The sequence below is a fragment of the Loxodonta africana genome, chromosome 10, assembly GCF_030014295.1.
Source record: "Loxodonta africana isolate mLoxAfr1 chromosome 10, mLoxAfr1.hap2, whole genome shotgun sequence".
NCBI lineage: Eukaryota > Metazoa > Chordata > Mammalia > Proboscidea > Elephantidae > Loxodonta > Loxodonta africana.
Genome location: NC_087351.1, coordinates 45713452 through 45857630, shown reverse-complemented (window position 1 = coordinate 45857630; position 144179 = coordinate 45713452). Strand labels below are relative to the sequence as shown.

The 144179-nt window shown below is 40.3% G+C and overlaps 1 protein-coding gene across 1 annotated transcript; it reads right to left on the bottom strand.

Moving 5' to 3' along the window:
• Positions 1–30703: 30703 nt before the first annotated feature.
• Positions 30704–116932, bottom strand: LOC100662937 (neuronal PAS domain-containing protein 3). Its single transcript, XM_064291851.1, has 9 exons — positions 116894–116932; positions 115195–115312; positions 106926–107044; positions 57777–57970; positions 53495–53601; positions 39229–39345; positions 38147–38277; positions 36368–36496; positions 30704–32140 (listed from the first exon to the last, which is right to left on the bottom strand). The coding sequence occupies exons 1-9, from the start codon at positions 116930–116932 to the stop codon at positions 30704–30706; spliced, it is 2391 nt and encodes a 796-aa protein (XP_064147921.1).
• Between the last annotated feature and the right edge of the window lie 27247 nt (positions 116933–144179).

Genomic DNA, 144179 nt, shown 5'->3' with positions numbered 1-144179 from the left:
TGCTTCTAACCAAAGGATATGACCCAATGATTATGTGACATCATATGGCAAAGGCAAAGGGATTCTTCAGGTGTAATTAAGGCCCCCTAGTCAGTTGACTTTTTTTTTTTTTTTTTTTTTTACTTTAATCAAAAGAGAGATTATCCTGAGTGGACCTAACCTAATCAGATGAGTCCTTTAAAAGAGGGTCTAAACACACAATACAGGAGACATCAGCACAACTGGACTAAACCAAAAGCAAAGAAGTTTCCTGAATAAACTGAATGCTTTGAAGGCCAGCGTAACAGGGACAGGGGTTTGGGAACCATGGTTTCAGGGGACATCTAAGTCAATTGGCATAATAAAATCTATTAAGAAACATTTTGCATCCCACTTTGGAAAGTGGCGTCTAAGTAAGTAAGCAGCCATCTAAGATGCATCAGTTGGTTTCAACCCATCTGGAGCAATGGAGAATGAAGAACACCAAAGACACAAGGTATTTATGAGCCCAAGAGACAGAAAGGGCCACATGAACCAGAGACAACATGAGCCTGAGACCAGAAGAACTAGATGGTGCCCAGCCACAACCGATGACTGCCCTGAGAGGGAACATAACAGAGAACCCCTGATGGAGCAGGAGAGCAGTGGGATGCAGACCCCACATTCTTGTAAAAAGACCAGACTTAATGGTCCGACTGAGACTGAAAGGACCCCAGAGGTCATGGTCCCCAGACCTTTTGTTAGCCAAAGACAGGAACCATTCCCAAAGCCAACTCTTCAGACGTGGATTGGATTGGACTATGGGATAGAAAATGATACTGGTGAAGAGTGAGCTCCTTAGATCAAGTAGACACATGAGACTATGTGGGCAGCTCCTGTCTGGAGAAGAGAGGACAGAGGCGGGCAGAAGCTGACTGAATGGACACAAAAATAGAGAGTAAAAGAGTATGCTGTCTCATTAGAGGGGGCAACTGAAGTATATACCAAGGTATATATATGTTTTTGTATGAGAGACTGATTGGTTTGTAAACTTTCACTTAAAGCACAATAAAAATTAAAAAGAAGGGTCTAGATGTCTAGAAAGTCTAGAGACAGAAAAAATCAGAGAGATCTTCTCTGGCCTTGAAGAAGAAAACTATCATGTTGTGGACAGGGCCACAGGGTAGGACAATGTGGGTGGCCTCTAGAGCTAAGGCTTCAGTCCTGCAACCATAGGGACTGAATTCTGCCAACAACCAGTGAGCTTAGAAGAGAACCGCACACCTTAGACAAGATCACAACCCATTGACACCTTGATTTGAGCCTTGTAAGATCCTGAACAGAGGACCCAGCGAATCTATCCTCAAACTCCTTACGTATGGAAATCATAAGATAAAAACTTTGTATTGTTTTAAGCTGCTAAATTAGTGGTTGTCTTTTAGGCAGCAACAGAAAATTAATACAGATGCTGTATTTTTCAAATGAAATTGCGATGTGTCTTCAAGATGACATCTACTTGTAAAGCTTTTATTGTCACTAACCTAAACTGGAGCCACAATTATCCTCTTTTTCAATCACATCCTGCCATGACTCTGTGGAAACCACCTATTAGGAAGCTCTGTCACTAAAGCTTCCTGTGAGCTTGCTTCTGGGGGCTGTTGTTGTTAGGTGCTGTTGAGTTGGCTCCAACTGACTCATAGTGATCATATGGACAACAGAATCAAACACTGCCCAGCTCTGTGCCATCCTCACAATCATTGCTATGTTTGAGTCCATTGTTGAAGCCACTGTGTCAATCCATCTCCTTGAGGATCATCTTCTTTTTTGCTGACCCTCTACTTTACCAAGCATGATGTCCTACAGGGACTGGTCCTAATGATAACATGTCCAAAGTATGTGAGATGAAATCTCACCATCTTCTCTTCTAAGGAGCGTTCTGGCTATACTTCTTCCAAGACAAATTTATTCATTCTTCTCACAGTCCATGGTATATTCAATATTCTTCGTCAACACCATGATTCAGATGCATCAATTCTTCTTTGGTCTTCCTAATTCATTGTCTAGCTCTTGCACCCATATGATACAATTGAAAATACCACGTCTTGGGTCAGGTGCACCTTAGTTTTCAAAGTGATATGTTTGCTTCTTAACACTTTAATGAGGTCTTTTGCAGCAGATTTGCCCAGTGCAATACAGCATCTGATTTCTTGAGTGCTGTTTCCATGGGTGTTGATTGTGGATCCAAATTCATCCTTGACAACTTCAATCTTTTCTCCACTCATCATGATGTTGCTTGCTGGTCCAGTTGTGAAGATTTTTGTTTTCTTTATGTTGAGGTGTAATCCACACTGAAGCTGTAGTCTATAATCTTCATCAGTAAGTGCTTCAAGTGCTATTCACTTTCAGCAAGCAAGGTTGTGTCATTTGCATATCATAGGTTTTTAACGAGTCTTCCTTCAATCCTGATGCCAATTTCTTCTTCATATAGTCCAGATTCTCAGATTATTTGCTCAGCATACAGATTGAATAAGTGTGGTGAAAGGATACAACCCTGATGAATACCTCTCCTGATTTTAAACCACGAAGTATCCCCTTGTTCTGTTCGAATGACTGCCTCCTGGTCTATGTATATTTCCTCATAAGCACAATTAATTAAGTGTTCTGGAATTCATAAAACAAAGTGATGCTTTCTATTAATCTAGTTTTGTGAGATTATGGTATGCAAATTTCCATGTATGTTGGGCAAAACCCTTTTGTAGGCTTTTGAGCTGTTCCAGCAGTGGCATTGCTGAGGGAGAGTGCCCAGGCAGGCAGTTCTGGGACTGCTGGCTCCCTCCAATATGTAAGTCATCCAGCAGTTTGCAAATAACTTCTCAGGTCTATAGTTCTTTCCCTCCATGGCCTTCATAGATTCTACCTGAGAGTTAAAAAGATTCTCATATTTTGCTTTTTTTAAGCCTATTTTTGTTGCAAGCATCTTCAAATGCTTAGAAAACATTATTTAGTAGTTTAACTGTTCACCACCCACCTGTCAGTTTGCCTGCCTGTGGTGACTTGCGTGTTGCTGTGATGCTGGAAGCTACAGCACTGGTATTTCAAATACCAGCAGGCTCACCTATGATGGGCAGGTTTAAGCAGAGCTTCCAGACTAAGACTAGGAAGAAAGGCCTGGAAATCTACTTCTGAAAACTAACCAATGAAAACCTTATGGGTCACAACACAGTATTATCCAATATAGTGCTGGAAAATGAGCCCCCGAGATTGGAAGGCACTACACAGTGGCCACAACAATGGACTCAAACATACCTACGATCGTTAAGAGGCATAGGATGTGGCAACATTTTGTTCTGTTATACTTACGGTCACCATGGGTTGAAGGTGACTCGGTAGCAACTAGCAACAACAACAGGTTAAATTATAGAATTTAAATTCATAAAGGATGTTGGGATTATCAAGACACAACACCGAGTTGGCTGTATATTTGCTTGGACTATACTGGGCTGTGCTGTAGTTTATTGTAGTGTTGCTTTTCCCAGTAAATATGGTACCCTCACTTTACTCACCTTGGTATTATCAGGCTCAGCACCGTACACTGTAGTGTTTGTTGAATGAATGAGACCTCTTATCTTATGGAGAAAGAAAATGGAAGCCAGTAGAGATTCAGACCGCCGCCCAAGGTCACATAGCTTGTTAGTGGCAGACCTGGTTTTGGAACAGCTGTATTTTGAATACTTATGCCTTTCCACTCCACTTCCCAGTCATTGTACCTCCCAGTCATTGCACCAGACCTGGCATGCCACTGAGAAGACAGAGGCAGAAAGGGCACCGTGTCTTCTGCCCAAGGACTCCATCATGTCACCAGCATCATCCAAATTCCATCCTAGTTCACCCTGGCCTCCACTAGGCAGCTTTTAGCTCTGTGTATGTGCTGTGCATGCTTTTCCTGACAGCCTCTCTACCCAATTCCCTCCAGTGCAGTTTTCAGCTTCACACTTCATGAATTTTATTTGCAATCGATAAATAAACCTATTATCATCAGGGCTTTGTATTCTCATCATATATCGTAATTTGTCATAAACCATTTCATGCCAGAGTCTGGTTCATTCAGCCTGTCCCACTCATCTTTATTTCTGAGTCAGTGACTGAGAGATACAAACTAAAAGTGCAAGTCCAAGAATACAGCTTTTACTCAATAACAGAATGTCTAGGATAAAAACTGTATTTAGACATTATTCTATTTGAGATTAGTGCCGGGGGAGAGAAAAGTCATTACCTTGTCATGCTCTCTGTACTTATTAGAAGCGACCAAGTGTTGTGTTTTTCCATTCAGATGTGATGGATTTGACGGAAAAGTGGCTTTTCATTAAGGTGTGTTTTCAAAATCCTTGTGGCTTCTTGATCCCTGCCAGTTTTGTGGGGGCATCTGATTCGAGCACAGCTTTGGGTAAGCAAAGAGGTTTGGGTGACAGTTACATATCAAAGCATACTGGGCGGGGGAGAGATAATTTCTCATTGCTGTCATACGGTTTCTGAGGAGCAGCTGGTGGATTTGAACTGCCGACATTTTGGTTAGCAGTTGAGCTCTAAATCACTGCACCACCAGGCTTTCAGATAAATAATAATATATATCTAATTAGGAGGCCCATTTCCTGGCTACCACCACAATCTTTAAGAATAGCAAATACTTTTTTGATAGATTATCAAGTTCGAGAGGCAAACACTCCATAACTGAGATCATTTATCGTCAACTGGGATTCTAAACGACAGTTAGTAGTTTTTAAACAGTCCCTGGACAAGTGATACTGAACTCCTAAGATGTTGCTTCCCAGCCCTGGACACATCACGGTACTTACAGATAATGGTAGTATTTACAGTTGGTGGTCAACTGATGCTTTTGTCTGGAAGCCATCAGCTTCAAGGATGAATGTTGCAATATCGTGTGACTGATTGATGGCATACTGGTTGTCCTCTTAGAAGGAACGGCTGTGGAGACTTCATGCTCTTAGCTCTTTCCGGGTCCTATTAATTATTGGAAGAAGGAAGCTCTCTTGAATGGCATGCTCTGTCATCCAGAGAACCTCTGTGGAGCTAATGTGGTGTGTATAGCTTTGTTCTGCAGGCCTTGAGAGGATACCCTGATAAAATCCAAATCCAAACAGGGGTGAAGGTGGTGCCCCTTCTATCCATTTAAACTTCTGTATCGCATCATCGCAGTAGAGGGAGCCCACCACATCAAATAGATCAGGCTCTACGAACAAGTCAGAGTCTCTGGGTGGTGTAAACGTTTAAGGTGTTTGGTTGCTAACTGAAAGATTGGCTGTTCAAATCCACCCAGAGATGCCTCAGAAGAAAGGGCTGGTGATCTTCTTGTGAAAAACCCACCACTGAAAACCCTAAGGAGTGCAGCTGTACTCTGAGCACATGGGGTTACACAAAGTCAGAACGGGCTCAAGGGAACTTTTTTTTTTTCTATGAACAAGTCATAGCTGTAGCAGAAAATCAGGATTGAGGGAAGTATCAAAATGTTGTGTTACTTTGACAACACTACAATTCACATTTGAGAAATTATGTGCCAGGTACTTGTAAAATGCTTTACATGTTTTCTGTTGCTTGATCTTCACAATACTGTGAACTGTATTTGCTTTTCCCAGTTTAAGAAGGGGAAACTGAGGCTTTGAGAAGTTAAGTAACCAAGCTAGAAGGTAGTGCAGTTGGGATTAAAACCCCAGTCTGGCTCCAATGTGCACTCCCGCCGTGTCTCTGCCAGGCAGCTCCTGGCCCTCCAGGTGAGGGATGTTGGGCCTGGCCCTGGGAGGATTTATTCTCAAAGCATGAACACAACTTTCTTTGTTTGATGATAAACCTGAAGACTGTTACTCTTCTTATGTTCCGATTCTTACTTTCTTGCCTTTACCTGCCTTGGACAAATTACTTAACGTTTGGACCTCGGCGCTTTATTTGTAAAATGGAGACAATGATGCCATATTTGTCAGAAATATTTGTTGATCCTGTTATGCATGGGCCTTGGGCATTCATCCTGTGACATAATGATTTTTAGAAAAGACATTTTAACTTTTTGCTATTAGATGGTGCACCTAAGCAATAATAAAGGAGCAATGGTATCATTTTCTTAGCTATAATTTATGGCTAAGTGGCCACCACATTTCCTGAATTTTTTTCAATACAGTGAAAAATACATACAGCAATTAAAGACCATAATATGTGAGTAGAAACTGCCCTGGCTACTGAGATTAATTACCCCTAGAGGAATGCTATCTTGGGAGAAAATATCTTCTTAGCAGCTGATGAAAGATGCCTCTCTAAGGCCTGCCTTATGGAACCAAAAAACCAAACCCACTGCTGTCGTGTCGATTCCGACTCATATCGACCCTATATGACAGAGTAGAACTGCCCCATAGAGTTTCCGAGGAGGCCTGGTGGATTCAAACTGCCAGCCTCTTGGTTAGCTCTTAACCACGATGCGACCAGAGTTTCCACCTTATGGAAAGGAGATCCGATAAGCCCACTTGGGGCGGGGTGGGGGTGGGGGTGTGGGTAAGTCTTAGGCTTCCTTTTCTCCAGCAAGAAGAAACAGACTCTGCATTATAAAAGGATACATGAGAATCTGGACCAAGTACAAGTTTAGTGGGATTTGGTAGGGGCACAGTTCTGAAATCACTCTCCTCAGTTGGCGTTTGAAGCCCTACTCCAGCTTTACTAGTGGTTGACCTTGGACAGTTTACTTAATTTCTTTATGCCTCAGTTTCCTCATCTATAAAGTCTAATAATGACAGTATTGACCTTAGAGGAAAACCTACGGATAAGTTCAAGTAAAGGTCTTATCTTGCATTAGTTTATAACAGGGTAAGGGGGTAATCTCCCTGAGAGTTTGTAGTGAGAACATAAAGGAATTTTGGGGAGAATAATAATGTCTCCTGGGAATCGGGGGGGCAGTGGTGGTTTAGTGGTAGAATTCTCACCTTCCATGTGGAAACCTAGTTATAGTCATGGCAGATACATCTCAAGTACAGCCACCACCCGTCTGTCAGTGGAGGCTTGCGTGTCGCTATGGTGCTGAACAGGCTTCGGTACAGCTGCTAAGACAGACTGGAAGGAAAGTCTGGTGATCTACTTCTGAAAAATCAGCCAATGAAAATCCTTTGGATCACAATGGTGCTATACCCTTGTGCGTGGAGATGGCAGCCAACAACAACAGCAATGGAAATCTAGTATGTTGTATAGTGTGTCTTCCCACTGATCTCTTAAATAATCTTACTTAATGTTCTTAAATTAAAAAGACAGAAAAGAAGAAAATACTAATTCAAAGTTAATCACTATTAACATTTTGGCCTATTTGCTTCCAGTTATTTTGGAAAGGTGAGGGATTAAGATGGAGGAAAGGATATTACTCCTATTTACAAAGACATTATTGGTTGTTGTTAGGTGCCCTCAAGTCGATTTCTGACTCATAGCGACCCCATGTGACAGAATATAACTGTCCCATAGGATTTTCTCAGCTGTAATCTGAACAGATTGCCAGGTCTTTCTCCTGTGGAAACGCTGGGTAGATTCGAGTCACCAAACTTCAGCAGTCGAGCACCTAACCATTGTGAAAATATCATAGGCTCATTATAAATAATTCCACAAAGCAGAAAATAAAAGGGTAAAGCTTATATTGCTCCATATCCCACCACTTAGGTGTTAGCATTGACAAGAGTGGGGCAAACTCCAGATATCTTTGTGATCATATGTATACAGGCATATATGTGTGTGTGTATGACTGTTGTTATTGGTGCTGACAAGTTGATTCAGACTTATGCTAGTTAGAAAAAGTTTTATTGACATAAAATCATGTTGTGTGTGGAGGAGATAGATGAAACAATAACTGTTGAAGTTAGTTGATATTATTACACGGGGGCTGACTTTTGTGATTGTTTAAAATTTCCACAAGAAGTTAAAACTCTAAAGAATGGAGTAATAATATTTATACTCCTTTAAGTATCTGTGGAAACCCTGGTAGCGTAGTGGTTAAGTGCTACAGCTGCTAACCAAAGGGTCGGCGGTTTGAATCTGCCAGGCTCTCCTTGGAAACTCCACGGGGCAGTTCTACTCTGTCCTATAGGGTCGCTATGAGTTGGAGTCGACTCGACGGCACTGGGTTCTGGGTAAGTATCTGTAGGTACTGTTCAAGTTTCCTGAGTTTAATAGAAGAAAAAGAAACAAGTAAAACTAAAGAAACACTGAATTTTGAACAAATGCTTTTCCAGTACAAGAGACATTATTTTCTAAAAGATCGCTCTAAGATTTGAAGATGGTTAAGACAAATATTCAGTTGTGTGGAGTAATAATTTTTAACTTTATGATTCCATTATAGACAATATCTCTTGAATACCTACTTTAAAAGATGAAGGCATTAGCACTCTCACACTTCTTTATCTCTTCTATACCTCTCCATTTTTGTTAGATTTTGTTAGTAGTATTTTTATTGCTCAGATTTATATCACATTATCTTCTGTACCTATAACTTCCATAATTATATTGAATGTATATTTAAATGGATTTGATGTTCACCATTTGACCTTCTTAGTATGACTTCTTTATTTTGATGCATCTCTTAATTGGTTGGATTTCATAATCGTGAATTTTTTTTTTTTGATGAAGCTACTTGTATATTCCCTGAGTTCTTTCATGTTTCAAAATTTCTGCCTACTGTACACAGATGGAGTGTTTTTGATTCACAATTCCTTTCCATTATAACATTGTAGACATTGCTCCGATGTCTTCTGGCATTGATGTTTGAAGCCAACTTGAATTTTTTCTCTTTTTTTAGATGATTTTGTTGTCCAGCTGCTGAAGGATTCCCCTTTTTTTCCTCTTAAATCCTTGAAGCTCAATAATGTAACTAGAATATGTTCCAGTTTTTGACTTTTTTTTTTGTCCTATATCTGCAGCTATAATTTCTCATTTCAGGATAATGTTCTTAAAACTTTGGACACATTTTCTGTTCTACTGGGGGCCCAGGAATCCTGAATTTTCTTTTTATGCCTTCCATGTCCATGTCTGTTAGTTTCTCACTAATGCCTTTGTTTTTGTCTTTTTCTTCTACACTTACTGTATTTATTTATTTTTGTTCCTATGTGTCTGTAATGAATTTTTAGCAGTAGTTAATCAATTCCTTGTTCTTTCTAATTTTTGCATTAGTTTTATAAGAATACTGCTTTGGTTCTCAGTTTTCTTTGAGCTACAGTCTCCTCTGTTAATTTCCTATTTTGTTTTTGAGCCCTTCCTTTTAAAAACCATGTTTTTATTCAGTTGCTTGACGATGTGATACACTTGTTTTTGGTTTGTTTTGCTGTGGTGTGTATGTAGTTTGCATGATGGTTTAGTTTTGTTTTGCATCTTGCTCATGCTTGGAGAGCTTTGTCTAGATTTTCTATTTGCCCTGATATAGTTTAAATGACTTCTTAACTCTTCCCATTATATCTCAAAACAATTTGTTTTTCCTCTAAGCTACGTTATGAGGCCAGAGTCTCTGCTTTTCAGTAACATGAGAAAATGCTAGGGTCTCAGGCTCAAGTTGGGCAGGGTGAAGGAAGTAAGCCCCTCTGAGCATTTAGGCTGTCTTTGTTAGACAGTCTGGGCTCTCTTCTTTGTTATGTGTTCTCTACCAGGTTCACTACACATCCTTGGGGTAAGTATAACATCTTCTGTACAGAATATATTGCCCTGAAGCACTCCCTTTGGCTTCAGTCTGCCCTGCAATTCATTTTCTCTGTTTCATACATTTCTTCCAGCAGTAGTTTCCTGCAGAAGAGGAAAAAGTTAGTGATAACGACTCAGTTTGCTTCTCTCTATGTTTTGGGGGATTAGTGAGAATTCTCAGTATTTTGTAAAATCAACAGTATAAATTCTTGGGGGGAGAAGATGAGAGATTGTTTAGAAATAAAGCTTTGCTCAGGTTCTCCTCTTTGCTCCAAAATGTTGTTTTGAATCGTATTGAATTAGATTAAGCCTTTTTTTTTTTTTTAATTTGGTTGCTGTGGCAAAATTTTTGTTTGCCTTTTCTCTTACTTTTTTTTTTTCCTTCTCACTTTGATAGGTATCAGGGAACAGGACTTCAATGAGAACTTTCAACCTTCCATGACCCCACGTGATTTTTCAATAACTCTACATGGTTTAGTATTAGTTTGGCTTGAATGGAATTTCATTTTAAGAAACTTGTATCAAGACTTTATGGTAGAGTAATATTCCATTGTATGTATGTACCACATTTTGTGTATCCATTCATCTGTGGATAGATATTTGGCTTGTTTCCACCTTTTGGCTATTGTGAATAGTGCTGCAATAAACATAGCCGTACACGTGCCTGCTTGCATCTCTGCTTTCAAGTCTCCTGGGTATACACCTAGGACTGTGATTGCTGGGTCTTACGATATTTCTATGTTTAAGTTTTTGAGGACCACCAAACTGTTTTCCACAGCAGCTATACTGTTTTGCATTCCCACCAGCAGTGTGTAAGTATTCCAATATCTCTGCATCCTCACCAACATTTGTTGTTGTCCATTTTTAAATCTTAGCCATCCTAGTGGTAGTGAAGTGGTATCTCATTGTGGTTTTGATTTTCATCCCCCAATGGCTAATGATGTTGAGCATCTTTTCATGTGCTCGTTGGCCATTTGTACGTCCTCTTTGGTGAAATGTCTGTTCAGGTCCTTTGCCCATTTTTCGATTGATTTGTTTACCTTTTTCTTGTTAAGTTGTAGGAGTTAGTTATATATTCTGGGTATCGAACCCTTATTTGATATGTTGTTCTCAAAACTTTTCTCCCATTTGGTAGGCTGTCTCCTTACTTTATTGATAAATTCCTTTGATGTACAGAATTTTTTAATTTTTTTGAGATCCCATTTACTGATTTTTGTCTTTTGTTGCTTGTGCTTTCAGTGTCATATCTAATAATCTGTTGTTGAAGACTAGGTCCTGAAGCATTACTCCTATGTTTTTCTTTTAAGAGTTTTATGATAAGTGCCACAACATGAATGAACCTTAAAAAAATTATGCTGAGTGAATTTAGTCAATTACAAAAGGGCAAATATCGTATGCTTTCACAAATGTGAAATACCTGGATTTGGCAAATGTAAAGAGAAGAGAATTTAATGGTGGTTACCAGGAGTGGGGAGGTTTGGGGTAAGGTGGTAATTACTGTTTAGGTAGCAGTGAGTTTTGGTTTATGGGAATAGGAAATTTGGCAATGGAAATTGGTGATGATTGTGCAACATGATTGATGTAATTGGGTTTATTGAATTGTACATGCAAAAAATGTTGAATTGGCAAATTTGTTCTCTGTGTTTTTGCAAAAACAAAAAAATTAAAAAAAAAAAAGAAGCTTGAAGAAGATGAAGGAGAATAAGACAGCTGACACCTAGTTATAGAGGTAAGTTATTTTAAAATCATTTTAATTTATGAATAGCACATGGTGCTTATTTAAAAATGCTTGGGGACAAAATGTGTTGACAAAACAGTGAATTGTGATGAATGGGAAAACTATTTTAGCTTGACAAATTTCAGGAATTTTTTTTGTTCATTTGTTTTCAAAAAGTCCAGATCTGTTTTTCCTGGAAGGAACCCTGACACAATTAGTAGAGATCTCGGAACATCAAAGTAAAACCAGGAATCATACATTGTAGACAATTTAGTATCGCCCACAAAACAGTGTCAAGTGTGGTTGGTTCTTGGGGGATATAGCACCTCTCCTAGAACCAAGAAGTGGTTAGACTGCCCTGTGAGAGTTACACATGATAAGATCAACGCACGATGGAGCAGAGCAGAAATGTTTGTAAAGTCGCCTGGAAGGGGCAGATTGATGCTGAGACTTGCAAGATTGTAACCTTTATATATGCATATGTTACTAACGTATTTATGCAAACAGAAGGCTTGGTCAGCTTTGGGAAGTTTAGAAAAAGTAGAACCATCAGTTCGTCACCAGACTTCCAGAAATTCCAGTCCCCAAGGCAAGGGTGTCCTTATTATGAGCCTAATGTTAAAACATGAATTTCATCTGGCTCCTCCTTTTCTGACTTCATGTCCTTGGGGGCAGTTTTCTGGTTCTGGTCTGCTCATGTGGAGAGAGTGCTGGAAAATACAGATTTTAAGTATTTCTGAGTTTTCACACTGATTTCTCATGGTAATGAGTAGCTTCTGATTATCATTTGGTTTTCTCTGACTACAGGGAGAGAAGGAGATTGTTATACTAACCTGAATAATTCCAGTTTGTGTGACAATTCTGTTTCTTACTTTCATTTGATACATTGCCATTCTGATGCCTTCCTCAGGTCTTACGTACATTTCAGTTGGTGTAAGTCAGTACTTTAGTGTCTGATCGCCCCTGGACGTCGATAAGAGTCAGCCAGCCTTCTCTTAAGTGACTCTGACTCTATTTCCATTAGTTTTACATCAAACACAGTTATGTGTTTGGTTAATTCATCTGCATTAAAATGTGTTAACGCCAGATAAAATTGAAAATACCTCTGGAGAAAATCTATGAGATAGCTTTTTGGGGATTTCATTTATCTCTACTTCGTTGTTTTGAAACAGGAATAGTAGCATGGGGAAACCGAGGCATGGGTAAGGTGACTTGCAAAGGTCATTTTTAAGTTAAGGACCATGTTTCCTACCTTGAAGTGTAATGCTTTTCTACTAAATGTCCTGCCCAATCTGAAGCTACTGAAGCTATCGGTAGAAGCAAAAGGCTGCTGTCTTAGGCTGGGTTTTCTAGAGAAGCAAAACCAATAAAGTGTATCAAGAAAACAGCTCATGTGATTGTAGAGGCCTTGAACATCCCAAGTCCGTGAATCAGGATAGAGGTCTATCCTTATTCATGCAGCTGCAGAGGCTGGCAAACCCAAAATTGGCAGGTCAGAGAGCAGGACTCTTGCTCACAGACTGTGAAGGTCGGTGAATCCCAAGATCAGCAGGCAAGACTGCAAGGCTTCTCCTGATTCATGTAACTGCAGGGGCTGGTGAACCCAAGATCAGCAGGTCAGAGACCAATGACTGTTACTCACAGGCTGTGAAGATCAACAAATCCCAGGATCGGCAGGTAAGCTGCTAGCTCAAGTCCCAAGAGCTTGAGGTCAGACAGCAAGAGGCAGCTGCAGGATCCAGAACAAGCCAAAGGCTTGGCAAGGCTAGCAGGAAGGAAGTAGGTGGCAGAAGGTGGACAGATGAAGGCTGAGGGGGTGGTGAGCTGCTACAGGCCCCACCCCCACTGGTACCACTTAGCAGATTCCATCATGGGGGTGAACGCATATCAGATTTCAATAGGGAAGTGATCACAACGTTATACAACTGCCAAAGCATTGAGAATCATGGCCCAGCCAAGTTGGCACACAATCTTAATCATCACAACTACTGTGTGAAACAATGGGTCTAGAATGGAGCATGAAATTTGGGACAGGGCCCAAGGTTAAAACACTCTCCTGTTCATTTGCTCTGGCATTTCAAATGCTTGTCCCCATCATGTCCTACTTGTCCCCGGTCAACCTGTTCTTTTGAAAAACCAAGAAATGTGACAAAAAGCGCTGAAGCAAGGGTTGAGGAATCAGTAGCTTAGCCATTTTAGAATCCTGAGAAGGCAATTTTATAGGAGCTGCGTTGCTTTTATGATTACTGTTCAGTTCATATAAGCAAATTCCCAGTTACGGAATTACAGAAAAACTCTTCTTCTCTAACAAGATTACAACCGATAGTTTAATCAAAAAGTAGGTCGAAGCTTGGAATTTATTCAAAAACAAACCGTAAAACAACCCAATGCATATGTACCTGAAGCATTTTTTATTAAATTAAGATATCTAAAGGTATTCTTTCACATTTTTGATATGGGTTCAAGGCTTTTTGTTCTGTTTTCAAGTGTGGTTCTACCAGTTAGTCCTGTATAATCTTTCCTGCATGAATAACACCCAAAATACATTGTCTTCACCATCCAAATTTTAGTTTTTTAATGGAAGGTACAAATTTAAAGATGTCTCTGACACAATCTGAGAGTAGAATCCATCTAAATTTTTCTTATTTTTCTCCTCAATATATTATAGTCATCAACATCAAATTTTTAAAGCAATTTCTCTTTTCAAAACATTCATCTTAGTTTTCATAGAAATAAGATTCTCTTTTTTGTCCTTATATTTTAATGTTTGTAAAATGTTACATAAAATGCATTGTTACAATGGCAAAGACAATGGGTTTGTATAAAGTCTGCTGACTCTTAGCAAACAGGAAACTCTGTTATTCACAGCCATGGAGTAACCCAACAGTCCTAGGAATGCAGAATGCTCTGGGAATCAGCCATCAAGAATATCAGTGACTATCAGTGAATCTAGCTGGTCTGCTTGGTTGAGGACAGGTAAGCGAACTTCTCTATGGGCCTTAGAGGCCATCTGGTCTAATGGCCCCTCACTCTAGAAGTAAGGCAATTGGACCCCAGAGAGGTTAAGAGACCCTGTAGCAGGTCACGGAGTAAGAGAGCTGTTACTAAATGCCTTGGTTTCCTGACTCTTAGTCCAATACTTGGTATTCTTTTGTGGTGATTCATTTTGAATAATTCCAGTTTGTGGAATTATTTATATTTATTCAACATGTTTAAATTAAATATTTTTCCCAATGTTTAATTTAAACATGTTACTTGTATCAGTAGATGAACTTTTTAAAAAAAAGATTTGAGATTTCTTCTTGAGCTCATAGCTTCAATTTTCTAGTAGTATTTAATATCAAAAACAAAATTGCTACTTCTTTTGAGGAATACAATTGTTCTTCAAAGTGAGGTATAACTTGCAACATAAAGCGACACTTCATTGTCCTGGCAATGCTAGGATCTTGGGGAACTTTAACTCCACTTATGCTCCTCCTGACTTGTGGTGTATAACCAAAAAAAACACCCAGTGCCGTCGATAGTGGTGGGCTTTAATTCTCCCTCTATTTTAAACCCCATAAGACACTGTTATTACTGTTTCATAGAGTCAATATTTATTTAGATTTATCTATGTATTTACCCTTTCTCTTGATTTTAGTTGTTTCTTTTGTTTCTGAGTTTCCATCTGGGCTCACTTTTGTTGTTCTTTTAGAATACCTTTTAGTGTGCTCTTTAGTGCAGTTGTGTTAATGACAAATTTTGTTTCATTTGTCTGAAAATATTGGTATTTTGCCTCAATTTTTGCTGGATACGGAATTGTAGGTTGTACTTTGAAGATATTCTACTGTTTTTTGGTTTTTAGTTTCTGTTGGTAAGTTGGTCTTATTATTTGTTTGTTTGAAGGGAATATGTCTTTTTTTTCCCCCAGTCTGGTTGATCGTAATGTTTTTTCGTTGCCTTTGGTATTCAGCAGTTTTACTATGATGTACCTGGCCTTGTTTATTGGTATTCATTGTTCTTGGGGTATGAATCTGCGGCTTAAAATCTCTAAGCAGTTTTGCAAAATTCTTAGTCATTATGTCTTCATATTTTGCTTCTGATCCATTAGACCCCTTCTCCCCTTTTGGGACTTTTAATTACATGTATGTCAGACCATGTCATCTATCCAATATGCTTTTCGTGATTTTTCCCATATTTTTTCTATGCTTTTGTCTTTTCATACTTAAGTAAAAAAAGATATAATCTTCATTTCCTTCCTTATTCACTCCTTAAATATAACTAATCTACTGTTAAATGAATTCTTGAGTTAAGTTCAGCTATTAAAATTTTGGTTCAGAATTTTTTCCATTTGGTTCTTCATATAATTTGCAGATTTCCTTAATTCTCAATACTAAAACCCAAACCAAACCCATTGCTGTCAGGTCAATTCTGACTCACAGAGACCCCATAGGACAGAGTAGAACTGCCCCATAGGGCTTCCAAGGAGTGGCTGGCTGTTGGATTCTAACTGCTGACTTCTTGGTTAGCAGACGAGCTCTTAACCGTTCCACCACCAGGTCTTCTAATTCTCAATATCAACTTTTAATTCATCAAAGGTATTAATTATTATTATTTTAAGTACACACTTGATAATTCTATTATCCGAATCCTACAGTTATGTTTCTATTGTTTGTTGTTTCTCTTGGTTTTCTGTGTCACACTGTTATTGTGTCTTCTCATATTTATGGCTATTTTTGATTGAGTGTTTGACAAATATATGAAATTCAAGTGGTATTTTAAGGCTGTAGTTGACAATATGGAAACCCTGCTGGCTTAGTGGTTAAGAGCTATGACTGCTAACCAAAAGATCAGAAGTTCAAATCCACCAGCTGCTCCTTGGAAACTGTATGGGGTAGTTCTACTCTGCCCTACACGGTCGCAATGAGTCAGAATTGACTTGACTGCAAGGGGATCAGTTGATATTTCCTCAGGGGGATTAATGTTTCCTTCTAGCTAATGGTTAAGCTAAGCTCTTTGTTGAGTTGACTTTGACTCATAGCGACCCTATAGGAGTTGACTCTGACTCATAGTGACCCTATAGGGCAGAGTAGAACTACCCCACAGAGTTTCCTGGAGTGCCTGGTAGATTCAATCTGCTGACCTTTTGGTTAGCAGCCAAACTCTTAAACATTGTGCCACCAGGGCTCCATGGTTAGACTAGGGATCTAAGATATTTCAAAGTGATTCATTCTGTTTCGGTTTATAACTTTGTGCTTCTAACCCAAGGCCTGAGGGATTCAATGCCACCTTCATCCTATGACAAACTCTGAAATCCAATTTTCACCCGGTCACTGAGTATGACAAAAACATCATTCAGCTTCTCAGCCTTACGTGCCTTTTCCTGAATCGTTGGATACCTCTAAGTGAAAAAACAGCCCCAAATGTCAGGCCATACTTTTTGCATTTCCTTTTTTTTCTTGGATCTTGACCCTACGATTTGTCATTGCTTTGGTGTGAAGATGTTTAAAACTATTTTGTAGTTCGATAAGTTTTACCACTTATTCTCAGTGGGAGGGTTGGTACAATTCCTTAGTCTGCTATTAATGAAAGCTGTGATTCTCTTTTTGTGCTGACCTGATGTTGTTTTCTTTGGAGTGTTCTCAGTTATTAATTTCTGATTTTATTATGATTCTCTTCCTTCTACTTTCCCTGGGTTAATTTGATCATTTCCTATTTTAATTCTTTGAGGTAGATGCTTAACTTATTAATTTTCAGTCATCCTTTTCTAATTCATATATATGTATATATTCTTAGCTGAATCCTTTAAGTTTTGATAAATAGTAATTTCATTATCCAGTTTTCTTCTCATTTACATTTATTCCTTTAAGGTAAGTGATTTTCCAGGTATCTTTTTGTTGTTCATTTCTCACTTAATTGTTTTGTAATCAGAAAACATACTGAATCTGAATATTTTCATTATTAAAATGTATTGAGTATATGGCCAGTTTTTATAAATGTCCTATATACACTTGAAAATAATTGCGTTTTTCAATTATTAAAAAAGTATTCTATATATGCATATTAGGTCAAATTTATTAATCATATTGTTCAAATCATTTACATCCATGCTGCTTTGTTTTCTTTTCTTCTGTTTGTTCTGTCAATTTCTGAGAGGAGTATGTTTAAATCTCCCAACTTGTAGTTTTGAAAATTTTGGCTTTATAAATTTTTAGACTGCTATATGGGAATACAAATGTAAAGTTGTTATATATCTGATGAATCAAACCTAAGCAACCTCCTTTTCCCTTGGTGGTGATCAGTAACATTGCCTTGAAGTCACCATCCATCTGTTTTACAAGTTATTTAGAGGAAAAAATAGGTGCTGAGGCTTTCAGAAATAATTCCATCTCCAAAACCATTTTCAACACCCCAAAACCCATAGCACAATGATTAAAAAGTGTTAAGTTTTGGAGCCAGGAGACCTGGGTTATTATCCTGGTTCCACCACTTCTTAGTCAAGAGACCTTCAACAAGTCACCTAACTTCTTTGATTCTTTGTTTCTTAATTTGTAAAATAGACTGGGTCATGGGTGATGAGTATGCAATGACAGAATGAATGTAAAATACTTGCCATAAAAATAAAAAAAATCTGTTGCCTTCAGGTTGATTCCGACTCATAGTAACTGTAGTACCTGGTATACAGTAAATGGTCATCTTATTGCAATGACCTGATGTTGTTTTCTTTGAACTTGTCCTTAGAATCTTCAATTTCTAAAGTTAAATGTAGATACTTGGCAATATTCTAAGTATCCAGCTGGTTATGTGTGTGCCATGTCTGCAGAAAACCAGTGGCTGCTTAGTAGCATCATTCTGGGTTCTCGTTACTGGTTCATCTTCCAATAAGAAGCTTTCCCACTTCATTCCCACCATGCCAGGCACCAGTGTGTCCATACCTTCTCTCTGTAATCTGATAATAATGGTTCACTTGAGCCATTTCCTGACTCATTCTCTGAGCTCTTCACTTAGGAGGCTTTTAGACCTTTTCTGTATTTTTTTAAATGTGACCATGCTTGGTGTTCAAGAACAGTTCAGATGATGCCTCTGCAATAAGCAGTTTCACAGAGGCATCTAGGAACCACCTTCCAACAAATGGATAGGACTTGCACGTATTGTCTATGAGCCAGGATTGGTTCTGCTTTTGACTGTGAAGTACGTCACCTTTCCTCTGGGGTTCCTTCTCTCTTTGAATACTTAGAGTTAGCTAGGATTCTTACTTGTCAACAGTTTGCTAAAGAGTTAAAGGACCTCATTGCTTGCTTCCTATGTTGTTGAAGCTTCTCGCTTCCCCCATATTTGATTCCTCATGCTTTCCCATGTTTATTCTAGAATATGTGGATCATCAGAGAGGTCACACCAAACAAAGGCAATTTATCTGCAGAGAAATGTCAGTAAGACCATGGTAAGTCCTTGATGCATGCACAGAATATTGTATGTCTGACCTTAATGCATGACAGAGTCTTATACAACTATACCATTGTGGTTTCAGAGCCCAGGTTATGAGCCGAGTCAATGTGGTGCATGTGAGGAAGAAAGTGACAAGATGGATTCCACAAAGGCAAGACTTTGGTTCAAGCTTTTTTCTTCAGCACCCATTTAATAACGAGTGGCAAAGGGACTATATTTTTTCAAAGAAAGATCACATCAGTCAGAGGCAAATAGAAGGCTGCACTTCAGGAATGAAGGCTTTTCTTTTTTATTTCCTTCATCGCCAAATTTCTTGGAAAAAGTAGTTGTCATATGCTATCTCTGTTCTCCATATCCACTTGGCACTTTTATTTTTACCTAGCTTTGTGTAGCATTTGATAATGTTGATTATTCTGACCCTCTTTCTTTCATTGATACCTGTGATACCACTTCCGTTTACCCTTATGGCTTATTTGTTTAGTTTCCTTCATGGGTTCTTACCCCTCTCATCATACCTATGACATTCCCAGCTCTCCATCCTTGGCCTTTTTCTCCCCTGAGCAACACCACCTATACTCGTGACTCCTCCTACTGTCTAAATTCTGGTGTCTCCAATAGTAGAGCTTCAAAACAGATTTCTCTCCACAGATCTAGAACTACTTTTCCAAGTGCTTCCTGGACACTTCTATCTGTATTTCCCATAAGCACTTAAAACTTACCACGCCTAAAATGGTGTCCTTTAACTCCTCCATTCCTTTCTGCTGCATTCCCTATATATCTTGGTCGATAACACTCACATACCCAAGCCAGAAACCTGAGAGTCATCTTTTATTCCTCATCATCTCTCTCCATATCCAGGCAATCACCAAGACCTCTCTTCGAGTCTCTCAAATCCATCCCTTTCCTTCTACATCTACTGCTGCCCTTACTTGGGCTCTTATCCTTTATCACATGGGATATTATTGCAACCACCTACTAACTTCCCCATTTAAACCAGACAATTCTTCAAAGTGCAGAAAGAGTAACCTTTCCAATACAAAACCTGGGTCATGTCACTTCTCTGATTAAAATCCTTCCAACTTCACATTCTTATAGGATGCCATTCAGACTCTTCGGAGCAACATTCAGAGTAGGCCTCTCATCCACCTGGTTCCTTTGTATGCACAAGAAAAAGATGATCCCTCTGGGGTATGTGCAGCCCAGAGGATGCAGAGGGAGGGGTTGGTGAGTGGAGGTACATTTATAAGAACAAGATACCCTTTCTGATAGGAGGATGCAGCCCTATACTAGGGCACAGGGCTTGGCTAGCAGAGCTTTGGCTGGGTTTCTTGAACTCATCAACTGAACTCTACCCACTTCTACACGCATCCCTAGGTATGCCTATCACTCCAGCATATTGAACTATTCGCAAATTCTCTCCTGCCTCTATGTCTTTCCCTATGCCTTCCAGGAATCACTCTTTCTCTTGTTCCCAAGGTTAACTCCTACTTATCTTCCAAGGCCCAGTTTAAGCATCACTTCCTCCTGGGAGGCTTCTCGCCCTCACAGCCTGAATTATTTGCCATCTCTCATTGCACCCGTAACATCCAGTCTATATCTCTGTTACATCACTTGTCATACCATTAGAAGGATTAACTTTTACACCTGTAAATCATCCTAAGGGAAGGGGGTAAGGCTTTATTCATCTTTATACTCCTGGCCTGGCCCAGGATAGAAGCTCACTAAATTAATTGTAGAGCATTGCCAGAAATGAAGACCAAATTCAGATTCTACGTTTAGACAGAGCTATAGGGCTTATATTTATTATAAAAAATTAAAAAAAAAATAGTGCTATTTACTGATGCAAAACCATTACCAAATACTCCAGAAAGGAATTGGGTTTTTTTTTTTTAATAATTTTTATTGTGCTAAGGAATTGGTTTTTATTTATGAGCAATGGCATGAATAGGGAGAGGGCAAATGCTGGCAGTAGGAAAGGAAAGCATTGGTGTTTCAAGAAGTGTATCAGGGGCCTTAAGGCAAAATTTAAGAGGTAGCAGACATAGGAGACAGCTATGATGTGAACACTGCAGAAGCACTAAGAAAAACTTGAATTAAGCCTAGGAGCACAAAGGGGAGCTTCTGTTTAAAACCCACGTTTGCAATTGACTGGATGTTTCACCTCCGGGCAAGTCATTAACCTCTATGTCTTAGTTTGCACATCTGTAAAGTGGAGATAATTGTGCTTCCCTACTTCAAAGAATTATAGATTAATCAATGTCAGAAGACTGTCCCTAACTTGGGCGACACTATGCAAATAGCCAGAGTAGCATCTGGGGAAGTCAGGTGTAAATACTAGGGGGGAAAAAAACACCAGCGCTGCCTTCAATTTCATTTAAAATGTACAAATGAAAAATAATTATGGGTGCTCCCAACCTAGAAAAAGCTATTAAGGAAATAGCAGGTACGTTTCTATTTTGGAAAGATGTGAATATAAGTCTTATTTTTTCACTTGACTCCAAAGCAGAGTGTCTGCTGAGGTTTGTAAACTCCAGGTGTGTGGGAACTAGAGGCCTCTTAAATTAATCAGTACAAACCTACAAAAGCTGCTTGGCCAGGAGGACTGTGACCAATGTAGATGGCTGTCTTTCCCTGGAGTGGGTTATGGTTCTTATGGTTTATATGAGCATCTTGATTTCTTCCCTTCTCTCCCTGCTGCTAACTTGCCTCCACTAGAGAGGAGTCCCAACCGGGGAGGGGTCAGGACAGGGGCAAACTCAAGTCCCAGTCAGGGCGCTCAGCAGTTCCACCAGAGGATGTGGGGTTGGAAAGGAGGGTGAAACTGTTAGCTTATATGCACTTTCCAGATAATTTAATGTGATCCAAAAATTTAGATTAAAAAATTCACAATCATCCCCTCCCTAGCTTGCTAAAAAGGGTAGAGTTCCCAAAAGGACCTTTGGTTTCCTTGGCTGGCTTGGGAGCCTCATTGTGCTGAACATGGTGGTGGGCAGAAGGGAGAAGAAGGATAGCCAAGAAGGATCAAGTTGCCCCATAAGAGAAACATGAAATTGACTCCCGGGGAACTATTATGGCATAGCTGGGGAGGAGGCAGGTTGAAGGCAAAGTGGGTGGGTTGGAGCTAGGCCTGGGGAGAGGGGAGAGCAATGCCCCCAGAGATGGTATTTTTGTGTGGGCCAAGAAGGGAGAAGAAGAGAGATCTGGCCAGCTTCTGCAGACAATGATATATTAGTGATAGGAAGATACTTTGAAGAAATATTTAGAAGCTTTACTGAGCCATGTACTAGGAGTCGTGTCTGTTTGTCTTCCTCCCTCCCATACCATTCTCCCGTCTTTTAATGAGTTTATGTATCTAGATCAGGCTTATGGCAGGGTGGCTTACAACAGTCCAGGTGCATTCAAGAAACGTGATGATTTTAAAATAAGAGAAGTAGTGAAGGAAGATAATGTTTTAGATTAAGTAATACAGTGTGCTTGGCACCTTGGGCTGCCTTGCTGGTTGGCTGGGTGGCAGTGTTTTGGAGCTGATCAGGTAGGGCTCAGCTCCCCTATGCCCACCCTGGCACTTTTTGGTGGTCACGACTAAGCACCAGCCTTACCTTTTCTTAGGCACATTTTGATACCAAAGAGGAGAGAATCTGATCTAACCTCAGGCCATACATACCTGAAGGCCTTCTTCAAGAATGAGATGGTACTAAAAAACAAAACAAAACAAAAGCCAAACCAGTTGCTATTGAGTAGACTCTCTCATAGTGGCCCCACATGTGGTCAGAGTAGAACTATGGGGGACTGGAATAGCCCAGATGCTTGGGTCTGGTTCTTTCTTTTGAGGAGTTTAAATGCTGTCTCTAATGGACATTTTAAATGATATTGCACTGCCTGCGTAGCTTGCCGATTAGGAAACAGAGGCAATGAAAGAACTCACTTGCACCAGGAGGTAACGGCAAGTATCACCCTATTGTATAATGTTTTCTCTTAGAGGGTTCTTTATATTGCTTTGTTAGTCATCTGTTTTTCTTTTGAAATTAAAGAATAAACATGCTATGCCAGGAGTAGCGTTATGACCTTAACTAAGATAGCTTGGCTGAGAGTATTTTTTGCATTGTTATTTTTGGGGAAGTATTAACCTTCTATGATAGTAAAGCTGTTGAGATCAGACCCAAGCCTCCTGGGGAGCTCTGTTACTGACATATATATACTTGGATAAGGTCTTTATACCTTTTCAAAGTTCTGTACCCATCTCCACTCTCCTCTTCCACCTGAAGGTGAGCTACAGAACAAAGCCCAAGATTTACGTACATGTGCGATGAATGTAAAAAAAAGAAGTGGCACATTATCGTATGGTCATTATTTCCTTGGCTTTTTAAGACTAACTCCTTTTTCTTTATTAGTACTGCCTGAAATGGAATAAACCTCCCGTCTGTTTTTATCTTCTGAATGAGATCTTTTCAAAGACAGCTTCTTTGGGGAGTCTGGAATAATTAATTCTCTCCCCCTTCCATCCTTCTCAATGCGTTTAATTCGAACTTTCTTAATGAAAACTCATCTCTCATAAATGCTGGGTCGGCCCATTTTGTGTGTGCCTGCTCTGTCCTGCATTGAGTGATGTGTAAATAAGAGGCAATCTGGTGATGAGTTTTGCTTGTGTGGTGCGGAAGGGTGAAGAGGGAGGAGGGTTTGATGAATAGAGGCAACCAGAAAATGTACTTGATAATAACATGGCCATGATTGATGTTGCAATTCCTGAAAAATTATCATTGTGATATAATTATTTGTTTATGAACTGTGCCCTGAGACTCCCAAGTTTGTGATTATTCATGGCACAGATAAAACTCTAAAGTCAATAATTCATCAAGGGTATAATGGTTTTGTTAGGGGAGGTGGGGGGGTCATATGGATATTACGTCCTGTTTCTGACACTTCCGCTATAAATCTGAAAACTCCTTCAGTACAAGAGTCCCCTTCTTACCCTCTGATCCTTTTTTTTTTTTCTTAAAGTAATTTAATAGTTTGTATGTGTTATTTTCGAGGTCGTTGGTGGTTCAGGGGCAGATTTCTCGCCTTCCAGGCTGGAGACCTGGATTTGATTCCCAACCAATGCATCTCACGTGTAGCCTCCACATCTGTCAGTAGAGGCTTGCTTGTTGCCATGCTGCTGAACAGGTTTCAGTGGAGCATCCAGACTAAGACAGACAAGAAAGGCCTGTGATCTACTTCTGAAAGTCAGCCAATAAAAACCCTGTGGATCTGCTCCTCATGGGGATGTCACAGGACGGGGCAGCATTTCATTCTGTTGTGCCTGGGGTCACCAGGAGTTGGAGTCAACTCGATGGCATCTAACAACATATATTATCTTTAAAATTGAGATTAATTTCTTTTTGGCAGAAAAATTCAATTACACATAAGAACTTATCTGGGTCATTCTTACTGGTGTATCCTGTGACTTCCCTATGGGGAGAGGTGAATAGAAGAATAAAAAACAACTGTGCTTGGTCCTCAGAAGAGTACAAACAGTAACTGGAAATTCTGGGGTTGTGAGCTCTAATTCTAGGTGGAACATAGACTCAGTGACTATATTTGGGCTAATCTCTTTGATTTTGGTCTATAAAAAGGGACAAAGGAAGGCCTAACTGTTTTCAGAAAATTGACCAGCTTGCCTCCTGATTCCTACTTGAATTTTGAGTGGATGATTTTATACATACATGTCTCGGCACCTCTTCCCCCAGTTTTATTCCCATACATTGTCTGACATGGTAGCTTCTCTCTCCACTTCTTTCCATTTCCTTCTCATGGTACGTCTCTCTCTGCTTTGGTTTACTTTAAAGGGGGCAGCCCACTGGGAATGTTTGCTATGGTTGCCTTATGTGCCTGTTTGCCTAGGGTTCCATGAATGCTGGGCCAGGTCTCCCCTCCTCTCCAGCAGGGCTGTGTGAAGTCATCTCAGAGGGTATTTTAAGTACAATGAAAAGGAGAGATGTGTTTTTAGAGGGACAAGCCTTTGCTCACCTTCCACATCTAGTGAACATCTTTCCTTAAATTGCATTTCACCTAAGGACATGCCAGTATTCTGTGAGGACCTTGTACAGATAGCAGGTGAGAGGTTCTGGTTGGCTGGAGATTCAAGATGAGCTGATCACATGATGACTGCTAAAAGGTGACTGCAATCTCAGGCTGTTTTAATTAAGAAAACTTCTGTCCCATTCAGGCACCAGATCAACTTGGGAATATGTGATGGATCCAAGGTGCCATATTTTAATTGGGGTCTTGACAAACTCCAGTGTATCTAGATGAGAATGACCAGGATGATGAAAGGTTCTGCTGCAATGTCATTGGAGGAAAAATTGACAAAGCAGGAGACATTTAGGGTAGAGATTTATTGAGACTCTGACATCCATCTTCATGTATTTGAAGGGCACCCAGATGGAAGAGGGTTTACATTTAGTCCATTTAACTCCAGAGGTAAAATTTCAGCTCAATATCTTCTAGAAGTTGTTCTACTCTATCACATGGGGTCACTATGAGTTGAAATGGACTTGTTGGCACCTAACAAAAACAACAACAGCCACTATGGGGGCACATGAACATGAATAAACCACAATCCATGCCCTTGGGGGAGTCAGCCCTTGCTTCTTTATAATGGTTTCCTAGGAGAGCAGGAGGCAGCTGAGGGTGTTCGCTTACCTTAGCATCCCAGAATCCCAGAAGAGTTTAAGTCGGCTAGCTGTCATCATTCTTTGGGAGTTATGCTCAAGACCTACAATACTTGCCTTTTTTTGGTTACATGATATAAAGTATTGGCAAAGGTGTTCTTCCTCCTCCCCCAAGTCTTTCACTCTTTCTAATTTTTTTAAACCTGGATGATGATCTTCTTGGCCTGAGCAGAATGTCTTCTGAGCTTGATAATGTGCATTGTCACTTTCTTACCTCTGATGTAATACATAGGCCCGGTTGATTTCAAGTTGTTGTAAACATGTTCAATGTAAATAGACTTTGACTAAGAATAGGGAAGGGTGGGTAATAACCATAGTACATAACAGCTAAAACCAGCCTCTTTATGCTCAACTGAATGCTTCTCCTGCCTGCTGATCTTATTTAAAATTTCTCCTTTTCTTGTTCCCACTGCCAAATAAACAAGTATCAGTATCAGCTGGAAGGGAGAAGGGCAGAGGCAGAGAGAACTGGGCCACTGACCCGTTTTGTTCGTCACCTGCAAACTGGAGCCTTGACAAATTCAGCTGCTGCCACTGGCCAAGGAGAGGCCCTGTACCTCTGGGAGCTCAGGGCCCTGACGTGGCTGGGGCTGTGGCAGAGCTTCCTAAATGTCAGTGGCCTGAGCCCAGAGCACTCTCTCTTTCTGGCTGCGAAAGAAATGTTATTATTTCAACAGTGACATATCTTAGCACTGCAGGGCACAGAAAAAAAAAAAAAAAAAAGATAGGGAACTTGTTAATGCTAAGGGAGGCCTGCGCTTGGGTAAGAATCCACAATTTCCACCACTTCCACTGCAGAAGCTCCAAATACCAAAAGGGTTTCAGTTAACCCTTCACCATGCTCTGCTTTCCCTTCTCAACCCCCATCGCCGTTACCTGAAGTGACGTTCCGAAGTGTTACGGTAGACCAGCGGTGTCATCCAGCAAGCAGAGCCTCAGTCTTAATCCCATACTCATACAATTGCCCCTCTGCCTTAGCAGATCCTCCTTCATGTGCAAAGCTCTGAAAACCATCGCTAGCTGTCAGGTCCATCAATGCCTAGCAGACAGAGTGCTTTGGGTAAGCTAATGTCATCATTCACCATCATCTGTTCAGGACTGAATTTACAGCTTCACCAATTTTTTGACTTCTCGTTTTTGCTATACTATAGCCTTCTGAGCTCGAGGATAAAAGGAACACATGAATTTTGGGAAAGTACTTGGGAGAACCCAATACTCTGTTCTCAATCACCCCTTTTCCTATTTCTGACTTTTAGGTACTTATTTCAAGGATCCATATGGGACATAGTAGAAAAATCTAGGGCCCCACAACTTTTACCACATTTCCATATCTTCCAGTGTGAAGCCACCCTCCATTAATAAAAATTGCCACTAAATTGGCAATGTCACTGAAGACGTAAATTGGGGAGATGATATTTATTGCTAGTTTTTGGATAAAAGGGTTTGCTTTTCTTTCAGCTCAACTCATTCATCTCCTTATTCTCTAGAGAGCACAGACTTAACAGGGACCTACCTGTGTCCTTAACTTTGAGATAACAATGGAAACTTTTTTTTTTCCTGTTCAGTGTCAGCCAGCTCACCTGCCTTCAGTGACCTAAACACAACACAGCACAACTATGACTTACTCACCTCGTCTGGAGAAAGAAAACACATATTTAGCATAAGATATAAGCAAAGGAACAGTTACATTAAAGATTGCAGTAAATGAAAATATTGAGTGCATTTTAAATGATCAATGTATGAAAACACTGTCGTCACCTATGGTGCATTAATCAAGAAAAAATGCACACTTCCCATAGTGGTTAATGTTGCAGGCTCATTGTTCAGCTTGGAGAATGTGCGTAATAATGCTCAGTATGACAATGAGTTGGGGTAGCTGGAGATTTAGGATGGTTGCAAGTTTGGTGTAGTATTTGGATTAGCATCTTAATCTGTGCCTTGTCAGCCTTATCAGTACACAAGCTATGTATTTTCATTTTTTTTAGACTCGCAAAAATATATGGATGCTTTTTTTTTTTAAACTTTTTTCTTTTTTTAAATAAAGGATAATGAGCAAGGTACCTGCTTAAACAAATACTACCAGCATTCATTAGTTAGGATGGTTACATGTAAAAGAAATCATGCCAGATAGTAACAAATCCAAGAGAAGTTTATTATGAAAATGGCACCTGCGGATGAAAAATTAAGTTACATAAAGACAACCATGTATGTGACATGTATGAGAACCTACAAAAGTATAAAAAGAACCCTGTTGTAAATGAAGTATGTACATTTCTGATTTGCAGCATTATCAATGGTCAATGAAAAAAATGTTTCAAAATAAGCCAGGCACTCAGGAAGTTAGGTCCGGTTAGCTTCACACAAAACAAATGTACCATAGCTGTCGCTTTGTAATGTTTTAATTTTTTTTTTTTTTAATCTATTGTAGAGTTGGTAACACTGCTAAGGTTTTTACGAACAGAATATCCCTTTCCCCATTATTCAGCTACTTGGCACCAGTCTCCTCATAAAAGTTTTCATATATTTGTACAAGAAAGTTAAAAACACAGACACAGTCTTCACAGGTAATGAATTTTTTTTTTCCATTTTGTAATTTTAAACACTATGGATTTAGACAGCAGCTGTGATTATCTGTTAGTTTAAATCACCAGAAATCATTTTGACACAACACAGAAACATTTATAAAAGAAAAGAAAACGAAAACAAAACAAAAAATAAAACAGCTCTCTAGCTGTTCTTAGTAGCTGATAGGTGCATTCCTTTGATTGTTCGATAGCTAGAGTACAGCTTCCCAAATTAATCTTTAAATTTTTCAGTCGGCCTTCTTCACCTTTTAAACCTACTTATATCCGTCAAGAAAGCTCACTATTCAAATTTGTGGCATTTGTTGTTATCCCACCATGGTTTGGGCCCAACTCATGGAATTCAAAGGTCCCAGAGGAACCCATTGAACACAGTGATATTCAAAGGACAGCCAAGTTACTATATTTAGCATTGCACGCATAAACAAATATATATATGACAATTCTAGATTCCATTCCCCCCTCCCTTTTTATTAAAAAAATGTTGGTTGACCTTTGAAATAATTTTGTCTCACTAGTAATTGCTTTATATATTGCTCCATCAGCCAACCTGGAAGGAAACCAAAGAAAAGCACCCACTGCTTATAGGTAGAGCACAAGGGACTCTGGGAATGTTAACAACTGAGGCTATATGGCATCAATTTGTTTAATATAGCTGAGCATTATTCTTCAGTGCTTTGCGTTGCACTCCAGAAGAGAAAGTCATACCCAGAATTCCGTTGTGGAAAAAATGGCTCCATTAACCTTGAGCTAGTTAAGAGTCTTTTTATCTCTGAGAATGTAAAAGTTTTTTGTTTTTTTTTTGCGGAGGGGAGGGCGGAGAAGAGGAGGGGAAGGGAAGTTGCGAGAGGGAGAGAAAGAAAGGAGAGGGAGGGAAAATATACACCAGCAAAGCAACAGCAGGGATTTTTGAAAGTAAGACGGAAGATCCACAGACAGTAGAAGCAGCATAGGGTGACGTTACAGAGGAAGGCCACCACACAAAAACCACTAACCCCCAAGAATCACTGATTCACTAGGACTGCAGGAATGGGACTGTACCACTCCGGACTAGAGATAGAGCACAGAGAAGACAAAAGACAAAACAACTACATTAGCTTAGTATATACTGCATATAGAAACACACTGAAACCGCAATGGGACTGACAGCCAAGGACACGCACACATTGTACACATTACAGTTCTCACATCTGTTATTAGATGCCTTAACAAACAGCTGCCAAAAATGGAGTGGAAGAAGAATTGATACTTGACAGTCATTTGGAGTGTTTGACACTACACTGATTTCTGGCAACAAAGACAAAATAGGATATTTTTTCTTTTTCGTTTTTTTAACTTAATGTGCAGTTTTCAGTTGCAGTTATCTATTCGAAGCTTATTAACCCATTCTTTAGTTTTAAAACTTATTGGTTTCAACCTAGAAGTAAGGGAACCAAAGGGAAAAAATTCCATCAAATCAAATCAGTCCCCAAAAATACAACCTTCCTTTTTTTCTTTTAGCAAGAAACGAAAAACACAAAACATGTTAAATATTTTTCCTTCTTTTACTTTGAAGTGTTATTGAAGTTGCAAAATTAGCCTCAGTTAGACTGAGAAAAGAAAAAAAAAAGCTCAAGAAAAGGTAGTATGTACCTAAAAAACTGCTCCTCAAATCAGTTTGATTGAGTTTTCCAAAAGCCCTTTTAAAAAGGGCTTTACTGACCCATTAAATTTAATGTGAGGCTATGTTTGTTAGTTGGGAGGTAAAAATTTTTAAGTCCTGCAGCAAACGTTAATGAGGGCTTTGTCTTAACTAACCAAAGAGACTGCAGCAACGGACTCCAGACCAGGACAGAACACATTCTTTTCCAAAACCCAGCCCAGGAGCTGCATTATGTATGAAGACATTACAGATTAATAAATGATAGCACCATGGTTTTAGAAATTAAGTTAATGTTTCAGTAATTAACATTTAGTCCAACTTTTTTTTTTAAACATTCTAGTCACAGGCCAGAAATTAAGTTTAAGGACCCAAATTATTTTTATGTGCAAGTAAGAAAATCTTAAAATCTTAACCATAAAAAGAGAATTAAATTCTGCATAAAATTCTAAAATACTATCCCCTAGTTTTTTTGTTTTTTTTTTTTGTTTTTAAAGGAATTAGGAACAAAAACAAAACACCATCCCATTTCATTTGACTTAGTCAAACAGGGCACATTGTTTATGCTTGTCTCTTTCAATCTTGATTATATCAAGATCTTTAAGAAGAAAAACCCAATGGTTGTCACTTGAGAAATCTCTTGACCACAAGACTGAGTATTCTATGGCAGAGGCATATACACATTAAAGACATCTTAATAAAGATGCAAAGGAAAGAAAAACAACCTAACACACATTTCAGAAGGAGACAAAATGGCAGGCAACTGGTCATCTGACCCTCTGAAGGCAAAAATAAACATATCTTTACACGAAAGAATAAGTCAAGTTAAAGGAAAGGGGGATGGAAATGGGGACCGTCGTGTTGAGAGAAGACGCTGACCTGCTCGAATTCAAAGTGCTAGAATTAAAGGTCTAAACGAAAACGCCGACGATGCCTCCGAGCGGAGCCCTGCCCACCGCTGGGCGACGCCTCAGTCCTCCTTGCGCTCCAGAGTCTGTGCCGCGTGGATGCCGTTGCTGTAGACCGGGAAGGGCAGCGTGGAGAAGAGTCCCTCCGCCGTGGTGAACACGTTGCCGGCGGGCATCTGTGTCAGGCTGGCGGCGCTCACGGCGCTGCCGAAGGGTCCCGACATGTTGAGCCTGTGCACGTGGTGGTAGAGCATCTCCATGGGCGTCTTGGGGTCGAGGCCAAAGCCGGGGCTGTTAACGTCCACGAAGTTAACAGCGTGCGCGTTGGGCAGCAGGTTGCCCTGCATGGCCAGGGTCACCTCGGCAGGGGCGTAGCGGATGGTGCCTGTGGTGTAGACCCTCTGCGCGGCTGTGCTGGTGGCGGCCAGAGTCCCGGTCACCCTGTGCACCAGTGGGAGCACAACGTTGCCCGCCTGCAACCTCTGCAGTGCCTCCAGGTCCCCAGTGTACAGCAAGGAGTTGGGTGCGCTGGGGCCGCCCCCGCTGCCACCCCCGCTGCCACCCCCAGGGTGCTTGTCCCGTGGGGATGCTGAGAGTGGGGGTGACAGTGGGTCGGAGGTGACGGGGGCCAAGGCCGAGGTGGCCGAGGCGGTCGAGGCGCTGAACTGAGTCTTGCGGGTGGCTGTGCCATCGGCGCCGGGCGGCGTGAGGACCGAGTCGGGGATGGCCACGTGCAGCCCGCCACCACCACCGCTGCCCTGGGGGGACGGGAAGTGCTCAGAGCTGGGGGGCTTGGTCATGCTGTAGGGAGACTCGTTCCTGGAGATCTCCCGGTTGGGCGGGTAGTTCCAGATGCTGCTGTCGTTGTCGAAGTTGATGGGTTCCGAGATCTCTGTCTTGATCTTGAGCACTGAGGCACTGTTGGGGGACGACAGCAACCGCGGGGGCTCCACCAGGCCCGCGTCCAGGCCGCCAGGGCTCGACGCGCTGGACAGACGACGGCGGCTGGTGCTGCCACCCTTCTGCCTTTTCCGCCTCTTCTTGCGCTTCTGGTGCTTGCTGGAGGCCTGTGCGCCCGCCTCGCCCGCGCTGTCTGAGTCCTTGGCGCTGTCGGATGTCAGCGACTCGCAGTTCTGCAGCCGCAGGTCCGACTCGCTCTCCACGTAGCGCTCGACCTTGATCTGCATCGGGCCCAGCGCGCCGAAGCCGTCCTCGCTCACCTTGGGGTTCTCAAAGTCCGAGTGCTCGAAGCTGTCGTCGCTGTCGCGGCTGTCGGGGTTGCTGGAGCTGTGGCCGTCGTCGTTGCAGTTCATGTCGTTGTCGCACGCGTTGCCTGACTTCTTCCGATCCGGCTCTGGGTCCTCGCTGTTCTCGGACTGGTTCCCCTTTTCGTCAGACTTGGAGTTCTCGTTGTCCTCTGCGTGGGGTCCGCGGCCAAGGGTGGGAGCGGGAAGAGGAGACAAAGAAGACACCACATTAGCGGGGGGCAGGGGCAAAACCTACGGGGCTGAGAGGTGTCTTGATCCTGAGCTTCTCCGATCCTTATGACTACTTAAACCCGGGGCTTTCTCTCTGTTGAGGGCCTAGGTTGGCTGAAGGTTTTTCATCTTCCCGCTCTAAGTGCCATCCACGGTCCCAAAGCATCGGTTATCACCTGGGCGCTGGTTAGAAATGCAGAATTGCAGGCCCCACCCAGACCTACTCAATCAGAATCTGTATTTTAACAAGATTCCCCAGGTGATTCTCAGAGTTTGAAAAGTCCTGCAAAAAATACTCAGGTAGAGTAACTAACCTGGCACAAGGTATTAATGACACAGAAACACGAGGCAATGCAAAGAGGTTTAAAGGGATCTGCATCCACTCTAGGTAAATACCAAAAAAAAAAAAAACCCAAACCCATTGCCATGGAGTAGATTCCCACTCATAGAGACCCTATAGGACAGAGTAGAACTGCCCCACAGAGTTTCCAAGGAGGGCCCGGTGAATTTGAACTGCCAACCTTTTGGTTAGCAGCAATTTCTCTTAACCACTACAGCGCCAGGGTTTTCATACGTGAATACTTGTTCATTATTGAAAAATCTAACTCCCTGTTTCTCCTCCCTGTTATTTTTCTCCATAGCACTTATCACCATCTGTTTTACTATACATCTTATTTACTTCTGTCTCACCACCCACCCCCAATAAAAATAAGTTCCACGGGGGGAAGGAGTTTTTGTTTGTTTTGTTTACTGCTACAAAGGGCAGAGACTGTCTACACTGAACCTTCTGCCCTAGTAAAGAACTCTCAACTCAATGACATTTAAAGGGCAGAACAATAGTCAAGACCCGCTATACATAGTCTTTACTCCATCCACTTCTTTGAAGCTGTGTCTAGAGCAGAAGGATGTGTGCTTACAACCCTGGAGCACTAGTGCCCTAATAATGGGGTGGGTTTGGGGGAACCCTAGCTATCTGCTGTATTTTAGGGAGACTTGGCTTTCCCAGGAAACCTCAGAAGATTCAGAGAGCCCACTGAGGGCGATACTGGTTTTCTGACTTTGCTGTGATGCTTGTGGACAGCAGGTTGGACAAGACCTTGGGCAAATCATACAACTACTCTGGCCCTCGCTTCCCCCTCGTAGCAGAAGAGATTGAGTTAGAAGAGCTTTAGGATTTTTTTTTTTTTTTTTAGCTGTAGTGTTCTACAAGTTCTGTGTTCCCTGCTATAGGTGTATTTCTGGAAGGCGCCAGGGGCTGGAGGGAAAAGAAGAAATCTTTTTGTATAAGCTTTCCTGTACTCCAGAGAACTGCTCAGAAAGTCTACCTCCCAAAACAATTAGAAATGGGAAAGCATGGGGTTGTCCTGCATAGATTCAGAAAACAAGTAACAATGAGTATGCTACTTTAGAGGCTCAAACACATCTATGGGCCTTGCTCATTGGCTTGATAAGGATGTGAATATTTTGAGCTCAAAGTCACAGGCTGTCATTGGAGCTAGTCCTGGTACCTGCTTACATAGAGAGGACAGAGCTGTCTGTAGGGACAGAGAAGGGCTCCTTCTGTATAGCCTGTGGCGGTGCTGACATTAAGTGACTGCAAGTAGGGGCGGGGGTCCTCTGGCTCAAACCCCTGCTGAGTATTTGCATTTCTAACAAGTTCCCTGCTGAGAATTTACACCTTCACCCCAGATATACTGAATCAGAACCTACATTTTCACAAGATTCCTAGGTGGTTCTTATGTATAACTTCCTGGGAACTTGTTAGAAATGCAAATTCTTAGCAGGGGTTGGAACCAGAATGAACTGGTTCCAAGCCCTGATGCTAAGTCAAACAGTCAATCTCTCTCTGTATTATATACAATACACATTTATGTAAATGTTTCTATACCACTACACACACACACACGTGTATATCTATATTTGAGAGAGATTCAGCAGCCATATCATGAAATACACATATAAATTTTATATATAAAATTTGACCAGTTGCTTTATTTCTGAAGATGGTCCTTGCCCACCCTTTGTGCTTGGAAAGGCAAGTCATAACTACGGAACATGGAGAAGAAGTAATACCTGTAATACCTGAGGTGTCTTTAGAGTCTGATTCAGAGTCGGAGGTCTCTGAGGATTCGGACGTTTTCTCTGGCAGATGAGGGAGCTGTGCGATATCCATTGGTGTGTCCTTGTACTCAGGATTACTGTGGGGCAGAGAAGTATTCATCAGGAGTGCAGACGCCCATTCCGCACGGATTTCTTTTGACCATCTTCCCCCACTTCCCTAACCCAAACTTTTGGAGTTTAGAGAAAGACTAAATGTGAAATCATTTCTCAGTGTGTCCAGAGACTTTTTGGGAAGTTTGGATTGCCTGTGCCAGGGTACAGGTGCACCATGATACTACGATTGAATACCCAAATGCAACATGAAAGCCAGTAAAAACCTTTCAAGTGATCAGGTACCACTGGGGTCCAGAGAACTGTGCTGCTTGACACTCCTCCTAGTATAACACTTGGAGGGAAGGGAGGATGAGAAATACTCTTAACAATTCATTCCCATACCACCCGATGTGCCCTATCTTCTCTTGGGTTCCTAATGAGTCCATTACCCCAGCACCCTTGTCTTGGCCCCTTGATGTGGCTTCTCAGCTGTTCAGATGATTCCAAAGCTACTGGGGGTGGGAGACTCAGAGCCCTAAGTGCCTAACTATAGGACAGGTGCACAGGTGCACCTTGGGATGCATGTATTATGGCTACTGAACTGTCAACACACCCATTACAATCACATTTTCTTCTGCTCATGGGGTGTACACCTGTGGCTTGTTAGCTGGAAAACTGATTGCAGTGGGGAGAGTCCCAGTGTGAAGGAGGCCCTAACAGGATGGAGCTAACCATATTTGCACAAATGTGCTCAATTTTTGTTCCATTTTTAATTCGGAAATCAGCTTCTTCTGGAAAAGAGGACATGTTCGGTCAGTTTAACAGTCTTCTGGAAATGCCACTCCAAGGCCAGCTGGATGTGTGAGCATAGTGATGTATCTGTACTACACCTGGTGTAACCTGAAGGCACAAGGAAAGCTCTTTGTCTCAAAATGGGAGTGTCTCTTTTATCCTTCCAGGATGGCCAGTCAAGCAGAGATTTCAATAGTTTATTACTGACTTATTTGCTAATCTCTACTGAAATTCCTATATTAGAGCATCATTGTTTCAGACACTGTTCTAGAATTGCAAATGTCCCTGGGGGGGTTAATTCACTAAAATGGATCATCAGGCATTTACTCCTTAGTGTGAATTAGCTTCAGCAGCACAGTTCTCTCTAGGTAATCAGAGGAGACGAATGGTGGGAAGGTGGACTTAGTACTTATACAACCTATGAATACTCACAAGAGTCTCTGATCTTATCAAGTATTGTAAAGAAATGGAAAGAAGACCGGAGGAGCAGTAATGATAGAACAGGGGCCCAGACATGCGGGATTCTAGGGAGGAACTGGTAGCATGAGAGTATTGCTCAGGGAAGAATAAAGGACAAGAATGTGGGAAAGAAAAACTTCAATGGTTGCCGTTTTGTTATTATTCTTACTAGATCTCTAGACTGTAGAAGTGACAGCTAATGAGTGGCAGGCTTGGTGACATTTCCTCTGCTAAAGCTCTGCTTGGTCCAGATGCCATGGGGGGGCACAGGTCACCTGTCACCCAAATTATATATATATATTTTTATCATTGACCTCAGGGTGAATCTTTAGGTCAGCTGAAACAGGTCCTCCATGTTTGTGATTGTGGCTATTCAGCCTGAAGACTGGTCTTTGTTACCCAAACGAAAATGGAGGCAGTTTGTTTTGCCTAATGCTCTGGGATCTCAGGCAAGTTTCTCTGCTGTTTTATTGTGTCCTAAAATTCATATCCATACATGAGACCAAGCCCTAATGCTGCCTGAAGTATAATGTGAGACACCATTTCTTCCTCTTTCCCTATCTCCTTTCTGCCTTTGGACTCAAACAAGCAGTAAAGTAACCAAGGCAAACAGACTGGATGGTCTGAGTTTGAAAGCAAGCCTTCCAGAAGGTTCTCGACCAAGCCTGTCTGTGGTGAAGCCATCACAGTGCTCAGCCTGGCTCCCTTCCACCACCGTCATTCCAGTCTTTGGCATCTCATGGCCTAAAGCAAGGCCCACACATAGTCTGAGTAGGAAAATTTCCAGTAGGTCTTATGAATGGAAGGCGTTGCCCTTTGGCTGATAATCTAGACAGGGGATACCTGAGTCCCATTTTTCTTTGAGACAGTCAAAGGGAGCCGAGATGCTAACAACCATGGCTCATCAGCACACCGGCCCTTCAGAATGTATTCCCGCACTTTGGCGATGACTTGAAGGCATGAGTGTGCTTGCTACCGAGAGCATATCAATCAGACACTAATGATTATTGCTCTGAAGAGGGCCTTAATGTGCACCACTTAAAAGAGTCTTCATTTATCTACCTTCTTTTTCCTTTTTTGACCTCTTCTACTCTACGTTAAATCTCTCTAAAGGTGTAACTATGTGTATTTAATGTGACTTCGTCTAAGGCTTGATTTTCATGCAAAGTACCCCCTGTATTTATGAGGTATTCAAGATAGGTTCTGGTGTCAGGGAATCTTTACACAGTGTTTTAGGAACCAATAGCCATTTGTAATACAGAAGGTTATAAAAACTCACTTAAAAGAAAATAGAATAAGGCATTGTGGCACTGATATTCTTTTGCTAGGCAAAAATGGTGTTACTATCAAGAGTTAGACATTGGTAACAGCAACACCATAGGCTAGAAGGGGTCAGCAACGATATAAAGCCAGGGTACTGAAGTAATCCATTTGGGTCTTAACCCTACAACTCTAGTTTCACCTCATTTTACCATTCTGGGAGATTTCTTCCTATCTGGTCCTTTATTATTGCCTCATCAACTCCATGGCTGCCTAAATGGAAGGAGAAGGGTTAAGAAGTTAGTCTCTGCAACTTTAGATCAAAACTATTGATTAAATGGTATAAAATTCATGAGTATTTGGTGATTTTATTTCATCTATTTCCATATTGGAAGGTTTCCTACTCAGACTATGTGTGGGCCTTGCTTTAGGCCATGAGATGCCAAAGACTGGAATGACGGTGGTGGAAGGGAGCCAGGCTGAGCACTGTGATGGCTTCACCACAGACAGGCTTGGTCGAGAACCTTCTGGAAGGCTTGCTTTCAAACTCAGACCATCCAGTCTGTTTGCCTTGGTTACTCTGCTGCTTGTTTGAGTCCAAAGGCAGAAAGGAGATAGGGAAGGAGAAAGAAATGGTGTCTCACATTATACTTCAGGCAGCATTAGGGCTTGGTCTCATGTATGGGTATGAATTTTAGGACACAATAAAACAGCAGAGAAACTTGCCTGAGATCCCAGAGCATTAGGCAAAAGAAATTACTTCCATTTTTATACTGATAATTGTCTTGATTCTGGCAAAGCAACTCACTTTGCTTACCTTTTAAAACTGAAATGGTTAGGCAATCAAATTCTATGTAATATGGTGAGGGCCTCCACGGGATGGGATATGAAGAGGAATATGATGTACCCTGCTATTTCTTCCCATTCCCTTTTTGCTTAATTTTCACAGAACTTTTTTTTTTAGGGCGGGTGAGTGTGTATATGTGTGGTGAGGATAAGGAGGTACATCCTAAATGTTTCAGCTGTAGGTGAAAGTCTGTATTCTTTTCCTAACCTGAGCATTTGTCAGGAAACTGAAGCCTCTTCTTCAGAGCTGCCCAAATGTTAAGCAAGAATTATTGAAAAGTTTACACATCTGCCCTGGACTTCCCTTCCCACCCAGCTTTGATCTTCTCATATTTCTTTCCATCTTGGGGCAGCGGGTGGGGGTGGGGGGGAGAGTGGAATTTCCATGTGATTCCACACAAGGTACTGTTAAAAGACAACACTCACAACATGTTAGCTATGAACCTTGGGCCTTGTACTTCGTAACTAAGACAGAAAGGAAAGAGATTACAAAATATACCTAAGAAGATAATTCACCCAGATGATATTCTTCTCGTTTGCATTCTTGGCATTAATCGCGATGGTGGCACTAGACTGTATCCAAATATAGCCTCCATTCTTCTGCATCCAACGGTAGTACTTTGTTACACACTGACCCTTATTCAGCACTGGGGGAGGAAAAAACAAAAACAAAACGTATTGTGTGTTAAGACTGGGACCAGATGAATTTCGTCTCTGCAAAACCTCAAGTATAGAGATAGGAAGTCCCACACCATGCCATGGGTGCCCCTCTGTATGCTCAATGTAGAATTCCATTAGTAGGACAAATAAAATCAACAATTCAGTGGAGCAGCAGCTTTGGAGTGAGGGTTACGACCATTTGTAGCAAGACTTTGGTGTGAGAGGAAGAATAAAAGGACTACAAATCTTTGTGGCTCACAGAACACCTAATGCAGTGCGGATATTGTCAATGGGTTTGACTCAGATGGTAAGAAAGGCAAATTCATATGTGATTTATTCATAGCTCCAAGGTAAACCACTTTGAGATTCTGGATACTTAAATGGTTCCGAAGACACCTTACCCCTCTGGTCTTTTATCATTTCACCTCAGTGCCAGCCATGGCAACCAGTGTACTTACACACCCACTCCTTTTGATCTTGTCTCACAGAATTTACAGTCTACGGATGAACTAAATTTCCGTCCGTCGGTCTGGGGAAATTCTGGTGAGGCTTTGCTGAATGCGGAAACAAAATAAATTCCCCAGCCGAGTCAGAGAGAAACACTGGCCTAAGGGAGGCACAGAATTGACTTGGCTAGTGCCGGAGTGACAGCTTCACACAGACTCTGAAATATGGCCCAAAATGAAGGAACAAGTAAAAACAATCAGTAATGTGAAACGGTGCCATTAAATACCCACTGAAAAGAGAGCTTTAAAATGCAGATGTTAAAAATGATACTTTAACCAAAATCTTGCCGAGTTGAAACTGATTTGATTTGTATCTGAGTACTCCTGAGCTAGTAAAAAGGGAAAGTACACTAAATCATCCCTGAAATAAAGTGCTACGGACGGGAATGGTCTAAAAGGATGCCGGAAATGTGCAAACCCGGCGGTGAGTACTTGGGTAGTATCGCAGCAACTGGGCGCACCCCAAGAGCGCACCAGCTGGGTGGCCACTAGAGGGCAGTGTGCACTCATCTACGTCGCCCACTTTTGGCACGTCCTTGTCTCCGTCTGCTAAAATGAAAAAACCTCTAACTGCTGTAATAAATTTGGCTAAATTAGCTGCTAAATGGTTATCTCAAGTAATATGTATTTGCATTAATCATCTTGCTCTAAACCAGAACAAGCCAGAGTCCTAAAGACGTAGTAAATTCATATTGTCCATTTAATTACGGCTAATAAGTGCTTCATATACAATAGTTTCATGAAGTACATTTTGATTTTTTTTTGGGGGGGGTGGATGGGTAAAGGGAAGGAGTCACTTTGGCAAAAAGCAGCGTTTAAAGCTGTAGAAATTCTTCCCGTTGTGTTTTCAGCCACCCTTCCTGGCTCTGACTGTGATTAAAAAATCAGACCGCCACATACTATATCCATAAACATATAAAACTTCGATGTTTCTCCCAATCTCTCTTTTTCTCACAATACCCTAAATCAATAGTTGTAAAATTTAGTAATTATGTCTAAACCGTTGCTTGGAAAAGCCTTGCTTTGATGAATATTTCAAATAGAGCTACGTTCTGTTCTGAAACTATTCAACAGCTTGGGGGTATTTTTAAGGGCAGAACTGTCCTCTTCTGTTGGTGGTGAGGCTCTGCAGGTAGCATTGTGCTTTCCTTCTGTAGGCAATTGTAAGTTCTACCATTCTATACGCGTGGCTTCAAAACTGCATGGTGAAGCTGAAAGCAGTAAAATAGGAACTCTGCCACACATCTCTCCTGTCAAACCATCGTTGCCTGCAACAAGATGTGCTTTTATTCAAATCCTCTCAACCTGGTGAACTATTAATAGAGGAAAGGTGTACTCTGTAATTCTGTCCACTATTTTCACAGAGAAAACTTACAGGACCCCATCAGTGGTTGGTGGTATAATTCTACTTCATATCTGGAATAAGGAAGGATTTCAAATAGCTTTAGTATGGTCAATAAAGGCAAAGAGACTAGGAAGTCCCCTTCAGAATCTCATGAAGAAAACATTGAGATGGAAGGCTAGATCAGCCCAGCCTGGCTGGCTGTTCTGGGTTGGATTTTGACCAAAAGCAGAAGACAAAAAAAAAAAATATCCCTAGAATACAAAGTATATATATATATATAAAAAACCATATAGGTAGGGTCAAAGTGAGAAAGCAATTATAAAGTCAAATTTGAATTTGCAGAATCAAGGTAAAGATCACCTCCCTCCATTCCTAATAATACCCTTTCTCTTTCTTGAAAACAAACAGAATCCCAGTTTTAAAATGAATAGCGGGCAAAACACCTGCCTCCCTGGTGGTCTCTAGATGTGTGCTGTGAAGGGGGCTGAAAACTTACTTGCTTAAAAAAAAGAAGAAAAAAAAAAAAGATATTGTGGCATCATCTCTTTGACTCAAGGCACTATGACTTAAATGTATCTGTTTTTCTTCAGAAGGAAAATACCTGTTTCTGAGGACCCATTAGCACACTAATAGTCTTTACGATGCAGGCTGGGGCCATCTAGCAAGGAGAGAAGGCCTTTATGAGAGGCAGGACAGGTAAGTTTTGATGTGAGGAGGTGGCTGCGAAAGGATGAATGAGGAAGGGAACCACTAAGGAATTTCTGGAATTCCTTGGGGAGCCAGCAGCTATTTGAGGGCCTTCAACTTACCATGGTTAACACCGAAAAAGCAGGATCAGGGAGCCCACCATGGTCAGCTGAAGAGATCAGTGTGACATAATCCATAGTTTTACCCTGGGCCAGCCTGACAGAATCCTTAAAAGACAAACATCCTAGCATGGTGTTAGATGGTGACTACTTCCTTGGAATTAGTGTTTTCTGGATGAGACTCCCATATGTCAGTGGGAAATCAGATAACTAAAAACGAGGCACTGAGTTAGTCTCCCAGGCTAGCAAGAAATGTTGACCGGAATATTGCCCAAGTGGCTTCTGTTTGCAGGAGGTCCCATAAAAGAGGTCACAATGGAATTTTACTTCTTTTAAAATGAACAAGGAGTAATTTTTGCTTGGGGCTCCAGAATAGAAATACATGACTTTGGGATGAAGCATCTTAAAAAAAAAAAAAACTGGCAAATCAGTTGGATCATTCCAGCTGCGTCAGAGGCAGGAGCTGACAGCTTTTCCTGAGCTCATGTGGTTCTAATCAGCTCAAGAAGAAAAGCCACCTTGGTGCCAGTTTGAAAGAGATTTGTAGTTTGTAATAAATCAGAGAACTTGAAAAACTTTTTCCATTCTCTTTAATCCAGTGGCCGTTGTTTTTATTTTCAAGTTTTAGCTTTAGGTAGCAGAGAGAAATGAGAGAATGTTTGTGCCTGCCTATTTTATAAAAATTCCTTTTATGGTGAAAAACACAAATAAGCATTACACAAGCTATCTGATAGGGAAGTCATTAAAAATAGTTAATTGTCCCTTGAAATGAGATTTAAAAAACAAAAACCCGTTGCCATGAAGTGGATTCCAAGTCACAGTGACCCTACAGGACAGAGTAGAACTGCCCCATAGAGTTTCCAAGGAGCACCTGGTGGATTCAAACTGCCTACCTTTTTGGTTAGCAGCCATAGCTCCTAACCACTACATCACCAGAGTTTCCTTGAAAACAGACAGATACTCATCAAATCAATGAGCTCAGGAGTAAATTCATAACCATGAAAGGGAAGGAAGGGAAGGAAAGGAAATTACATATGTAGACCATATTTGTGCTCTCATGCCCATGACTGGGTCAGAGTACTTCTAACACTTAACCTAGCACTTTCTCTTTGGTGTATCCCTAAGTTTGCTTTCTCCCCTCCACAATTTTTGTGTAGAAATAGCTTGTGTGTCCCTCACTGAAATCACTGAGCACATCACAACATTTCTAGAATTAAGTTCTTGAAATCACACTAATGAATACTACACAAGTTAGTTTGATCAAAGTATTTCAAAGTATTTAAATGGCATTTTATTAGATCCTGCAGAGTAAACCTGAAGACCAAAGGACGGACACACTCCTTTCTTCGTGGGTTCACTTATAATTTCGAATGACCCCAGACATAATTGTGAACGCCTCTGTGACCACATGAGAACACGTGCTTTTTCATGGGGAAGTATAGGGTGTAACTAATTGCTTTTGACTGTTTTCGCTCCAAGGAAAAGCAAGAAGTTGTCACTAACATTCCCCACCACCCCAAGCTAAAGGCACCTTAAGACTTACAAACTGTGCTCTGAACAGAGGTGACCCCACATGAGTGAGAAAAATACAATAGAAATAGACTTAAATCCTCCCAGTTGAACTGCTGCAGTCCTGCTTATCTGACAATTAGAAAACCACGAGAATGTGTCCCTTTGGCTATTAGAGTGAAAACACTACCCCAGGCTAACTATGAAGGGAGCTGCATCCACAGTTCAATCAAAAGAAAATTATAGAGCGCTTACATTTTAGAACAAGTGACCTTTACATCAAATACATGCTTCCCCCCTAAAATACTAGATGCTAAGTTTTATTGAATTTCTTTTTTAAATGTTACCTGGTAGTTGGCATACAAGAGATATGCCACTTGCAGAGAATAACTACTCTGAAATTTGATTAACTTTTTTTTTTTTTCCCTGAAGCACACATCCATGACTTAGCACACAGTTACCAACAGGGGAATTTCAGTTTTCCTGGGGAAAACATTGTCCACAGAAATAGACGGATGACTGAAAGGACATAAAGGAAGTCAGCGTCTGTGGCAGGCACATAATTCTGTTGGTAAATCAAAACAAATCAGTACAGGTTTGCCTTCAGAAATATGGAGAAAAAAAGAGACCATGGTCTCTTTCTGTTCGGCTGGTCTACAAAATCAAAGCCAACAATTCTAAATAGTGAGTTGTGTCTTAAACAGAAGGAAGCAGTCTAATGCAGTTTGAAGAGGAGATGAAGAACACGTATCAAAAGCAGTCTTTTAGCAAAATGTCTCACAAAAGGACATTTTAGTGGTTTGCATATGCATTAAAAAGCTGCAGTACTTGGTGTATTCAGGTAAGTACAGAATAAATAGGAAATGGTGAGATCATCGGAGATTCCACACTTCACATTCACACAGCGGAACAAAGAGCTTCATTATTGTCATGGCGATATGAGGGCCACATCTGCAGCGCCATCCACCCCCTCCTGGAGGTGCAGAGGACAGGTGGACAGCGGTGCCTTCTGCTAGAAACTAAAAAGTGATTCTGAATTCACCAGAGTGTGTGTGTGTGTACGTGTGTGCGTGTGCATGTGTGTGCGTGTAAGTAAGGGGGAGCTAGAATCACATTTTCTACTTACTACCACAGTTGGATGCTTAGCTGTAGCCACTGGTTCTCTTTCTACATTCACAAAACTGGCAGATGAAACATGAAAAAGAATACTGACTCTTTAATCTCTGCTTCTCCACCTAAGGCCCAAGGCAGGCTGACAGGGAACTTCATTCTGGAAACAGGATTTTTTTTTTTTTTTTAAATTCTGGATTACTCTTTCCTCTGCTTTTGAAAACTGTAGGCTATAGGGGAATGAGCCTGGCATAGACTTAAAACAAGAACAAGAGTCTTTATCTAAAAAGAGTCCTTGATGCTCACAGAAAGGTCATTTTCAAAATCCACAGGAGAAGCAGCGTTATTGTCAGAAACTGCGCATTAAGTGCTTTATTTCCTCGAAATAGAGACAGTTGTTCATTTAGAACGGCTCATAGAATCAACTGAAGCTTTGATGCTCTGCAGACTTGCCTATAGATTTTGCAATTAGTGAGCTGCATGTATTAAATAGCAGGCATCCACAAATTGGTTTTTAGTTTTTCTGTAAATCTCTGTGCAGAACGGTCTTTGGTAAAGTTTAATGATATTTGATACTTAATGTGAATTACGAGCTTAAGGACAGAAGACCTGTGGATGTTCTGTGAAGACTATGCATCATCTATGGATTTTCCCCCTAATACACTAATGACAGGCCCTGCTTGAATTGCTATCTGTGTGATTTATAACCTCGGAAGAGGTTTTTTCCTTCCACCACTGCCAATTGATAGATTTTTATTAACTGTTAATATTGAATCATGCAGAAAACTTTTCATTGATTTAAAACATGTCAATTTGTTAAGTTTAAGAAATAAATTTCCCTCCTCTTCATGATAATGCACTGGGTTGGACACCAAGGCTTTTAAACACTGATGGTATCGTGTTCGGGGACAGGAAGAATCAAAGTAATGGTTGGTGTGAGTGACATCCAGATCTCAGATTTTTTTCAAGCTGTTTTCAGTTCAACCAGGGAGTTTTAGTACCACCCATTCTTGCCCTTCTCAACCTGAAACAGTCAAGGACAGAGTATTTTTTAGCCTTTATACTTGTGTGTGTGTGTGCGCATGTGCGTGAGTATATGCTATATAAAAGAGAAGCAGTAAATTCCTGAGCATGGTATTAAGAAAGATTTATGGCTGGGAAATAAAGGAAATGGTGGATTCATTCATTTATTCAGTAAATATTTTTTGAGTGCATACTCTCTGCAGGCATTGGGGGATAGCACAGTGAGCAAAATCTGTCACGGACCTGCTTGCGCGTATTAGTCTTCATTAACAAACCAAAAACCAAACCCAGTGCCATCGAGTCGATTCCTACTCATAGTGACTCTATAGGGCAGAGTAGAACTGCCCCATAGAGTTTCCAAGGAGCGCCTGGCAGATTCAAACTGCTGACCCTTTGGTTAGCAGCCATTGCACTTAACCACTACACCACCAGGGTTTCCTAGTCTTCATTAAAAAAAAAAAATGGTAATTCCATTCCCTTTGCCAGTGATTGGTGTAAGTTTGGAATATGATTAAACACTGTTCAGTGAGACTCAGGGGGATGGTGTCCCTACTAAAGGAGAGTTTTGAAAAAGTTTTTTTCACTCTGGAAATAGGGATTAACTTCTACTTGTCTTTGAATGAGAGACAGATGCTTATCAATCCTTTTTACCAATAAATTAAAAAGTATAACAGTGATAATTGCTCTGGAAAGTGGTATGTAGGCCTACGAAAGCCCAGGGGTCTGACCTAAGCTGGGTGAATTCATCTCTGAGAATTGAAAAGAATAAAATATTGGTGAGGTTAAGCTGATTAGGGAGCCCTGGTGGTGCAGTGGTTGAGCACTTGGCTGCTAACCGAGAGGTTGGCAGTTCTAACCCACCTGCCACTCCATGGAAGAAAGATTTGGCAGTCTGCTTCTTTAAAGATTTACAGCCTTGGAAACTATATGGGGCAGTTCTACTCTGTCCTATGCTATGAATGGGAATCGACTTGATGGCAATGAGTTTTTTTTTTTTTTTTTAAAGCTGATTAGGATGTGGAAAGAACTCAGATTTATTTTATGTCTCTGGTGGACCCTGTGGTCCTGGATATAGTTATTTCATGAAGTCCACTAAACATCTGTGAAGATAAATACATAAATGGTGAGATATAGGTATACAAAACCTAGTGTTCCACAAAATCAGGAATATTTAAAAGAGCCCAGACAAATTCCATTTGGTCATCTCTTGTGTAGATTTTTAGAAATCCAAGTAATTTGTAGTGAAAATATTAAAGACTTTTCATTGTTAATTATTGAACAGCTATTCTGCCACTGCCTTCTGGATAACAGAATTCTAATTTGGGTTTTTATATTTGATGATCCCAAGTCTCAGGGGGGAAAATCTCAATTGCTTAAACTAGTACGGTAATTCCACCCCCTTGCCAGTATATGGCTGGGACTTATACATTGTTGTTGATGAAATCCTGGAAATGAGGCTCAAGGGGGCTTCTCCCTACTTGGGGGGTGGGGGGGAAGGTGTCTCTGGAAACATTTTCTTAGCTCTCAAAAATGAACACAAAAAGGGACTGACCCTTTCCTGACTGTGAACGTTGCTTTGTGAGAGCTTGATGGTTTGAGGTCCTGTAGCTGTCTTTTGGTCATAAAGAGAAAGTTAAGAGAATTGCAGAGAAGGTTTACATCATTTCTACCTGGGTTTTCTGTTACTTGCAGCCAGACGCATTCTAACTGATATGAAAAAAAAAAAAAAATGATATGCCTCACAGAAAATTCTAGGAAGCCAAAAAAGAATGTGGGAGTTTATAAAGAGGTTTAAATAACCTGATCTTTACTTAACTCCCATAATTATGGAAAAACAATTGTATGCCAGACACATACACAAATTAAATACTATGTTCTGCTTATTTGGTAGAAAAAAAAAGTTGAAGTTTTTTGAGATAAGCAGGATGTCTTTAAATGTCTTAGAGAAGGCTTTTTTTTTTTTAAATAGTTTATACAAGATTAAGAACAAATGCTATTGTAATAAGTAATGGAATTAATTTTGGGATGTTAGGTTAAAATGGATGATTTAGAAGCATGGTTTTTATTTTTTCTGATTGTGCCTCGTTAGAACAATGGGTTATTTTCTCAAAAATATCAGGTGTTATTTTTTTACTGTAAGAAAAGTAGTTATTAATTGGACTAGTAATAAGAAAAGTCCAAGAATCCCTGTTAGAATTGTATTAAATATTTCAGTCACATCAAAGATCTGGCTTACTCCCTGGGGAGAGACAAAAGATCATGTGTTTTCGTATTCCACAACCTTCTTCTCAGCCTGGAATGCCCTTAACATGGCCGCCATATTTTCTGCCATCTTGGTTTCTTGCCTTCCTCTGTCAAGGACCAGGGAAGATGTGGCTCCTCTGTTATTTTTCCTCCTTTCACCCTTTGGTTTCCCACACACCTGGGGTTTCTGCATTTTGTTTACACATCTTAATACTTCCCATTTTATGCTGCCTTTTCAGAATTAACTGTTTTCATGTTGTTTCCTCTAATAATCTATAAGCTCCTCAAAGGTAGAGATGATATTTTAGTTATTTTTGAAACCTCAGAGCAACTTCCCAAGGCTCTGTGTATATAATAAAAAAAAATTAGTACTCACAAATATGAGGTGAATTTAAACAGGAAAAGTATTCTCATATTCATACATATAATCCAGTGTACACATAGGAAAATATTAACCTGGGTGGGTGAAACTCAAAGATTTTCTTTGCTTATACATTTGATATTACTGCTATTTAACTAACTTTCTCCATTGATAACCAAAACTTTAAATTTTGTAAAACAAATCAACCTCCTTATCAAGTCATCACATACTCATTTAGTTTGAACCCAGAATGAGATAACCTTAGAGCCAATTCAACATTTATATTTTACTGCTGGAGTCTGTGAGTGGTGCTAAAGGGAAGGTTGGAGGTTTGACTCCATTCAGAGGCTCCTTGAAAGAAAGGGCTGGCTATCTATTCCCGAAACCCATAATAGAACTGCCCCATAGAGTTTCCAAGGAGTGCCTGGTGGATTCGAACTGCTGACCCTTTGGTTAGCAGCCGTAGCACTTAACCACTACGCCACCAGGGCTTCTAAAAATCAATCATTAAAAACCCTGTAGAGCTCAGTTCTCCTTTGACACACATGGGATTCCCATGAGTCACAGCTGACTCATTGACAACTGGTTATTTTGCTGCTATTAATAAAACTTATCCAAGTGGAGAAGAAAATGAAATCCTTAAGATGGTTTAGTCAATTTGCATTTACTATTTACTCCATGTAAAATAATGCCTTCTAAATCCTAGTATAACCAACGCTTCTTAAACTTTAACATGAATACTAGTCAGCTTGGGGATCCTGTAAACTGCAAATTCGGACTCAGGAAGTCTGGGGTAGATCTGAGATTCTGCATTTCTATGAAATCCCAGGGGATGCCAGTATTGCTGGTACATGGGCTACATGTGAGTGGCAAGTAGAGCAGAGACACTCGGCTAGTCGTTATGTCCTCTTGCTGGTCTCTGTTTTCTGTACTTGCCTGCCCTTGGACTTGCAAAGCCAAAATCAGCACTTGCCAAAAAAAAAAAAACCACACTCACAAAAACAAAAACCATAAAACAATAATACTAATTCAGTCCTGCATATAAACTAGCTTTATCTTGTCTCCATGTGACAGTCTTTTTAGTTAACCTACAGGCACACGATGTGGGCTGACTTGGCTTCTGAAGAAAGATAGGCTTGGTGGTTCTTACATGCGTTTCCTTTCATGGGAATTTTCATATTCATATAGAAGAAATGGAAAAACTCATTTGCTCCGGGAAAAAGTCCAGTCAGTGACCGGGCTGCAGCTAAATTGCTGAAGACAGAGCCCTGAAGGAAGGCTATGATCAGAGAAAAGAAAAGAAAAAAAAAATCCCCTGTGCTTTCTGCATTTGGCCCACCCATCAAACTTTATACTTCCTCTGCTTCCATCGAGTGCAGTTTCCTTTGCTGTGAGCAATGGCTGCGTATACCCACATCAACAATTAAATTCCCCCTTTGTTTGTGTGGCAGATGACAAATGCATGGAGGACATCTTGTGTTGCCTAGGCAGGCAGGGCACTTACTTTGATTGATGTTTGGTTGTGGAAAAAAATGAGCTGGGACGGAATTACAATGGAGGGCCCGCAGACTGGAAGGGGATATACTAATTAGTCCTGCATTAAGCAGTCGGCTTGCATTTGGCAATGAGAAGCCTTCAGGAGCGAAGTGTGTAGGGGTTATTGATGCAAAGCAGCATGGAATGCATTATGCCAGGTAGCTGTGTATTAGTTTTGTTAAGAAACATAGATGTTTCTAATGAAGATATAAACACTTAGGTTACTGTATTATTATTATTTGTAACACTCCTTGATATGTTAGGTGGGCTGTGGTTTTTTAATTGTACATGATCCTACGGACAATCTGGAAGTTCTTTCTCTTCCTGAAATCACTGTTTCAGAATTTCACCATCCTGGGCAAAGGTTCTGCTGTTGTGTTGTTGGGTGCCATTGCGTTGCTTTTAACTCATAGCAGACTCATGTGACAGAGTAGAACTACTCCACAGGCTTTTCTAGACTATAATCTTTACAGAGCAGATTGCCATGTCTTTCTTTCAGAGAGTCGCTGGGTGGGTTTGAACCACCAACCTTTTGGTTATCATCTAAGCACTTAACCATTATGTCACCAGGGCTCCTTGGGCAAGATTCTAGGAAAGGAATGCTGCTGCCACACCTATATTCTCTGGCTCCTTTTCTCTAAAACCCCACATTTCCAAAAGTATTGAGCCTTGCTAGTGGAGCAGACATAAAGAAAAAGGAAGTTTCTGCCCGACCGCTTTTCTGGGGTTTTAGAAAATGGTTGCTGATTTGACCCAGGAAGAACCTTAAGGCTATCTGAAGACAAATTCGGGTCCTCCTTCAGGCTGGATTAAATGGGAATAAAGAGAAAGGCAAAGCATGAATCTCTGTCTGGCTCAGCATGTGTGGTCTGCCCTTCTAGTTATCTGGCTATAGGCAGAAGTAGAGTGGTAAATGGTTGTGCTGAGACCTCTCATAATTCAAGATTGACACAGACACTCCAGGTAACTGGAGGGAGACATGACTGATAATCTCAAGGCCAATACTTCCTGAGCAATGGAGAACTGGAGGGTGATAGAGAGGCAACGATGCTCAAATAATTACTAATAGGAGTGGTTTAAAATTCAAATGTTGAAATGGTGATTTGGTTAATTTGTCATGAAGAATCAATGAAATGGGATTCAATAACTCCCACGAGGTGGCTTAAAGACAAAGAAATCATAGAAGTCTTTGGTCACAGTGTGAAGAAAGGACACTGAAGCTCCCTTGATTTCAGACTCCGAGAGTAATTTCATTAACCCAACAGTTGGCATTGATGATGTGATTCTCAGTGATTCTTTACATTGATACACAATGCACTATGGGGCATCTCATGTTAACCTAATGGGAAAGTGGATGGTGTAAGGTTCTTGGTTCAACTTATCAGAGCTGTCAAAGCCAGATACAGCTGACATTACTTTTTTCTTTTTCTAGAGACAGGTTCCTTTACGGACTTACAGATGCCTGGGGGAAGGAAACCCTGGTGGCGTAGTGGTTAAATGCTATGGCTGCTAACCAAATGGTCGGCAGTTTGAATCCATGAGGGGCTCCCTGGAAACTCTATGGGACAGTTCTACTCTGTCCTATAAGGTCGCTATGAGTCGGAATTGACTCGACAGCAATTTTTTTTTTTTTTTTTTTAATGCTGGGGAAAAAGGTACAAGCAATAAAGAAGGTATGCTTAATTAGCAAAGGCTACAGGGTATTTATTTTTAGTTTTATCCATAAACTGGAGCATAAGACTTACATCAAAAACATGAGAATTCTCATCAAATGACTAAAGCCTGTCTTTCATGCACACAACCAGGAATTGTGCCAATAGCTCTAGGAGGAAAAGCTAAATAGTTAATGTGGTTTATTTTTTAACCATTCCTTTGTTTTAGAATTCTATCTTATTCTTGAAATGATTCTCTGTCACCATGACCTTCTGCTCCCAAGAAGGCACAGTTGAGGCATCCTTCAGTAATAGCCTAGGGCTTTGGACAAGGAAGATGCTGTGCTAGCTTTTGCCTTTTCTTCCAGTGTTTACAGAACCAAGACTTATTACATGCTCTTGTCATTTTGTTACTGGGCTGGCTTTGGTTTGAGAATTAGGTAAACATCATACCTTCCATCACACAATTGTAGACTCAATCTTACTTTATAATGATGTTAATGTTTATTGTACAAAGTGAGATGCATTTGTATATTTTGGCATTTTATTTCAGTCAGCAAAAGCCGACATTGGAATCAGTTCAATTTTTTTTTGTGTGTGTGTGTGATTGAAGATATTAAGCACTGTAAGAACGTTGAAATTTCAATCTGATTAGGATCCAAATTCCTCAGGATCAAAACACTTCTTTTCCTCCCCCTACAGTTTTACTAATTGTGTGCTACTTGACATTGTAGAGTTACTCCACAGCATGATAGCTAAATATGTGAAGTGTATTTCACTGTGCAGAGTTATCAGCTCATTCTGTTTGTTTTTCATGTCTTTAAGGTTATTAAAAGAACTCAAAATTAGAAGTCATGTGCATGAGTTAAAGGAGTGAACTCAATCATTGTTAGTAAGCTAAATCATAAAGTAATAGCCAGTATGTCAATATGAAGTAATGAAAAAACCCACAGATTTGAAAGCATACCTCTCTGTTTATTAGTTGGCACGATAACAGAAAAATTAGGAGACTGGCACAATAGTGAACGGCAGAGTAGTTTATTTTCAGCACTCTCAAATTATCCTGGCTACTGAAAATGAGATAAAAGGAGATCAGAAGGAAGGGCATCAAACATTTGTTGGAGACCTTTGCTTTATGGGAAGAAACGAACCTCCCTAGCCACACTGTTTCTGAGGAATTGTGTTTCTTCAAGCTGTAAATCAAATCCCAGGGAGAGAGCATGGTGTTTTCCAAATAATAGCTGCAGACGACAAGTTTTTTTTTTTTTTTGCATCAGCATCAGGTTTCTGCATTTAGACCTCAATTAAGATTCCAAAATGAAAAAGCACCCCCCCCAAACACACATACACACAGAAACATGCTTTATGACAGTGTTTTACAAACACTATATTATTTTTCAGTCTGTATCTCTGGCCTATATTCATTCAAAAATATATCCGTGGCTTCCTCCAAAGGTCCTGACTTTTTCTATTTCCCCTGAATTCGCACCTACAAAGAACCTGATGTTTCTCTTCAGGAAACAGCATCAATTTTTATTGCAATTAATTGGAGAGCCATCTGCTTCCATTAATACATGACACCCATTCATTCTTAGCAACAAGTGTGTTCCCTAAATCCCTGGTGTGCAATTTTTAGACACAAGTTCAGTGTTGGGAATGGAACCTGCTGAAGAGCAGCCCTGCAGACAGACTCTTCCAGAGCCGTGGCACACACAAGATTTGATGTTGACCTTGGTCCCATGTCAGTGTTCTAATGAGGGTTAAAAACACAGCACAAGATGCTCACACTCTGAGACTTTGGCTAGTTTCCAAGGAGTACCTGGTGGATTCGAACTGATCTTTTGGTTAGGAGCCGTAGCTCTTAACCACGGTGCCACTAGGGTTTCTCCTGGCTAGTTTACTATCTATTTTGTTTTTGAAGATCTGAGTTTGAAATGAGTAAACAGCTGCAAAGGGCAGGACCCCAAAACCAAACCAAACCCAGTGCCGTTGAGTCGATTTAAGGGCAGGACAGATCTGAAAAAAACTCTCTTTGACCATGGCAAGAAAAGGGTGAGCAGATAAATACAAAGGCCACCCAGCTGAGTTTTATTACCAAAAAACTTCATCTTCAAGCTGTACCATCTCATTTGTGGTACTCTGTAGGTATTTACAACCAGAGATTAGATTTGGGTTTAGAACCTTCTAGGAATATAGCTAGCTTGGGCCTTTATCTTTCAGGAAGACTCTATTGAATGGTCATAAAAAGAACCTCTGGTTGGAAGAGAGCACCCCTTTCCTAAGTGGCTCACCACATCAGTGCCTCGTGACTTATGGGATTGTCAGGCCCCTTCTACACACAACGTAAACAGGCCCGCTGACTGATGAGGGGAGCTGCATTAGGACGTTGGTGTGCGAGTTATCCCTTAGACCCAGCAGAACCCAGCTTCTCTGTCCTTTCTTACGCATCACAGAAGGGGCTTTGGGGTTCGGGCTGTAGGTCAGGAGATGGGAACTGGACTCAAAGAGCTGAGATTAGTTTCTCTCTCCCACGAGTCAGGACGTGGCGGTGCCTGCTCCTCTGAATAACCCCCTCTCTCCAGAATACGGTGAAAAGACGCTGCCTTTGAGACCTCTTGTGCCCACAAAGGGTGGTGGTGACTTCCACAAGATGTGCTCTGTCCCTACCCCTTGGCTTTCCCCCCAGCCCCAGTTCTATGGCTAGTCAAGTGGGAATTTTTATGAGGCTCTGGTCTATTTGAACGTGTCTTCTCCTCATATATATTTTGTAACTGAGACAAAAAATTTCAGCGTTGAAGTTGCTCTCTAGGAAATGGAAGGGTCAAGAAAGCACTTAAGACAAAGGTCCCAAACCACCTCATGGGAGAGAGAGCACAAGAGACCACGAAATTCAGGGTGAGTGCCTAAAGATCCAGCAATTTCTCTGGGCCTGAGGTCCAACTTCCAATCTAACACAAGCTGAAGTGATTTATGTTTCACTTTTTCTCATGGTGCGCTGACGGTTGTCTCAAATGTACACAGGAGAGAGGCAGTGAGATATCAGCACTAAAACCAAACAAGCATCAGAGAGAGACACCAGCTTGTGTTATACCCATACCCAGGAGATACTTACAGTCCAGGTGACTGTGCCTGATGCCCTCGACGTCTTCAGCATGGATGAAGTGGTAGCATCTCTTCCCTACAATGTCTACAGGGGTCAGATCCATATAATCACTAATCCTACGAAGAGAAGAGCACAGGCTGGAATTCAGAAAGGGGGAAAATAGAGAAACTCTCAAATGACTCAGAAACAAATCTAAGGACACATTTTCATTATATGGCACTTTGAGGGAAACTCTTTATAGATAATATTATTTCTTTAATGTATAATAGGCTCTTTACAAAACAGGAAACAGCTAGATCAAGCAATTGCCTTTAAATAATTGGGTAGGTTTTTCTTTTCTTTTTTTGGCATTAGAGTGCACATTTAGACAACATAATTCCATAAAATTATTGAGAATCAGTAACAATGCAAGATCCTCATTTGAGGCCAAGATAATTCAAGGTTACATAATAAAATAAAAACATGTTATGTTTATACCAAATGATTAGAGACACCTTTCATTTAAACAGATTGGTCTTCTATTGGGTATTTCCATGAAAAAGAGCTTCAACTGCTTCTTGGCACAGAGTCCAAATTGGCATTTCAAGGGATATAATTTAAATGCTGAGACATACAGATGCCTGGGGGTATTATCTTTTTTAGTCTCAGTCATTTGGGAGCTCAGCTTTCACTCCTGCTCCTTTTAACTGGTACTTTGTGGTGGATTCCACACAGAAACTTTTAAACCATTTCAGCAGCTCTTCCAGGCTTGTGCTTGACAGTACGTGTGTGTAAGCCTCTGTCATTGATTGTCCAGATGTCAGTGTCCTCAGGCAGGAAAACAGAAATGGGAAAACTCGTTGGGGGATGCTGCCTAGTTTACACAAATACCTCAAAATGCTTATTACCCTCCTCCCTGCCCATGTACGGATTGGTTTTGGTCAGCCCAGGACAGAATATATTTTAAAATTGGATTTATTCTCTTTACTATCCACTTTATAACTTATGATCCAGTCAAATATGAAGTGAATCTTTAGAAAAGACATTTTTAAGACACATGTGAGATCATTGTTGAGCTAAGTCTAGCCCTCAAAGCAGGGAAATAAGAAACAAAAACAAAATCATGTGGAAGATAATTAAAAATACACTACTCGCCGAGTGAATTTCTCAGTGCCTGGAAATTTAATTAGTTTTTGGCATAGAACTTTTGGCAAAACTAGAATTCTTGGAAAGATAAGACTAATTGGGGGAAATAAAATGGAGTGTTTTCTAACGATTCCAGGGTTCTCTGGTACAAAACAGATTAGTTGGTGTTTTCCTAAAACCATTAGCTGTTTTCCAAGAACAGTTTATACCCCCTTTCTGGGATGTCATTAAAAGACCCTCTTTGGTGTTTCTGAATTTGCCAGCTCCTCTGAAGGCGTCAGATATCTGCTTTGCCTGAGGCCGTCCTGGGGAATGCCAGAGGAGAAGAATGGTCTGCAGAGGCAAGGAGAGAGCTGTGGTTTCCAGCTAACAATTCCCTAATTAAATAATAAACCCCGGGAAAAAGCCACTCGGGTCTTTAGGGAAGACATTTCTTTAGTTTATTCTCTATTTGAATTAAATCCTTCAAAATGATTTCCCGAAGCCCTTCTATGCACCAGAGCCTGTTGCCGTGGTGAACACAACGGGCTCAGCATTCAAGGGTCTCTTGCTATATGTGTAGAAAGCATCAGAGCTGTCTGATGACCCCTATCAGGATCAGAATCAGAATCCTGACGGCATCCTTGCCCCTGAGCCTCAGTTTCCTCATCTGTAAAACAACCTCAGAGGTTGGTGAGAGGATTCATGAATGAAATGAAGTTAGCACAGTGTCTGACACACAGTATGCTTTTCTGTCACCTCAAATATGCAATTACCTTTAATACAGGTCTTTTTCATAATTACTATCATCCTCAGTTGGGAAATAATGCTGTATTGTATAGGCTAATAAGGGGTTGTGGAAAGCTTTTTCTTTTTTTTTAATCAGAAGAAAAAAGCTAAAAGCATGTCACAGAAAATGATCTCAGTGACTAGAGTGGCACCCATAAGGCACTCATGTCCACGAGCTCATCAAAAGAATTAATCAATCTGTGATCAGAAGAACGAAAATTAAGTGCTGGTTTTGGGCCAAGACTATCATTGGGAGTTAGGTAAACAAGACGAGCCTCTGTTTTTTTGGAGGAAGTGGGGATAGTAAATCTACATCAAGGAAGCCAATGTTCTCCTGAACTTTGAAAAATCTTTTCTAAATGCTAGAAACCATATTTTCAAAGAAGCAAAGCCATAGTTCATTCTTTGACTCTTAAATCTGCTTCCCTGGGTTGGAGCTCCCTCTCTAGTACGCTATGCTTTTAGTCAGAAAACAAACTGCTTTGCGGCTGTAATGGTATCCTTTCATGGGCTCATATGCACAAAAGGTCCCACTCAGAGGTTATTCTGTTGGGTCCCTGCCATTCAGCTTGTCTTCTGACAAAAAAATAATAAGAGATAAGGAATCCAATGAGACCCCATGGGATGTGGCTAAGTGCATGGGCTTTTGAATTCCACAGACTTGGGTTCGAATCTTGACCCCAAGCAAACCACTTAACCTTTTCCCCTACACTGAAATTGCCTGAGGATAATGGAGTCAGTAGCAGCACCTATCTCACAGAACTGTTGGGAAGCTTAAATGAGGTGGTTCATATAATACGCTTAGCATGACATTGAGCACCTAGTAATTGTCCAATAAAAGTTAGCTACCTTTATTGTTAGGCATCCCTGGCTAGTTCAAACAGTTAATGGGCCTGGATGCTAACCGAAAGGTTGGAGGTTCAAGTCCACCCAGAGGTACCCTGGAAGAAAAGGCTTGACGGTCTACTTCCAAAAAATCAGCCACTGAAAACCTTATGGATCACAGTTCTACTCTGACACACTTGGGGTTGCCATAAGTCAGAATTAACTTGAAGACAACTGGTATCTTTATTATTACTTGTCAACTCTAGCTAATCATTCTAACTAGTCTTTACTGATACTCTGTGTCCATTCCAGGATACCTCAGACATAGGCAAGTATACAGTTATGGTATTAAAAATTTTAATAACTGCCAACAAATCTAGATTTTGAGTTACTTATCAAATAATAGCGACAGGTTCATGATGATCTTCTACCCCACTGAACACTGATAGCTCAGGTGGGTATCTTTTCCCACTGATGAATTCCTTCCTCTGAATGAAATCCTGACTAGAAATGGTTGGTAGCCAGTTTCTAACTTGGTCTTGATATCTTTGGCTCTTCCCAATGGAGTGGATGCAGGAGCTTTCTGTCTTCTCTTGCTAGCTCCTGGAGAGGTCAATTACCCAAGCCACTTGGCCATTCTGCTCTTTAATTTCCCCTCCGAAGGGTTAACCAAACATGTATTGCCTTTATGCCCAGTGACAATCTGTGCCACAAAAGCATCCTCCCAAACTGACTGAGTAATCTTCCCTGGGCACCAGGGAACGGTGGTATCACCAACACATCCTATCCTGTTCACAAGCCACACTTGCGCAGTTTCTCTCAACGCCCCCTCCTCGCTGCACCCCCATTATTCTTTCTCCTTCCAATCAGTCTGATGATGGGCTGGTGACTTCTAGGTGAAAGGTCTGAAGGGTCACTGTCCCATTTCCTTGTCCCTTGCTTTGTGCTTAATGGAAAAAGTGAACTTTTTAACCAAAGGCTAAAAGGTCCTTTTATAAAAGCTCTGTCTTGAGGAAGAACTGCCAAATCATTTATATGATGAGTCATTTTTTTTTTTAATAAAAGTGAAATCTTTAGTATCACACAGTTTTATTTAATAGTTTTGCAGATTTCTTTTTTGTCCTTTTTCCTGTGGGGGACTCATATTCTCATCTGTTCTCTGTGTGCTTAAGGCCTATGTGAACACTGACCGTCACGAGGCCAGACCCTTGCATTGGTCAGGAAGTGGGTCTGGCTGAGGTGTCAGGGGACACCTTTTACTGTGTCATTTTGCCAATAACATCTCAGCCCTGTTCTCTCCTTGGGTTCTCAGCCAAAATGGGCTTTCATTATTGCATATGGATGTCTGGGTGTCCCATTCATTCAGTTGTTGTCCCTAATGTAAATCAGGGCAGCAATGTAAATTTTAAGTAAAAAGCATGTTGGTGTCAGTCCAAGCAGCCATTAAAACACAACATCAGGATTTATAATGGGGCTCACTGGGAGGGTAAAATCCTTCCATGTGCTGAAAACACAAACCCTCGCCCAACGTGCAACGTGTACAACAGGGCAAATAAAAACAAAAACAAAGTACCTATTTTCACAGTAAATGATATTGAGGTCCATATTTACTCGCGTGACGAACATATGGCAGTCGATTCTGACTTCATTGATTGTAGGCGGAGGCAAGGCGTGCGCCACAACCACGAGACCCATGATTTGGCTGGGGACAGTCCTCCCGTGGGACAGTGACACTCTCAGGCGTAGCCGGCCCGTTATGTGAATCACCTTTAAAAGAACATTAAGTACACAACACACTGGTCAAATTGACATCCCAGATGTAACAGTATTTCTTCTGAGAAATGCAAAGGTAGATCGGGAACAACCAACAATAGCTCGTCCCTTCTGTAATCACAGTGGCTGTCAGTGTGCCCTCGATGTCTTTCGGGGCAAAAACAAAAGAGAAACAATATTATACTCTGTGCACTTCTCAAGGCAGCATTATTACTGGCTATTGCTATTTTTCAGGCCTTTTTTTTTTTTCATTTAGAGGAAGTTTATAACCAAATAAAATGACCAAGAAGCTGAGCACTAAGCTGCAAAAGTAAACGTTTGCATTACTGGCCTTTATTAATGGGAGATGTTTGTCTCTCTCTCCCAGCTTGTACCAAGTGGGACTACATGGCCGTCTCCTTTCACCGGCACTTTCCTTCATTCGGGGTTTGCTACTGCAAAGGGCCAAAGACTCCAACGAATAAAAGGCTCAGTGGCAATGGCATGAACGGGCTCTGTCGAGGACAGTGCACCTTTAGGCAGCATCGAGTTACCAATAACACAGTGATTCATTGCAATAGCCTGTGGGTTTGGTGGTCAGAGGTCTTTGGCCCATGATTTGGTCCTCAAGCCCACAGTACAGTAAAGCCAGGAAGACTTGCTCCATTTTGGTGGCAGCTCAGATGGGCTTGCCCTGAACCAGGAAGAAGACTGGGCTGTTATTTTTGGTTTTTTTCCTAAAGTATACCATGCAGCCCAGACCACCCAAGACCAAATAAAATTGGCTCATCATCCCCACACATTTTAACTTGTAGTAGTATTTTTTTTTAAATTCCTTTGCTTATAAATTGCACATAGAAAAAAAAAAAAAAGAAGACGAGCTAAAATGTCAACTTCCTTAAATGATATTTTGAGGAGTAATCATGAAAGAGTGAAAACTATGAAGGACTTGTGGGGCTATGCTTTGGGATGATGGGAGTCAGGCGTGTGTGTGTGGTGGGAGGTTGGAGGCAACCGTGGTGTGTGTGAACTCTAGCTGTGTTTCTGGGACCCTGCTGCCGGGCAGGGGACCCTCCGAAACCTGGCTGTGGGTAATCGCCCTGACCGACAGCACTGCTGAGCTCAGTTTAGTAGCTGAGTTCCCACATTTGTTTTGCCTTTCCAACTGCATCTCTGAGTGCCAAATCGTCTTTGGAGATTCCACTTTTCCCACTTTGCCATCAGGAAACGAAGTAGGTTTTTATCACTTCCCAGCAACAATATGCTTGAGCCCCTGCTTTCCTTCCCAGGGCCTGGACTGGTAATTCCGTTTCCATTTTTATTTTTGTTTCCTTTAAGTTACTCAGTTTTCCAAAAGCAAGCCACACTCCTGTCAGTCAGGAGGCAGGATCAAAGCTTACAGGGCTGCACTTCAGAGCCCTGGCTGTTCAAAATAATACCCCTTCCCTGTCACACTTCACATTTGTGCCCAGAGCTGCTGACCTGGAAACACCAATGAGGAAGATTATTTAGGTTATTTCAGGAGCAGCTTTTCGACCACCCACATTTGAAGGTGACTCAATTCATACTTAACGCACCTTTGCTTTAAGCTTTGGTCAGACTAGCTACTTTATGAACATCTGAAAATGTTCCTAGAGGCAAGGATGCTAAAACACCATCACAGACACATATTTCTGCAAGACCTCATTAACTAATAATAAAGAAATAGCTAAAAGAAACAGGATTAACTTCATAGGAGGGGTGTTAACAGTGCCTGGTCCTCCTCCCAGCTAGGCTTACATAGATGCTTATTTATCATTATCTGTCTTGTTTTATCAGGAACACTCAGCTTCTTGAAAAAACACAGATCTACAAATGCTCAGGAAAACATACACCCAGAAATGGTATGCTAAATAAATCCCTACTTGATATTCTATTCAAAAGCAATTTAAAGCTGTCTGAGCTGGAAAACATTTTGGGAAGGCAGACGGGTGGGGTGGGGAGAGGGGGAGTGCCTTTCTGCATGGCTGATTTAATGAAGCCTCCTCCTCTCTCTAGCTTTGTCTAGGGACACTGTGGTATTGAAATGTCCCAAGAGTAGGGCTTAGTAAGGTCTGGAGTCCCTGGGTAGTACAAATGGTTAACACAGTTGGCTGTTAACTGAAAGGTTGGAGGTTTGAGTCCACCCGGAGGCACCTCAGAAGAAAGACCTGGCTATCTGGTTCCAAAAAATCAGCCAATAAAAACACTATGGAGCACAGTTCTACTCAGATACACATGAGGTCACCATAAGTCAGAATCAATTCAATGGCAACTGGTTACTAGTAGCAGAGGTCTAGATTTGCCATTTTCTGGGATTGTCATTCTGGGCAAGTCACTTGACCTCTGTGTTTCTCAATTTCCTTTTCTGCGAAATGCAGATAATACTGACTTTTCTGTAGTCATGTTGAGAAAATCAAACGAAGGTGAACACTTCATAAGCTGTAAAGAGGTCTACTACAAATTTCATTACAATGTTCTGTTTTGTTTTTAAAAATGTCAACTTGTTAACAAAGAGTTCAAGTTAATTAATTTCTTCCTGACCAAAAAAAAAAAAAAATCCTGAGCAAAGGCCTAATAAATGACTTATAATCTTAAAGGTTAACAAAATTTCACAATTGGAAGAAAATTTGAGAGGCTCCTTCTGAACCCCCTATCCCTCCACTTTTCAGATGAGAAAACAGAAGCTCTGAAAACTTAATTCCCTGTCCAAAGTCACCCAACTTGGAAATGGCAAACAGAGCCTGGAACCCAGGTTTCCAGGTCTTGCTTGAATGTCATTACAACCACTGTACACAGAAAAGACACCGTCCTATCCTTTTTTACACTTCTATGCATTATATATGCACATTCATATTGAATGAAAAGAAGTTTATACAAGTTGTCAATTTACTACCCTAAGGAAACAAAAATACTAAGCTAGTTACTATCAAGTCAGTTCCGATGCATGATGACCTCATGTGTTTCAGAGTAGAACTGTACTCTAGAGGGTTTTCAATGACTGTGCTCTTTCAACAGTAGATCACCAGGACTGTTTATAAACTTTTTTAAAAAATTCCACATATAATCAGAAACTCAGGTGCAGGATATCTGAAAAGGCTTTGTGAAATAGCACAAAATAAGAAAAAATAGAACTAAAAATATTACCAATGCAGTGACTAAATAATTAGAAGGTATGTATGTCTACATGTGAGTCTAGGGGTGAGGGAGGGTGGGATTGAGAAGGACAGGATCTCTGTTAGATCCCACAATTAATGTCTGGGTTTAAATTAATGTATTTTTCCAAATCTATTTCATAACATCAATAGAACTTTTTCTCCCCCATGGACAGGCTGTGCTCAAATTTTACAAACATGTCTGACAGCATGTGCCCAAACATTTAGATAGTTGAATTTTTTACTTTATAGTTGCTTTTAAGGACTGAGATAAAGAGGAAAGAGAATTGTCAGAGGAGCTGGGTTCAAATCCTAGTTCTGGCACTTAATAGTCATGCAATTTTGATATTCAGAGCACTGAAATGACTTGCTTAGTTTCCAGGGTCAGCATATCACAGATTGAAAACCTAGCATGAAGCCAATAAGTGCTCTGCAAAGGTGTTCTTTGTTTTCTTAATAAGATTATCAAAAGGCAGATACACGAGACCAAGTGGGTGGCTCCTGTCCAGAGGCAGGATAAGAAGGCAGGAAGGGACAGGAACTGATTGAAGGGACACGAAAAACCTGGAGTGTAAAGAGGAAGTATGCTGTCACATGGATTGCAACTAATATCACATAACAGTACGTGTATAAATTTTTGTATGAGAAATTAACTTGAGCTGTAAACTTTCATGTAAAGCGCACACACACACACACACACACACACACACACACACAAAGTCCACATGTCTAGGCTATACTCAAGACCAGTTAAGTCAGAATCTCTACCTACAGGACCCAAGCATCAGTGTGTGTGTGTGTGTGTGTGTGTGTGTGTGTATATATATATATATATATTTTTTAAAGTTTCCCAAGTCTTACAGGGATGCTGGAGGATTAAGTGAAAATGAAAATACATGTAAAGGTGCCTAGCTATATGCCTGATATACAATATATGCTTAACAAATACTATTTATTAAGTAACAAGTATGCTCCATAATAAAGGTACAGATAAGATCTTTGGGAGCTCAGGGTTGGAGAAAAACATTTCCGATTGCACGGATCAGATAAGCCTACATGGAAGTGACATTAGAGTAAGTTGTTGACATAAGGCATGATCATGGAAAGACTGGGGAAAGGGGCTCCCAGATAGAGAGGATAGCTAGAGCAAAAGAGCATAAAAAGGAACCCGTGGGGAATGCTCAGGGCTCCAGAAGCACTTCAGTAGGTGTCAGCAGGAGAAGAGGCAGAGAGAGGGCCAAAATGGCAGGTGCGATCAGTAGAATTTGGCAATGAGATTGGGGAGTAGAGAGATCACTATGCTTTTTGAGCCTGTCTCATAGGATGATAATGATGATCAAAATAAACTAAATGATAAACAGGAGTACAGAAACTGTTTGCCAGTACGGAGACAAAGATAATTTCTGTGTAGACACTTCTTATTTGGGAAGATCCTGGAATATGTGTCCAGTGAATATCTGGAAATAAGGATTGGGCACTTAAGAAAGATGATGGTTGAAGGTGTAGTTTTGGACTTTTTTTTTTTTTTGCCAGAGGTGATAGTTGACATCAAGAAATTCAATGGAATTAACCAATGGAGAAAATGTAGGAAGAGCGCTAAAGGCATTTTTCCCCCTTTTGAGTACCTGAAGCCTAAGGCAACTTAGGTTTCTGTTTTTTATTTTCTCTTTTCCCATAACAATTACTTTTGTTAAAAAAAAAAAAATTCTGAAAATTCCAAGCATCTTTTTCCCCACCCACTATTCCATTCTGACATAAATGCCAAGCTTTCCATAGAGTCAACAATTCCAGTGATAAATCTCAAAGAATGGATGCAGCTTCCTTGTAAAGTCAAATAGGTGCTTGGGAAATGATTTAAATACAAATATATATGCCTAAATACTTATATTGTGTCAAGAACCATGAAATAATACAAATAATTAGTTGTTTTAAAATAAAAGGAATATCGTGGAGAAGAAAGAACATTGAATGGTGAAAAAGAACATCTGACTTCAGTCCTCGTTCTTTTTTTTTTTTTTCTGGTAACTCTGGCAAGTCGTCTAGCCTGGCCAGGGCTGCGTTCCCTCAGAAATAAAATGGAGGATTTAAATCAGGTGATGACGCCTAGGGGTCTCCCTAAACTCTAGAAAATTCTATGGCCTAAGGCTTAATAGAGTGGCCTTTACTGTGAGTAGGGGGGACTATTCCCTCCCCACTCCTTGTGACTCCAGGATGGAGACACAGGAGTTTCAGGGTATAGCTGTAAGTTGATAAATACAGCGTTTACCTTCAGTATGAATCAATAGGGGAGTTTATTGGTCATATCTGAGTTGGAACAATGCTTTGATTTTGGTCAATGCCAGGTAAAAACTGCCTCTGGCTTCTAAAGGTTCACCTTAGTCTGGTCTTAAATCTAATCTACAGACATTCTTCAAAAAGATTTCTGAACCAAAAGACTCTTGCCCCCAAGCTCAACTTTACATAAGAGCTCAATCCTCACACTTCCTTTCATTCATCTTATTTTATCATAAAGAGCTGTACAAAAATGCTAAAGCTCCTAGTTTTCTAAACCCCTTACATAGCACTGCCAGGATGCTAGCATCAGTGAAGTGGAATGCACAGGATTTCTGAGTTGAAATCCCATCATTTGTGATTAGAATGTTCAAATTAGCACTATTTGGCAATCCTACATTGAAGAAACCATTGTTTGACTTTTATTTCTCTTCCCTGATACAGTGAGGGGACTGCGCGATGCTGTAAGTACTTGTCAACAGAGTTTAGGATGAGTGTGGGAGTGTTAACAAGCCGCATTGCTTGGACAAATATATATTTCTTTTCCTGCCATATGCTCCTTTCAGTCAACTGTGAGTGATAAGCACTTAGATATGTTCCACTAATATCTTCTCATTATAAACAAGCCCATCACAAAGACCTTGATAAAACCTTCCCTCTGTCAATACGTAAGAAAGCCAGTGACTGAAAAATACATCTGGAAGCTGTTTCCATTCTTTTAGGAATAAATCTCAGGTCTAGTAATAGGAAACATTTTTTTTATCAAAAGGAAGTGCTAAGTATTCTGTGCATTATTTTCCACATATAATGTAAAAATATAGAATAGGGCTAGATAACTAGGGGAACAAAAAAAGCTGCAGGCACAGAAAAACTACGATCCCCTGGGTTTAGACCATCTTCAGAGATGTCCTTTAAGGGAATCCAAATTCACCTCAAAAATTAAGCTTCCTTCTGGCACTCTGGTCTTTTTTCTTTCTTCCTCCTGTAGAAGTCTGGTTTAGCATACAGATCGCCAGACTGCTAACTCAGGTGGGAGAGTCTGCTAATTACTTTTAAGCGATGAGAGCTTTGAGGTGGCCTACAACCTGCTGAAAGATAAGGGCTCAGCCAGGTCTTCTGAACCTAAACACCTAGCCTGCCAACTTAATCCAAATATCAACCTTGTGTAAATTATTTCAAACAAATTTTTAAGGAGTGAGTTTTCCAGGATTTAGCCCATATTCATAGGTTGGTAGAATCTGCTCTAACAGGTCTTCTGTCTGTCTCTGACTCCTTCACCTAGGTCTTTCCTCAATGCCTGAAACAAGTTAGCTAAGACCAGGTATTTGTCCATAAGGCAAAGCACCAGGGAGAAGAGGGCTCATAAATGGAGGAGGAGCCTTTGGGCCCTCTGGGGGCAGCCGATCAGTAGAATGCCATCTCCTTTCCCTTCCATTTCCAGGATCTCAGACTTTAGTTCTAGAAACTGATTCTACTCCAGCAGGCTTTGTTGTAAGTCACAATGAGACTTTGGCAGCTGGGAATAAGAAAAGACAGAATAGGGAGAAGTTGACTTTTCCAGGTAGGGGTGAGACTGGAGTGGGAAGAATCAGGGGGAAAGTGAGCTAGTGAACTAGTTAGTGGCTGGGAATGGGTGACAATGCAGACTTCATCAGGGCCAAGGGGGATGCAACAGACAAGGCGGTACTGGAATCATCCTCAGTTAGGTGTGGAGATGGCTACTGGGGAGCCAAGTAGGTGGTGGGAGTCTTTCTGGGAGTTTGTCTCTAAGACTGTCCCTGAGATCAACGATTCTCAATATTGGGGAGGAGTTATAGGGGCAGATTCAGCATCTAAGGAAAGAAGACTAGTGAGAACTAGGGAAGGTAGCAGGGTTTGAGATGGGTTCAACTTAAGGGCGGCTCTGGTAGGAGCTCTTGGAGTAGTAAGGAAGCAAGACTGGGTGTCAGGGAGAGTCCTGGCCAATATTAAGAAGAACCCTAGCAGGATCCAGTTCCATTGGATAAAGGGCTACAATAAGACAAAAAGTGCTAATTCTCAGGGGCTCCATGATTTTCAATCTGGTTTGAATGGAAACTTGAGGTAAGACAGGGAAGAAGGATGGAACTGGAGCACAACTGTTTGATGCCTGGTCTGACTCCCAAAAAGACTCAGTGAAAGCTGGTTCAAGAGGTGGACAGAATTGAAGCTGTTAAGTAAGAGCATTCTTTACCTATACTATGAAAAGCAGAGAAAATGGAAAGAAGCAGAGGCTAAAATTACTCTCACTGAGATACTAAGGTTCTAAAGGAAAACACAGCATGTATGTGGATATGTGTACTTTCCTCTATAGATGGCATCACCTTGCTCCATCTGCTACAGAAATAAGTAACTAAATGGGCCTGGTACATGAAGGACAGCACGTTTTGTATTTTAATGGAAGATTAAAAATCCTTGATATCAATGATTTATTTTGAACAGTCAAAAAACAACTTCTAGGGTTAGTGGTTCTTAAACTTGAATGTACACAAGAATCATCTGGAAAGCTTATTAACAATGTGGCTCCACCCCCAAACTTCTGGTTCTCTAAACTGAGGGAGGGGCCTGGGAGTCTGTATTTCCCCAAGCACCCCGAGTGCTTTGGGATGCCAGAGATTGACAGAGCTACCCTTTGAGCAGTCCTACTTTAAGGGCATGCCATAAGGGGCCTTCAGCTCTGGCTTCCTCTTTATCCAGCGAGCTGAATGGTGACAACTGATCTTAATGACGATGACCCATAGGTACACCACAGGCGGCCTTCTAAATGAGCAAGGAAGGATGAACATACATTTATGATTAAGCTAGACTGAAAACAAAAGAACACAAAAAAAAAAAACACTATGTAGAACACAACCCATTGTCTTTTGGTTCTTTGAAAATGGAGGCTCCCTGCGTGAAAAGCAGCAGGAATTCTCAGCTACAGTGGAAGCTGGGTGTTTCCTGGGCAGAGGGCTGCTTGGGGAAGCAGCCTGGGAGCCTTGTCAAGGCTCTTTTATTAGCATAAAGGTCCGCATTCTCTTAGTGGCCACACCTCGGTGGGCTGCACTGTTGTGTTGTAAGCCTCTTGGGGGAGGTCAAACTCTGCCAGTCCCCTCCCCCTCTAGCTCCTGATTAATTCAGGGGATCCTGTGAGGTTAACCCTTAATTTGATGGCTTCAGTGGGGAGCTGAGAGATTGCTGGTAATTTATCACCCTCAGTGGTTTTTTTTTTTTTTTTAAATGCAAAAACACTTTCTAAGGCAACAAATAAAAAATTATTTTTAAAACCCACATTTAAAATACATTAGCCACAGCATTCTATTCTTACACAATTGTATCCTCCAAACATAACAATTACTTTTCATCCATCTCTTTTAGCAAACTTCAAATACATAACATAAAAAATATAACTACAATTACAGCTGCAGCTTCTCAAAATGCGCCTGGACCCTGTATTTGTTTCCCGGTCCCTTTGGAGAAAATAGTCTTTCTTCTACCAAAGATAAGAATTTATATTGGGATGGTTTAACTAAGCTGGAGAGATCTCTTTAACGAGATTATGTAAATGTCTGCCAAGGATATAAAGCACATTTTCTCAGAGTGGAGCACTGCAACTATCATTTAATAAACCAGGACCAGGGGTAGAAACACCTCGATAAATTGTTAAGGGGCAGGAAGGCTAAACTGTACACATTTGATCGAATTTCGTTTGATTCAGTTACTTTATTAAAGGCTCCTCGAGAAGGACAGAGGACCATTGTACCACCATGGAGGGCAACTTGTCGATTTTATTTTTTCATTGTATGTGGAGAAGGAGGATCACCCCTCAAGGCTCCTGGAGGCCCCTCATGGTTTAGCGTCACTGTCTTGAGGGTAGAGAGGTGGTTGTTCTCAATATAGCAGACTGCAATTTTACTTACGGACATTAAAAAAAGAGGCTCAGGACTAGTCCCATGCAGGGCAAGGACTAGACACTGACTTCATACTCCCACACCCCACCCTCCCTGACGAAACACTACACCATATTGAAAAATTTCTTTAGAACCCGTGAGCCCTTATTAGGAAAGCTACCATAAAAGTCAAATATTTTGTTTTCTATCTTTGCTGAACACCTTTGCTGAATGCTTATCTTACTTAAATTTCTTGAGTTTAACAACTGATCTTGTTCTAAGTTAGTCTCCTGGGCCTTTTTGTTCTTGAGTTCGCTAGTAGAATTTATACACAGATGCTCTAAGCTGCAACTAACGTCAACAGATAGCTGAGTACCTAGACTGAGTGCTCCTCTGAATGAAGAGAGTAGTCCCCACAAGCAGTTTTCTACCATGAAAAGATGTGATGGTGGCCCCACTGAACAGCCTTACCCTGCCCCTTCCACTCAGCCTTAAGGTCTGCCATAGAATAAACGATTATATTTTGATAATAAAGGAAAACCTTTAGAGGAATAACTCTTAGACATGGAGGGCAGCTACTCTTCTCTTCCTCAGCTTCAGAGGATACACAGTTAAAGACAATTATTCCTGTAGATAATGGTGCGGATGATTAAGCACTCAATTACTAATCAAAAGGCTCGCAGTTTGAACTTATCCAGAGACGCCTCGGAAGAAGGGTAAGGCAATCTGCTTCCAAAAGGTCTCAGCCTTGAAAATCTGGCAGAGCACAGTTCTACTCTGCAACACATGGGATTGCCATTAGTTAGAATCGACTTGATGGCAACTGGTTTGGTTTTTGGTTTGGTGTCCATGTAGATGGACAGACCAGTCCTTGCGGAGGAACAACTCTGCTGTTTCACAAGATGATATATATATTTAAAGAAGCCATCCCTTTGAGGGGGAAAACACTGTTAATAATTATTTTTTTGATAATTACAATTGTTTAAAGCAAATATTAAGTCATATATATTTAGAAAAAAAATTGTTGTTGTGTGCCATCCAGTTGATGTCAACTCATAGTGACTTTATAGGACACAGAAGAACTGCCCCATAGGGTTTCCTAGGCTATAATCTTAATGGGAGCAGATTGCCAGGTCTTTTTTCCCAATGAGCCACTGGTGGATTTGAACCACCGACCTATCGGTTAGCAGTCGAGCACTTTAATATTCCCCAGATTTAGACATAAAACTCCTTAATAATCAAACCTAAAAATGATACTTCCCAGGAGGCTACAGTAGGTATCTGGGACTTTTAAAACAGTGAAAGAATAAAGACAGCTCTCTTAGGCTAGGCACTTTAGACCCAAAAATACACAAGAAAGAACCCAGACTAGGAGCCATTTTTTTTCCTGGCACACTTAGGAAATATGCAGTCTTGTGCCTCATGGCAAGGATCTCCCTTCTCTCTGTCAGTTTCCTCAGTGGGAAAGAGAATAGGCCTCTGAGACCCCTTTCATAGTATAAACCCATGGCTGTCAAGTCGATTCTAACTCATGGGGACCCTATAAGACAGAACAGAACTGTCCCATAGGGTTTCCAAGCAGCAAATGGTGGGTTCAAACTGCTGACCTTTTGGTAAGCTGCCTGAGCTCTTAACGACTGTGCCACTAGGGCTCCATAATATAGTGTATATTAAATTCAATTTTTAAACACAAAGGATTGACCCATCTCCAAAGCTCTAAGCCTCTATAACTTTCCATCTCCATTCATCATGGTTTCCACTCCGCTAGGCCTGATATTTTTTTTTTTTAGGCCTGATATTATGTGTTTAGCATTGATTAACATGAGACATTTTCTTAAATGTTTCTTAACCTGCCCTCCAAACTCTACAGCTAATATAAAACCAGTTGCCATTGAATCAATTCCAACCCATGGCAAGCCCATGTGCTTCAGAGGAGAACCGCGGTCCACAGGGTTTTCAATGGCTATGATCTTTAGGAAACAGATCGCCAGGCCTTTCTTCCAAGGCACAGCTGGATGGATTTGAACCACCAATCTTTTTGTTCGTAGCTAATATATTCAATAACTAGTTGCTACTCGGAGCCCTGGTGGTACAGTAGTTAAGAGTTTGGCTGCTAACCCAAAGGTTGGCAGTTTGAATCCACCAGCTGCTCCTTGGAAACCCTATGGGGCAGTTCTACTCTGTCCTACAGGTTGCTATGAGTTGGAATTGACTTGACAGCAATGGGTTCAGCTGCCACTTAATTCGATCCTAAATTTCATCCTTACAGAGAGTAATTTCTAGTAGTGCCATGCCTCTCAAATGATCTAGCTTTATGGAGTGAGTGAATCCGTGCCAATCCCTTTGTGTTCAGCATCCCAGAAAGATGGCATGCTAGAGCTGGAAGGGACCTTGGAGACTACCTTGTCCAATCTTCTCACGTTACAAGTGGGGAGTCTGAGGCCCAGGGAGGTGAAATATCTTGCCCAAGGACATACAGTCAATTAGTGGCAGATGTAGAAAGAAAAGTGAGGTCTTCTAATCTCTTGCCAATTGCTTTTTCTATTCTGTGGTACATTTTAGAGTATATAGTCTCTCTTATGTTTTCATATATAAAAAAAATATACATACCCACATATACTTACACACACACACACACACACACACACACACACACACTGTAGGCTGCCAGAAACTGCCATCTGACCTGGAAGAAGTATAACCAGAGAATGCTCTTTAGAAGTGAAGATAGCAAGACCTTGTCTCATGTACTTTGGACATGTTATTAGGAGAGGCCAGTCCCTAGAGAAGGATATCATGCTTGGTAAAATAGAGGGTCGGCGAAAAATAAGAAGACCCTCAATGAGATGTATTGACACAGTGGCTACAAGAGTGGACTCAAACATAGCAAGGATTCTGAGGATGGTACAGGACTGGGCAATGTTTGTTCTGTTATACATAGTGGTTGCTATGAGTTGGAACTGACTTGACAGCACCTAACGATATATGTGTGTGTTTGTGCATGTATATATAAAATTGATCCAACTTACCTTTTTAACCTTCAAAAGACCCCATGGCACTGACAGGAGTTATTATCCATTCAGCATATGCAGTTTAAGACACTCATATGACTTTTGTGCATGCCACCAGCTCATTTGCTGCAGTTGGTTTATTCAGCCATGATTAGAGATAGTCATTTACCGTCACACATTTGGAAACTCTTTAAAAAGCTTCTAGAAGTTCCCTTTCCAAAGCTGCTTAAATAGATGAGGGTGTGGTATCAGTAGCAACGGCATTGCATTTGTTACCATTAATTCCTACTATTTCTATGTCTTTATCAGGGCTTCCATTTTATAGAGAGGTTTAAAAAGACAAAACAAAAAAGATGCACATTCCAGAGCCTGTAAGTCATCATTTCAGGAAGACTGGCTCTAAAAAATTAAAACTGAAATCACCACACTGTAACCCGAAAGTTCCCTGGAACCCTCCCTCCCCCTTTTATTTTAAAGACTATGTTTTGAAGTAATTGGCACAAAGACTGTTCTAGTGCAGATTGCTGCAAGTGTGCTCTTGGCAAGAATATCATAAGCACTAGAAAGACTTTAATATGCTCAAGGAGCCAAATACAAACTGACACCAGGAACTCAAGTGTGGGAACAAACAGAAAAAAATAGAGCATCTCAATTTAATACAAACCTGCATACAAAGGGACCAATTTTTACAATTCATGGTTTAGCATACAATGCAGCTGTCCTCTGAGTGAATATAGAGTAGTTATACATAAGAAATCAGAATGATCAATTCGAGGAAATTTCTCAAGAGTCCTTTTGATATGTAATACTGCAACTATAATGCCTACGAAACCAGGCATCAATGCATTAAATGAGATCAGGTTGGGATCTATTTAGAAAAGGCAGGTTTAAACTTGAAGAAGGCGTCTCTTTGATTTGACCTTTAGAGCAGACCCTCTGCAGGAAAATGCAAAACAAATAGCTTTACCCCTGCTTTCCAGTTCTTTAAAATATAAGTTTGAGTCAGGGGCAGATTAACCAGTAAGCAAAGTATGCACAGGTTTAACTGTGTTTACTTACTAATCTCTACTGCCCAGTTTCACATTTCACATGGGAAAAATAGGTGAAATTGGGCACTACAGGTTAGTAAGTAAACACAAGTAAGCCCGTGCCTATCTTGCTTATTGAAAATCTGTCCCTGGTTTGAATACATGTAACACAGGTTTAATACAGAGAAGAAGATCATTTTAGAAGTGTCTAAGACGTGGAAGGAAATGGGAAGAATTTGTTCACTTTTCCACTTGGCAAGATATGAGGAGAATGTCCAATTCTCGTTATTCCATCCGATAAAAACAAAAGCTATTTTTTAAAAACTTTGCTTTCTCAAGTCGTCGTCGTCTTTGTTATTTTATGGTAAGGATTCAAGGATTTGGACACTTTCTACATCTACATTTCAAATTTATCCCTGATTTTGACCAACATTTACTTTATCCAGAAACTGAAAAGATGCTTCCCTTTCACAGACTTGCAAAGAAAGATTTCTCCTGCAACCCCCTGGAGTTCAAACGTGCTATACTTTTTTTTTTTTTTTTTTCTTAGGGAACGTTTGAAGTCCCCTTTAAAAATAATGCCTTGAGGATATTTTTCCCTAATACCATTTAAAGAAACTTGAAAGCATATGGCTGCTGAAGCGCACAGGGTTCTAATGAAGCAATCAGCAACATTGCTCATATGCAGACTTCCGCCAGGAGTTTTACTACCCAGCCCACACCAGCCTGGCAAATGAAGTGAAACTCCACAGAAACTCCCTTGCTCTCTCAGTCAGGGTACAGGCTTAGTGAACCAGTAGACTAAAGGGGTGCCTTTCAACCTTCGAAGGATGGAAGGTGGTGAAAAGGTTGTATCAGGATCTGAACTGTCAGTGGCAAAGCAAATCAATCTAGTAGCTGGTAAGACAACTCAAGACAAATATTCCTCTGTAGTGCCGTCTTCATTCATAGTACGGGGAGAAGAAAATTGTGTTTCTTTATAGGGTTCTATCTGATGTAGTCCTTAGTAAAGCTACCAGTACCTTAGGTGATTCTTCACACAGCCAGCAAAGACTAAATAAAACAAAAACATGGGATATTAACGCGCTTTCCTCAAAACTGGGTAGAGCATGCTGTTCTCCTACAGTTTTGCAACGGATTCTCCAAATGTATCATGATTAAAATCACACTTCTTCAGGCACGACCTCATTAGTGCTGAAATATAACATCTTGTGCTATTTCCTTGGGATTTTAGCAAAACAAGTAATGATTCTTTTGATTATTGGAGCAACTTGTGCTTTACGACTGCCACGTAAGTACACAACTGTTAAAAGAACTAGAATCTACACTTCATTTTTTTTTTTTTTTACTCTCTCCTTTGGTTTGGAGCCCTGGTGGCACAGTGGTTAAGAACTCAGCTGCTACCCAAAAGGTTGGCAGTTCGAGTCCACCAGCCACTCCTTGGAAACCCTATGGGGCAGCTCCACTCTGTCTTATAGGGTCACTATGATTCAAAATCTACTCAACGGCAACGGGTTACTTTGGTTTAGGCAGATGTAACCCCTGGTGGCACAGTGGTTAAGTGTTTAGCTGCTAACTAAAAGGTCGGCACTTCAAATCCACCATCTTCCTCCTTGGAAACTCCATGGGGGAGTTCTACACTGTCTATAGGGTCGCTATGAGTTGGCATCAACTGGACGGCAGTGGGTTTGGGTAACCCTCAAAGAAGAGGCCTTAGGCACTATGGCCAAACTCACCCTATTTACCCACAATATCTTCTTTCCATAATAACCTTTGATTGGAGGAATGAGGTAAGCAGTTGACTGGCAGATGTATGAATTACTCAGATTCAGGGGCAGGTGTCACACTCTTTCCTTGTCTCTCTACATGCTCAGGTAATGCTTTTCAAGTGTCCAAATGTCCCCACAGCATTTTGTGTATTTCATCCAAACTGTATGATTTGATTAATTCAGCATGTATCACTGCGAATTAGCACATTGCCAGGCACTGTTCTAGGCTCTGGGGATACAGCAATGAGAAAGACAAAGGGAAGGTGATAAGATCCGATAAATGTTTCTGCCTGGTATGGGGACACCAGTGGAAGGCCAGGTAGGAGGCTACTGCTGAGTCCAGGTGAGAGAGATGATGGTAGCACAGGAGGAGGTGGTGGGAAGTGGTTGAATGATGGATATATTATCAAAGTAAAGTTCAAAGGAACTGTTGATGTATTAAGTTTGGAGTCTGAGGTATGGCATGGAATCAAAGGACACTCCAAAGCTTTTCGCCAGAGCTCCAGGATGGAGGATGGCGCCACTTACTTAGATGGACAGGGCTAGCAAATGGGAAAACATTTTGGGTGGTGGGAATAGTTTGGTTATTTTAGGACCGAGATATTGTCAGACTTTGAAGATTCAGTTGGTTACAGGAGTTTAAATGTACCTGTTTAGCCTCAATTTTTTTACATTTTATTCAGAGATTTTTTTATACGCTAAAATATAAATAGTTCTAGAAATTTTACACATATCCATTATGATAGGTGCCCTCAGCAAAATGGGGAAATGGGTGATTTGTGTGCTATCATCCCTGATTTTTTTAGTCAGTACCTGAGAGAACATGAAGGTGCTTTCTGATAAATCATGCTATCGAGTCAGGACTGATGACAAGGCACAGCAAGTGAAATGAAAAAACAATAGTGTTACGCAGTTGTAAAGTATATGCAGCCTGTAAGATATTTTCACAAGGCAAATTCTATTCCTCATATATATATATTTTTTAAACAAAATTTCCAAAGCACCCATCTTTTCAAACGTGCGGAATAAATTTTAAAAATCTAGGCCAGGAGAATAAATCCATGCATCCCAGGTCATGTTCGGCCCCAGAGGTGGAAGTTGGGGCCGGCTTGTGTTTAAGAAAGTTCTAAGAAGGTAAGCACTCTCCCTGAGCCTTGCTACTTCCCACTTTACCTGGTCCCTGGAAGATACCTGAGCTTCTAACCAGGAAAAAGAAACACGACACACAGAGCTTCCTCTTGGCAGAGTGTACTTGGGAATATTTAGAGAACATTGGTCTACTTTGCCAAGGTTCTCTCTCTTTCAAAAATATTTCTGCTGAGTACTGGGGGTGGCACACCTCCCCAGAGCAATGACCTTCTCCACTGGAACACTGCTGCTTATGTTTGGTTTCCTTAATCCCGCCAAATCAGCGAGAAAGGCTTAGGTGGTAATTTATTTATAAGAAATTATAATAAAGCTCAGCAATTTGAATACTGTGTAGAAAACTGGGAGGTAGATTGTATTGAGGCAGGATATCCAAACTTAGAAGTGAGCATTTTGACAGTCATTGGGTTTATCTGCCCTTGGAACTAATTTTGTCATTTTTAATTGACTGATTTTCCCTTGTTTGCTTAACATTTATTAATTGATTGTTATGTTCATGCAATTAATTCAAAAGCTGGCAACTTTAATGCAGAGAAATTAATTTCCTTTTACCAACATGCCACTTAAAATACATTTTTGGAAGCCTGGGTTACCAGGAAATTACCTTCAATTTAATCAACAAGCAAATTAGATGGTAGTGTCCCTTGACATCTGTCAATCCAAAATATGTCAGTTTCTTCCTTTTGTTTGAATGGGCTTTTTCTGCTGAGTAAGAAATGAGAAAAGAAACCGATATTAAAGTAAAACTACGCTCCATCTTGCTAGGCAGAGAAAGGGAAGAAATTCTCTTGTATAAATATACAATGTTTTAAATGAATTTTATTTTTCACTGAGAGAAATTTGTAGAAAAGGGGTAGATTTCTGAGAAGAAAAGAAAATTAAGCTCATTGCCGCCTTCTCTCAACAGCTCTTTTGCCATTTCTCTTAATTTTCTTTTATTTGAACTCCTTAAATCCATTGCCATCAAGTTGGTTCCTACTCATAGAGACCCTATAGCACAGAGTAGAACTGCCCCATAGAGTTTCCAAGGAGCGCCTGGTGGATTCAAACTGCCGACCTTTTGGTTAGCAGCTGTAGCTCTTAACCATTATGTCACCAGGGTTTCCTTTGAACCCCTTACTAGGAGCCAATACCCTGCTAGGCCTTATGGAGACAAATTTGTAGGGGAGGTGGACCTACAAAACCCCATTGCCATCGAGTTGATTCTGACTCATAGCAACTCTACAGGATAGAGTATAACTGTCCCATAGTTTCCAAGACTATAATCTTTATGGAAGCAGGTTGCCACATCTTTCTCCTGTGCAGTGGCTGGCAGGTTAAAAACTGCTGAACTTTTGGTTAGCAGCTGAGCACTTAACCACTGTGCAACCAGGGCTCCTGGTAGAGCTGTACAAAAAAAAAAAAAAAAACCTAAACCCATTGCCACTGAGTCGATTCTGATTCATAGTGACTCTATAGGACAGAACAGAACTGCCCCATAGAGTTTCCAAGGAGTGCCTGGTGGATTCAAACTGCTGACCTTTTGGTTAGCAGCTATAGCTCTTAACCACTATGCCACCACAGTGGATCTATAGTTCATCTATGGATGCAAAGTGTAGGGAAGTGATGAGGAGAACTATCCTCACTGGGGCAATGGAGAGGCTTCCATTAAAGAGACAGTATTGGGTGAATTTTTATGGACAAGTAGGACTTTACTGGAGTCCCTGCATGGTGATAACAGTTCAAGCACTTAGCTGCTAACTGAAAGGTTGGAGGTGCCTTGGAAGAAAGACCTGGCAACTGACTTTTGAAAAATAAGCCATTGAAAACCCTATGGAATGCAGTTCTACTCTGACACACACAGGGTGACCATGAGTTGGGACTGACAATGGCAACTGGTTTTTAGGATTTGACTGACTCTGGAGAAATGAAAAGGACCCTTAAGATGAAGAACTTTTATGAGCAAAAGCATAGAGCCATGAAACTGCTTGCTGTGTTCAGGAATTGGAGAGGAGGGCAGAGAGGCGACAGAGTAGAGTGGGTGGGGGAAACGTTGGCTGGACTGTGTTTTGAATGCTGTACAAAGGAAATGTGCCTTTATTTTATAGACAAGGGAAACCACTAAAGGATTCTGAAGAAATGATTATATGATCTGACTTGAGACTCAGAAGAAAACTGTAAGGTTATTCATTCATTCGTTCATTTACTCAATTGATTAATGTTTAATTAACATTTATCAGGCACTGCTCTACACCAGGCCATTACTAAGAAGCTCACAGTCTGTCTGTGCCTAATTAGAGAGTGATCAGACCTGTAATACAAAGGTGAATAAGAGAATGGCCAACAGCAATGGGAAGTCAGTCTGTTGGCATGAGAGTAAAGAATGGCTACTGGTAGGATCTGTGTTCAACTAGTGACTCAGGCTTGAGCTGTGGACCTCTCAAATTTGGTAACCCTTTCATTTCATCAGAGTTTAAAGCTAGAAAGATTGAGTGAATCACTTCTCTTGGACTCATCTTTGATCCTCCCATGTCCAGTCAATTATCAAGGCCTGGGAATTCTTTCTTTACTATATTTTTTACTTCTGATGTTATATCCATTCCAATGGCCATGACTGTAACATTGACTAGTGAAACCTCACATTCGGTCAACTTGGTGAACAGCCCTCTAACTGGCCTATCTTATTTTTTCCCACTCTGGTCCACCCTGCATTTTGCTGCCAGGTTGATCTTCTTAAAGTATCTTTACACTAAGTAGAGCAGACCAGGAGTGATAATGTCTGTCCTGATGTTGTAAAACTTTGGACTAGCCACATGGCCTCTCTGAGCCTCAGCTTCCCATGTGTCAAACAGGGATGACGATCCTTGCCTTACAGAATTTCTGAAAGAACCAAAAGGGGTAATACATTTAAAAGTACCTTGAAAATGATATAGCACTATGTAGATGAAAAAAAAATTTTTTTTGATAGAGGGTATTATTGTCACTCCTAGGAACAATTCAGACCACTTAGCTTATCATGACAGTTTTGTGACAATTTGGCTATAACTTTTACAATTTGGCTTATCTTCCATGACTTCCCTCCCTAGACTCCAAATGCTTTACACACCATCTACTGTGTTTTCCTTCTCCATACCTTTGCTCACACACCCTCTGAGACCTAGAATCCTCCCTCTGCCTCCCTCCACCAATAGAAATAATACCCATTTTCAAGATCTATATCGAATCATTTTTCTTCTTCTTTGTCCACTCTAGGCCAAAGCGAGCTCTTTCCTTTGAATTCTATTGTCTCTACCACTTAATCGGCACTAGGTATTTGATACGCGGCATTGCCCTCTCCCTATCTCTGTCTCTGATTTTTTCCTTAGAGGCACAGAATGTGTCATTTATTTCTTCGTATACCCTCACAGGACTAAGACCATGGGATGTACTCAGCAGACAAGTGACTGGCTGGATACTCTATATCTAACTACTGCTCACAAAGTCCTTACCTTACTTTATTTCTTTTGGTTCTTACAATAAGCCTCTAAGGGGGGTAGAGCAGATACTAGTATATCCATTTTATGAACAAGGAACTGGAGACTAAGAAACATTAACTATTTGGTTATGATTACACAGTTAAAAAATGGCTTTGACATTCCTCCACGGTCAGTGCTCTTTGTCACAGACTACCCTGCCTCTTCTATCATCCTCTATTCCTATTTTGATCCATCTGAGCAATTAGAAACCTTCCTTTACCATCTGCTTAAAAAATATTTCAATATAAAATTGCTTTTAGAAGGCATATATTGGTAAAATTTCTCCCAGGGGTTAGTTACTCCCTGAATATAATGGGGTACTTCAGGAAGCCACCCTGTCTGAACTATAGACCATGTCCAGTGAGGTGACTATACAGTGGTGTGTTTGGTTTACCCAGGCCATGAAGAAAACACAGTTAATACCATTTCCATCTCAAAGAACTTAAAGTCTCTATATTATAAATTATCTCTGATAATTGATGACTTATTTCAATGCAAAGATGAATACATAACGTTTCAATTATTAATAAAATATCAAAAACAAAGTTGACAATGTTAATACCAAACAGCTAATCTTAATATTAACCAAAATGAGTAACAATGACAAGGAGTATTCAAGGTCCATCATGCCCACTGGGGTCTGTCTACTGGGCAGCCTAATCATATCAACTATGGATTGCTGGCCACTTTCATAGTCTTTCCTGGAGGTAACCCACAAACTCCACTGTGTAGGTACAGACCCATGGTGGTTAACTTCCAGATACCTTCTTTCTCTTATTTTATGAACCTACCTTCTCTGCTTTGCCAGCTTCAGAAATAAAATGGGTGGTCTGATTGCTGCTTAATATATCTTTCCACAAAAACATATGCACCAAGAACAGAAATAAAATGACAGAAAAGATCAGTTCCTACTGATAAACATAAGCTTGGCCAGCTGAAATGCTAAAATCCTAGATTTTACAGTAAAAAGCCAGTAAAGATAATGTTTGATATTCATAATGCCTTAGAGTTTGCAGAATATTTTCCTCATATTATCTTACATTAACCTCATAATGTAAGAGAGTTACGATCATTCCCTTTCCACAGACTCTGGGAGGCTAAATGAGTTTCCCAAGTTCAAATACATACTAAGTGGCAAAACCAGGATGAGAACCTACATCTGTTGATTCTAAGGCCAGGGCTCTGTACCTTCTACCAAGTTACCAAACCTGCCATTGACATGATTACTTTTAAAATTAGTCATTACATGTACAGAAGCTACTTATAAATATCCGTATTTATATTTCTGATTACTTTCCACTTTTAACAATTTACAGATAATTTTTATTAATTTCCGTTGGGTAGCTGTTGGACTAGAACAATTAATATCACATAGTTGAGAGCTATAGCGATTTTAGATTCTAATAATATGTATGAGTCAACTGCCGTACAATTATTACCCAGTTAATGGTCAATTTTTATGCAACCAGCCAAACTGACCCTACAGTAGTATTACTAAGTCATAAATATGCCTACTAAATTTGTCTAGATATTTTGGAAAGACATATAACCATGCTTCTTTTGTCCACAGAGACCCTGTTCCGCTTTTTTAAAACTGTGCTTTAGGTGAAGGCTTACAGTGCAAATTAATTTCTCTTTAAAAAATTTATATACAAATTGTTTTTGACATTGGTTGCAATCACTGTATTTGTCAGCACTCTCCCCCTTTCCCTTTCTATCCTGGGTTCTCCATGTCTATTCATCCAGCTTTCCTGTTCCTTTCTGCGGTTCTGGTCTTTGCTTTTGGGCAGGTGTTGCCCATTTGGTCTTGAATACTTGATTGAACTAAGAAGCACTTTCCTCATGCATATTATTTGTTTTATATACTTGTCTAATCTTTGGCTGAAAGGTGGACCTCAGAAGTGGGTTCAGTTCTGAGTTAGCAGGGTGCCCAGGGGATATAGTCTCAGGGGTTCTTCCAGCCTCTGTCAGACCAGTAAGTCTGCTCTGGTCTTTTTTATTTTTCCCGTGAATTTGAATTTTGCTCTACATTTTTTTTCCCACTCTGTCCGGGGCCCTCTACTGTGATCCCCGTCAGAGCAGTCGGTGTTGGTCGCCGGGCACCACCTAGTTCTTTTATGTTCTGTCTGGTAGAAGCTGTGGCTCATGTAGCACATTAGTCCCTTAGACTAATGTTTTCCTTGTATCTTTTGTTTCCTTTGCTCTGGATGGGACGAGACCAATAGATGTATCTTAGATGGCCACTCATACGCTATTAAGACCCCAGATCCTACTTGCCAAAGTAGGATGTAGAATATTTTCTTTATGAACTATGTTATGTCAATTGACCTAGCTGCCCTCTGAGACTATGGTCCCCAGCCCCCAGCCCCAGTAACTCGGTCCCTCAAGGTGTTTGCATGTGTCTATGAAGCATCTATGACTTTGCCTTGGTCAAGTTATAATGACTTCCCTATTTTGTGTGTTGTCTTTTGCTTCACTGAAGATAACACTTCTCTACTATCTAGTTAGTGATTTCCCTATCTCACCTCCCCTCCTTAATAACCATCAAAGAGAGTTTGTGTGTGTGTGTGTAAACCTTTTCTTGGTTTTTTGTAATAGTGGTCTCATGAGAATATTTGTTCTTTTGTGATTGACTTATTTCACTAAGCGCAATGCTCTCCAGATTCATCCATGTTGTGGGATGTTTCAAAGATTCATCATTGTTCGTTATCACTGCTTAGTATTCCATTGTGTGTATGTAGCATAATTTGTTTATCCATTCATCTGCTGAAGTGCATTTAGGTGGTTTCCATCTTTTGCTATTGTGAATAATGCTGTAATGAACATGGGTGTGCATATGTCTATTCGTGTGATGGCTCTTATTTCTCTAGGATATATTATTTGGAGTGAGATTGCTGGATTGTATGGTACTTCTATTTCTAGCTTTTTAAGGAGGCACCATATTGTTTTCCATAGTAGTTGCACCATTTTACATCCCCATCAGCAGAGCATAACAGTCCCATTCTCCCCACCACTTCTGCAACATTTGTTTTGTTTTGTTTTTATTAGTGCCAGTAATGTTGGGGTGAGATAAATGGCTTCTCATTGTAGTTTTGATCTGCATTTCTCTAACAGCTAATCAGAAACTCTGGTGGCGTGGTGGTTAAGTGCTACGGCTGCCAACCAAAAGGTTGGCAGTTCGAATCCACCATGTACTCCTTGGAAACTATGGCGCAGTTCTACTCTGTCCTATGGGGTCGCTGTGAGTCGGAATCGACTTGACGGCACTGGGTTTTGGTTTTGGGTAATGGCTAATGATCAAGAACATTTCCTCATGTGTCTATAAGCTGCCTGAATATCTTTTTTGATGAAGTGTCTGTTCATATCCTTTGCCCATTTTTTAAATTGGATTATTTGTCTTTTTGTTGTTGAGGTGTTGAAGTATTCTATAGATTTTAGAGATTAGACCGTTGTTGGATATGTTGTAGCTAAATTTTTATTCCCAGGCTGTAGGTTCTCTTTTTACTCTTTTGGGGAAGCCTCTTGATGAGCATAGGAGTTTAATTTTTAGGAGCTCCCAGTTATCTAGTTTATCTTTTGGGGTTTGTGCATTGTTAGTTAGGGTTTTTATTTTACTTATGCCATGTATTACAACTTGACCAAGGCAAAGTCATAGATGCCTCATAGACACATCCAAACACCTTGAGGGACCAAGTTACTGGGGATGGGGGCTGGGGGCTGGCGACCATAGTCTCAGAGGGCAGCTAGGTCAATTGACATAACATAGTTCATAAAGAAAATGTTCTACATCCTACTTTGGCAAGTAGGACCTGGGGTCTTAATAGCTTATGAGTGGCCATCTAAGATACATCTATTAGTCTCATCCCATGATCTATGTATTTTATCTATTTTTTCTTCCATAATCTTTATCATTTAGGTTTTATATTTAGGTCTTTGATGCATTTTGAGTTAGTTTTTGTGTATGGTGTGAGGTATGGGTCCTGTTTCATTTTTTTACAGAGGGACATCCAATTTTTCCAGCACCATTTGTTACAAAGACTGTCTTTTCCCCATTTAATGAATTTTGGTCCTTTGTCAATGATCAGCTGACCATAGATGGATGAATTTACATTTGGGTTCTCAATTCTGTATTGCTGGTTTGTCATTATACTAGTAGCAGACTGTTTTGACTACCGTGGCTGTATAGTAGATTTTGAGATTAGGTAGTGTGAGGCCTCCTACTTTTTTTTCAGTAATGCTTTGATTATCTGGTGTTTCGTTTCCACATAATCTCGTTAAAGATTGCTGGTATTTGGATCAAGATTGAATTATATCTGCAGATTGCTTTGGGTCAAATTGACATTTTCAAAATGTTGAGTCATATTATCCACAAGCATGGTATGTTTTTCCATTTATGTAGGTCTCTTTTGGTTTCTTGCAATAGTGTTTTGTAGTTTTCTTTGTATAGATCTTTTATGTCCCTGGTTAGATTTATTCCTAAGTATTTTATCTTTTTAGGGGCTAGTATAAAAGTAGTATTATTTTCCTCATTGCCTTGCCAAAGTTCTTTTTGTTGGTGAATAGGAATCCAACTGACTTTTGTATGTTCATGTTGTATCCTGCTACTCTGCTGAATCTTTCTATTAGTTCTAGTAATTTTCTTGTGGAATCTCTGGGGTTCTATATGTAGTGTCATATCATCCGCAAATAAGAGATACTTCTTACTTTCCAATTTGGATGCCCTTTATTTCTTTTTTCATGCCTTTATTGCTCTAGCTAGGGCTTCCAGAACAATGTTAAATAGGAGCAGTGATAAAAGGGCATTGTTGTCTTGTTCCTGTCCTTAGAAGCAATGCTTTCAGCCTCTGTCCACTGAGAATGATGTTGGCTGTTTCTTTTGAATAGATGCTCTTTATTATGTTGAGAAATTTCCTTTGCATTCCTAATTTATTGAGAGTTTTCATAAGGAATGGGTGTTGGACTTTATCATATGTCTTTTCTGTGTTGATTGAGATGATCAGGCAATTTTTTTTGTTGTTGTTTTATTCTATTTATGTGGTGGATTACGTTGACTGATTTTCTAATGTTGAGCTATCCTTCATACCTGGTATAAATCCCACTTTGTAGTGGTGTATTATTTTTGATACGATGCTGAATTCTACTGGCTAGAATATTGTAAAGAATATTTACATCTATATTTGTGAGAGATATTCATTGGTCTGTAACTTTTTTTTTTTTGGTGGTGTTTTTGCCTGGCTTTGGTATCAGGGTTATGCTGGCTTCCTAGAATGAATTTGGGAGTATTCCTTCCTTTGCTGTACCCTGAAATAGTTCGAGTAGTACCAGTGTGAACTCTTCTCTGAATGTTTGGTAGAATTCTCCAGTAAGCTGTCAAGGCAGGGTTTTTTTTTTAATTGTTGTTGCTGGGAGTTTTCTTCATTACCTCTTCAATCTCTTCTCTTGTTATGGGTCTTTTCAGATTTTCTATTGCAGTTTGTGTTAATTTAGGTAGGTAGGTAGTATGTTTCTAGAATTTGTTCATTTCCTCTAGGTTCTCAAATTTGTTGGACTATGGTTTTTCATAGTTATTTTGTTATGATCCTATTTATTTCAGTTGAGTCTGTTGTAATGTCTCCCATCTCATCTCTTATTCATTATTTGCTTCCTCTCCTGTTTTTCTTTTGTCGGTTTGGCCAATGGTTTGTCAATTTTGTTGATCTTTTCAAATAATCAATTTTGGTCTTGTTGATTCTATTTTTCTGTTCTCTATTTCATTTAATTCTGCTCTAATCATTATTATTTTCTCTCTTCTGGTGGCTGTGGGCGTCTTTTGCTGTTCTCTATTTGTTCAGATTGTAGGGCTAATGTTTTGATTTTGGCTCATTTTTCTTTTTTGATGTGTACATTTATTGCTGTGAATTGTCCTCCGAGTGCTGCTTTTGCTGGTGTCCCAAAGGTTTTGGTATGATATGCTTTCATTCTCATTTGATTCTAGGAATTTTTTGATTCTTTGATTTCTTCTTTTACTTGGTTGTTTTTAAGGAAGGTATTATTCAGTCTCCATGTATTTGATTTTTTTCCCTTGTTCTTCCTGTAGGTGATTTCTACTTTTATGGCATGTTCAGAGAGAATACTTTGTATTATCTTGATGTTTTGTATTTTATTGAGGTTTGCTTTGTGGCCTAAGATGTAGTTTATTCTGGAGAAGGTTCCATGTGCACTGGAAAGGAATGTATACTTTGCTGCTGTTGGGTGGAGTGTCCTATATGTCTATGAGGTCAAGTTGGTTGATTGTGGCCTTTAGATCTTCTGTATCTTTCTTGAGTTTCTTTCTAGATGTTCTGTCCTTCACTGAGAGTGGTGTACTTAAGTCTCCTACTACTATTGTGGAACTGTTTCTCTTTTCAGAGCTTTCAGAGTTTATGTATTTTGGAGCCCTGTCCTTGGGTGTGTAGGTATTTATTAGGGTTATGTCTTTTTGGTAGACTGTCCCTTTAATCATGATATAATGTCCTTCCTTGTCTTTTATGATTGATTTTTGCCTTAAAGTCTATTTTGTCTTTGCCACTCCTATTCTTTTTTGGTTGCTGTTTCCTTGATAGTTTTTTTCCATTCTTTGCTTTTTAAAATATATTTGTCTTTGTGTCTCTTGTAGACAGCATATTGATTTTCTTTTTTTTTTTTAATCCATTCTGCTATTCTCTGTGTCTCTTTCTGGGTGCGTGTAAGCCAATTACATTCACTGTAATTTTTCGATAGATATGAGTTTACTGCTGTCATATTGTTGTGCTTTATTTTGTGGTGCGAATTTTTTCTTTGTTCCTCTTATTTTCCTGTGCTGAGTTTCTTTTGTTTGTAGATTTTCTTTTGTTATTATAGATTTTGTGTTCACTGAGATTTTGTTTTTCTTCTTTCTTCTTTTGATGAGTAGGTTTGTTAACTTTCTTTGTGATTACCTTGAAACTTACCCCTAACTTTCTTTATGGTTACTTTGAAATGTATCCCTATCTTCCTAAATTTGAACTAGGCTTTTATTACTGGATATCGCTTTGACTTCCTCTCCATTTGAAGTTCTGTACCTACACCATTTATTCTTCCTCTTATTGTTTTGATGTCATCATTTACAGATTGGTATCCCTTTTTCCCTGTTTTAAGTCTTTTAGCTTTGTTTTATTACTGAGGGTTCTTTGCCTAGGTTGTTATCGGCTGATCCTGTCCTGTGTCTTAGGCTCAGGTTGTTGTATGATTTTGTTGGTTGTCTAACCGAAAGACTCCCTTTAATATTTCCTTTAAGTTTGGTTTGGTTTTCACAAATTCCCTCAATTTCTGTTTATCTGAAAATGTCCTAATTTTTTCATTGTGTTTGAGAGAGTTTTGCAGGATATATTCTTGATTGTCAGTTCTTTTTTCTTTTAAGTTTTGTGTATGTCAGCTCATTGCTTTCTTGCCTGCACAGTTTGTACTGAACAATCAGAACTTTTATTGTTTCCCCTTTGTATGTGACTGTGTTTTTCTCAGGCTGTTTTCATAATTCTTTCTTTGTCTTTGGTTTTGGCAAGTGTGATTATTATATGTCTTGGTGACTTGCTTTTGGAGTCTATCCTATATGATGTTCGTTGAACTTCTTGGATAGTCGGCTTTTCATCTTTCATGACATTTGGGAAGTTTTAGACCAACAAATCTTCAACAATCTTCTCTGTGGTTTCCATTTTCTCTCCCTGTTCTGGAACTCTGATCATGTGCAAATTTTTGCTCTTGACTCTGTCCCATGTAAATTCTTAGGTTTTCTTCATTCTTTTCTCTGATTTTTCCTCAAAGTGACATCCATGGATTTGTCTTCAGTCTTGCTGATTCTTCTATTGTTTAAAATTTGCTCCTAAAACCTTCTATTGAGTTCTCCATTTCTTAAGTTTTGTTTATCTTTTGCGTTTCTAGTCGTTGTTTTTGTATGATTTGTAGTTAGATTTTAACATTTTGTTCTTCCATTGTTTTCCTGAATTGTTCTTTTGCTTCGTCTGTGTTTTCCTTGATTTCTTTCCTAATCTCTTAAATTAGACAGCCCTAAAATTAGTCTTTTGAATTTCATATCAGGTACTTCCACTGCCTTTTCAACTACTAAAAGTTTTTCTGATTGATTGTTTTGGGAATTTGCTGCAGCCATCTTGTCTTGCTTTTCTGTTTTGTTTTGATATGTCAGGCCAGGCATGCTTTGCTGCTTGGTTGTCTGTGGACACCATAGCTCTTACTACTTTGTCTGGGTGGGCATGGCAGCAGCAGGAATGGCAAGCTCACTTTGCTGTTCACTGGTTTAGCGAGGTGACTGAGGTGGACTGGGTGGATACTATCTGCCTCCTGCTATTGGTCCAGCAGTATGGGAGCATTCATAGCTCCTTTCCAGATGGGAGAGGGTGTCAGACTGAGAGTGGTACGGCCTCACTTCTCACCATTCAGCAGCTGGTTGAGTGGTGATAGAGGAAGGGCTGTGCAGACCCAGTTCCGCAGCAGGTCTGAGTGCTGGGGATGCTCTAGTTGTGGCAGGGCTGGTGGGAATGGGGGTGGGGGAGGTGGTGTATAGGACTAGGTGGGAGGGAGAAAGGAGAAAGAAAAAAAAGGCAGCGTGGGGGTAGCCAGCTGGTGGACACAGGGCAGACCCAGGGGCTGGTGAGAAGGAGAGGGAGGTGGTTAATGTGACTAGGTAGGAGGAGAAAGGAAAGAAAGAAAATAGAAAAAATAAAATAAATGGTTATATGGTGGAGATTGGAGGGTGAGGATAAAGTGGACCCAGAGAAGTGGTGGGCTGGTCCTCTGCTGGCACTCTATCTGCAACAGTGTGGCAGGGGCCAGCAAGAAGGGGGGCAGTGGCATATGGTGCTAGGTAAGAGAGAGAAAGAAAAGGAATAAAGGAAAAAAGAAAAATGAGAAAAAAATGGAGGCATGGTGGTTGCTGGTGAGTGGAGCGGGGCAGACCCTGGGGCCAGTGGGAAGGGAGGGAGCATGATATATGCAGCTAGGTAATTGGGTAGGTAGGAGGGAGAAAGAAAGAGAAGAAAGAAAGAAAAAAAGTGGTGATGCATTAGGGGCAGGTGAATGGTGGCGAGGCGGACCTGGGGCAGTGACAGGCTGGTGCATTGGTGGGTCTCTAGCCACAGTAGCATAACACGGGCTGGCAGGAAGGGGTGGGAGGCTGACAGTGCTAGGTGACAGGGAGAAAGAAAAGAAAGAAAAAGGGCAAAAAATGGTGTACTGGGAGCCAGGAGGTGGGAGAAAGAAAAGAATAAGAAAAAATGAAAATAATAATAAAAACAATAGTGGTGCAGTGGGGGCTGGTGAGTGGGGGTGGGGCGGACCTGGGGCATGTAGGAAGGCAGGAGAGATGACATACAGGGTTAGGTGGGAGGGAGAAAGAAAAGACAAAAGAGAAAGTAAAAAAGAAATAAAAAAAGAAAAAAAATGGCAGTGCAGGAGAAGGCACTGGATGGGAGCAGGGTGGGCCCAGGCCATGTGGCCTGGTGGCTCTCTAGCATCGGCACAGCGGGGATTCAGTGGGAAGGTTAGGGAGGTGGCATCTGGGGCTAGGTAGGATGGAGAAAGGGAGAAAGGGAAAAAAGGAAAAAAAAAAAAGAAATAATAAAAAATGGTGGCAGGAGCTGGTGGCGGGGGGCAGACCCAGGGTAGCAGTGGGCTGGTGGCTCTCTAATCACCATAGCATGGTGGGAGTTTGGTGGGAGGGGGGCAGAGGTTGCATACTGGGCTTGGTGGGAGGGAGAAACGGGAAAAAAGATTTTAAAAAATGGCTGCTTGATGGGAGCCTGTGGGTGGGTGTGGGGCCGACCCAACGTGGCAGTGGGCCAGTGGCTCTCTGGCCATAGCAGTAAAGCGAGGGCCTTTGGGAAGGGAGGGAGGTGGTATACTGGGCTGGGGGAGGGAGAAAGGAAAGGAAGAAAGAGGAAAAAATAAAAAGCCGCTCAGCGGGAGGAGGTGGGGTGGGGACTCCTACTGCGGACCTTGGTGGTGGGGGCTGCCAGGCTGGAGGTCTGTTGTTCTGCCTGCTACTCACCAGAAGGGTGATGGGTGAGAAAGCATGTTTCTCTGGTTGCCAGGTGCTCTGTCCCCTGTTCGGAACTCTGTGAAGTTGCCTTCCCTGTACTCCCTTTCTGGGGTTGTTGCTGGGTGTTTTTCAAGATGGCACGCTGTGCCTTGTTAGTTGGCAGGGAACCTCCACTCCATATCTCTCCTTGTTTTCTGTTTTCCATCAGCTTTTTCTTCCATTTGGTGTTTGATCTAGTTCTTTATGCCTTCATTTGATGCCTAGGGTTTCAGGATTGATGTTTGTATCTCTTTTGCTTAGTTTTTCCGGTCTCTGATGCAGAGGGATGGCATGGTGCAGTTGTATAAGGTGCCATGTTGGCTCTGCTTCCACAGGCCCAGTTTTATACCTCCTCCCGGCTCCCAGGAAATACCCACAACAGTTCTGGAAGTTCATTAGCATTTCACTTCTTAGCAATTTTGATTTTCTAAATGGCATGCTGAAATTTCAACATGACCACTGGAAATAACAGACTGAAACCAAATTAGAGATGGCCCATGTGTTGTGGCATACTGCAGAACAATAAGGCATCATTTGGAAGCAAGTCATTCTCTATGAATGGGGGTAAAATAATTCATGATTTTTCAAAACTCATTATTATCCTCTACTTATTTCTAAAAAAGAATTTGAGGCAGGGCATTGCATTTATTGTTGTCTTTTCGTTGAGAATACCACTTGCTTTCTTCCTCACTCTAAGCCCAGATTGTCAGGCCAGGAAGATGCTGGGAAGGGTGACTGATGGTGAGTTTCAATAATGCTAATAGTTACAAGTGATACTTACAGGAAGAGACTTTTGCCAGGCTTTCCTCTGGAGCTGGACATATCCACTCTGGGTCTGGGCTCCTTGTGTTGTCCACTACCTACCCCCACATGGGCTCTGGGCAACTCCAAATGGCTAACTCCGGATGGCCATCTCTAAAGACCTGCCACGCCATTTCTGTGGTCTCTTGTGTGAGACATCTCATGGCAGCTAATGATTACCCAAAACAACCAGCACAATGAGAAAATGTGCATGGAGGCCCCTAATGGTCCATCTGTCACACCTTCCTCAGATTGTTGAAACACCACATTTATGGACCTTTCAGTTCTACAACTCTATGATTCGACAGAGGGAAAGGGAGAAGAACATAGAGAAAGAATCTGAGAAAGATTTGCTGTATTTATGCTTGGGGACAAATGGACAGTAAAGATGTTTTGCCATTCTCTGAAACAGATTATCTGTTGGTGCCTCTCTCTCTTTGGAAATTCAGTGGGATGGGGCTGGGGACACAGACCCCAGGACTGGCATAAAATACTGCCTGCCCAGATTGCATTGAAGCCATGGCTTTGCTGTGCCCATGCTATCTCCATGGAGGCAGCACTCTGGGGGTGGCCTCAGCCTACATCCCTGCAAACATTTCCCTCTCCTGCTTCTAAGCATCAGGGAAAGGAGGTCAGACGGGAGAAGGAACTGGGCAAGAATGAAACGGGAAATTCTTGGCCTCCCTAGTGGATGAAATGCTTCTTAAATGTCAACCTTTCCCATACTCCTCTCCTCCCTCCTGCTGCCCAAAGCCTCTCTACTTTCAGGCTTGCTCTGTCTTTGCTGACATCCATGATCTCAAGACATACTCAATTCTATCATGCAAACCCAACCTATTTCCTTAGTACTCTGTTTTAAAGAATATCAGTGGCGGGGGAGGGGGACCCTCTAATAGGCCTCAGCCTGTTTAATTTACCGCTTTCATCCTCTAGCTACCACCTTGGGGCCACAGGGCACCTCTGAGTAAGCGTTTCTCCTGCCAGTCACCTCACTGGTTACCTTAGTTTCCTGATGGGCTCAGGAATGAACATCTCCAGGGTAACTGTCTTTCCTCTTTACAGAGGTCTGAACAGATGACTGACTGTTACTTCTCACCCTGGGAGCCTCCTCAGCGGTGAGGGTCCATTTAGCTCCAGGCACTGGGAACTGAGGGAGGCCAAGTTTGAGGAATGGCTGACTTTCCCCTGGGAAAGGAAAGCTCCGTATTTAGTTGCTCTTATAGCCTGGATAGCGGAAACCCTGGTGGCGTAGTGGTTAAGTGCTATGGCTGCTAACCGAAGGGTTAGCAGTTTGAATCCGCCAGGCACTCCTTGGAAACTCTATGGGGCAGTTCTACTCTGTCCTATAGGGTCGCTATGAGTCGGAATCGACTTGACAGCACTGAGTTGGTTTTGGGTTTATAGCCTGGACGTTCTGCCCCGAATTTAGGTTGGGGAAAAAAAAAAGATGAGAGGGAGAAAGTTTGGGAAATAAGGACTCAGGGAAAAATAAATTGCTTCCTTTCCCCAAGAAGTGTGTTCCCATTGTATTTGCCTGTTATAGCTACTAGAGTCAGACCAAGGGAGCTGCAGATTTTTCTGGATATATTTTTCCTGCTTTGTAGGGTATTGGCTGCACAATCTGATAAAAGTTGTGACTGAATGAAACCTACGATTTGTATTCCCACAGCCACAAGTGTATTGGCTACTTTTCCTCCTCCTCCTTCCCTCTCCCCAGCTCCCTTTGGCTCTGGAAGGTTCGTTACTTACAGTTACTGCAGAATCAATCTGAACTGGCCAAAATCAGTGATGGCATTTATAGCATAATAAATGCCCTGCCACACAAATGCAGTTACACATGAAAGACTTGGCAATGTTCTTTTGAGCAATGCTTCTACGTTGTGGAGTGCACTGTTTTTTTTTTTTTTTTAAATTCATTTAACATAATCCTCTCGAGCATATTTTGAGAAGTATAATCCTGACAGCTACAGAGCAGATTTTCCCTGAGGTGCAGGTATTGTTACAGAAAAACAGTATTATTGATAAGAATGTTAGCATATTGGAACTTGGAAGGGAAAATAAATACATCTTTTTATTTTTCATGCCAATCCTTTAGAGCTTCATTTTCTAAAACTCACATTGCACTCTATTTTCTCTTTGAGTTTTTATTTTCATTAAAGTGTGTTAACACTTCTCAAAGTACACTAATGAACTCTTCTCTAACAAGAACCAGCCATATCAAAGTTGGCTTCAAGAGGCAGGCAGAATTTGAAGTGCACTCAAAAGATAAGGCACAGATTGGGGTATCAATGATTTTCCTTTTTAAAAGTCTGCAAGTTAAAAGATTGCATTGGTATCTGGCCCATTTTTCTTGCTAAGTGCCCATGTTATGGGTGATTCCTGTTTTACAGCATTCTGATACACAGAATTGAACTTGAGCATGAAACACTTAAAAAAAAAAATCAGAAAGACAGATGGCAGACCGTCCTCCCCAAAACTCAATTTCATATTATGCATGTGATTGCTAATCGGCAAGCACTAAAAAACAATTTTTCTTGACGGAGCAGGGCTGATAAATTGTCAACATAAAGTTAGACTGTGGTTGCTCCAGTGATCAAAAGCTCGTCTCTGAGCTCGGTCCCATCAAAGTCTGCTTCTTACAACCGTATCAAAATTTATGAATGCATATGTCTATAAAGTGACTGAAAACAACCCATAATGCAAGTTTGTTTATTGTGCATCAGCTCTGTGTAACTTTAGTACATGCAGAGAAACCAAATATTTTTGTCCAGTTCTCTCTTCTAGGCTCTGCAGATAGTAATGAAAAAGAGCCAAGAGCCAACAGGGGATGTGATTTCCCCTTCTATCCTGAGAGCTGACTTAAACAAAAAGATCTACTCTTAAATGGCTCTTGGAAGATTTGGGAGTGTACTCCCAGGGTTACACTAGCTTTGTGGTGTTAGAAGTGTATGCATTTGAGAGCAACTGAGAGCGCTGATTATTTGGAGAAGAAAAAGATGTTTGAGCAAGAAAAATACATAAAATCAAGCAGATGAAAAGCAACTCAGCTAGTGATGTGCAACACAAAGCACCAAAGTTTCATATCACCTTTGATAGAAAGATAAAGCCTCTGCAGAAGCTGTAAAAAGGGGGAGGAGCAGAAGAGGTTTTCTTCTATTTGTTGAAAGTTCATTTTTTAAAACAGTAATTAGTCATTCAGTCTAGAAGTATATAAGTTTATTTCTGGTGGGGGTGGGGAGAGAGAAAGGGTGAAAATTTCCTCATATTGAAAATCCAGCAGCTATATATTATATTTGATTTTTTAAAGAATCACATATAATATTGAATATATGCATGGATACAAGATTTTATGTCATCATTTACTGTTCACTTGAGAACAGTTGTTTCATTACACAAGTGTTATGAATGAGCTGACATGCACATATTTTAATGGAATAAAGCGAGTGAGTCCTCAGATGACACAGTACAAAAGCTGCTACAATTAGTGGAAGACTGAATAGTCATTCAGAATCAGAAGTAAGTGAGTTGAAGAACAAATACTTTTTCTAATGGGAAAAAGGCCATCATCCTTAAAACCAGGTGTTTTACTAAATGGTATATCTAAGGGAATCCTTAGGCTTCCAGAAACGTAGACTTTGTTTATATTGTGTCAAATACACAGACATTTCCAAAAATTCAGACACCTTTTTAACAGTGTAGAGACCAGTCGCTCAGGTCACTGATTTCAGTGAGATGCTTTCTATTTCTGATTCATTTTGCAATCCAAGATTTCAATGTGTACAGATTTTAGGTTTTTTTTTCATTGAGTTACTGGTTCTAGAAAATCATGTTCCTCCTTTCAGGATGTCTGTTTATGCCAGAAATCTAAGATTCAGGAAAAAAAAATTTCTATACTCATGTTGACAGAATGGAAGAAGGAAAAATAAATTGAGGAAATTCCTAAATGAATTATTCAATGACTTACTTAAATGCACATACTTATTCTTTTACCTTATAGGCTGAGAATAACCCTCTTTGTTTCCTTGTCAGAAAACGGTGATTTTTTTTTACAATGAATCCAAGAAGTATAGTTAGAATGAAATACTCCTAATCTTCATCGCGTTACCCAAAACAGTGAATTGCCCACTGGGCTGATATGTTCGGTGGTAGAATTCTCTCTTTCATATGAGAGACTTGGGTTTGATTCCTGCCCAGTGCACCTCATGCATAGCTACTACCCGTCTGTCAGTAAAGGCTTGTGTGTTGCTATCATACTGAATAGGTTTCAGTGGAGCTTCCAGATTAAGATGAACCAGAATAAAGGCCTGGAGATCTGCTTCCAAAAATCAGCCAATGGAAACCTTTGGCTCTAAATATTTAGGAATTAATTTCTATGATACGTCTATGATAGCACATGTGGACCACAGTCCGATCCCCAGCTGATCATGGGGATAACAATAAGCACATCTCTGCAGTCTACATCTGCCAAGTCAGGTTAGATGTCTTTAATATTGGTTCCCTTAAGCACCAGATTTCCTTCTGCTCAGTGCACTTTGATGCCTTCATCTCTTTGCTGATATTGTTCACTCTGTCTAGAATGCCCTTCCCTAATATCCCTGTAGGGTGTACCTATCCTTTAAGGGCTCTTGAGAACCTCTCCTCTACCAGACAGAATTATCGACTTCATCACACTGCTCTTGGAACGTACGTCTATGATAGCACATATCACATTGTCTCATAATCATTTCTTTGTGTGTCCGCATAAGTCTAGACTCTGCTCTTTGGGCCAAGCACCTCGTTTTATCCACCTTTATTTTCCTAGCACCCCCTAAAGTGTCTAATATACAACAGTTACACAATCAGTATTGATTGCATGACTGAGTGAAACTAATTCCTAAATATTTAGAGCCAAAGGTTCTGTTGAAGAATGAAAATTATGGATTGTTCTAGGTTACACTGAACTTTTCTTTTGATTTCCCAATTTATTATAAACTGGTAAAGCAAGTTTTCTAAAGAGTTTCCGTTATAGAGATGTAAAGCTTTGGGGAAAAACTACATTCTGAAAACTGAGTTGGAACAATTAAAGTTAGTTATTTCATGTCGGTCTGGAATGAACTGAAGTAGATAAGCTCTAGGGTCAGCATATGCCTTGTTCAGCATTCTTTAAAGGCATGGGGAGTAATAAAGCTTTTCAATTTATCTTCACTGAAATAATACTGCTGAAATATCACCTCACTTTTGTTGTCAGTGATGATTTCTTCTTACCTCCATGATGTCAAAAGGGAATTATTATTATTAGAATGACAGATTCTAATGATGCTGTAAAAAAAAGAGGATTCGCTGAAATCATTACAACCCAAACAACCAACATATTCCTTCTTAGCTGAGCCTCACTGTTAGCTACTTTGAACACAGTCACTCAGAGGTATCACAGCGATATAAAAATTACTCTAAGCAGGAAGTATATCAAGAGCAGCTGCGCATGAATTTTCCACTAGCAACATACCATCCTTTTAAAGTTTTTAGAACTGGATGGTATGGATAGGAGGTCTGATTTATGTATGCAAAAGGGAAAAGATTCTTTGGGGCCAACGTCTCATGGGCTCTCATGGCACATGTCCACTGATACATGCGGGAAGGACGACTGGGTCAAGGGGTCTCCCTAGGTTTAGTAGTCAGGCCTTTACGGGACAGTGGCAGTATGGTCTGTTGGTTCTGGGCTTCACTCCTTTCTTACCTACTGACTGACTTGCTTTCAATCCTGTTTACGTTTTTGTTCTAATACCCCATGGCTGATCTACAGGGTGCTCGAGAAGCTGAAGGTATAAGACATGGCCATTTTTGTGTCCTAAGCACCAAATCCATAGAACTTAACATTTCTCTTGTGTGGCAAGGTACTTGGGATCTGGCTACTATGTGTCCTTGGACAAACTGCATCACCATCTTTCTAGGTCTTGCCAGTAGAAAGAGATAAAAGGTACTTCCATAGTGAAGATAAGTAGTTTATAACAAAATAGCAATTCAAGAGCAAGGATGTTTTACATTTCTATGATATCTTTCTTTGAGGAGTTTGACACATATAATAATATTCATTCCACTTATCATAAATGCTATTTAATGATAAGTGGAATGAATATTACTCCACTGTCTATAAGTATATTCCAGGTAGGTGCCAGTGCCTGTCAACTGGAAACTTACAGTCATTTCAACCAGCACTGACACACATTTACCAATAAGCCAAATGCAAAGAAGTAAAGGGGGAAGATAAATAAATTTAATATTAAAATGATGTTTTTTGTTATTTGGAACAAAAAGAGCGGTGAGTACATATTGTATTAAAGTGACTGAGGAACATAAATTTGTTCCTGCTCATGGAATACGGCAAGAGAGTATTTCTCTCAATCGCTCCTTTGTTTTTGTCCTCAATTTAGGACCTAGATTGATTCCTTAAAGTCTCGGTGGTTTCAGTCACCCATAGTCTCTTCAAGGAGGAGGTACAGTAGTTCGCTGGAGCTCTCCCAAAGAATTACAAAATCCTCCCCAGGAAAATCCCTTTCCAACAGTGATCTGGTTAAACATTTCCTGGAATACCCCAGGTTCTCAAACCAGCCTTGGCCAAGAGATGATGCTGCAGCTTTAGGTGACTTGCCAGACTCGGAACTTTCCGGAAGATTTAACCTCCCTCTTCCCAGGAGTTCCAAGATGCCCCTGATTAGGCAGGCCCTCTAGCCTGTACTGCCCAGAATGTCCCAAAGGGGCTTCCACTCTAACATACGGAGTGGAGCTAAGGGGCATGCAATCTCCACCATCAGTGACTGAAGAACGTTGGAAGCAAGTCCTATTGTTTACTTTGTTTCAAGTTTAGCCTAATCCATCAGATTCTCTGAAGTTGCAGAGCAAGTAAGGAGCAAAGTGCTGGCATTAGAACAAATTATCTGACTCTCCCACTCCCCAGCCAGGTGTCTCCCTGTTAAACTACTGTTTTCACCAACTTCTATAAGAAGCAGTCAGTTTGAAGGACATTTGACAAGGGGCTGTTGAGAATTGTTAGATATATTCAGAACTACCATGTGACAATCAAGTGACTCTAGGTTGTGCTTCTAGAGTTCTAGCCACTAGAACTGGATAAGAATGGGGTACAGATTAAATGCACGTTGATTTCTAAAAAACTGAATGTGATAGCGTAAAAAATACAGATTATGTCAACCCTTAGTGTAGTCTTTTTAAAAGGAAGAAAGTTTTAACTTATATTGGCAAGGGGAGCCAAGACCTAAATAAATCAAACTTGTTACCGAATTCCATCAGCTGCATATTTTATCTCTAACTCCCTTTAGAGGAGGTGGAACACTCACCCAAGGAAGGGCTATGTTCTCCTGTAGTTAATACAAATAACGTCTAAAATGTACAAATTCATTAATTTTTAAAGAAATGTTTATTGAGTTTCCACTAGGTGCCTGGAATGGTTCTAGGAACTACAGATTACACTCTAGTGGAGGAGATAAACTATGTACAAATAAGCTTATAAAACAGTGTCTGACTGTGTTAAGTGCTATAAAGAACAACAGGGCCACAGGATAAAGCAGGCAACGGGGTGCAGAGGGTGTGCTTGTGTATTACTTAGATGAGGGGATGAGGGAAGTGATGTCTGAGCAGAAGTCTGAGTGAAATGCAGGCATGACCCATGGGAATATCTGAGGACAATATATTCCAAGGAGAATAAAAAGCAGTGGGAAGGCCCTGCTGAAAGTGAGGTGCAAATGCTACCATCAGTCAAATGGTAACTTACATGGGTTGTTTCAGTAAACTACTGCCAACATGAGCTTAAAGTGATGCTGCCAACATAGCAATTTAGAGATATTCATGGCCCGCTGGTCGTTTAGATTTAAAGAAGAAAACATTCACCACACGTGCACCAGAAGCCTCTTCCTGGAATATCACTACAAAGGATTGAGGACTGATTACGTAGATGATTCTTTTGCTTGAAGAAGTCTTATTACTCAAAGCACTTTGCAATGAGGCTATTCTTTTAGACTTGGAGGAGAGCAATCTTTAGTGGTGGTGGTGGGGAATTCAGAGACATATGATTAGTTCGTCATCACCACATGAGAAGATATAAACTCCAGAATCCTGGTTCTTTTCTCCTACTTGGAATGAGTCAACAGAGTTACTTCTCAAATCTTGTATAGTACCTCATGCATTGGGGTGCGTGCCACAGGGGTAATTTGTCCTCTCCCCCTCCCAGAGGGTTCAATTTATGTACATGTAGATGTTTTAACTAAACCATGGGGTCTTCTGGGCTACAGGAGCCTAGAAGCTCCATGTATTCCATAGCTCAACAGCATCAAATTAGCCCTGCCCCTACTTCATTTCTTGTGTTAAAGGGCTGTACAGTATTAGTCTTGCTGTGACACTAAATCAATTCCAAAGAAAACCATTTAGTGTGTACTTCTTTTGTTAAATGGACAAATGACGTATTTCAGTCATATTTTGTCTCTTACAATCAAATCATTATTCAGGGCACTTAAGCAAGGAGAAATTTTCCAGAAATAAATTCATTTTTTATATTCAGAAGAAATAATTTATTATTCTAGAGCTCATATAATTTCTGGGAGATAACCTGAAGTGTTATTGATGAATTACTATTTTCTACAATTCCAGGTTTATACGTAGAGATTTGGAAACCCTGGTGGCAGAGTAGTTAAGTGCTATGGCTGCTAACCAAAAGGTTGGCAGTTCAAATCCACCAGGCACTCCTTGGAAACTCTATGGGACAGTTCTACCCTGTCCTATAGGGTCCCTAAGAGTCAGAATCGGCAGCAGGTTTTACTATGTAGAGATTTGGAGGTTAAGGTTTGGGATAGTCTAGATCAACATTTATCCAGCTCTTAATATGCGTTCCATAAACATGAAACTCATGTATGGACACCCATGCTCCTTATGGGCCAGGCATCATGCTAAGCACTTTACCTGCATAATCCCAGTTAATTTCACAACAGCTGTATGAAGGAAAGGCGCTATGGTGGCACAGTGATTAAGTGCTTGGTTGCTAGCCAGAAGGTTAGTGGTTCAAACCTACTCAGCAGCTCTGTGTAAAAAAGACCTGGTGATCTGCTTTCGTAAAGATTACAGCCTAGAAAACCCTATGGGGCAGTTCTACCCCATCACATAGGATCACTATGAGTCAAAAATTGACTTGACGACACCTAACAACAACAACTTATGATGGAGGTTCTCTTGGTACTCCCATTGAAGGAAAGTGATATTTAAAGAAGTTAAACAATTTACCCAAAGCCACAGAGCCAGGAATGGAAGGAGTAAGTCCAAATCATCTGCTGTCTGACACCACAGCCTATGTGCTTACCAACTCTTCAGTAGAGTTGTTTTGAAGCAATGATGGCCAAACGGGGTAATGCATTTGCGAGCCCTTGAAATCTGTTAGAGTTAGATAATTGCTATTTCAGACCACTAGATCAAGAGAGTACTTTATAGAAACAGAACTTGTAGTTCTGTAGCTGTTAGGGCATCTTAGCACGTCGAGTGCTGGGCCTGTAAAATGGTGACCTGTACTTGTGTGTGTGTGTGTGTGTGTGTTTGCATTTTAAAACTCATTTTAATGGGCCAAAGCATCATAAAAAGAAGAGTTATATACTTCTTTTATATAAAAATCTGTGTTGCAAAATATATATCTACCACAAAGAGACTTTTTAGAAAACTTATAAATCAAGGTAATAAATAATTATCAATGAAGCTTCAACTATTTCATAAAAATGTGTTTTAATCAATTACTAAAATGCTAAATTGAAAACTTATAAGACTATTTTATGGTTTTGGTTGATTTGAGGTCCCCAAATAATACATCACACTTACTCATACTTACTCATCAGTGCGCAACAGTGGTTTCAATGTGAAATAGTCACATGATGATACAGATGGTGACTGTGTGTGCCACAGAGAAGGGCCAAGGTCTCAGCAGAAATTTTGGCAAAATTTCTGGATGTTTCAATTTAAGATTTCAGGATGGTGCAATAAAATATTTAAATAAAATCACTTTAAATAAAAGATGGAGAATGTATTTACAGAGATATTAGTGATAAATTTTGAAGCATTAGTCAATTCAAAGACATTATATACACCAGAGCTGATTTTTGCATCGGCTATGCCATTTCCCAAGTAATCATCACTTTGGTAATGCTTAGTCAACAAAGACTCAGAAAACTAACCTGGAAAGATCGAGCTCCTACTTGCATTATAAAATCTGTGTAACAGAAAATGAAGTACCTGTAAGTTGGCACCATATTTGGCCACATTTACTGATGTACTTAGAGTTTACAGATACTTCATTGAATAGCTAGTGATAATGCCTCTAGTTGGTAAAGTAGCTAGCTGATTATTCCCACCAGAAATGACATAGCTCAGGCTGGAACTACTGGCATGCCTTGGTAATGGGAAGTAAATTCTTCAAGATCAGAAACAATGTCAGCTGTATTTAAAATGACACTTGAAACCACGTTGTAATGGACAATGTGCAGAGGTGAGCAGGGACTACAACTAGATAACAGGATTTAAAAATTTTGATTTTATTGCTTCCTCTATTTGCATTTTTCATCAGCACAACCTCGGCCTGTAAGTTGTACACCTGGAATTTTTTCTCCCCTTCAAGTTATTCTGGGTGTCTGGGTTGGCTGAAAGGCAATAAATACATAGTCTTAGAAAGCCTGAATTGGTTGACAGAATTTTTGGACTTACTGAAAATTCATCTATTGATTTTACAAGACAGTTACATTTTACGCAGCTTGGAATACTGTAGTTATCATTTCAAGACAATACAAAGCTGATGCAAAGGCTTTAGGAGAAGCACTGATATGTCTGGATACCTGGAACATCTCTGAATCTCAGACTGGAAGAAAAATTCATTTGGCATCTATTCTGTCCATACTTGTCTGGAAGCAAAAGACTCTTAATTCATAAGGCTAGTGTATGCTCTTAGAAATCTCCAGAGAAGGACCACTAACACATTGCCCCCTATATTAATCCTGGGCACACCTCCAACCTATACTTCTCTTGGTTCGATTAAAACTCACTGCATACAGTTATCGTCTTGGGGAATAGAAAGAACCAACCTTCTTATAGTAACAATTCATATATTCTTAGCACTCTTTGAGAAATCACATAGACATGCCAGAAGACAGGATGAAGGCAAATATTTTTCTAATTCTCAAAAAGAGAGAAGCTGAAAATTTTAATCAACAGGGAATAATTTTGAAAGGTGATTTGATAGAAAGAAAATGGTGAACATCAGAGGCCAACATGAAGTCATGATAAGTAACTGATGCTAAAATAACTCTGTTTTGCATTTTCTGAAAGGAATCCTAAATGATGGCTCAGGGGAATGCTACAGATGTGGTCCATTTTGATTTTAGTAAGGCTGTAATAAAGATTCACAAAATCCTTGCAGGTAAAATAGAGAAATGTGAGTCAGATTATGCTACATACAGTCATTTGGGTTCATTGCTATTTCAACGGTCACATCTAAAAGACATTGCTGTCAACTAGTGGTATGTTATAGGGCTTTGTCCTGTCAACATTTTTCACTGGTATCTCAGATGAATACAGAGCAAGCAATTTAATCCAGCCAACATTTATTGAGTGGCAGCTATGCGCATGATACTGTGCTAGATGTTGAGAGAAGAAAGCAGAATAAGAAAGTGCCAAAGACAACCAGTATACTGGCAAGAAGACACTGGAATTAGAAGATCTAGATTTTTCTCTCAGTTTCGCCATTTACTATTTATGTGAGCTTAGACAAGTCAAATCATGTTTTTTGTATCTCCATTTTACTGATCTTCAAAATTGGGAAAATAAAAATCTGTAAAAGGCTTACTGTCAGGTTCATAGAAAATTATTATGAAAGCATGCCATAAAGTGGAGGTCAGATGCTTTCCTCAGCCTGCATTATCTCACTGGATCTATAGGAAAATTTCTTTGATCTATATACTGTTAGTAGCTTCATTTTACAGGTGAGAAAACTGAGGCACAGAGAGCTCAAGTAAAATCTAAAAAATGCTATTTTAGCACAGAGGAGAAGGGATAGTTTTCCTTCAAGGCATCATGAAAGATGGAAAAAAGACATGTGATATTTAACTGGTTCCCTACTGGCCGATTTGGAGTTTTCTAGGTGAAAGTGGGGCAGACAGGCATTTCTGGAAAAGAAAACAGCATGTTCGAAAGCATGGCAAGGTGAGTATGCAAGCATAGTTCATGAAAATGACTGGCCTGATTACACAGCATTGGTGACAGGAGTTCCAGAAAAGAATGACGGAGATGGCGGTAGAAGAGGTAGGCTGGGCCAGAGTCTTACATACGCTGGTACTATCAACCACTGAAGATTTAGGAGCAGAGAAACAAATGACTGCTGGGGCTTTGAGAAGATACTCTGGGGAGCAGAGTGCAGGAAAGTAAAATCTCCTGGAAAGTAATTAGGGAATCTTCTCACAATAGGTCAGTAACAAAGGCATTAAACTAGAGGAAGGTAAGTGGAGAAAGAGAGGAGGATTCAACCAATTCTGGCAACTCATTAAAGTGGCAGATGAGCAAGAAGGAGGAGCTGATATCCCTGCATTGCGGACTTTATTTTATTGAAGCATTAAAAAATATTAAAAAATTAAACCAAGAGCTAAAATTGCAAATGATGGAAACAGTAAGTAATAATTCCGTTCCAGTTTGCTATCATCTTGAGACTTGTTAATATACACATTCAATCAAGAACAAGTTTGCATACAAAGAGTCTTCAGCTTGTAAAATTACCTAGCTGAAATTTTGGTGTTGGAAATCCTGGTGAATGCAACCTTTTTGCACACCTAACTGAACAGGAAGAAAGGGGAGCACCATGTGCCACTGGAAATAACTCTCTTAACTACAGGTATAATTTTTTCTTTTTTAATATTAGGTATAATTTTTCTAAAAGATATTTTCTGAAAAATATTTTCTCAAAAGATTTAGACTCATCCGCATGAGGGGATCAAAATGGGAATCTCAGCTTCTGTGGTCTAAGAGCTGGTGTACTTTTGCAATAGGACTTTAATATGTATTAACACCAGATGGATAAATGCGAGGAAGAAATGAGGAGGAAGGAAAGGGCTATTGTGATACCGATTTAATATGTATGTTCTGGAAGACTCACAGACTTGGTTTCGTAATTAGTACTGAAGATGCCATCATTCCTTAGAAATCATATTAGATAGCACTTTGTAACCTAAAATCAATGGATAAACTTCAGAGATTGAAGAATCTCCTGGTGAAAAATTAATTTACCTTGAGAGAGGCTCTATAGATTTCACCAAATCCTCAAAGGGGTCTCTGACACCCAAAATATAACAAACCACAGAACAGATAACAACCATGAAAAGTCACATGAATTGTTAACAACAAACAAGAGATGTTTCTAATCCAAAGGATGCCTATGTTTGTGCTCAGAAACGGCGAAAGAATTTAGCTAATTAGCATCCTCTAATTCACTGTTTTTGTTACTTCATATTTAGATATGGATAGTCTTAAAGCTGGGGTCTATCAGCAATCCTAATAAATCAGTGAGCCTTCTTATTATTTCCTCTAAGTATTTATTCTTTATATCATAAGGAGGCTTGATAGGATTTCAGAAGTCATTTAGTTCAACACTTAGCTACAGGCAAATCCATACTCAAATCATCCCAGATGGGGGACTGTTTGTTTTCAAGAGTTCCCACACCTTCCCTTAGTAATCTGGTTTTATGTGTCATATCAGGAACTCCCAGCATTTGAAGGTTTTTACCTCTGTGAAGAGTCTGGAGAAATTCTCAGCATTATATAAACATGACAAATTTTCTCTTTTTGTCTGTGTTTCCCAGTCAAGGCTGCTCTGTTATATCATTATAGAGTTAGGACATCATAATATGTGTAGATAAAGACCCCAGACATGACAGTGGTGCTGGTGGGCATTTAAGAGTAGATTAGAACAAGGGAAGTCCCACACCGAAGGAAACTATCCTCCAAAGACAGGAGCTAAGGAGGCGACCCAATTAGTCTTCTCTAATTTTCCTGATCACCTATCTCCTTTTACCCCATGTGCTATACCTAGCAAGTTCCCCCATAGACCTAATCAAGAAGGCAGAATATTGATGCAAAGCAATTTAAATGAAAGCTGTGTTATGCTAAGATATGTGGCCAACAATGAGACCTAAACAACAGGGAAGTCCCTGAGGCATAAAAAGTGTCTGGTCCAGATAACATGCTGCCGTGGATTTCCAAGCAAGTGAGGACAGAAAAGACTGAATGTCAGCTGATAGTTGGGAAACTTCATTGGAGAGAGTGCAACTTGCCTGAGGACTGGGCATGGCAAATTAAGCAATATTCACTCTATACCTGAATTACCAGACCCACACTGGCATTTCTTTGGCTAGAATTCTTGGTTATGGGGTTCCTGAGCTGCCATATTAATCCCTGGAAAGGAAGGTAAATCCCTGTGAACTCCTTGGAGCATTGGGATAACCAACCGTCAATACAGTAGTGCCCGTGGGATATGCTGGGCCACCACAAAGAAGATTTTAATCAGGCAAGAGGTTTTTAAAAAAATTTTCCATATGTTGAGGTCCAGATCACACCGAACCTTTATTTTGGCCTAGTGGTTTAAGCAACAAAGTTGTTAAGGAGGCAAACTCTGGAGCCCAATGCCTAGAGTCAATCCGGGTTCCGTAGTAGCTACTTAAGAGCTATACGAACAGGAGCAAAGTACTTAACCTATTAAGGTCTCACTTTCACCACCTGCAAAATGGGGACAATAATAAAACGTTAGTTTGGATAATGCCTGGCATAGAAGAAGTTGTTAATAACATGTAGATTAAATAAAATCAGTATAAAGTGTTTGGCACAGTGCCTGCCATGGAGCCAATGTTCAGTAACAGGTACTTTTGTTACTATTATTACTGTCAGTGACAACAGCAGCACTAAAGGGGGGCAGACAACGTGATGGACAAAGTTGAATAGGCCCATGTGCCAAGGTAATAAGAAAAACAGAGATATAGTGACCTGCACTGAGCAAGACTTAACACCTTAGCTCTTTAGCTAAGGCAAAATAAAGAAACACTCAATGGTGATAAATTAGGGGGGGTATTGGGAGTGCAGAGAAATTACCATTGTTGTTTCTTTGTGTTTACCATGTGGTGGTGGGGTGATTACCAGTTTTATTTGAATGTTTTATAAGCTGCTAGATTTACTTACTGAGAATGAGCAGATAAATAGGGATGTTATGCAGTTGTGTCATGTCACGGGATTCTCATCAGCTCTGCCACTAACTTTCACACAAGGTTAATTAGTGAGGGAAGCTCACTGAGGAGAAGGAGGGGAACGGCAGGATCTTTTGGAGGGTTCATCTTATTGAGTGACTGGTGGATGGCTAGACTTCCTCTTAGCAGTTCTGGGGAGAGGGATGGGTACTGGGTAGCAATTTCCACAATATTTGGAGAAAGACTTACAGGGTATGGCAGAGGAGTGTGATCAACTTCAACATTATATGATTCGATGGAATTTGGAACAGCTTCTGAATCTCTTCTAATCCGGGATGTTCAAGGTTGTACTTTTAAATCTTTTATTTCTCAGAGACATCTTATAGCAAGGTATCTTTAATCCTAAACCCAAGTTGCTTCAGAAACACTCTTTTTCGAGATGTCTGCCTGGTGGTCTCTTCACACACCAGTCACAAGTGACATGTGACCTCTTCAAGGAAGTCTTCCCTGACCCCCTATCTAAAGTGGTTTCCTGCCCCCATTGGCCACTCCCTCTCACGTTATCCTGCTTCACCGTCCGCATAGTCTTGTAGTCTGGTGGTTAAGCACACACAGCGTGGAGCCAGGCTCCTTGAGTTCAAACTCCAGCTCTGCCATTTTAATATGTGATGGTAGATACGCTAATTAATCTCTCTAGGCCTTAGTTTCTTCTTCTGTGAAGTGGAAATAATAAAACTTTCCAAGCATGGCTGTGAGGATTAATACATGTGAACTACATCAAATCCAACATATAGTAGTGCTCATAAATATTAGCTATTGTTATTTTAGCGGCTACCACTCTCTGAGATCACCTTCTTTATTTTCACTGTCTGTCCACTCTGTCCTATAGGGTCACTATGAGTTGGAATTGACTTGATGGCACTGGGTTCTGGGGTTTGTTTGCCCTGCTAGAATGTAAGCACCATGAAAGCAGAGACTTCTTATTGTTCAATGCTGGGTTTCCAGAAGGTAGAGCAGGGCCCCAGTACATACTAGGAACTCAGGAAACACTTGTCAGATGAATGAATGGATGATATTCCAGTAGTAATTAGGAAATCAGCTTTCTAGTTTCAGGTCATGCAGAAAATAGAGCTTCACTGAGAGGCCCATGTGGCAAAAGCAAGCAAGCAAGAAATAAAATAAAATAAAAACCCAGGTCACTTGGACTCCTGCCTGAAACTCTATTACTCCATATTAATTTTTTACCTTTATAGCCCATGTTCCAACATTCTGTGGAGCTTTACTGTCTCTAGCTTGTAGTAGTATGATGATAATAGATGCTTTTGTTTTTCAAAAAATTAAATTATCTCATGATATTGAATTATACAAAATAATTCCCTTCTCAAACTACAGCTCACCTCTACCACTTTCCTTTCCTCCTGAAATATGCCCCCTAATCACCGGTAAGGAAACCCTGGTGGCGTAGCGGTTAAGTGCTATGGCTGCTAACCAAAGGGTTGGCAGTTCGAATCTGCCAGGCGCTCCTTGGAAACTGTATGGGGCAGTTCTACTCCATCCTATAGGGTTGCTATGAGTCGGAATCGACTTAAGGGCACTGGGTTAATCACCGGTAAAAACCAGTCAGGTGAAGAACAAATGCTGAGAGACAGGAAATAGTCGAAAGGAAACCCTAAGCCTCCTAAAGAGGCTTTCTGACATTAAAATAACGATGATCATGACTCCTAGAGTCTGCTTAGAGAATTCCAAACTTGCTAATTCCTACAACTGTTAACAACTATTAATACAACTGACAACTGTTGTACACGATTGTACACAGTTAATGACTAACAAATGTCTAGTCTTCAGGGAAGCAGGAAGTACAAAATGGTCCTAAGGACAGAGTCTGTTTTCTTCCCTCCAGCACACTCCTTTGTAACAAGACTCTGTAGAGGAAAGCTACTGCAGGGGCAGCTGCCCAGCTGTGATGCTCCTGCTAAAGGTTAAAGATGCTGCCCCACGTGTGCCTTTCAGACTGTAGGACAGCTCTGTAAAGGTCGTGCCTAAAACGGCCTGCTTCCCACCTCCTTTCTTCCTTTTCTGAAGAATTAATGTCAAAGAAAGTACCCGACTCTGACTTTTATACACCTGCGAGTCTTCTGATGATTTTTGTAATGTTTTTGAGACCAGACGATGGTGGCTGTTCAATTCCTGACAACACTCTGGTCACCCTACAGAACTGCATTATCACAAGTTCTAAACTCGGAAATTGGGAAAGGTCACGCTGGCTACCTCTGTGGTACCTTCTATTTCTGTTTTCCCGCCCACATACAATAAATATTGTTTGAGAGGCTGGTAAGTGTGCTGTAAAATTGATAAGATTCAGGTTGCCAAAGGCATTTCGTAAATTCCGAAGGTCTTAATTTATGTTGCTATGGTAACTGAAATGTTGGAATGTCCTGAGATTAGAAGGTTTTTATATCCTTAACCTTAAATGATAATAATGTAGATTATGACTCCAGACTTGGTCTTCGCTGTTTGTTATCTCTCAACTATATGTCAAGTATTCTGTGTATGCTAAGATGGAGCTGAATGACTAATCACTGTAATTTCAAAATTTAAGTTTCTGACAGCAACCTGATTTTTCTTATCTATGTATATGAATTTCAGTGACCAAGATGTTATTAAAATGGGAAGTCTTTCTCTAAAGAGAAAGGGGGAAAATGAACGGGGAAGTAGGGGAAGAAGAACTTTTACAGATAGCAGTTCTAGAGCAATTATCTTAGGGATTGAGGTAAATTTGGCCCATCTTCTTCATCAAAGTGAATTTTTAGCATGCACTGAAGCACCTGAAGTAGTAATAAGAAGTGTTTTAGGAAAATACGCTATATGGGGACATTTAGTGACCTGCAGTGTCTGACGCGAGACGGAGAGGTGTAATAATAAAGTCCTTACCTTGAGACAAGAAGATATGTAATTAAGAACCCTGTGGCTGGTTGTTCAAGATTGCATGTGTTAATTATAAGGACCCAAGGCAGCTGGAAAACTCAATAACAAATTACTCAGAATTGACCCAAGATAGAAATGTCTCCCTTCCTGGAGCCCCGCTTACCTTATATCCTGATGATTTGATATGCACGCCGCGTTTGGTCAGAGTAGATTTCATTCGGATGAAAAAGGAACGCTCAAGGGTGTTGTCAGTGGTTAGCAGACTGGGGCTTGTTGACTCCACTGAGGAATACAAAAATATACACAGGATTTAGATGTCTGCACAAACCCTCACCGTTACTGCTCAGGTGCAATCCTTGAGCTCACTAAAAATAAATGACTGATGGGTGCTAAGAGCGTAGTAATCAATTTACCTCATTCAGAAAATGTTTACTTTGCAGAAAATAAAAAGGAAAAGTTAACGTAGCCAAGGTAACTCAGTTCTAGTCTCTAGCAAGAGCTTTTCAGTTTCCAGCAGCTCCCTAAGTGGGACCTAATAGGAAGTTATTGCAGCACAACTGGAGGCTTGGCCCGTGCACATGGTGAGAACTGTTACGACAAAGGAGGACCCATAGCATTTATGGGATCAACCAAGATACAGGCAGAGACGCTTCTGATGGAGGGTGGGGAAGACCTGCCCTTTGTTCCTTTGGAAAATCCCTTCTTGCACCATTCACCTACTGGAAGTTGCAAGAAACACAAAACCATCTTGGTTGGATAGACTGCTTACCACTGTCTTTCTGAGGTGGTTTTATTCGTTGTAGGAAATCAGAACTATGAAGTCTTTTCAACTGACTCAAGATAGAGGACTAGGAATGGGATGCACAGACAGAAACAAATAAAAACGATTTCTATTCCTGTTAGTAATGGCAGCTTTCCCTCTCCCTGTGCCCAGATAGGAGACAGTTTCTTTTTCTTACTTCTCTGCTCTTACTTCTTCTTTTAAGCAGAGTATTTTTTCATTTTGTATATTTTTAGACTCAGTAGAATTTATTTTTAGACTCAGTAGAATTTATTTTTACCTATGAAATTCAAAGTGGTAGGTTACAGTCTTTCTGACCTAAAAACACCGTTATATAAATAGTTAAGATGCAATGTAAATCTGTTTTCTTTAAAAATGAGCTTTTAATCTATTTTATAAATTTAAGTCTTTTCCTGCAAAGAAATTAATCTTGGGGTTTTTAAGTCTAATAAATCTCTGATTCTACTCTTCTAAAATAGTACTTTAAAGCTTTTTTTATTCTAAAGTAAAAAAAGAAAAAAAGTCCACAAACGAACAAGATGTATTTTAAGCAGCCCTACATTGACATTAATTTTCTCTGGAAATAGTAAAGAAATACATGTAATAAAGAGATTTACGAAGTACATACATGTGGAAATAGTTACATAAAGACACAGAATAGACAAAACAACTTTTAAAATTTAAATTACAAAACATATCGCATGTATTTCTAAGAGAAAGAAATCTTGATTTTTCACACTGAACTCGAGGGTCAGATGAAAGAATAATGAGAGCTACTATTATAACAGAAAGCTCACTGTCTATGGTTCAGGGCTTTTCTTGTGTCATCCTTTCTTCATAGCAGCATATTTTTTGTATTTATGGTATTTCTATTCTGCAGTGATGGAACCACTGACAAATGTCCCTTTCTTATGTGTCTCTCTTAAGGTTTTCTCTTTTTTTTAGAGAGCATGGATCTGATGTCATTTCAAATGTACAGCTTTTTATCACTCGAGGGAAAAGCAGAGCCATGTTATATTTAGTCCTTTCATTTCTTCTGATTAAATATGAATTACTATGAAATTTTTCTCATCATCTAACACGCCATAATACGCCAACAGCTTTTTAATACACTATATAAGCACAAACTTCTGCTCTAAGAGTTTAATTTGCCCCTCTAATCCAATCACATCAACCTTATTTCTCTTATCAGAGATTCCCATTTTGAATTAAATGAGCTCATTAGTTTTAATCAAAAGCAGAGAGATCAAAACTTAAACGTAAATGCTTTAGATCAGAACTGTCAGTCAGCCGTGCAGTTCTATTTTACTAAAACACAAGATCAGAGACCTTTAGAACCAATTTTTTCTCATAAGGGATGCCAAGAGCTTGAAGATGCTATATCCTTTTTATTTTTTTTCCTTTCCCAAGGACAGATTATACATTTAAGGTTAGACTTAATTTATAGCAGTTTTTTTCATCCTAGTGGAAATGGAAAAGTATGCCAATCGACTGTTGTCCCTTTCACATTTATTGGCAATGGTCCTCAGAGACCTGAACTAACGTAAAAGCCATCAGAATCCACACCACAAACTCAGCCTTAAAAATTCAGCTCTGTTCAGCAAGATTGTGTTTGTGATAGCTGAGGAAAAATGAAACTTCCCGGGGAAGTGAAATATGTTTTAGCACCAGGGTCCTGGATACTCTGACCCAATAAGGAAGGAACCACCTAGACTGTGGAAGTGTGGGTAATTCAGGCATCATTAGAAATTATTATTGTTTTCAGGATGTGAGACCGTACAGTAAAACACTTAGAGTGCACATTAGAGACCACAGCACGGGTACTTCCTGAGGGTGTAGAAACATGAGACACGAGCTTTGCGTGTGCTGTGGAGGCTCAGCACTGCATTCTGTCCCGACTGAGGCAATAAGTTCAGCACCGCCCCGTGTGTTAACAACAGTAATTGCGTAAACATACAGGGGCAGCATTAATTAAACTCAGGACAACTGGTGTGAGAGCAACGCTAAGGCTGGGCTTTGCCTAATCGGAGCTGAGATGTAAGGTCTAAACTGGCCTTCAAGCTTCATTTCAAGAGCATGGAGGCAAGGAGGTGGAAAGAGGGAGAGAGGGGGCAAGCTAGACAAGAGCTTGATTTCTGATGAAGGTTTCTGCTTTAATTCTGTGTGGCTTCCTAGTTCTGAGGACGGGGTAGAAGTAACGTGCCACGCTGTTCCTTTCAAAGGGACATGTAACAAACTCATCTACAGCACGTGCACCATGCTTCCTTCAGGGCTAGCGAATGCACTCTGTTTATCCCAACTCTGACAAGGGGTGTCTTTGGTGTAAGAAGATGTACTATCTGCATATGACAGATGAAAGCAGTAGCTTTAGAAGACAGGCTTCTAACTATCTCAGGTAAGAAGTACAACTTTGATGAAGGTTCTAGTGGGGGAAGAGCCAGGGCAGCAGGGGCCTTGGTGATGCACATCATGGCTGCGGCAGAGACCGGAGAAGTGGTGTGTGTGTGTGTGTGTGCACATGCATGTGTGTGTGTAGAGAATAAGAGGAGTGAGAAGAGTCATCCTTAGGACAGGTGCTCTGTAAAGACAGTGGAACCACTGATGTCGAGGAAGTATTTTAGAGTGCTCTCTAGGTGTAAAATGCTTTTCTGTCAACTTTTGAGGCAGGCCACGATTGCTACATGGTCTGATAAGAAATTTGGGATTCTCCTGTTGACCTGAGACACAGGAGAAATTTATGGACAAAGCTGGATTAAGTGGTCAAAGCCAGATGCGCCCAGTTTTGACCTATGAATTATAAGCAAGGAGCTGAACACAAACATAAAAGAAGCCCATACAACCAAAAGCTAAATAAAGAAATATACTTTTCTTTTGCTGAGTCTCAAGGGCCTCAACTCTTAATAAATCTAAATGATCTCAGCTCTTGAAATGTCAGTTTTTGCATATTTTGTAAAATTTACAGAACAATTTACAGCAAAAGTTGTAATAATTTTTATGTTGGCAAACACTACCGTAATGTGAAATCGTATCTGTGTTACTCCACATCTGTTTATGATTCCCTAACTGGTATTGTAGTTGCTGCTCCCTGATCATTATGTAGGAGCAAGACGTGGGGGAGAAGGAGAACGTGGCTGAGAACCATCCAGGTCGCATTGGGCTAAACTGACCGCCAGGTTCATTCTGAACTCTTTCTGTATTCTTTCCAGAGTTTCTGCAAGGTATAAGGCTAAAGCATAAAGAAGAGCTTTCTTTTCAGCACATCCAAGTGTTTTCAGTGCAATCTAGTATCAGGATCCTCCAGCTGCCTCCAAATCCTGATGTGTGAGAGAGAAGAAAAGGAAAAGTAAGCTCTGAGCAAATGTGACTCCCTCAAAAGTAAACAAAGTATCTTTCCTTTTAAAGGTGAAGCTGAACTGGACCCCTGGGGGCACAAGTGGTTAAGCGTTTGGCTGCTAACTAAAAGGCAGGCCAGTTTGAATCCACCAGCCACTCCTTAGAACCCCTATGGGGGCAGTTCTCCTCTTCCTACAGGGTCCTTACGAGTTGGAATTGACTTGACGGCAAAGGGCTATGAATTTAAAAAATATTCTTTCCCCACTTTACTGCCTAAACCAATCTTTTCTTTTTTGGATGTTCTGTGCACACAGGACAAACCAAAGCACAGATACCCAAGATGGCTTTCACGAGACAAGGGAGGGGATACTGGTTCATTTATGCAATTACCTTGGTAAAAAGCCAAATTGTTTCAGTGGGATGTTACCTTTGTTAGATACTGATGGTATTTTAGGGACTTCAGAATGAGTACAAGTACACTGAAATTTGACAAGCTGTTTCTTTTCTTGTAAAAGCTTTGAAGATTGCGCTTCCTCAGCCTTTTGGAAGTTAGATATGGTCATGTGGCTTTCTTCGGTTAATGAAATATGAAGTTGCGTGTCACTTCCAGGCAGAGGTTTTAGGAGCCAGTCAGGGTATGCCACTTTTTCTCTCCCTGTGACATCAACATTTCAGATGGTGGCTGCTCCATCAACTGGGTCTTGGAATAAAGACTGTGTGGAGCAGAACTTCAGCTACCCTCAGAGGAATACATGTTTGTTGTTAATTTGCAGCACAACTAAGCCCATACTGACTGATTCAATACCAAATCTTTCTTATTATATAAAAACAGTATGTGGTCCAAGGTCTCCCAGGATGCAGAATATAACACGTTTGACTGCAAAGGTTATGACATTGCCAACACACAGTTCTTATAGTTATCCATGTACTTGTTTTGTCTGTTATGCTAGACATGTGTGGGCAGCTGAATCTGAGAGAGGTCCAATTTTGATCCCTTTTACAGCATCTAGCATGGTTCCTTGTGCCCAGAGCAAAGCTTTTACACACACACACACACACACACACACACACACTGTTGAATAATGAATGTTCTTGTAAGAACAATTCAATAACTAATATTCTTTAGGCATTGATTTTAATATAATAAAGTCTTCCCGACCTAGTCTCTTGATAGCAGGCTTCCCAAGCATGGTACAAATAAATCCTTTCTCATAGAAATTGTCAAAGTGGATTTTATGTTTATCTGGGATGACCTCTGTGGTAGTTTTAAAATATGTCCACAGATACTTCAATGCTCCTGCTTCGAAAAGGGAGAGGCTAATCCTTCTCCTCATGAGTATGGGCTAGACATAGTGACTCGCTTCTAATAAACAGAATATGGTAGAGGTGACGATATATGACTAGTCATAAAAAGAACAGTGGCTTCTTCTTTCTAGGATTATTCACTCTGGAGATAGCCAGCTGCCACACTGGGATGACACTTAAGCGGCCCTATAAGAAGGCCTGTGGAGCAAGGTACTGAGGCCTCTGACCAACAGTCAGTGAGGAAATGAGCTTCCTACTAATGGCCACATGAGAAAGCTTAGAAGTGGGTCATCTAGCCCCAGTCAAGCCTTTAGTTGGCTTTACTCTGGCTGACATCTCTATTGCAACCTCCTGGGAAACCGAGCCAAAACTACTCAGGGAAGCTGTTCCTAGATTCCTAACCACAGAAACTATGTGAGATAATAAATGCTTCCTTCTTTATTAAGTTGTCAAGATTTGGTGTAACTTATTATACAACAATGTCGTTGTTGTTGTTAGGTGCTGTTGAGTTGGTTCCGACTCATGGCGACCCTATGCACAACAGAATGAAACACTGCCCGGTCCTGTGCCATCCTTACTATCATTATGCTTGAGTTCACTATGGCAGCCACTGTGTCAATCCACCTCATTGAGGATCTTCCTCTTTTCTGCTGACCCTGTACTTTGCCAAGCATTATGTCCTTCTCCAGGGACTGATCCCTCCTGACAACATGTCCAAAGTATGTAAAACACAGTCTTGCCATCCTTGCTTCTAAGGAGCATTCTGGTTGTAGTTCTTCTAAGAAATTCTTTTGGCAGTCCATGGTATATTCAATATTCTTCACCAACACCACAATTCAAAGGCGTCAATTCTTTTTCTGTCTTCCTTACTCATTGTCCAGCTTTCACATGCATATGATGCGATTGAAAACACTACGGCTTGGGTCAGGCGCACCTTAGTCTTCAAGGTGACATCTTTGCTCTTCAGCACTTTACAGAGGTCCTTTGCAGCAGATTTACCCAATGCAATGCGTCTTTTGATTTCTTGACTGCTGCTTCCATGGCTGTTGATTGTGGATCCAAGTAAAATGAAATCCTTGACAACTTCAATCTTTTCTCCTTTTATCATGATGTTGCTCACTGGTCCAGTTGTGAGGATTTTTGTTTTCTTTATGTTGAGGTGCAATCCATACTGAAGGCTGTGGTCTTTGATCTTCATCTGTAAGTGCTTCAAGTCCTTTTCACTTTGAGCAAGCAAGGCTGTGTCATCTGAGTAATGCAGATTGTTAATGAGTCTTCCTCTAATCCTGATGCCCCGTTCTTGTTCATATAGTCCAGCTTCTTGTATTATTTGCTCAGCACACAGGTTGGATAGGTATGGTGAAAGAATACAACCCAGATGCACACCTTTCCTGACTTTAACCAATCAGTATCCCCTTGCCCTTGTCCTGTCTGAACAACTGCCTCTTGATCTATGTAAAGGTTCTTCATGAGCACAACTACAACAATAGGTAACTAATATAACATCCTACATAAAACCTCTTTGGAAAAATCACAGACTTGTTTTGATATGTAGTAACCATGTACTCATAAAAAAAAATCCCACTCCCATTGCCATTGAATTGATTCAGACTCATAACGAATCCTACAGGACACAGCAGAACTGCCCCACAGAGTTTCCAAAGAGGGGCTAGTGGATTTGAACTGCTGACTTTTTGGTTGCGCTCCAAACCATGTAAAAAACAAAACAAAACGAAATAAAAAAACCAAACCTGTTGCTGTCAAGTCAGCTGATTCATAGCGACCCTATAGGTCAGAGTAGAACTGTCCCATAGGGTTTCCAAGGAGCCCCTGCTGGATTTGAACTGCCAACCTATTGGTTAGCAGCCATACCTCTTAACCAGTAAGCCACCAGGGTTTCCAGCAACCATGTATACGGGTAAAATCTGTGTGACAGTGAGAAGGAATGTGTGGCCCAATGTGTCCATACCTGGTGAATTCGCACGTGTAGGGAAAACTACCTGCAATACTAATTTTTATAAGCAGGGTCTGTGTTTTCAAAGGTAAGTCCTTAACTGATTTTTTAAAACTTGCAATTTGCAAAAGGTGCTATCAACAGTGCCATCAATGAAGTCATGAGATCTTGAAAGGCAGGGATTATGTTTTGTCTTTTGTTGTATCCGTTCCATGCTCTTTTCCAGCCTCCTAGCCCTGCGCCCCCCAGTATGTAGGACTGCTTTTTGTAAGTAGGCTCTCAGTTATGAATGTTGACATAAAGTGACATTCAGATGATTTCTTTTAATAATTTATTCAATTTTCCCCTACCACCCTCCTATATCAAATAGTATCCTGTCCCAAGAAGTCTTTATGAGGGGAGGAGTTCAATATATCCTCTCCACATATTCATCTCCGAGGGAGTGTTTTCTGCAAAGTGTCATTTTGAGAGAAATGGACTGGTTGGGTTTGGTAGTTAAACAGGATTGGCCTGATTTCCCCCAGAATTGGAGAATGCATTGCTCTCTATCTTTTGAGAGTTGGTTTTGATCCCCTTGGCCTGTCCCCTACCATATGCCAGGGCAACTTTGAAGGAGTGAGGGCCCTTAGTATATGAGAGTGGGATCCTAGGCTGTTGGTGCTGAGGCAGGACCCTTCTTTTTCTGTGGTCACAAGTCGTATCACCCTTTTTAGACAATGTAGTTCCAGCCATTATACTCTGGCTCAGAAATCAGCCTCTTATCAGGGTGAAGTACTGAAATTAAGCCTGATTTATTTAAGTCTCATTAGGACTCATTCCTGCCCCCACCCAGTTGTGAATCTTCAGCCTTGTTTAGAAACTTGTGAATCATTAACTGAAGCTCTAGAGCGTAACTGTGAAAGTAATTGTGGTTCCATAATGATGCAATAAACTTCTTTCAAAGTAACATTAAAAATAATTGGTCAAAAAAAAAAAATTGCCAACCCATGCCACCTGTCAGCATAGACTCCCTGGCAATGTCCGGTTTGCCTCAATGAGAATCATAATGCATAAGGTTGCCTTTCAGGTTTTCCTGCGCCTGGCAGGGGTTACTGCTTGGTGAGGCTGTCCCCTGAGGGAGAGGTGAGTGTTCAGCTGCCGCCTGCTGCTCTGCAGTTGGTGTTTGGATGATACCACTCTGGGGAAATATACACAGTGTCAGAGTCAAGCTGCTACCAGTGGGTGTTTCTACACACAACTGCTAAGCAACAGGGCAAGTTCAAGGGGAAAAACTGGGTATTGTAAAGATAGCCTATGAGAGTATAAGACATCCAGTGTGACCCATTATGCAGCAGGCTGTGTACTCCAAAGAACATGGCATATGAATACTGCAAACGAGTGTTTTAAATCTTACTGGAAACTCCCTATAAATGTTGCCACTTGAGGGATCTATTCTGGGAGAAAAATATAGCGTGTCCTCCTGGGATGCTGCGTGGATTCCATTACCAATATTGCGTATGGGATCGAGTGTAGCAATGCTTTTATCATGACTATAAAGCGGTTATGAGCCAATTCCGCATATAAAACATACTCAATAACACTGGAGTTTTTTCCCCCTTTTCTGTTTCTTTTATTCTTTCCTTTCCTTCTTCTTTTTTTTTTTTTTTACAACAAACATGATGTCAGACAAAGGGCATCAGAACTTTGTCTTTTAGTACAATACAAAATAACAGTACATAAGCACCTTTGTGAAGGCAGCTCGAAACCCCACGTTTTCTATTAAAAAGTCATGTTCAATCTTCACTGTTGATAGAACTGAATAGCTAACACAGAGAACATTGTATATCAGAAAGGTCAATAGTTATTATGAGCTACAAATATATTTTTTTCCATCCTTCAGGCTGTTTAGCGCATATCACAGCATGAGCAGCTGTCTTCTTTAATGCTTTTAAAATTAGAATCCCGAAGAGGAAGAAAAAAATTATAGTTGCAATGATTGCTCTTTGCTTTTGTAACTTTACTTTAATATACTATTTTATATACATGAATCTTCTGCGCAGCCTATCCATGGGGCAGTAACTGGTTGCCAGTATGGAGTTGAACTGCCATATTTATTTTCTTAGCATTCTGGCCAAATCTCCATTTCAGACGCAGATGTTGTCGACATACTATATTTTAAAGCAGAGTTACATAGAAGAGTCTGGTTACAGAGATACTTGCAAAGACACATACGCATTCTGCCTTTTCCTTGCTTTAAAGCTATATTACTAACTAAAACAATACCATGTGATGAGAAACAGTTATGCAGCGCTGGGTGAAAAATCAGGCAGTGATTCAAACCATTGAGATGCAAAGTGTTACTCTCCATGGCAGACATGAGGATGGAAAGCACATCTTTTAATTTTATAAAAGCTTATCTTCTGCCTGCCCCTGGAACTTCTTGCCCCTTCTTCAAACACGACCCTAAAAGACAATATTGGTATTTTAAACAGCTTGTGTAAACACACATAAAAGGTTTTACTGTAGCTCAGCTAAATATTTATTGAGTACCTATAATGGTCTGGGACCATTTATAACAGTGCTGATGTTTTGAGGGAGGGGCAAAAAAGAAATACAGTAATTTCAGGTAGTGATTAATGGTGTAAAGAAGAGCAATGCAGAGTAAGGGGTTACAGAGTGATAAATGCCACATTTTCGGTGGGTAGTCCCAGACGCCTCTCTGATGAGATGGTATCTGACAGGAGATGTGGTGAGGTAAGGGGGTAAGCCATGTGGATACCTGGGTGAAGGCATCATACACATCTCCGTCCATGCTCATGATTCGCAACGGAACTTTATGTCTGCAGATTGCTAAAGGGCTTTACAAAAAACTGTTATTAGGACAGCTATGTACTAGTGACAATGACATTCCAAAAATGTTATCTATTGAACTTTTGTCCAACATTAAAATAAATTATTTGCATTTAATATGTAGGAAACCAAAGGAGGAGGTAATGGAGAGGATTGTCCAGTGCTTCCCAAATAAGAAGGCTCTCTGGTGCTGTCAATTATTTGGGGATTTCCAGAGAGAGCAGTTTCAGTAGAAAAGCAGGATGAGGACTGAGTAAATAAATGATACACTTTTCTTTGGTGAGTTTTGGTAGTAGAAATAGAGAAACGTGAGAATGTTCGATTCGAGGGTAGAGCTTGGAGTTGTCTACCTTGAAAATGCTGATTGAAGAATTTAAGTCCTAAAGGGTATTTAATCCATTTGGAGAAAGAAAGGTTAGCTTCTGAAATGGGGGGAAGAAAAAAGGGAGGATGAGAGAGAGAGAAATGGAAAGAGAAAGGAAGGGGGAAGAGAGGGAAAGGGAAGGTGATGGGAATGGTGTTAAATAACTTAATCCTCAGTAAACTAAAGGTCATTTGCTGAGATAAAGGAAGTGGGTAGAAGGGCTTTTAAGAGTGAAATAAAGTTATGGAACAGCCAATATAGGGAAGGCAACTGGGGATCAACAGAAAATGAATAATAAATTGCATAGTAGCTAGAACTTGCATAGCTCAAATTTCAGAGTATTAATTTTCTAGTGTTCCCTAATAATAATGGCTTTGTTGCTTCTATGGGCAACACTCAGGCCAGTGAGGTTTATCTAGGGATGGGAGCCAGTACTATTGAGAATGAAAGTCAATAGGGCGAGAGATTCCAAAGGGTTAAGGGACAAGAAAGTGAAAGCAGACTGGGTGATGGGGTAGAGAACAGGGAAGGCAAGCAGGACAGGGGAGTGGAGACATGGGAGAGGTAGCCAGTGAGGGGCTTTGTTCAGCGAGGAATTTATGAGCATACTATTTACTGGTTTTGTTTTAGTCGATATTTATATAATTAAATATATCTCTATACATATTTATTTAAGGTAAACTATGGAAAAGTATAAAACAATAAGTATCACTTATTGTTATCACCTTATCACTCAGCTATAATCAGTATTAACACTGATGTGTTCTGTTGTAGTTTCTATTTATATTTTTATAAACATAGATATATTTACATTTATTTTATATCAAAATTGATACCATATTTGTGTCTCCCACATTTTTCCATGTTTAGAAAAATGCCATCGATCACTAGCAGTAATAGCTGTAATTTTATTCAATCTATAGACATTTTTTCTTTTTTTTATAGGCATTGGAGAATCAAATTATTGTTGGGATATTAAGGGCTTTGGTTGCAAACCAGCTTCTTGTTTTTTTGTTTTGTTTTGTTCTTAAGAAAGTTTCAGTCTCTGCATTTGTCCATGTTATTACTTTGCTCTTGAAAACACTATGTTCAATGGCTTTTTAACATTCCATTGCAAGGTGATGAACTTCAGTGAAGTACATCTTCCTTCGAGTTTCTTATTATTTCTTAGGGTAGATCTCCAGAGAGAGTATTACTGGGCCAAAGGGCATGCACTTTTTTTTTTTTTTTTAAAGCTCTCAATATGTACAGGCAAAATAATTTCCAGAAAAGATGTATTGCATGAGTTTACATATCTATCAGCAATGTTTGATTGGGATTATATTGATTGTCATCTTATTTGTTCTTATTTGATAAAAAAACATTAAATTAACAGAAGACAGTGATGCAGAGAAGTTTTTATGTGGGGGTCTCCCTGATAAGCAATATGTAAAAAAAAAAAAAACTCACATGTTTTTAATTGCATTTTTCTCTCTAGTGAGGTTGATTTATGCTTTAATACATATTTATTGGCCATTTGAATTTTTTCCCCAATGAATCGTATTATTTATGTCCTTTGACTATTTTCCAATTGGGTTTTTGTGTTTCTCTTATCAGTTTGAATTAGATACTTACACATACTAAGGATATTAACTTTGTGACATATTTCTTCCAAATATTTCCCCATTTGTTTGCCTTTTACTTCTTTTTATGCTGTCCACAGATGCATATACATTTTTAAATTTTATATAGAGAAGTCTGTAAATTTTTCCCTTTGTAACTTCTCCATTACTTCTGTACTTGAGAAAGTCTTTCTTCATTATATGACTGTGATGGCTAAGACTGTGTGTCAGCTTGGCTGGGCCATGAGTCTCAGTGTTTTGGCAGTTGTATAATGTGATCACTTCCCTGTTGAAATTTGATATGTGATCACCCCTATAATGGAATCTGCTCAATGGTACCAGTGGGGGGTGGAGCCTGTGGCAGCTCACTGCCCCCTCAACCTTCCTCTCTCCGCCCTATACCACCTACTTCCTTCCTGATCACCTTGCCAAGATTTTTTGGCTTGTTCTGGATGCTGCAGCTGCCTCTTATTCGTCTGACCTCCAGTTCTTGGGACTTGAGCTAGCAGCTTACCTGTCCATTTTGGGATTTGTCTATTTTCACAGCCTATGACCAAGGGTCCTGTTCTCTGATCTGCCGATCTTGGGTTCACCAGCCCCTTTGGCTACGTGAATCAGGAGAAACCTCTATCCTTATCCACAGACTTGGGATGTTCCAGCCTCTACAATGTGAGAGCTGTTTCCTTGATACAAATCTCTCTCTGTGTATATATTTATATGCTTTACTGGTTTTGCTTCTCTAGAGAACTCAGCCTGAGACAATGATCCAACAATATTCACTAGTTCCCCGCCCCCCAGGTCCTTTTTATCATTTTTTTTTCCCCTGGGTATTTTGGATCTCAGTGATAAAATGTAGTTGAATTCCAAGGTGTGATTGTACCAATGGGTGGCTGAAGGCAAGTCAAAGACAGATTTTTTAATTTCGGCAGTTGAGGAGCTGTGTGTTGAGTAGTTACACATCATGGAAGCTCTCATTGTGGTGTCTGTTTCCTCCTTGAAAAGCTACACAGGAAGACTGCAGAGCATGAACTGTCCCCACTGAGGAAGGTCAATGAGTGACAGGGGTCTTGACATACAGTGGCACTGAGAAATGGGAAAGAATACTGTATTTTCTTTTTTAGAAGGGTTAAGATTTGAAGTGATGATGTTGGAGGAAATGGTATGGAACTGGCAGTGGGAACAAAGTATGATGACCACCCCTCCTTCACACTGGGAGAGTCAGGAACACAGGAGTCATGGCCTCCCTGGAGAAGGTTTGAGAATAGTGGTGTCCAAGGGAGAACAGTTATAATGAGGATGAAGAGGTAGAAGTGGGGATTGGTGGAAAGTGGGTGGTTAAAGGAAAATTATTCCTAATTAGGGTTGCCAGATACAATTAAATTAAATTTGAAGTTCAGATAAGCAACAAATAATATTTTGGTATAAGTATGACCCAAATATTGCATTAAAAAAAAAACAACACTGCTGTCAAGTTGATTCCAACAACCCATAATGACCCTATAGGACAGACTAGAACGGCCTCATAGGGTTTCCAAGGCTATAATCTTTATGGAAGCAGATTGCCACATCTTTCTCCCATGGAGTGATTGGTTCATTTGAACCACCAACCTTTTGATTAGCAGCTGAGCACTAGGAAATTTGAATTTAACTGGGCAGCCTATATTTTTATTTGTTACACCTGATTACCCTATTCCTACCAGAGTAAGGATTCCTTGCAGCACAGACAATGTGATTTGCATGAGTGCAGTCATATGGTTAAGAAGGGTGAGAACAGAGGTGTTTAAAAGATTGTCCCTGAGATTTTGCATTTATTTGACACAGAATGCTAAATGACCAGAGGTTTCTGACTGGAGAGCGCTAGAGAACTAACCATAATTCAGAATCCAGATGAATGTTGCCGTGATGATGTAGCTTTTCCAAATTTACCTTCTCAGATATGAGGCCTGGCATGAGGGCCAATTTTTATTTCCTGTGTGAATATGTGCGTTCTGGGTGTACGGACGATCTTGAGTTGGCAGGCCTCCATGAATATCTCCTGAATCAGTATCTTCTGCTAATTTATTACTTTTATCAGAAGAATTTGACTGTGTAGCTAGAATTTGTTGGTTTTATTATGGCTTTATTCCAACACATCTTGAAGTGGTTATTTTTCAAAATGAAAAAAAAAAGAACTGTATTAAATCCATCAACAACAAAGAACTGAGGGTTATTTATTGGAGAATATTCTTAGGAACATTATACTTTCCAATAATTTAGAGAAGCCATAAATGGAAGATAACCCAATAATTATCTATATCTGTTATTTTGCTAATGATTATCTATTTTTGAAACCTTTAATTAAGCAGGTTGTCTTTTCTTTTAAGATTCCAATAAGTTTCAATGATCATTGCTCCATCTCGCTACCTAAACAGTCTTCTAATCTTTTACAAGAAATAGTCCTGCTTTCCTGGGAGGAAGACAAAGCTTTATTGTTATGAACTTGGTCAGCTAATATACGTGTAGACACCATAAAGCTCAATTAATTTCCATATCTGAACACCGTGTTAGGTCATTTGTATATTTTGTTCAAGGCTATATATGATCTTCCCAAGTGGTAGGGATAAAAAAAAGTCACTTTTTAATGAGTCGATTTACATATTTTACAATTAGTCTTGCTAGAGAATTACCCTCTTCAACTTATAAAGATGATGAATATTGCTAATGATGATGGGGAAAATGGGGTAGAATCAGCCTTTTCTCAAACTGGGGCAAATGTGTTGATATTAATTACTGCCCTTTTGCCTCCTTGAGGAGGTAGAGTGATAGCCCGTCAAATATAGCTTTCTAATGAACTTTAGCATTATATTGGATGGCTTCTGGGTCTAAATTGTATATTTTCTAACGGCAAGTAAGTATTTTTGGAACTGACACCACACATTGCTTGTTGCTTGGGAACTGAGTATTCCAACTGCAGTTGTCATAACTGTTTTGTGGTTAATCCTCTCAGCTGCAGGGACTCCAGGTATGTATGGTGATACTTGCTCTAGGTCTTCAATTATTTGACCTAACAGGAGAATGAATCCATCTGAAACAGTAGGCTATCCTTTGCCTATTTCCCTATTTTATTATTGCATTTATCCATAACAAACTCCATCTACATGTCGTTAGTAAATTTCTTAGTACTTTTCAATAGCTTATGAAGCTGCATTTTAGAAATGACACAAAGGTTCCGACCACATACACGAAGAAAATGCCCCTGCTGTGATGCTTATTGTTGTGGTTTACTCAAAGCTCAAACCTGTGTTCTCTGGCTTCCTCCTTAATCACTTTAGTTATAAGCAAAATCAAATAAATCTAAATAAGTTTCCCTGAAATAGTCAATTATCTGCACATAAGGCACATAAGCTTAAGCATTCTTTTCTTCTGTAGAGGGACTTTATTTTCCATGCACAGGTATTGTAATTATAATGATTAATAGTAATTATTTATGGAGGATAATATTGCTTTTCCTTGCTTATACCTAAAGCTGAAACTAAAATATGTAAAGTCACTTTAGAAAGATCTTTGTTATGAAATCTATGTCTTGCCCTTCAAAGTTTTTTGTTGTTGTTGACACTAATAACCAATATCTAAAATCCGGTCTCTAAAAGTAGAATGCTTCTCCCTGGACCAAGTAAAATAGCAGTGTCAGAATCGACTCGATGGTAGTGGGTTTAGTTTGGGTTATAAGTAATTTAGGGGAAGACAGAGGTGGTCTTAAAGGAGACATAAGGGCAAAGAAGAAACTACCTTTCCACCAAGAAAATTAGTTTACTTTAAAAAGAATACTCTCTTCTAGATAACTTCTCTTAACATTTTAGGAGATGCATATAAGTCTAAAAACAAAATAATTAATAAAAAAAATCCTTGCTATTTTGACAATTATTTTCCACTCTCTTTCTGGCTTGTTGGAGAAGAAAGCAAGCATTTAGACACATGCAGAACACGTAAGCTCAGTAAGGTGATATTCTTGGGATTTTCCCCTATTTATATATTTTTATCCTACATTGTATTTTCACTACCCAAGAGCACAGGCTGTTATTTTTTTTCTCGAAGTCTGAAGATCACCCCATGGATTAACAAATGATTGAGGATTCTCTCTTAAAAGACTCTTTAAAAAACTGTCAGAATCAGCCTGAGACAAAGATTTATTATGAACTATTTAAAGGGCTTAATATATGTATCCCCAATGAGCCCTTGGAGCAAACTAAAAAGGAAGCGTGGAATTCTCAAAGAATAGGAAAAATTCTCCAATGCCCCACTTTCTTCACACCATGATTACTGTTTACTCAAAGGATAAAATGCCTAACCTGTCACAAAGTCTTCAGAAGCCACAGCCCTGCCGATGTACAGTAAAAGCAAAACAATGAAGACCGACAGTAATGTGCTTGAGAAAGGCGGCTGTAATTTACTTTCTAACCTGTTCACTAACACACTAATGTGGCTACATCTTGTAGCAGGAGCTGATCCCTGACCCACACAGCAATCAAACAACTACCCAAGTGGTAGCTGTCACAGAAGCTGGGACTGTCACCTTAATTATACGTTCCTGGATAACAAACCTTCCCTTAATGAGCAACTTTTCTCCTACGTGTGTTCCAACTCACCCCTTCCGTCCTTGAAAAGACCCAATGCAGATCACTGCAGTTGGAATTTGTGAAGCATATTCATAAGTATTCAAACAGGTAATAAATACTACCTGAGCAGGCTGTTTGCTTTATGAGAATGCCAAGATATAATTAAAATTATAGGCTTGTGTTTCCTAGGAGGTCTTAGAAAAGAATCACTCAACAATGAAGGGAAACTTCAGTGAACTTAGAATCAAGGTATTCTCTCTTCATATTAGTAGTAATAATAATAATTTTAATGACTTTCTTCTTTTCTTTGGGGCTTATATTTGACAATGAGGATTCCCCCCCCCCCTTAATTGAAATGATTACTGCACTAGCTTTTCTTCTTTTCTCTAGACATGGGACATCTTTATTTTCTCATTATTTCCAGTTTTTCCAATTGCCGTTGAGTTGAATCGACTCATGGCAACTCCATGTATTGCAGAGTAGAACTGCACTCCATAGGGTTTTCAAGGCTGTGATCTTAATCAGAAGCACATTGCCAGGCCTTTCATCTGAGGTGCCTCTTGGAGGGTTCGAACCACCAACCTTTTGGTTAGTAGTTGAGCACTAAATTGTTTCCACCACCCAGGGATTCATCTTCTCATTATACCACCCCAAAGCTCTGTTATGGGCTATTGATAATGCCCTAAAAATTGACACATGTCTATAGGAGGGTCTTACTGGAAGGTTTTACATAACATCTTGAAGACAGAGAGTGGCTCTATGGAGAGATGACCTGTAACACTGAGGACAAACAGTGAGGCAGTCTTTACAATGTAAAGATTTAGTTTTCTAATGTCACTGACTCAGTGCAAGTCTGGGACCAGCCCACCAGCAAGGTGAATGGTCTAAACCAGAGACTTGTTGAGGAGAAGGAAAGAACTTAAAAACCAGATTTGCTGGTTCAATTTTGATTTTATTTTTATCTCCTCATGATACTGCTTCTTTATCTGTTTAATGGGTATGTACACATTTTTTCTGAAATACAGTTTAGTTAATGTCTTCCTAAGTGTTAAGAAGTCATATGTATTCAGTCAGCTCTATTGTATATGCTTTATGTAGCCATTTACTATGGAATATATATGCTCATTCATGTAAATGGATATCATGAGCTTGGCACATGAAAAACACTCAGTAAATGTTAGCTTTTAAGGTTGTTAATATTTCTGCAGATAGGTTCTTGATATCTATTTTTTAGGATGACTGGGTAGACCAAGGAGCAGGGAAGAATGCTAATGGTCAGTAGCCCCCTGGGTTTCAGAGCAGCAGAGCCCATCTTAAAATAACAACAATGGTATCAATGAGCAGAATGATGGCTACGAACATGGAGAGGGGCATGGTAGGGTGTCAAACCTGGGCCTCGGAACTAGGAAGACTGGGCTCTTGGCCAGGCTTAGCAACCAAACAGTTCTGGGGTCTTAAGTCAATCATGTATCTCTTCATCATCCATTCCCTTATCCTTATGAAGAGGATAATATCACATGTCCTACCTAACTTCAAGAGGTTGTTGGGAGAATCAAATCCATACACAGGTAAAGTTTGATTAATGTAAGTTAATTTGAAATAGCAAACATTTGTTGAATGTTCACGGAGGTACCTGGTACTGAAACAACCATAACAAACGTGAATGTGCTTAATAATGGAAAAAATAATCTACCCACAGACATGTTAGTATTTTGGTCTCAAAATTCATATATTAACTTACATTCCTGGTTGTGCTATCACCATTAACATAACTTTGGGTAAAAGATTTCTAGGCTGATAAATTTCAGAAATGGATAGGTATCATGAACCTGACTACAAGACAGTAAAAGAATTTTACAGTCACTGGTTTTACTAGAAAAGTGTTTCAGAATAAATGTGAACATCAGGAAATGCAAATGCAAAAAAGAGTAGAGAATTAAACGGAATAAAAATGAAGAGGAATAAAGATATAGGATTGTAAGAAGGATAAATTAGGCAAGTGAAGGCTGAAAGAATAAATACAAAGGACTAAGTGGCATGAGAAAGATACATAAATGAAGTGGCAATAAAATATAAAAACAAGGAATCTGGAAACATTGAGGAAATAAGTGAAAAAAGAATAGAAAGAATAGGGTCATGGATTGAATTACATCCCCCCAAAAATGTGTGTATCAACTTGGTTAGGCCATGATTCCCAGTATTGTGTGGTTGTCCTCCACTTTGTGATTGTAATTTTATATTAAAGAAGATTAGGGTGGGATTGTAACACCACCCTTACACAGGTTACATCCCTGATCCAAAGAAAAGGGAGTTTCCCAGGGGTGTGGCCTGCACCACCTTTTATCTCTCAAGAGATAAAAAGGAAAGGGAAGCCAGCAGAGAGTGGGGACCTCATACCACCAAGAAAGCAGTGCCAGGAGCAGAGTGTATCCTTTGGACCCAGGGCTCCTGCACCTGAGAAGCTTCTCGACCAGGGGAAGGTTGAGAACAAGGACCTTCCTCCAGAGCCGACAGAGACAGAAAGCCTTCCCCTGGAGCCAGCGCCCTGAATTTGGACTTCTAGCCTACTGGACTGTGAGAGAAAACTTCTCTTTGTTAAAGCCATCTGCTTGTGGTATTTCTGTTACAGCAGCACTAGATGACTAAGACAAATAGGAATGCTATTCTTATAACCATGCAATAGGTTTGAATTTGTAAGCCAGGTGCTGGCTCTGGTTTGCATGTGCCAACTACCTAGACTTCTCCCAGGCAGAGAAACTGAAAAAGCATGAATTAACACATATCTGAATATGAACTACATAGATACTACCCCTCTTCAATCTAGTGATAGGTTACAAAGATCAGTGAGATGTTGTCTTGCCCTCAAAGAAGCTGCTCAGTGCTTATCTTACTTTTTTTTGTAGTTAAGTTAGCATGATAATGAGGTCCAGCTTTACCCCATCCTTGAGTGGTACAAATAATTGCTGTACTCATCTGCTAAACTAAAGGTTAGAGGTTCGAGTCCACCCAGAGGCTCCTCGAAAGGAGGTCATCTACCTCCAAAAAATCAGCCACTGAAAACCCTATGGAGCACAGTTCTACTGTGACACACATTGGGTCACCATGAGTTGATTTGACAGCAACTGGCAACAAAAGCCTTTCACCAATACAGCCTTGGGGATGGAGGCAGGAACTGTAGCCCACATAAAGCAAGCACCGGGGCTGGCACCATGAGCCTGTGCCAGCTCTGACTTACAGAGTCCCATGTACAGATGAAAAAAGAAAGACCAAAGGAAGGTTAAGCGATTTGTCCAAGTTTACTCCATTCACCAGAAACAGAGCTGGAAGCATCACTCAAGTTTTTTAACTTCCAGGTCAACCTTCACCTTCACTTCATTAAAGTAGATTTAAAAGATTGGGAAAACAAAATCCTGGATTAGTAATCAGAACAGTAAAGATGATGCATAAGGTTCCATCAAGTGCCAAGGACTTATTGAAATAAGGGAAATCAGAGAGAAGGTTTAATTTCAAGTACTCGAAGGTCATTATTTTATAGGACAACAACAAATCATATCAATATCAGGATGAGGAAGACACGATCAGAGCCAGATTACATACACAAGCCAGGAACTGTTCCAGGGTGACTAATGCAATAATATTGAGGAATGTCACAGGTCCCTATTATAGTCAAAGTCACTTTAACTAATTGGCTCAGGCTATAAAAACATACAATCTAGGTCAAATGACACTGCTGAATGAAGGTTCTCTGGCCAGACGTTATCTTAAATCAAAGCTTCTGAACAGAAAGCACGGGAAAAAGAGAATGTACAGTTTTGCTGGGAATCAAGACAGATTTCAAAACTGGTTTATTTAATAGGGTCCATCTTATGTGCCTATGGATAAAGATGATAAATATTCTTCAGACTTGCTTCATACTTTGTAAGCATACATGTTTTGAAGGATATTATGGGACTCCATTGAGTCTAAGACACTAGTAATTTTAAGATACACCATTCTTTTTATGAAGCACTTAGAAAAAACAAAAAACTGCCAGCTATATAATTACAAAATGCCATTGATTGTAAGATATATCCCAAAGTCAGAGATGTTAAAATATAAAAGAAAAAAATAAACTTGAATGAAATATAGCATATTTCATGACTAAAGATAAAAAAAAAAACAAAAAAAAAACACAACCAAACCCAGCGCCGTCGAGTCAGTTCCGACTCACAGCGACCCTATAGGACAGAGTAGAACTGCCCCATAGAGTTTCCAAGGAGCGCCTGGCAGATTCGAACTGCCAACCCTTAGGTTCGCAGCCGTAGCACTTAACCACCACACCACCAGGGTATAAGTTTAATAATTACCTCTTTTGCTTTTAAAAAGGGAAATAAAGGAATATGCAGTTGGCACTGTTGATTGTTCACCCCAAATTCTTTCTTCTTCTTTCCTAAAAAATACCTCTTTTTTTTTCCAGGTATTTAACTCCCTGCTCAGCTCTATTTTTCAGGGGATGCAGGCTAAGTCCCAGGCATGAATCATGACTAGTCAAAGCCATTGTGGACCTAGTTGCCCACATATTCATTCAACAAGAATTTAATGAGTTTCTACTGTGTCATTATTCTTGATGAAGTTACAGCAGTGGAAAAATATATTCCCTGACCTAATGGAGCTTACATTTCATTAGGAGGTTGTTTTTTCCCCCCAAAACAAAATACAGAAATAAGCCATATAGTATGCTGAACCCATTGCTATTGAGTCAATTCCAACTCATGGTGACCCTACAGGGTGGAGCAGAACTGCTCCCATAGGGTTTCCAAGGCTGTAATATTTATGGAAGCAGACTGCCACATCTTTCTCCCGCAGAGCAGTTGGTGGGTTCAAACCTTGAACCTTTCGGTTCACAGTGCTTAACCACTACACTCCCAAACTCATTGCTGTCGAGTTGATTCCAACTCACAGCAACCCTATAGGACAGAGTGGAAGTGCCCCACAGGGTTTCCAAGGAGTGGCTGGTGGATTTGAACTTCGGACCTTTTGGTTAGCAGCTGCAGTTCTTAACCACTGCACCACCAGGGCTCCACTACACCACCAGGGCTCCACTACACCACCAGAACTCCTTATACGGTATGTTAAAACAAAAACAAAAACCCGTTGCCATCGAGTTGATTCCAACTTATAGTGACCCTATAGGACAGCGCAGAACTGCCCCATAGGGTTTCTAAGAAGTGGCTGATGGATTTGAACTGCTGACCTTTTGATTAGCAGCCATAGCTCTTAGCCACTGCGCTAAAAGGGCTCCAATATAGTATGCTAGGTGGTGGTAAATGCTATGCTATGGAGAAAAATAAGGCATGGGATGAACACAGAGAATTGCCGTTGTAATTAGCCTGGCCAGGAAAGTCTTCACGGAGAAGGCAGGATCTGATTACAGAACTGAAGGAGGTAATCAAGTGACTATCTGGGCGAAGAGTGTTCCAGGAAGAAGTAACAGCCTGTGCAAAGGTCCAGCGGTGTGCACAGTGTGTTTAAGGAATAATAAGGAGGCAAGGAGGCCAGTGTGGCTACAGCAAAGCATGGGAAGGAGCATGACAGGGATAATGAGATGGGAAGGGTTGGTCGTATCATGAATACCACCTTGAAGAACTTTGGCTTTTACTCTGAACGAGATGACAAAAGCCACATGGGCATTTTAGCAGAGCTGAGGCATGATCTGGCTCTTGTGCTGAGAAGAGAGCAGAAGGGAAAGGAAGGAAGCTAAAAGCACAATTAGGCAGCTACTGTCACAGTCCAGCGTAAGATGCTCGCGGTGAAGGTGGTGCGATCTGGTCAGACTCAGGATGTATTTTGAAGGAACAGCTGATAGATCGATTTGGGACATTAGAGAAAGAGAGAACTCAGGGAAGCCTCCAAGGATGAATGCAATTAGAAGTGACACTGCTCAATCATGAGAAGTTAGGGGAAGTATGCTGGGTGGAACTGTTGGGAGAAGTTGTACTTAAATCTAAAAAGCCCAACCCCCAAAAAAAGAGACCAAAAAAAAAAAAAAAAAGTCAAGACCCCTTCTCTGCGTCTGGACATTGCTGTGAGAATGTAGCTGATGCTGCCAACATAAGTGGGGGCAAGGCTGAGGATGACACTCATGCCAAGAGGGGCAAAAAATGCAAAGAACCTGAGTTTTGATGATCTTGTTGAGTCACGGAAGTAAGCAGCCCCAGGCTGTCCTAATGCTGGACCTCTTGTTTCACGAGACAACAGCTTTCTTTTAAACCAGGGAACTGAAATACCTCCCTCAGCAAAAAAAAAAAAAAAAAAAAAAAACCTGAAACAGAACTAAGAGCGCTGAGTGTGTGGCTCCGTTCTTCTGATTAAAAATGTGTCCAGGGAAGGAGAAAGGAGGATTAACTGACAACCTTCAAGAAGGGCTAAGCTTCTGGGTTTTGCTCTGGGATAATCCGGAGGGGTAGAAGGCAATGATAGTCCAAATAAACTCTGGTGGCACAGTGGTTAAAGTGACTGACTATTAACTGAAAGGCTGGTGGTTCAAAACCTCCAGTGGCTCTCAAGGGAGAAAGATGTGGCAGTCTGCTTCTGTAGAGATTTACGGCCTTGGAAACCTTACAGGGTTGCTGTGAGTTGGAATCAACTCGACAGCAGTGGGTTTGGTTTTTTGTTTTTTATATTATTGGAATCAGAATGAATCTACTCTTTTCCTAATCAAGAGCCCAACTTTCAGCCCAGCAGTTACTTCAACACCTTGCTACGAGGTACCTTTATGCATGGTCTGTTCTACTTGCTGTAAGAACAGACCAGCTTTCTCAGGGTCTGTGCGAATCATAAATTAAACCAAAGAGACATTGTACAGCCTGATACAGGCCATCAGCTAGCAACTCCACTTTCCTAGGTAATATTTGACTCCATCTGGCATTGTGTATAGTTGGTAGGAGCTCAACATCAGGGTGATCAGAGGCCGTGGTGATTGAAAAAAAAAAAACAAAAAACCAATAAGTGATTAAGGCAGGGATTTTGTCTTAAGACTCTTGTCTAGAACTTGAATGTCCCTACACAGGAAGTTGTGCATCTGCTTAGAGGGCAGAAGCTGGCTTTGTGGAGACAGTTAGTTGCCTTTGTCCTGTTTGGAATATTTGGCTTCACTCCATGAAACCAGGTTATGAAGCATGTTTGCCTCTTCCTGCTTTTGTGAGCCGTTAGGCTCATGCATAGAAGATGCCACTTGAATGCATGTGTGCTGTGACAAGCTATAGACCTGCTATATCTAAACCTGTTGGCTTCTTGGTCATTTGGTGTGTGTATGTTTTTTGTTTTCTTTTTTTTTTTATGTTTAGTTTTACCTGTGCCAGATCAGGCTGGGACACGGACAGAATCAATCTCTCAAAGGAGGAAAACTGGCTGCAAAACTGCTAGGCCCTTCCCATCACTGCCCCTCTTCTGAATGGTGTCTTTACAGGTCCCAGTGATGGGAATTTTCCGAACAAAGTGGAGTACTTGCAGTGCTTATTTGCATGTCAATTTCCAGAATGCTTCTCCAACTTTTCGGCATGCCATAGTGATGCTTTTGTATCTCCTCTGCCTGGGAACCAGTGGAGAGGAAGGGCCTGAAGTGGGTCAGCACAGTGTCCTGGCACTTCCTTTGGCTGAGTCTTTGCTCACCGGGGTGGAAGCCAGGCTCTTACTTCTCCCTGCCTGTCATATCATGCAGAGCTGGGAGGTCTCCTTTCTTTACTGGGGTCTGGAGCAAGCAAGCACCTGACCATGGGAATGTTCCTGCTCTGGGGGACAGCCTTGTGCAAATGGCCTTAGTGGGAGTCTAATGGTCTCTGCTTGCAGTGGCTCCAAACCATCTTCCCCTTTAACCTGTCACTTGCCTGTCCACACCTCTAGCTGGAAATAATAAATGTGGCAGGTAGGTGGCAGGAGAAAAGTAGGATTTCTTTTCCTTTGGGACAGTAGCCAAGTCCTGTCATTACAGTAAATCAACTGTAAGTATCCTGCAGCACTATCATAAAACGGGTGGAATGAAAACATTTTTTCTCCATCAAAAGATTCTTTGAAGTTATGTTCACTGGCTGAATCTCATAGAAGAGCATACAGGAAACCACGTTCTATATATGTTTCTTTGACCTGGTCCCCTATCACGCAGTGAGGTTCTCTACATTACAGTCTCAAAACCATTGTCCGGTCACATTTTCAAAGGCCCCAACTTCAGCCGTTTCCCTTGGGACACGCCTATCAAAAATTTTAACAGACAACGCTCTTCTGCCAGCTCAGCTATTGTTATAAAAAAAAAAAAATTGTTATAAGGGTGCTGCAAAAGCAGCCTATTGCGCACTGAATTGAAAATAGTTTTTTTCCGTCACCTGACATTCTGTATATTAAAACAATATTGTTAAAATCGTATTAATTTTATCTTAGTAAATTTTTAATGTGCAGTTATAAGGTAATCAGGGCAGTTTCATTATACAGTGCATGCATGTCTATATTACAGCAATAAACCTTCACCTGGGAAAAATGAAAATAATAATAGAGAGGTGGTTGAAGGTGAATGAGCTTGAAACACGCGCTCACGCCTAGAAGAACTTTTAAAGCACATGTTCTAGAAAGTCTGCGCCTGGAATAAAGTTAGGTTGTAACCTGAGAAACTTGGTACTTGGAATGAATTTCTGGATCTGGAAATACATGGCCACTGATGATCTAAATAATGTATTTATTGTATGTAATTGGAACCCCTGGTGATAACAGTTAACGGGCCCAGCTGGTAACTGAAAGGTTAGAGGTTCAAGTACACCCAGACGTACTTCAGAAGAAAGGCCTGGTGATGTACTTCTGAAAAACCAGCCAGTGAAGGCCCTATGGGGCACAGTTCTACCCCGATACACATGGCGTTACCATGAATCAGGATCAACTCAATAGCAACTGGTTAGGTTAGTTATATGAAATTTAACAGAAAAGGAGGTTTTGTTTTACAAAATATATTCATTTTTTTTTCTAGCTTTTCTTATTATCTGGGCCCTACAGCATTTCTAATTGGTTTTTATCATTGTATTAGAGAAACTTGGAAAACAGAATTTAATACTGTGGTTGGTCCCTCAGAGTTTCCTGGAGATACTCAGCTAATAGTGCGATGCCCTGAGCCCAGTCCTCAGAGTTAGGCTTCTCCTTTTTTCTTTCTTTGGGGTCCATGGTTTGAATTCCTCTCTACTAATTGTCACTTCCAGCAGACTGAGTGGTCAGAAGCAGGGGACCCTAATAGGCTAAGTCATTCATCTTCCTTTTCAGCCACATAGGTAAAAGGCTTTTTGGAGGAGAATGCTGTCTTGGCTTGATAAAATGAGGTTTGATAATCACTTTTGGTGATTTCAATCCCCACGCTTTCCTGACACTGAGGTAAGTCTAGTGAATAAGAAGCCATGTAATTCATACTTGATTAACTCAGTGTAACGTAAGATCTCAAGCCTAACAGTGGTTCATCAAGCTGTCTTTCCCATTCACAAATTTCTTGGATTTGAGATTCCCCACCATCAGCCTTGGCTCTCACTCCAGATCTGAAATATGGGAACAACGATGTCTCTATAACCTGAGTTATTTTTTAATTATAGAGATTGGAATTTCCTGATAACATTGATTTTGGTGTTCTGTTAGCAAATTTTGCTACCGGGTATGAAAGTTGTTAAATCCCACTGTGTTAGTAACTTCCTAGCACATTAGCAGAGATTAAATTTGCTAAGGTAATATGAAAATCACTAATGCAAGATGAGTGCAAACAGAAATCAAAATCTCCACAGACCTCCTAAAGGTAATGTTGAATGTGTAAATACATGTCTTCAGTGGTTTGCTCTTGCTAACACAAGTGTGTCAAAGTCACCACTTGCACTTAGCTTAAATGCTCTACAGGCTGAGCAGGGGTGGGGTGTGTGTGTGGTGGTGAGGGGTGAGTGGGGGATGGGGTGAAGGGTGAGTCCTCCAAATAGGCATAAGAAATACCAACTATCCCACATGCCTGAGGGGCTATTTAAGTGGAAAGAGAACAGGTTCATAGGCAGAATACCCAAGTTGGAGTTCTAGCTATGCCACTCATTAGCTAGTTGTGAACCTCTTTGGGCCTCATTTTTTCTCACCTGTGAAATGGTGATATGTGGACTACTACAAGAGGGTCTTTGTGAGAATCAAACAAAACAATGGATATGGGAGTACCTCTTAAATTGTAAAATGCTTTACAAATTGTACTTGTAATGTCGCCCCTCCTTAGCTGTACCTAGCTGCTGTCACTCTTCGGCACTATCTGATTCAGTTACAAAGTCAACATAAACTCTTGGCCTCCTGAGTTATTTATTCAGGGGGTGGGTCGGGGTGGGGAGGTTGGGGTAGGGAATAGCACAGAGTAAGAATTCATGTCTGTCTCTACTGGCATCCTGTGATATTATTCATCAGGCTCCAGGGTGGGACAGTATTTCCTTTAAATTTGAAATAGCTAGAATTTTCCTTATAAGAAGCTGATTAACTTCCTATTCATGAACAACCACCTTTCTCCAGTGGACAATGACTGACTCACACATGCAGGGTACGCTTTGGTGCCATCTGTAGAAATAAAGCAGCTATTTTTGTGAACAGAAAAGAGCTTTAGTCACATGCCACAGACAGGCAGAAGAACGGAATACAAAAGGCACTTGGGTATTTTGGAGAATTGTCCAATACATCCATCGATAAGTATATGGAGGTAACATTCACTTGGAATTTTAAATCCATTTTTCCATCAATAATAGATCTGATCTCTCAGCATACCTACCAATTAGGTCAATTTTTATTGTCCTTATTTTATAACTAGTGAAGGTGAAATATTGAAGAATTCAGGTCTAATAGTGGCAGATGATAAACTAGTAACCACAATGAACACCTAGTCGCAGCTAATCCCATGAAAGAACTCAAGGCACCAACACCCAGACTCCCAAGCACCAGAGGGACATGTTCAGGTGACCTAGGTTTTCCTTCTTTCTGAGGGGACTGCCCTCTGCCTGCTTTGGCTGAATTTTTACTTGCTGGGATACGTATGTGTCCCAGCCCCCTCCCCATATGTCTCCACTCTCTCAGACTCTTCCATGACTCAAATACCCTTAAATAATTCTTTTTCATCAACCACTTTAGCCATCTTGCTTTTCATCTTTCTCTTCCAGGTCGTTATTAAGACTCTGAATAAAGCTGCTATCAGCATTCTCCCCTGGGCTCCCTACAATTATCCTCTTTCTACAGAAAGAAATGGTCTTTTATTCCTACTCATTGCTTTCCACCTCTTAACTAGTTTTTAAGATGTAACAGAATTTTAACACTTGCCCCATGGTTACCAATTTTGCTTAATAGCCTCTTGCAAGATTATTTTTTTCTTTCTTTCCTAAAGTCCTTTGAAAGTTAAAATGCATCACACCCACCAGTGCCCTCTTTTATCCATGGTTTTGGGGACTCCTTCAAAGGGCTCCATACCTTCTAAGTCTTCTTCAGTTTGATACGATTCCACTTCTGTACTGTTTCTTCTCAGAATGACGCCTCTTTCATTGAGAGGTCACAGTGGGCTCACAGTCTCAAGGCTGGGTGTCCGCTGAGAAACCTGTCTACACTGCAGCAGCCTGTGTTTGTGGCTGGCTGCTTTTATTTGGCTTCTCTAGGACTTGCAGGTGAGGGCCATCAGCCCCTGGTGAGGAAATGAAATGTAATTTCTCCTGTTGCTTCGTTTGATGTCCCTATCTCCGGGACACAGCTTCACCTTTCCCACCAAAAGTGTACTTTCCCTCACCACCCCGGGCCGGATATTTACGCATTGTGCGCGGCACCACGCACGCCAGCCGAGCTATAATTTAGCTGTGCATTGTGTTTCCCTTGCTCAGCTCCCGACCCCCTGACCTAACTGCTGCCTTTCCTCCAGGCCTCCTTCTCTTGAAGGACTAGAGGAAAGGCTGATAATTTGCCTTGATGTCTTTGTTCTTTGAATTTATTCTTCCTTCTCCTGCCCTCCATCTTGCCTGCTGAAGTTTATGTTCCTTCTATTAGCTTCACTTGGGCGGGAGATCTCTTTTAAAGCATACTTTTCCACCCGACTGCATCTTTGCGATTGGAACCATTCTGGTTTTTATTTCTCGCCTTACTGCTTCCTTTTTTTGTTGTTGTTCTGGGACAGGCGCAGGGGCGCTTCCTTTAATCAGGTATTCCTCGGCCACCTTCATACTGATTCTATGGATTTTAATTTGTTAACGTTTCCCTTGAGGCAGTTTCCAACATCCAGTTTCTGGGTCTTGCGTAGCGCTGAGTACACTGTTGGCACTCAACAAATATTAAATAATCATCATCCTCCTTTTGGAAAAAAAAAAGACAAAACACATCCGCTCTTGAATTCTGCTTGTCAGAATAGAACTATTTATGTGTAAGTCCTCAGTCCTCCAGCGTCCAGCCTAATTATGCTGAGGTCAATTTTGTTTTGCAGCTCAACAGCACATACTGTCTAAATCAGAATCAACTTCTCTGCTCCTTAGAAATAAATATATTCTGCCTTATTAATCATCTTGGCTGAGGAGCAGGAGACTGATTTGAGTACCTACGATCTGCTAGACTGTACCAAGTGTGCAAAATAAATGTTCTCTCTTCTCCGAGCTTCCACTGTTTGCACAGAAGGCCTGAGAATCAATGATATTTTATTTTCAAGGGTGGTATTATTTAAATAGAGTTATTTCATTCCTGTTCCTAAACTATTTTCTTAAACATAGCCTTTTCTTACAATAAACCAAGAGGCTGCCGTATAACCTCTTGCTCTGGGTAAATTCTCTCTTTTTTGTCTTTGGGTTTAAGAAGCAAGGTGTGGGAGTTGTTAGCGGTGAAGCCTCTGGAGCCAGCTGCTCAGGGTTGTTCCCTAGCTCTTCCACTTAATAGCTGTGTAACCTTGGACTAATTCCTTGACACCTCGGAGCTGTAGAGGTCTATCATCTGGAAATGGGATTAACGATAGCACCTATATCCTGGTATTATCATTGTGAAACTTAAACAAGTTACTATAGTACTTTGAAAAATGCTTGGCACCTAAGTAAGCACTCAATAAATGTTAGCTATTATTTTTTGTTTATTATTGTTTAGGGTTTGTGTTTAAATTTATCCCAGTTCCTTTTTTATTTTTTTTTATTTCCACTTAGGTGCCCTAATTTCCATTTTATGGGAGATTTCTAGCTTCATGGATTATATACAGCAGCAAGATCAGTGGGGAAGACGTGAGGTTTGTCTTCAACTAGGCCTGGGTTCGAATGCTAGCTCCGCCGCTTCTGGTGACTGGACAAATGACTTTAATTGTTCTGATTTTCACTTCCTCAGCTATAAAAATGGAGTTCACGCTACCTTATATGGTGATTGAGAAAATGAAATCTTTGGCATGTAGTGAGCACTGAATACTTGCATTGTTCCCCCTGCCCCCGCCTTAGATTTCTTTGCTGGTCTCAGAGCTGAGTATGGAATTGCTGGCCTCTGCTGATGTACAGTAACCCCCTACTAGCTCATATTTTGATGTAACGAAGGGATAAGGAAATATCGGAGCCTGAGAGGAATGAAGGGCGGGGGATGCTTTTATGAGGACTCTCTCAACCATAGTGCTAATGTCATCCCAGGATTTGTCATACTTGAATGAAAAGGGTTGTGTTACCATAGGGCCTCCCACAGCAGTTATACGTGTATAGGGGTGGAGGGTTTAGGCTAATAACGCATTACTGTATCCTCAGAGAATGCATTTTTCATTGGTCATTCACTTCATTTTTCATTTGCTATTTTTCATTACAGTATTAAACTGTGTGATAAATGAAAGGTAGAGGAACTTGACAGATGATTTGATTTCTGCCCTTGTCAGATTATTTGGCTTAGTTTCCTTATGAAAATAGAAGGCAAGCCCTGTAAAATTGTTCTTGTGCATTTGTTTTTCAGCATGTATTTCCCGCCACTGCCATACCTAATCTGTTTACCTGTGATTCAGTTACCGATTTGGATCCCTTAGGAGCCTGGATACATATTGACAAAGTTTCCTATTTGCTATAGTGGGTGGTATCTAAGGGACATTCCACATGAACTCCCAATTCTTTTTCTGTATAGCTTCTCCACACTCTGCATTATTAAAGAAGCTTCAATTACAGCATGCCCCTGAAAGACACAGACTTGGCAACAAAAGAAAGTCTGTCCATTCTCCTGTTTAAGTACAGTAGCAGATTTTACCTCCCTCGTGGTTAAGTGCTACAGCCGCTAACCAAAGGATCAGCAGTTTGAATCTGCCAGGTGCTCCTTGGAAACTCTATGGGGCAGTTCTGCTCTGTCCTATAGGGTCACTATGAGTCGGAATCGACCGACGGCACTGGGTTTGGTTTTTTGGTTTTCTTGGTGATGTGGAAAGGATAAATACAATATTGAGCATACTCTGCCATTTATGGGCTGCTAAAGAAAAAAAAAATTTTTTTTTTTTTTTTTTTAAAGCCAGGGTTAGCAATACGGGTTTTAACACTCCCAAAACTTTATGGAAACTTTTTATTGTGTGTGCTTCTGGGGGGTGGGGGAGACCTGTGAATTCTGCAGATGCTACTAACTTCATAAATAATCACACTGCTCAAGGAAGACAAAGCTGCAAGGAAAAGAAAGGAAGAAAGTAAGGAGGGGAACAAAAAGGTGTTCAATCTTTTTTTTTTTTTTGCTCCTTCTGTAGGAGAAAGAAGGTTCCAAAATAGATCATATGTTTATCTGACTTGTTGCAGCTTTCAGCAAAACTGATGTGATATGACAGGAACAGTCTCTAAGTAGCAGCTTCACTTAGACAACAGCAAATAAAAATGAGAGCCTCTTCTAGTTCGGACAGCTTTAAAGAAAAGAAAGGCAGTAAATCCTTAAGCTTAATAACAGTGTTAATGTGAGTTGCTGAAGCAGACAAGTGATGGAGAAATGGTTTATGAGCTACCTGCCCTAAAATGCATCCCAATTTTCAAATGCAGATGCACAGCGTTGCCATTTCACTTTCCCTCTTCCTTTTTTTTTTTTCTACCCAAAGCTTGTAAGTGGAGATTTTCATAAAAGCCTTTCCTTCTAAGACTCCCCACTAAGCAGCACTCAGAAATGCATGCTGAAAGTGTCAGTTATTAGCCTTGGTGCGTGTCAAGCCTTCCCTACCCCTCCTGTTCATGTGAGCAGTTACTCTGCTCTTGACCTATTAAAACTTTGTTTGCTATTATACTTGCTGGCAAGCTAGTCATGTGGAAAGGTGTTGAGGAAATGAGCCAGTGTGTTCCCCAGGTGATATAAACACTTTATCAAGCTGATCCCTGCCATGTTATGTAAACTATCCCAGGTAGCATTCATTTTAAACAAAGAGATAAACAGATCTAATATGCTTCAAGGCATCATGCTTTATGCATGAACTACTTTTTATTTTTATATTGGAGAGTTTTTTTCCCCCACAATTCATTGTAATAATGTAGCTGAGAAGCAAAATAATGTGATAACCACAACCACAGAAGCATCTCCAGTCTCCAAGTTCGGAGAGTCAGCTACTCTCTGACTGGTTAATCCCATGTTAACTTTTAAAGTTCATTCTTAACAAGCAGTTAATTTTGAACTCAAACTCTATTAATAATTTTAATAAGAACAATTCACTCGAAAGTTAAACGAGGTAATCTGCAGAGGTAAAAATGATTATGTACATAATTATATTTTGATAGGTATACATGCTCACTTTTATACCATATTAGCCATCTAATTTGTCACTTCAATTTGTTATCATAAACCTCTTTTTTTTTTTTTTTCTAAAAATCCACTAGATTTTATTGAACACCTATAATACGGAAGGTAATGGGCGATGATATGGGGTTTTACTTTGTGCTCTTCTACACGGTTTTCTTTCATCTCTTATAATCCTCTGAAGTGGGTATTGTTGTATCAGTTTCACAGATAAAGAGGCTTAGAAAGTTAGTTTGTCCAAGGTTACCTACTCTGATGACAAGAGTCAATGTCAGGTGTGTCTGACTTTAGAGTACCTGCCTTTGGTACAAGAGATAGAGGAGAACTTGGGTTGTGGGGTCAGACAGTGGGTTCAAATGCTGCCCCATTGCTCATGGTGTGTGACCTTGAGAAATTATTTAACCTTTCTGGGTTTGGGAGTTTATTTACTCACTTGTAAAATGGGGCTAATAATAGTTCGTATTCCAAAGGTTTTGGTGAGGATTAAATGAGATAATTTATGTACAGTGGCTAGTACATAGAAATTTCTCATTGACTATTACCTGCTATTGTTAATTTTATTATCATGTATTACTGTCTCCATTAATATTTCTGTAATTTTAAGCATTATAATTTCGCAACCCAGAGGTAGTAAGTCACCTGATCGTGGAAGAATTAAGGCTAGGAGAACTCTTACTGTCATAAGGCTAATCATTAAAGCATGCATCTTTTAACCTAAATTTCTGCAAATTTTACATTAAATAATATAGACATTCTTCTATTCTAATCTTGGTCTCCTTGTCCTTCTATCTAATGTAATTTCCGAAGAAAATAAATTGACTCAGAAAGGAGTTTATATCCCATTATCTATTGTATTAAACTGAAAATCCCAATTCAGTCAGTCAGAAATTGATACATATCATGCCATATTAATTTCATTTATATCTGCCAGTTTATGTGGAAATTTTTCAGTTTATATTTTATACCTAGATTTTTTCAATTTATGGACTGTTTTCAGTGAAAGAAGGCAAGGTACATCGGCTTCCACCCTGGCTTCCCCAATCCCAAATTGCAAGAGCTGTCAAAATGCACCATCAGTCGGCCCTTCAGAGAGCAGCCTCCACTCTCACTCCTTCTTCTCTGCTAATGAGGGTTAGGATGAGGTCACCACCTCCCTGCCCCACCACATGCCCTCTCTCACCTGACACACACACACATCTACAACAGGGGTTGATAAGTGACATGTTACTTTTAAAAGGATAGGAATCCCTATGGAACATGAACCAATCCATTGAATGTCAGGATTCTTCTGGGTTATGTGCAGGATAATCATATTGACCAGAAAGAATCAGATAGATCTCTGGATTCAGTCAATCCACTTTCCTCACACATGGACACACTTCTGTTTCTCAGTTTCCCTGTTTGATAAGTAAGAGCTATTAACCTCACAAAGTACTGCTATTTGTGATATATTTATAGAATAATTTGGTAGGATTATTTGCATCTGCACTGAAATTAGTTTTGAGTTCTTTCCAGTTGGATAGATCCATGAAAAACACTGAAAATGAGTGAAAATGATAGGAGTATATTCCAAATGCAACAGAAAGCCACTATCTCACCAATTGCATTTTTGGCTAAATTCCCTCATTCCTTATATAGCCAAGATAATTCTGTCCAAGGGATAGGGATAACTATTGATATTGGGTGGGTAGCCATAACTAGGTGACCAATACCATTTGCATATTTGAAGAGAATTTGAAAGAGTATGGCAAACAACAAGGAGTAGAGGAACCCTCTACTTTTGAAAGGAACTGAAAATATTCCTTTTAAGTAATCTTCCAGAATGTTCTCCTGTGTTTATTTTTGTGGCCAAAAGTCAAAGACATCCTCTCTAGAAGACAGAACAGTTTGATAATTTACTGATTAACCTGTTCTTCCTACTACAACAACTTCATTTGGTAATGCTTTCTACACAGTTGTTTCCATATTTCTCTCTTACTAAATCATAAGATCTTTGAGGGATCTTTCTGATTCATCTTTCTATCCTTCAAAGCATCTGGTGTAGAGATCTTGGGACACAGAATTTGGGTTGAATAAACAAATGAATTGGAGCCCTGGTGGTGTAGTGGTTAAGAGCTATGGCTACTAACCAAAAGATCGGCAGTTTAAATCCATCAGCGGCTCCTTGGAAACCCTATGGGGCAGTTCTACTCTGTCCTATAGGGTCGCTATGAGTTGGCATCGATGGCAACGAGTTTGGTTTTGGTTAAGTTAAATGAATTAATGGACTAATCACAAATTGTACCTCAGGGTAGAGACTGACTCAGCATGGGCACCGTCGGTGCTCAACAAATGCTTGTTAAGTGAATGAATGAATGAAGGAACAGGTCTGTAAGGAGCTGCCTGTAACACCCCTTGGTGGAATCCATGAGATCAAAAGTCACTGAGGATGTCTAAATACTATGCAAACTGTGACTGTTGATGACACTTTCCTTGTTCTCCAGGAAAAGTTAAATCAAATCGGTGACATTAATGAAAAGCCAAAAAATAAAAAAAACTGGCAAAGGATTCCATTGGAACAATCATTCCTAATCATTTTGGGGGTCATGGTCCACTTGGAGAATTTAGTCAAATCTTCCCTCCCCCCACCTAAATGGGAAATAACCAAACACACAATTTTGTATACAGTGTTGTTCTTGACATGGGATGACCAACTAGACCCCCCAGGCCAATAATCTTTGCTTTAAAGAGGACAGAGTTTGAAGTTCAGGTTTAAATCAGGGAATCAATGACCAGGCAATAGTCATTCATTTCTCCTGCCGAAGTTTTCTCATTAGTAAAATGGAAATAATAAAGGCACCCCTTACAGGGTTGTTTTGGAACTCAAATGAGCAAACACGATCTTGTGTTTGGAAAACCGTCAAGCACCATATCCATGAAAAAGGTTACAATGATTATGTGTGCTTGCACTAGGACAGGACAGGTATTTGAACCTTCCAGTCTGCTACTTCCATTCTCCTCTCCTCTGCCCTTTGTCTCACTGACTCCCTGTATTCTTTGTTCAGGCGGGTGCCTCCTAGCCTATAAGCTCCATTAAGGCCAGAAATGTGATTTTATTTATCGCTACGTCTCTTCATCCTCCAGCTCCTAGCACCGTTCTTTATATGTAATTGACAATTAAATAACATTTAGAAATATATTTTGGACAGTAGCTGAATCTTCCACATTGGTTTAAGTAGGTGGTGGAATGAATTACGGGGAGGTTCAGATACATAAGTGGATTGGTCAGATGGACCCTGTTTTAATAAAATACTGTATTCAGAAGGGCACTTGCTTCATACATCCTGGACACAATCACCAACTAGAGAAAGGGTGATTTATTAAGTAGCTAAAACCTTCTCACTGCTATAGAATAAGCTTTTTCAGCCTTTACCTCCATTTGCGAGCAACTAAAAATCAAAGAACTAATAAAGTCCAATCACCCAGAACTTCTTCCTGTAGACAGACTGAATTATAACTTTTTAATTTAGGCAGGTGAAGAATTATGACAGTAGGACTCTAGGGCAGGAATGTGTTAATAAAATCATCCTCTCTGCCTTTTCATTTAAAATAATCCCTTGAGCTGATGAAATGAAATATCACTTGTTTAATAACTGACAGAACATTATTTTTAAGCACAAATGTTTTGCATATCTTCTCTTCCCATTTTTAATTCCAGGCACAGAAGGGCGGAGGCACTGACATCACACAGGGAGAGTGAGCTCCGCGCTCTCATGCAGTTTGCCCTGTCATTGTGGCATCTATAATTTAGTGTGAAGCAGCGAGGTAGACAGAGCATTATCATTAGAAACCATTCTGAACAGGGATATAAAACACAGTCGCAATAACACTTGTCAGAAAGGTGACCCCAGTCAGAACTCATATCCATGAGTTTCAAGATAAATGCTGACACGGCAGCCATCCTACAAAGACTATTATTGCTTTAAAAAAAACAACACACCAAACCCCCAAACAAAGCAAACTCATGAACCTTCCCCAGAGTGAACAAGTTAGTGTGCAGTTTGCAGCTGGGGTGGCATAAACTTTCCGTGATTTACAGCAAGCATATCCCTTCTCTACTTGGAGAAGGTATTTGATGATGCCACAGAGGAAGGATCCAATAGCATTTTGGGTTTAATGATGTTAAGCTATTTGGAATTCTTTCCCCCCGTTATTTGGAATATATGAGCTGTGCCCTTAAAATAGGTCATTAGCTGTGCCATTACGGGTTCATCACCTCACCCACAGGACTGCTCAGCTGGTGCTTGCATTTTCCCTGTCTTCCAAGTTTAGAAAAATCTCTTTGACTTGGTACTAGGCTATGATTTAATAGCCCCGTTCTGCTGACTTCATAAGCTCTGAAACCTCAGAGAAAAATCTCAAATCTGAATTACAGTTCTAATTACTCTGGCTCAGGCAAAGGGTCTCAGCGACGAATGTCCTATTAGTACCCTTTTCACACTGAGCACTATTTGTTGCCAGAGGTCATGGGGCTGCATTCGGAATCACTTCTCCTTCCCTACAAAGGCAATTGGTTTCCTGGTGCCCTTTCTGTCTGCAAGGCTGGAGGACCTAACTGCTTGGGGATTCAGTGCAGATAATTTTTCCTGAGCTTCTAGAACTTACTCAGAGGGTATACTTCAGATTACGAAAAAGAGACATATTGAAAATCCAAACTTAAAACTCAGCAGCGTTGTTTGCAACACAGAAGGACCCATGGTGATATAAAAGCTTTCGTTTATTAAAAAATGTGTTACGCTTTTATGTGATTACTTGATTTCAATTAGTGATATTTATTTTTAAATAGGTCACTGATTATTCCAGCTTTTAAATGTTTAACATTATTTTCCAAAATTTAAAAACCTTAAAAGGAAGAGTTAACATATAAACCAAAAAACTCATTGC

Coding starts and splice junctions, on each gene's coding strand:
- LOC100662937 (XM_064291851.1), bottom strand. CDS start 116,932: ATGAGCATGGACGGAGATGTGTATGATGCCTTCACCCAG. Junction 53,602..57,776: donor ATCATTTACTGTGAAAATAG/GTACTTTGTTTT, acceptor TTCTCTTCGTAG/GATTAGTGATTATATGGATC. Junction 36,497..38,146: donor ACGAGAAGAATATCATCTGG/GTGAATTATCTT, acceptor TGCTCTCGGTAG/CAAGCACACTCATGCCTTCA.